Source organism: Lathamus discolor, chromosome 5 (genome assembly GCF_037157495.1).
Source record: "Lathamus discolor isolate bLatDis1 chromosome 5, bLatDis1.hap1, whole genome shotgun sequence".
Lineage (NCBI taxonomy): Eukaryota > Metazoa > Chordata > Aves > Psittaciformes > Psittacidae > Lathamus > Lathamus discolor.
In genome coordinates this window covers 69,579,422-69,723,600 of record NC_088888.1, presented here as the reverse complement: position 1 = coordinate 69,723,600, position 144,179 = coordinate 69,579,422, and the positions used below count along the sequence as shown (strand labels likewise).

The 144,179-nt window shown below is 42.3% G+C and overlaps 2 protein-coding genes across 6 annotated transcripts; one reads left to right on the top strand and one right to left on the bottom strand.

The window, feature by feature from the left end:
- The first annotated feature begins 55,110 nt into the window (after nucleotides 1-55,110).
- Nucleotides 55,111-56,989, top strand: POU3F2 (POU class 3 homeobox 2). Its single transcript, XM_065679138.1, has one exon. It carries the CDS (start codon nucleotides 55,113-55,115, stop codon nucleotides 56,439-56,441), a length of 1,329 nt encoding a protein of 442 aa, XP_065535210.1. The 5' UTR covers nucleotides 55,111-55,112; the 3' UTR covers nucleotides 56,442-56,989.
- Nucleotides 56,990-71,830: 14,841 nt separating this feature from the next.
- Nucleotides 71,831-135,629, bottom strand: FBXL4 (F-box and leucine rich repeat protein 4). 5 transcript variants are annotated; one of them, XR_010613164.1, is made up of 10 exons: nucleotides 135,562-135,629; nucleotides 129,807-129,979; nucleotides 128,403-128,992; nucleotides 118,457-118,802; nucleotides 111,243-111,487; nucleotides 102,962-103,175; nucleotides 91,063-91,134; nucleotides 88,811-89,123; nucleotides 81,191-81,497; nucleotides 71,831-80,709 (listed from the first exon to the last, which is right to left on the bottom strand). XR_010613164.1 is itself a non-coding variant. In XM_065681184.1 (9 exons), the coding sequence occupies exons 3-9, from the start codon at nucleotides 128,909-128,911 to the stop codon at nucleotides 81,334-81,336; spliced, it is 1,863 nt and encodes a 620-aa protein (XP_065537256.1). In that variant the 5' UTR covers nucleotides 128,912-128,992; nucleotides 129,807-129,979; nucleotides 135,562-135,629; the 3' UTR covers nucleotides 71,831-81,333. The 5 variants fall into 5 exon arrangements, 4 of the variants coding, with proteins under 4 accessions (XP_065537256.1, XP_065537260.1, XP_065537259.1 ...); XM_065681184.1 differs by having other exon boundaries at nucleotides 71,831-81,497; XM_065681188.1 differs by having other exon boundaries at nucleotides 71,831-81,497; nucleotides 111,243-111,388.
- Between the last annotated feature and the right edge of the window lie 8,550 nt (nucleotides 135,630-144,179).

Below are 144,179 nucleotides of genomic sequence, written 5' to 3'. Positions count from 1 at the left end.
AAAACCGAAAACAAAACAAAACCAAAAACAAGGTCTGTTTTCATGGGAATTGTGTGCAACAGTAGGATTTACTGACAAAGAAGATGGAATACACCCAAGAGAAATGCATTTCCAACCATGTCCTCTGTGCTAAGCCTTCTTCTTCCCCAGGAAGCGTAAAGGAGTTATGTTTGAAAGATGTTTGAAAGATGTCAAGAATAGGATAATTCTTTTTAAGTTTATTTCAACTTATAGAGACATACATTGGCTTTCTACAGGCTTGGTTAATGATCCTAAATAGTTCTGAGGCAAGATTAATGTCTATACTCTTTTGAACCAATTGTTCTTGTGGACTATTTATCATAAGCCAAATGAGGACAGCTTCACACAGCACCTTAGACTGAGGATGGTCTTTTGGTTTCAGGAGATATGGTACACTTCAATGGGCTCAGGATATTAGAAGCTGCCCTGGAAAATAACTGCTACAGTACAAATCTCTGAAGTTATTTGGAGTAAAAGGAAAAAATGACACGAACATGAAAGGGCAGAAGAATTGATCAAATTGTCTTGCTTCCTCTCTCTGCTACAGGTTTCCTGGAGGAAGTGGGCAAACCCCTTCAACAACTCTTAGTGTTCCCCTCTTCAAAATAAGGAAAGTAGTACACTCCGTCTACAGAGATGACTTTTAAGAGAGGTAAGTGAGAAAAGTTCATAGAATGTGCTGAAATTCTCAGGTGACAAGGTTAGAAAAGTATTATTAGCTGCAGTCACCTTCTTATTTATTCTGCTCAAAGAGTGAAAAGGACCACATTTTCAAAGGGATCTCAATTTGTCTTTCTGTTTGAACAGGCAGCTTTAAACAGCAGATCTCATTTGCGTGTTTTTCCTCGCTTGGATTCTGTGTTTCTCTTCAATGGAGGTAAAAGTCCTGCACATACATTTACATTTCATAATAGCAGCTCACAACTTCTGCAGCAGCCACATGCCAGCACGGGGGTGAGGAGGGGAAGCGCAGGATCACTGCTCCGTGCCCTCGCTGGGCCCGGCAGAGAGAAAGGATTTGCTTTTCTCCCTTTTCCTCCTGCTGGAGGAATCCCGGGGGCGGGCTGGGAAAGGAATCCTTGTCACTGCTGGAACGGAGAGGGGGACCACGCTCATTCATTCACCACAGTCTGGGCAGGGTTAGGGCTTGCTTATTACTTAACCCGTTGCGCCACACACTCTTTCTGAGCCTGCTGACCCAGACAGATTCTTTTCTTCCTGGTCCTGGTGTCAACTGGAAGTAATGTGACATCAAAACTGCAGCTGGGATACTCTCCTCTACACCAGGCTTACGCATCCCACCTCCTGTGGCCCTACTATCTCTTGTGTCCCTGAAATGCCCTGCAAGCTTGCCCTTCAAAGCATGGAAATACTCATTATAATTCCCATGGATAATAACCTGCATAAGATGGGACTCAATGCATTTAACATAATTACACAACATAATTCTAGCATCAACCCAGCTGAGCCATCATTGACACCTAGCAACGCTCCTGGCTTAGAGCTCTGCAAAGTCAATGAGAATATCCGAATTTTGCTTTCTCTAAGAAAACAAGACTTGCATGGTCGTGCTGGTTTTGCATTTACTGGTGCGTACATGTGTGTGAGAGAGATTCTGTTTCTCCTCCACCCCACCTTCCTTCTGAACTCGTTAGCACCCTCAGCTCAACCCAACAGATGTGCACAATGTTCAAAGCCGTCCTTCTTTCTAAATGTCTCATGAAGCAATGGTAGAAAAGTCTTTCTGGTGCCCTAGCTGAGAAGGCAGCTGCAGGCTGCCCATACCCACCAAGAGATGACAGAGAAGTTACCTGAGAAGGCAAAACACCCCAATCACCACATACACTCTGCTCATTGCTTGAGCCCAGCCTGTTGCTAGACACCAGAGGATCCAGCCGGAAGACGCAGTGCAATAGGAAATCAGTTTTTGTGCATCTCAGTGCTAACAGAACAACTTACTAGCTTTGCTTGCAGCAGGTGCCTTTCCCTAAATCCTTCTCTGAAAAAAAAAAATCGTAAAACCAATTTTTTTGCAGGTGACTGTATCCTGCTCCATGGTTTTGGACAAACTGAAGCAGTGGTATCGCTCTTTTCTGATTCTGTTTGTATCATTGCAACATTAATTGATATTTATTGGCAAGACATCAGATATCTCCCTGGCTTGCTACTTTTCCCTAAATCAGAACTCCAACCAATCATTTTGCTTTAAATAAAATGCAGTCACAGGTTAGTAGAATTGATTTTTTTTCATAAGATTGCTAGACTGGGGAAAAGGTGCAGAGATATTTTCCTATGAATCAATTTTATTTTTTTTTTGGGGGGGGGGGAAGGCAGCTGAACAAAATCTAAGATCCAGCATAATTTCTACAAGTAGCTGTAAACTGGCTAGATAGACATAAGTGATGAAGCATTATAAAGCTGCCAAAGTGAGTAAGTTGTACAAGTGAGTAACTTATAGAAGCCTGGAGGACTGAGGTGTGCATGCAGAAGCACAGAATCATGACCTCTCCAGATGTTTTAATGCTAACAACCATGCTGCTTCACTGGGCTTTTTCTGTTTAGCAGCAGAAAATAGCAGCTACTTATTGTATTTGATATGAGTAGATGTTGTCTTCATGCACCAGTGGTGGCATTTAAAGGTTGGCAACACAAAAAGACGTTGGTGAAGGGTATGTTTTGGTTAGTTGATACTGTGCATGGTCCTCTTCCACTGCTAGTTGTTACAGCTTCAGCTTTACAGGATTCCTTAGCTCACAATCAGCATGTTATCTTTTTAACCACTTATACCAGTATGAGATCTTATCTTTGCTGCCATTTATACCGTCATCAGTACCAGAAGTGAACTTGACCTACTGTATTTGTTATGACTCCTGTTCTTTATGGCTTTGAGACATATGTATTTCTACTAACATCTCAAAATCTTTGTAGGAGTCTTGATATTTTTACAGATTTGCTGACATCAAAGTCACAACCAGAATCTTCACTGTCTGGTGTGCATTTTGGGATCTACAGCTGAAAAACAATGTGCAAGATCTCAGCAAGAATAGTATGTATGTTGTTCTGCATACCGGCAATCATATTATTAAGTAAATTTAGCATCAGTAGGAAGCATGAATTATCAGGACCTCAACTGAATTCTGTGGAATAACTGGAATGAATGCCATTGCAACAAACATGAAATCTGGCAGTATGTCTCTCTGTATTCTACCATGTTTAAACTTTAATTCAAAACTAATAGTGGTATAACTCATGATTTTGGTTAAGAGATTTTTGAACTTCTCCATTCTACTGACAAATTGTTAAATTAGATTTATGCAGCAATCTTGAAACGGATTATTCCATTTAGTGGTTGATTTGTCAAGAAAAGTACTGATTAATGTGCCATCTAGATCAGAAGGGATTCTGATATATTTTCCTTTGACAGTCTTAGTGGGAGAAGCTCAAGTACATGTCAAAATGCATCTTTTGCTTTTCTTCATACCTGCAAAGTGTTGATAAAATGGTTTTAAGGTACAATCTCCTTGCTTAGATCATGTTTTCTCTCTGTATTTTGATTTGCTGTTCCATCTGATCATGTAAAATTAACACAGACAGCAAAATGGCCAGGGAGGCCCGTTTGACTTAGGCGGCACAGGAGGCAGGGCAGGCTGCTGAAGCAGCATGCATTGCCCCAACAACAGCTCTGACCCATAGGATGGACAGGACTTCTCCTGCTGCCCACGGGGCTGGGGGGCTGGGAAGTCAAGTCTATGGGAACATTGTCTTTGATGTTAGTGACTCGGTATTCCATCTTCACTGGATACTTGATTTAATACATTTCCAGACCTGAATAAGAGAAAATAAATCAAAACCAAATTTCAATTTTGTTACACAAAATATAGTACCAGTGCACTCAAATCATTTTACAGTGTCACTCTAAGAAAGCAAAAGCCTAGTTAACCTTTAAGTCCTATTAACTTGCTTCAAGTTGATCGAGAGCTCTTTTTGATACACAGCAAATCTCCTTTTTGAAACTGCTGCAGAAAATTCTGCTGCCTTTTTCTGTTGCCTTTTGATTATATGTATACCCCACCCCTCTTCTATGACTTAACTGATTATTTTGACTTGTCATGATCAGATTCACTCTACAGCCTGCTACTATAACAGTCTAGGCAGACATATAATTTCGTGTGCTGGAGTCGCTCCATTGACATTCTCAGACCTAATGGGAATAAATTAAGTTCATGATCCAGATCCAGAATACCCCCAAGTGCAGTCAATGTCTCTGTGAGTGCTTGATCCTTTTATTTCAAAGTGGGTAATCCTACAGCTTGTTTGTGATTATGTTTTATCTATTTTGAATTGTGCTGCTGTGATTCGGTTATCATAAGTAAGTTACTATTGCCTCCTAATCATCTTGAATTATCACCTTCTCTTTCACCTCACATATCTAAGACCTTGGAAAAGGATTGCGGGGTGGGGGGATGAAGGTAAAGATGATCATATGTCTGACCATCTAGTCACAAAAAATTTCCCTAAAGTCTGGTTTGATTTCCATAATACTGAGGCTGCATTGTTTTGAATCTTTAATTATTTATTACAGTCATCAGAGTGTGGCAATGCGACTGACCTATTGCTTTTTAATTATTTTGGTTGCTTTCGATGCTATTAGCCATGACATTTTGCTGATCAGGCTGCATTCTTCTTTTAGTTTTGGCCCTGAGATCATTCAATGTCTGTGTCCATCTCTGTCAATAGAAAGTCAGCTTCTTCTTAAGAGATCACTTTTGCCTGATGGTATCTGTTGGAAACAGTGATTTAGTACTCACCTCCAGCTTGTAGATAAGAATTTGGGTTAGATTTTTGTCTTTCTCCTGACACTGTGTAGATTCCTGGTTCCAATAAAACAGTAATACCCTAATTTTTTTTTATCTTTCTTCAACATGAAAAGGAACACATAATAATTTCAATAAAAGGATGTCAGCAAGACAAGCTTTTATTAGTAGTCCCACACCTATTACAAAAGCTCATTATCTTTCCTCCATTTACTGAATGGAGGGGGAGAGCTTTGAAACAAGGGAGGTTTCCACATTATTCCTGGAAACCCCTGAGAGCTCAGTGTCCGCCATTCACTGTTGTCTGTCATTATCTAACATGTGGGTTGCAATCTTGGTTTACCTTGTTCCCAGATTGCTGTTAGCCCCGTCTACAAATACCTGTAAAATTTAATACCCTTTACCCAGGACTTCATCAATCAAGTGGAGAAAGACAAGAGCTGGAAGAAACTGGGCTGTGCTGGTAGTGTAGAAAAAACTGTTTAAAAATCACTCTCTTTTCCATAGCCAACCACTGAAAATGAAAGCCGGAGCCTGACGCTTCCACGTGGGACTGTGTGGCCGAGACTAAGCTTGTGAGGCATCTCCTCCTCTCTGGTTCACACGGAACCACTACCTGGTTACAAAACCTGCACCAGGTTTCAATCAGCTGTTGTTGTGTGTTTCCTTAAAACTTTTCCTTTCAGTTGCATTTGAAGTCTTAGAAAGAACATCTGAATGAAAGATTTGGAAAAGGACAAGAAGAAGGCCTTATGGATCAATACAGGGAGCCTCAGAAAACATAGATTTCAGCGAAGCCTTTGAGGTGGGACTTAACTATGGCTACTTGAGGAGAATCATTGCTTTTTGGTTAGATAAGAAGAATCATGCCTTAAACATACATATTTTTCTGCAAGGAGAAGCAGACAATGAAAACTAGCTCAGAGGAAAATGTACCTTGCAGACATCAAAGGCAGAAATGACAGGACAGTCCTTTGGGGAAAGAAGCATTCCCTGATTGTCATTTCCTATGCTTTGCAGGAGCCCTTTTGCCACTGAAATGGTCAAATTCACCCAAATATAGTGAAGTTAACACCATGTGATGGACATGCCCATTCCACACTGTCCTGCTACATGGGGCAGTAAACTTGCCCATCATAGTGAATATGAATTCAGCCTTTGCCCATCTTCTATTGATTAATATCTTTCAAAATAATTGTTAAAATAATGTTGAAATTGATAGCTTTTAATATTGTGGAGCATTCTGATTTATTCTTTTTTGAAGGGGACCCATTTAGCCCTAAAAATGCTCATTTTAAAGCTAAATACCTGTGTAATTGCCCAAGACCACCCCAACTTCTACCTTTCCCAGCATACGCTGACTGAAACCTGGCTGAACCATGTACTTGTTGCATGTAAAAGCACTGGCAGGACATAAAAAGACCTTCTCAGACTTGAAAAGCTGCTGAGCATTTTTATGCTTTGACAATATTAATGCTTGTGTCATGTCTGAATTCTGATTCCTTTAAGAAAATCGGTGTCTCAGGCTGATTTTCTGTGGAGCTTCTTACAGTGGGGAAAACACAAAATATAGATTTTGAATTTTCCTTCTCCTAAATGTTCTTCCATGTCCTACATTTCAGAATACCAAATGTTTTTTCTCCTCTTTGTGGTAAGTATGAATACTATTTTGAGGTGCATTTTCACAGGGGAATAAAGGAAGAACTTTCAACTCGGCCCTCTCATCCTTGTGAGCTTTATGTGTCTGCTGTTTAGCTGGAGAAAACACATTAAAATGAACCCTCAAACTCAACAATTGTGGAAGGAAAGCAAGACATGAATGATGCCTGACATGGTTAGAGCAATGATATCATTATTTAACAGAGGAGAATTAGAGAAATTATGGATAAATCATTATGAAGTGTGTGGTTTGAGCCATTTCCCATTGGTATGTGGTGATTGCTGATAAAACATCAACATCAGTCATTACTGCAATCTTTACTCGCACAACCATCTCCACACTGCAGAATACCATTATTGTTCAATCTGAATTTAAAGTTGAGGAGCAGTCAAGTGTAGAAAACAGGAATGCATTATATCCCACTTAGACAAAAAGCATAAAATACCAAATTTTGTCTTACAAACGATGCATGTTCCTAATCTAACTGGATCAAGACTCAGGTTGTTCCAGATGAAAAGCTATCACGTTACATCACTGCATAATGAACTCCAGCCTGTTGCATCGGTTTTACTCCCAGTCCCAGCACAGAATCACACAGAACTCTGTACATGGACAGATGATGGTACATAGTCCCAAGCACTATTTTGTCTTTTATCCTAGTCTCGAGCACTATTTTGTCTTTTATCTTTTTGTCTAATATAAAAATACATTGAATATTTCAATGTTTCACAAAGACATTGGTTCCTTCTTTTGGGGGGGTTAAGGAGGGCTGTGTTTTTTTATAGTAAAAGAACCTGCTCTAAAACAGGGAAATGCCTATGGAAATTATAACCTGTAGAATATAATTTCTGGACAGCCCAGTACTATGCATTACTTCTCAGACATCCATACACACCCCCAAACCACCCCGCACACCACCCCCCCAAAAAAAGAGATGTAAGAAATGGAAAACAAGAGGGAGCAGTGTTAGTGAAAACACTAAGGCAGTAAAGCACAGAATGGAAGAAATGGCAAGAAACTGCTCTGCGCTGTGCTGTCATTACTGGCTCTAAACCAGTTTGCCCATCTGAGGCTCACAAAAAATTTGTAGCATTTGACCCACATAGTTCTTTCCACAGATCTGTGTGAGCTTACCTGGCATTTTTCTACATCAGTTTTAAAGGAAAGATATTTAAAAATCTCATTATGTCTCCTTCGAGAAGGTTAAGGCAGCACACAAATTATATGGTTGTTAGTGGTGAGTCCTTTTTGTTACTGAGATTTCCAAACTACAAAAAGATTTGACTGAATACTAAAAGCACACTATAGACTTGCCAGATTTATATAAACACTCTCCTGTTGAATGGTTCTCTTCTGAAGTTGCTTTCTGCAGTAGTTCTTTTTTGATTGTGAGCACACACATTCCCTTGGAAACAATTAAATGTGAATCTTTTCACAACAGTCAAATGTTAGTTATTAATATTAATACAGAGGAAGGAAGAAAGATACAAACTACTGAAGGGGCTACTGCTAGGTTTCTTGCAGGTCTTTTGGTTTATAGGAATTCATAGAAGATGCAAACTATTCCAGATCTGTTTGAATACAAAGGTTTTATTCAATTCCAAGGGAAAAAAGAAGGGGAAAAAAAAAAAAAAAAGAGCAGTCCCAAGATCAAGCCCATGGGAATTTTTCCATTGGCTGTGCTGTGCCAGAACTTCAAATGGGTATTTAACCTGGTGAAGAAATGAGTAGAGACGATTGCAGGATTTCCTCCCGTTTGAACGTTCTCATTAGATGAGGCCTTGGTGACCTCTGGGTTGATGGGTTGTTCCAATGTTTAATTGCTTTGACCTTCGGGGAGTTTCTTTTCATGTCCAACATAACCTTAGGTTTTTTTAGTTTAATGTGACAAATTACTTTATAAAAACAGCCCTGGATATTTTCATTAATTCTGGACAAATTGTGTTACACATAAAAGATGCCTTTTTCACGGATGCTGTAACCATGCCAAATAGCCTCATAGTTTTTCCTTTTTAGCTACTTTAGTGTATGTTGGTACATATTTAGAGTAATTGGTGTGATTTGTGAGAGTATATAGATGGTGGTATAATTCTAAGAAGACTAAATTCAGAAAAATAGACAATTTTGACGCCCTACTCAGTAAACTAAGCCTTACCAAGGGGAACATTTGCTGACAATTAATAGCTTCTTTTCTTTTCAGAAGGTAACACAGCCACTTCCATGCAATGTTGGCAGAGCCATAGAAGAAGCCATGATGGTGAGGCAGAAAAGGTCCTGGTTGGCTTGAAACCATTCCTGTCCAACTAGGAGCTGCATCTTCCACATCTCTGAGGGCTTGCACAGATGCCCAGCTGCTCCAGGGCTCTGGAAGTACTACCTTTGGCTGCTTTCCACACAAGTCAGGTATCAACTTCCCTTGGCACCCCGGGCCTAAGCATGTCAAGAAAAACATTTCAGAGTCAAAGCACATAAGTTTGCATGGTTTTCCTGGTTTTCCCTTCTGAACAATGAGCATGGAGCTGCACTTGAAATCACTGTGTACTGCACAGAGTGCCTCCACTCTCTCTGCCAGGCTGACACCCATGCAAAGGGAGAAGGACCTTCTCCCTTGTGGTAAATCCAATATAGCCAAATTTCCACCAGCCTCTTCATTGAACTAGCCTCTTCATTGACACAAAGTGCTCTTATGCCAGCCTGTACGTATGGAAATGAGACGGTGGGCTGCACAGTTTACACATGCCAATCCCCATGTGCAAATGTCACCTGTGAAAGACAGAGGCCACTCCTGAAAGTACAAAGCTTGGGATTGTTTAGGCAGAATGGAAAATGACACCCCAGCATTCACAATGGGATTTTTATTATCGATGTCACAGATATGATACTTGCTACTGACATGCTTGAATTAGAAGAGACAAAGTAAACTGTTAGAAAGAAGAGGCCATTGAACTAAATACAAGTGTAACCCACATGCTTATATTGCAGCATTCGATTTCCTCTTAAGTCTCAGGAAGAGAGGGGAGACAGCAAAGGGGAGACCTGTGTTTCAGCTGAAATCTCTTGTGTCTATGCAGGAGGGTAGGGCCTCTCCAGAAAGCAGACAAAGAGCCAGAAGCAGGCTGTTATGGGGGCTTTCATTACAGGAGAGAAGCTTTGCAATTCCCGCTTGCTTCCATCCCAGTGCAGACCTCTGCAAAGCTGCAAGTGGGGAAAAAGTCAAAAATACAGAGGTTGGAAACAACCTGAGGACTGAGCAGCTGATGACATGTCAGGGCCACAAGCTGTGTTTGCTATATCCTAGGCACACCACTGGTGATACAGGTTTGGGATCTCCAGATTCATAAGAAACCAAGGAAATGGTCACCTCATGTCTCAGAGCCTGCAACTGGCCATAAGAACCCATAGGCTTGTTTTCCTTGCAGAGGTTTAGATAGGAGCTGGGCTGAGAAAGTGGGTGATCCAGGGGGTACTCACATGCTCGTTTACTTTTAGGACGTGCTGGAAAGACAACCTTGGGTTGTGTGGTGAAAATGAGAGAACAGGGAAGTTTCTGAACATGTCGACCAAAGAGGAGATGTGTCATTAGTCACTCTAAGCTTTGTAGCAATTGTGTATAATAGTAGCAACGCTGGGGTTGAATAGATTTCATCACTGTAGGTTCTTTTTTCTTTTAAGGAAATAAATATATTTTAAAAGGATTTCTATTATTAATTGCAGAAGACTCTGTGTTGAGTGCTTCATTCCCCAAGAAGTTTGTCCCATAAGGGCTTTTAGGGTCATAGCTCAAAGGATTAAATCTATGACAGACAGACAGAGATATATTATAAGATGTACTGGAAGGCCAAAAATCTGGTCCCCCCTTCTGTAAAGCTGTGTACGGATGAAAGAGTGCAGCTGAATTATCTGTACTAAAACCTCAGTGTCTCCATCCCACTCAAAGAGCCTTTCTAAACGCTGTGTTATCAGGAATAAGAAAGAACAGCAAAATAAGCCACTGTGTGATTCAAATATTCCTAAGTGGTCACTGAAACACCCTCCTCTTGGCCACAAGACTGCATTCTTCAACTCTGTTTGCTGCACTATGAAACACATGAGGTCATTTTTATCACAAGTCTTATGAATAGAGACTGGAATTTTCTACATGGTCTTCTTTTCTTATCCCCCATTTATTCCCCCTTTAAAAACAACTCCCAGTCCACCAGTACAAGAGAGTTCACTGTCTGGGAGTTTCCTGCCCATGATACCTGTAGCTTTAGAGGGGACCTGGTGGCCCTGACAGCTTTGCAGAGTGATTTGCCAGCTTACCTGGAAGCAACTTGATCACCTCCTGGTGCCACCCTGCCTGGTATCATCTAGCAACAGCGGGAGATTTAGAAGTGGCAGGAATAACAGATTCCATTATCCTCTAAAGCCAAAGTTTTATTTTAAGGAGAAGAATTGAACGATGAATTGCAAGTATTTATAGCAACTGGATGCTGCCTGTAAGAACACGAAGGAGCAGTGACTGAAAGGCATGCAGACACCTACTTGATGAAGAGGTGTTCACTCAACAAAATCTGCAGTCTCAGCATTTTTAAACATAAAACAACTCCTTTCAGGTGACACCTTTAGTTCTTAGTCCAGCAGGAGCACAAGACAAGATTCTGATCCAGTCATTTTCCAATGCTTGTTGTCTGAAACCTAGAGCTACTATTTTGTGGTTTTTTGTGCCTGGATTTAGAAGTTTCATCACTTCTCTAAGTAGAAAAGAAACTGCTCTGTTCCCGATCACCTACTTGTACTGCTTTGCATTTTGCAGCATTAGGCAGTATATGCTAAATACAGTATAAATGATTAGTCCAAATATGTGAATTACTGCTGGCCAGGCTATAAACAGTGGCTAGTCATGCAAGCAGAGGCTTCTGTGCCCAAGCCCTTCTCACCCTTCAGAAAGGAAGAAGGGCAAGTCTTCTAGGTCACCAGGGGCACTCTGGCTAGTCATCTCAGTCTATAATAAACCACAAAACTTATTTCTTGCAATCAATGACATTTCCACTAAAATGTTATGAACGAAAACCAAAAATTTAGACTGCAAATTCTCTGTGTTTTCTCTACATTTTAAAATAAATGAGCTAATTCTTATTTATTCGAACCATGTACTTTTACTAAACTTTAGATTTTGCTGACAATATCTTATAGGAACACACTAGTCTGAAACATATAGAAAATAGTACCTCGAGGCCCAACCCTGAAATCTTTCTGATGTGGGCAGCAGCAGTAGGTTAGGGCTATTATTCAGAATGCAAACAGTGCTTGCTATTCTGTGTTTCACTCTTTCATTAGCTCCCTGAACTGAAGTTCTGCTGGAGCAAGAAGGAAGCCTTACCTAAAGAGCTTGCCCCATCTGGGATACATTTTGCAAGTTTTGCATACCATTATGAGGACCTAAATTGAGCCCTCCTGCAGAAGCACAGAATAGGGAACTCCAGAGTAGGAAAAAAATGCATTTAGATTCACCCAGATTTATATCCTTTGATCAAAAGCTGCCCCTTGTGCTTACGAGAACCTCTGTAAATATCTGGGAAATTACTCTTTTATCTGCTTTCATATTCCTTTGCAGAACAGCCTTTGCCATGTTATCTACGAGAACTGTGGTTTCTTGGGCTGCTGAAGTCGTGGCTCACACTGCTGAATATTAGTATCTCATTACCCTTGTTCTTGTTAGGGCTCTGTGTACCCCCTCTTTCAAAGGCTGTGACCGTACTTTAACCCTTATTTATGCAATGCCTATAAAAACGGGGCCCTGCTGCATAACTGGTCTCCATTTGCCATGCTAATGAAAAGTAGCATTTTTAATACCACTAGGCTTTGCTTAGCTACATCCTTCAAATGACACTGCCAAGGTTGGCCCAAAGTTTAAATCTCACCGAAGCAGACTTTTACAAAGCATATGTCTGAGTAGAAACATTACCATTGATTTTTTTAATTGCACGTGAAAACAGTCGTATTTGATGAAATAACCGTTCCCATGAACTTTCCGCCCCAAACCTGAAAACCTGAAAGCGAAAGTGACTCAAATGCAGGTGAACCTGACTTCATTGATTTCTATTGTCCACAGTGAGAAAGCACAAGCAGCAAACAAGCAGAAAGAGTGACAAGTAAATTGGATTTTTAAAAATTCTTTCACTTTCAATAATGTTAAGGCGGGAGTTGCAACACAGGAAAAAGCATTTGTTTGCTTGCAACGTAGGAGCTGTAAGGTGGCAGAGTCCCTTTAGATATCTTCCCATTATGATTTATGTACGCCAGAAATGATGGCAGTGAAGTTCACACTGGAAACACTCACAGCTCCTGAAGAAGTTAAATTCACCACGAACTTCACATCCTTCTTCAGAGGGACCTTCTGCTTTCAGGTCTTACCAAAGCAAGTCTCTTCCCCCACGATTTCTCCCTTTGTGAGAGATGCAACCCCACAGTGCATCCCAAAGGGGTGCTTGGGCACACCCTGACTCTTCCATTGAGAAAGTGATGATTCAGATGGCTCAGGTGAGGCTGGGCATGATGCCCTTCTTTCAGCATTGCAGGGGTCCTCATCCCAAATTGAAAGCCCAGAGGCTTTAGTGATGCAGCCCCCACGGGCCACCCTGGTCACAGTAGCTAGTGTGTGAAATAAATAGGCTTTCCCCCTTCCCAGAAGCCAAAGAAAACTCTGCCCGCTGTCGGTCTCAGTGGTAATTTGGTGCTCGCTTTGCTCAGTCCCTTCTTCTTTGGAAAGCTGCCTTAGTTTAGCCAAAGAGGTGCTCAAGCCAAAGCAGAGGAGGATGTCAGGGTCTGGTGTGCTGTGGTGAGTCACATCAACCATTTAAGCTGAGCAAAACTGCCACTGTTGGATACAAATTGCTGTACCAAAATGAAAGTATGAATCCTGTGCAAATTGTTTATATTGTTTGGGGCTTTTGTCATACTTTACGTATTATCACATTAAACGATGTTTCTGTAAAAATGTGAAGGCTTTTCAATGCCAGAATTGTTCATGTCATAAATGCCTGAATAAAGCAACTGCAAAAATCTGTAAATAGAGGAAAGCAACTGCCTTTGCTTCCATTCGTCAGCATGTCTGGATAAAAATCACCTTTCCTGCTTAATGTCTGCCCTCCATATTTTCAAGTGTAAAAATTCCAGGAAAAAAAATGCTGTGTAGCAGCTGGCCCATTTAAGGAGGAGATACATATTATTCAAATGATTACACGAATGGCTAAAAGTGATGCATTATTCTCCATTTTCATTTGTGAAGCATAGCATCGGCGTGGTGATGAACTATGTCAACCAGGAACCCTGGCTGCCTTCTATTGGAGAAAGCCCCTCAAAGATCTTTGATGTGACAACAAAACTGGGAAATATTACTGACTCACAGCCTTTAAGCAATCAAGAAGTGATCAAAGCAGTGACTCAAGAATTCAAGGGAAAAATTACATGCTCAGGGAAATGAGGAAAGCTTATTACCAACTAATATTCAATAGAACAGGCAACTGAAAGTCTAATTTTGTGAAATATGCTTTTAATTGGTATTCACCAACTTATTGTATATTACTTATGTAAAAAGCAGCTTTTAATTCCAAAAAAAAGTGAATGGCTCAAAATTCCAGTCATGAAAGTGTGGGGTTGAAACGCCTAGTCCCATTTCAGCACTGCCCGATTCCTGCATAAAAAGCAGGGTAGAAAGAAAACCAGAGGTCTTCAGAGTTCACCTCCGTAACTTCAGACAGTGAGGCATCAGGCTTGAGCAGTTTTGTCCTCTACTGCAAAAGGAAGGGCTGGTGAGAGCATCTGAGCGCCAGGAAGTGAAGGTGGGGGCAAAGCCCTAGTGCCGCTGGGCAGCTCTCTATGGTGTTTGCTGTTGGCATGACCTGCCCCAGACTGCCTGCCAGTTCTGCAGGCAGCAGCACGCTCTCCACCCAGGGCCTGCGGGCAGCCTTGGATGTGAAGGCAAGACAGCCGAAGGCACACTGTTTTCTGCGGAGAAGGGAGTACAGCTGTTTAAGCCACTTTGTGCCATGTGTCCCAGCCCACCACACTGGGTAGTGGGCTTGGCTTGGGGTTTGGTATGATGGCATGCCTGCCTTCTCGGAAGTCTCAGATCTCTACAGTGTGGCAGTTCAGGCAAGATAGTGTGTCTAACGCAAAGACAAATCTCTGTCCTCAAATACAGAAGTGCACACGGGGAAGCTCCAGTCAACTGTCCAAAGTCAGCAGGATTTGGGCAGCCAAGCACTTCAGGACAGCTCCTACAATGTACTCTAATGTGCAGTTATTCTGTTGTGCTCTCTTTTGACTTAGGTCAAATCACCATATTTCCCAATTTCCTACTGAGGCTGTGCCCCCACTGGGGTTGGGACAGGCCACAGGTGCTCCCATCACCCCAGATTCTGGGTGTGCTGAAGGCTGTAGGGTTGGTCACCCAGCCTGAATACCTGAATACAGTTATGGAGCTCCACATAGGTATGGCCGCTGGATGCTGGTGAGACAAGGTCACACTCCAGCAAGAATGTTTCCATCACGGGCAGATTAGAAATGGGACAGGAGAAATTCCTTTCACCCAATAAGCATCAGCACATTTCTGCCTCTGTTGAAAATACCAGTTCATTTGCCTGGGAAACCATTCCCTCAGACTAGCTACATATAATTTTCATACACCTGTATGAGAAGATTAACAACTAACTGATTTTCTGGCTGTCCATTGATTGGTTGTCAGGCATCTCTATATATAAAATACCTTGGATATGCCAGGGATCAGGAAAAATTGGAGGTACTTGTCCTGATGTTGCATTGTATTCCCACTAGACTCTGTATTTTAAAAGATCTCAAATGCTGCAAAATGAGAATTGTACATTTTTAGTGAATGCTGAGAGGATGATCCATGCTGACAGGCATTCGCTCGTTATCTGCCACAGGTAGCCCAGCATTAAGGTATAAAGCTTCAGGGCACTGAAAGGATTTGATCTAATCATATATTATAAGAAGCATCCAACATTGTACATTCTCTTTTCCAACACAGACACTTATGTACAGCCTAAGGGCCCAATCCTGATCCTCTTGAAATCAGTTGGAGTTTTTGCTTTTGCTTCAGCAGCAGAGGGAAAGGGATCAACTTTTGTGAGGGCATTATGATGGCTAGTCCTTCAGTCTTTCCATCCAAATCATGCTCTAAGAGGAGAAGGCAAACACAACAGTGCTGGAATCTCTACCTGCATAATTAGAGTAACCTGCCTTCCAGTTCTTTTTGTCAGTTAACTTCACTTTCCTTGCGCTTCCTCACTGAAAATCTGGAGTTGGAAACATTGGCTGGCAATCTGGATTAAGGAAAGGAGAGGCTTTTTCATCAGAGACAGAGTGGCATGAATATCAAAAGATTCCGGTTCCTTCTGTGAATCATAAATACAAGCACAGTAACTACACTAGAAGGAGATCAACAACATGCAAAAACTCTCAATAACTAAATACTTCTTGTAAGCAGTTGATGAATTGCGCTTATTGAGACAAAGCCTGAATGCAGAAGGCAGTAGTTAAGACATAAGAATACCTTTTGTTTTCTTTCCCGTCTTGTTAGCCGGTAAAATGCATTTATTGTAATCTATAGTCGCCATTCATTGTAGCGCATCAGATTTTAAACTGAGAAGATATGTTACAGATACTGTGCATATCTGCGGAAACTGAGAAACATGAGGACTTAGCTGAATGCAGGTTTTCTCTGTCTGATCTTTTTTAATATAAACACTGGAGCACTCAGATGACAAACCCTGGGACTGATCCCCCAATGTTCATATTGGTAATCCTTTCTGTTACAAACAACCCAAGTCCTTAGAAACTGGCTTCTTGCTGCTTGCAAGAAGCACTCATCTTTTTCCATCAGCTGGAGCTACAGGCTGGTGTCAAACATACAGAATAAAAAAGAAAATATTGATCAACATTAAGGACTACATCAAATGCTTCAAACACAGAGACAGAAATCAGATGCATAAGCTTGCAGAAAACAATCTGAAAAGGTCTGTTTTCGTATCACATTATCCATTCCTGGCTGACTGTAAGCAGCAGAGCCTGATCCTGCTAGGCCTTATTCATCTGGGTAATCCTTTTGACCCCCGTCATAAATACATTATTCTAGCTCAGGATAATCCCTAAGTATCAATCTGAACTGATGCCTGCGCTCTTGAACACAAACATACGTCTTCTATTTCTTGAATCTCAGAGTTGTAATATTAAGCAGGCTGTCAACATAATATATTGTCTAAACAAAAATTAAAAATAAAGAAATAATAAAAAAAATAATCCAAGCATGTTCCACCAGATCTGACTTTTGAAAAGGAAAAATCCAGGTGGCTCAATTTGGAAAGAAACTTTGGGTTTGTTGTAGCTCTCTTTCCATGTGCTTTTTTCCCAAAGGCAGACATTCATACACATATAATTCTCTCTTCTTGTCACTGGGCTTCTGGGTCAGTGAGCATTCCTTTGCTGTAGTGTTTTTCAGATGAAACTCCAAGAGAAACACTGTCCTCAATGATGGGTCGGATACAGAAGAGGAGGATGGGCAAATATTCTAAGATTGGCCTGGATTCTTGCCAGGAGCAAAAGAAAAGACCCTTTGTGTTTGGACATCTGAAGGCCAGGCATAAACATGTTAGCCGATACTTAACACCCAAAGCCAGAGCCAAAACCGTTAGACACCCTGAATAATCCTCACTAGGCCTCCTTTGGGTTTCAACTGCCCATTACAAAGGGGCAGCCTCCTCCAATTACCAAATGTGTTTCTTCTAAAAACATCCTTACAGGAACTCCCAAAATAGCAGCGATTAAAAGCAAACAGCCTGTAATTCATTGACATATGCAAACCTTTTAATGTTTTGCTGGAGACAAGTTGCAACTTTTTGTACCTACAAGACTATTTATGCATTTTTAATAATTACCCTTGTATATTATGTGATACAATTCCTTTAGGCATTTAGTTAAGAGAAGCAACAGAATTCACATTCAAAAGAAACTGTTAGTTTTGCTGCAAGAAGCGCAGCTAATTTATGTAGTGAATTTTTATACATTTTTCCCCTGATTTCTCTTCCCTGCTGTCCTCTTCCCCCTTTCTTCTTCACCACATTAAGAAATTCTGATGTGCCTGCAGCAACATCCACTGGTGGGGAGTGTCTGCAGTGATGCCAGCCCTGGCTTCCTGGCAGTGGAAGCCAATAACGTGTGCTGTTTCAGCAGTACTCACTGCCTTATAAGCCCCATTGGGAATCGCTTTACCCTAGGGTCCTCTCTAATCACATACCTTCTATAAGCTAGCGGGTTCCCTTGTCACCTGATAGACAGTAAACCCGATCCCATCAGTTCTGCGCAGAAAACAGCACAAGAAAATCTTTCCTGCAGAAAAAGAATAAAGATGCTTTCAGGACCAATACGGACCTGCAAGCTCTGACTTGTATTCAAGCTCAGACTCCCGGGTTGCTTGTTTTTTGGCTAGTGCCTCAGCTCTAGTTTAGGACAAGCTTATCAAAGTGCCAAGCAGGGAAACTCAGGCTGGGACTGGACATAGTCTGCCAGCAGCATCTACCACCGGCACGGGTACATGTGGTTCAGGAAAACAGAGCTTCAACTAATAACACAACTTGCCTCAGGGATAAAAAGTAGAGTTAGTTTCTCCCTCATCAGACACCACAAGACCCAGATCCCCAGCTGTGTAGCTGCATTGATTTCAACAATTTATACCTGTCAAAAACCTGTTTCTCCCTCCCTTTTTGTAACAACAACCAAAGAAAGCCAAGTCAAATACTTTGGTGTTACTGTTGTTTGACAATATATTTGAGGAGGGGTTTTTAAGTCAGACATTGCAGATACTACACTTAAGGGAAATACAGAGAAAACCTATTGCTTATCATGTGCAGGTCACAGTTCTTGCACAGCAGCATTTTCCCTTGGCTTCAGAAAGCAGTTTGTCAACTCAAGGACTTCATCTTCCCATTTTAAATTAGCGGTAGATAATTAGGAACTGCCCACAAGTAAATATTGATGTTAAAAACTAAATAAATACCAGCACTTCCCTGTTTAGACAGTAAGGAGAAGGCTTTGCATCAAAAAAATACAGGACGTGTGAGAATGTGAATAGTAAAAAGCTCATAACAAAGAAGGATAAACTCTTCTTTGTGTGCTTACTGGATCCATTTATTTCTCTGTAACTGAGAACCTATACAAATAAATGGGATAAAAAGCCAACATATACGTTGATATCAACTGTAATCTGCCAGTTCTTCAGCCAAACCTACTGGAACGCAAAGGAAAGGCAAGATTTACACAACAGGCACACCAAGTCAGCTCTCGTTTCAACAAAACTGCTCCTCGGCTCCTACAGCTGCACTGGGACAAGTCTGGCACTAGCAAAACCATTTTCTGGGGTCTAACAGTATTTCAGCTCAGCTCCTTGTGCAGCCCCAGATGACTCTGAGACTGTGATTCACCATGAATGAATGCTTTTATAGCTACACTAGCAGGTTGGATCTTCGGCCATCACTCAGTCTGGTGTTGGACTTTCCAAGCCTGTGCCACAGAGGATGCTAATGTACACATGTATATAGATACCCGCAGTCTGTTTGCAGCCCTGGGCTGTCCAGTGGCTGGAAATCCTAGGCAAATGTAAAAAACCTCCACAAAGTCCTCCTTAAAGTTTTCTGGGTAAGGGAAGAGAACCAACCACAGAGTAACCACCTTTGTGTGGCCTTGCATCCTTTGTGGGAGTCCTCTCCTAGGTTCAGCTACCTCCTCTTGGATTTCCTAGCTCCAGAAAGTGCCAAAGAATTTCCCAGACAGATCTGTGGATGCTCTAGTTCGGTCTCACAGGAGAACGGTGGGAGACCCTGGTTCAACCCTACTTGAGCACATAAAGCTGCTAGATTGAAGAAATAGTTATTTCTCCCTGACCTCATCTCAGTCACTTAGAAAAGTCCATTTCCTGTGACTTTACATGCCAGAGTGGGGGAATGGAAACGCAGCATTGTTTCAGTGTGTCAGTGACTCTCTGCTTGTGAAAAGTTATTTTGAGAAGAAAAAAATACTTCAGGGTAAGAAAGGTTTACCAAAATAGTAGCAGCAATTCATGTAATAGTAACAGTTCAGAGCAAGGGTGCGAGATCATACCTGTTTCTGTCTCTCACATGCTGAGGAACATTGACCAACAAGAGAAAATGTGGAGCAGAATCACTGATCTAATGTCACTTCAATTAATTTTATGGGCCAAAATTATTGTATCAAACCCCTCTGAAGCACCCAGATGCTCAGGGTACTTTGCAGTACTGTCATCCTACCCCAGGTGGATTTTCTGCCACCAGGGAGAAGCCAGACAGGGGTTTGAGGCTGGCTTTATCCCAGTGAGCTTGATGCCTGACTTTGGTTAATGGGCCAGACTTGCTTATGGCACCATCCCACCCACTCAAGTGTCACACTCCTCCAGAAGCCCTTACAGCTCGGTATCCTGGCAACTTAACGACAGAGTGGACATTTATTTGGGATGGCAACTTTCCCGCACAATTCAAGAGGCATAAGGAGGTAACTATCCATGGGTTTTTCTGTGTGACAAAACTATTTAGGAGGGATTGCAGCACGATAAACACACCGAGGGAGGAGCACATTCCTCTATTTCCTCAGCAAAATGGAGCCACCACCCAGCAATGTTGTAAGCCTCCATATCTCTCATTAACCTTAACATTTCTTTTCTTGCCCCCCAAAAAGCACAATGATGTAAACTGGCAGTATAGCTCCAGTCCTAACACCTCACTTCAGCTTACATCTTCTCTTTTCACCCTTTCTCTTGAGCCAGATTTAGGCTTCATGAAAAAAACACCTCTGCAAGAAAAGCAGGACTGTTGAGGAGACAGGCAGGAGAGTTATCAAATAAACTTCCCATTTTATTTACAGTTCAGGAGCCTTGCAGAATGACACACACTTATGGTTTGGGATCACTAGCAATTATTGTAAAGGTGAAAGGAGATACTGCAAATTTAACAAGCCTTTTGTATGAACTAATTGCATTAGAATACATTAGTAAGGGTGCACATTGTAGGTTTTATGTTTCATTGGAAAGGTCATCCTAGATTCTGGTTGAATAGTGAAAGAGAGGAAACCATATTAGCAGTGTACCCAGCAAGTGTCTCCAGGATGAATTTCCTTCAGGTCATTTGCATTATTTGATTGTAGCTGAATAGTTCTCCCTCTGCTAAGCAAGTAGGGGAAGACCTACGGTGACAATAGGGGGAAGTTCAAAGTCTTTGAGCCTTATTAGAAGGCTCATTTTCTGCACTCATTTTCATGCGCTCGTTTCCCAGAACTAGGCTAGCAGCTGTATAATCAGGACAGCAAGTTTACATGCCTCCTGTAGAGTACGAACCTCTCAGGGAAAGCTACTGTTCGTTTTCAGGAGGCAGGAGGGTTCCTGCTTCTTCAGGGGTGTGACACCCCACTGCACCACAACACAAAGACTCCCCTGCTGGTCCCTCCGCAAATGAATGTGCCTGTTTCCTGAGCCAGGGCACGCCAGGAGGATATCTGTTAGCAGGGGTTACCCAGGACCCCCTCCAGTCACCTCAGGTGACTCCAAACACTGGGCTCTGCACACTCATTACACCATCTCCATCAGCCCATGGGGCTCCAGTGGCTTTGCAAGCCCTGTGGTGGTGGCGGCACTGAAGAGGCTGCAGAGGGCACAGGAGTGGTATCAGCAGCAGAGCCGGTGCTCAAGGAAGGGAAGTAGGGAGGATCCTGAAGGAGATGAAGGGGTGGGGGAGCTGGGCCCATCAAGGCACAGAATTTTGCTTCAAAGGGAAAACTCCTCTCCCCAGTCAAGCAGAACTTGAGGGTAGCTACCTGCCAGTGCTGTCTCATCCTGTGGCTGCAGCAAGGGGACTGAATGTCAGCCGGAGAAGGGAAGAGACTGTGTCTATCCAGACAGTTGGGAGCTTTGTTGATCTGACAGTATAAAGTCTTCTGGTTACCCCCTCAGTATGCTCCAGGATCTTCAGAAGAGTGTCTGGTTTCTACCAGTTTTACTGACCCATGGAATTAAACCAGCCTTCCAGAAAACCTCACCATGTAAGAAGTAGGAGTTTGCATTGCATTAGGCTAAGCAGTGCCAGCAAGGATAGAAGAGAAGCTAAATGGATGTTTCCAACGACTCTCCTCTTCCCCAGACTTCACTCTATAGTGTAAGCACCACAGACAGCACAGCACCCTTTGGGAAGGTGTAGTGGCATTTACGCTGTCACCAGCCAACTTTGCTCTGAAAGGAAGGGGCTTCTACCCATCTGCCACCTCCAGAAGACGTAGAAGAGAGCAACATTCGGTTTTGAGGACATAAAAGGTCCCAGTATCTCAGCTTGGTAAAGCTACTGACTTACTGTCTGACCTCTAGCAAGACACGTGCCCTCCATCTGCCCCACTCCGGCTGGCTGCAAGACAGGCAGAGATGCTGAATTTGAGTTTAGCTCATCAAAGCCACAGCAGCTGGTCACCCCTTTGATGCTGACAAGCTACATCAAGGCCCATTTCAGCCAGCTCATAATAACTGGGCCTTCTCCTCCCACAGATCCGAACTGGCTATGAGGCTCCCAGCAGCTTTCCAAGCCCATGAAGAGGAAGAAAGCAAAATCATAATGCAACTGCTGCAAGGATGAGATGGGATCCGCTGGGACCGTTTGCATCTCTTCCCTCGGCTCCATAGCCCAGTCCTCCAGCTGCTGCAACCCCACTGGCTCATCGCAGCTGCTAGGACTGCACGTTCAGTCCTTGCCTATAGCGCCTTTATACAAATGCAACCACAACCAAGGGAGGGAATCAATCCACTCTGTAACGTATGTCACCTCTGGCAAGGTTAAAACTTCAGTTCAGCGAAGCCCTTATGCTAAGTCCCCTTGATCCTGGGGACTCATCCTGTGCCACAGCATTGTGCTCAATAGCACACCAGATAGGAGAGCTCTCAGCATACAGAGGATGACTAAGCCTCCTTGGGAACCAGAGGCACCCCAGGCTTCAAGAACCAAGACATCAAAATCTTAACACAGAAATAGTAAATATCATCCACTCTTCATTAAAGCTGTGTATCAGCCCAAACAATAATTTTTACATACTCTACATTAAAACTATCATACTTCAAATCTTAGTGTCCCATAATTTGCATATTGAATTCCAGGGAGATTATTTGATGGAGTGTATGCCACAGCTCCTGCATGTATGTACTATATCCAAAGGACATGGCAGTCTAGCATAACATCAGATAAGTCCTAATAATAGCCATATTTTAAAGACCATTTTAAATATTTTAAAATATAATCTGAAATAAAAATGAAGTGTGAGATGTCCGTATTAATAATATTATCGTCAGCCATTATTAAAGTCAAAGACTTGAGTTTTCATCACAGTTACAGTCCCATTAATGGCTTTATCCTGACAAATGCGCTGAAGATCTCTATTTTCCTCAGTTAACATTTTGGTCCACTTCATCATTTCTTTTCACCAGGAACTAAAATCTGCAAGTGCTACAGGCAGAGTGAAAATCTCAACACCCACCAGGTCCCTTGGACAAATGCCTGGAAGCTACCCTGGTCCTTCTTGGGACCACTGAATCAGGCACAGACTTCACCCACTATGCTCTGGATTCATTTTTTTGTCCCCCGTCATACACAATACACACATCTTTTCATTGTCCTCCACGCCCAAGTGTCCTGATAAATAAATAACCATAAAACATGAAACAAAGATACAGCTGGAACTTGAAAAATACCATTTAAGCACCTTCTTCCAATGTGACCAGTGCCTGCCACCTCCCTCACCCCTTTCTTTATTCACTGTACCTCTCTTTGATTGTGGTGTTTCTCTCCAGTTCAGTAGGAAAGGAAGGAAGGAGACAGTGGTCCTGATTTGCAATGTATAGGATCCGGATGAGGAAAGGAGGATTCATTCTGGAGGTACACATGTTAAATATTAATTGTATCAACGTCTTTACACAGTAACAAAGTAAATATACAATTTGTAGCAATGTGTTTTGAAAGGTCAGGAAAATATATTAAAACACATCAAATCAGTAATAAGAACTTAAAGCCACTCTCAAAAAAACCTAAATGGCTACATATACAAATTATAACCATTGGAAAAAACTTCATATCAAATCATTTCTCACTTCAGTATCCTCTCATGATCTGATGGAAAGATTTTTCTGCTCTGGAAGGAAATTATTTGTTTGTGATATCAGTATAATACTGATAGTTATATTGATTCGTGTTAGACTGTAGACTGGTGACGTTTTTAAAGCCTTAGCATTGCACAGCTGATGAAAACCTCTCACTGGAGCTTTTGCCTGAGCAAGGTGCACATCAGGGTCCCCTATGTGGTGTATATTTTGCCAGATTGTGTTTAATCAAGTCATGTAATGATTACTATAGATTAAGAGGAAGGCTTATATCGTTTTAAATTGTCTTGACTGATTGAAATAGTTTTACTGATACATCAAAATCTTGAGTTTCCTTGAACTTCTGTACCTCTCTGTTTCTCGTACTCTTCTTATGTTCTTATGAATGCAAATTTCAACACAATTTGGCCAAATTCAAAGTCAGAACCTGCTTTTAACTGGTACTCTCTAAGAGTCTTGGTTGAATCTTCCTGTTCATGTCAATTACCTTTGGAACAGTCCATAGAATCACAGAATCATAGAATCATAGAATAGTTGGGCTTGGAAAGGACTTTAAGATCATCTCGTTCCAACCCCCCTGCCATAGGCAGAGACACCTCACACTAAACCATGTTACGCAAGACTTTGTCAAACCTGGCCTTGAACACCGCCAGGGATGGAGCACTCACAGCTTTCCTGGGCAGCCCATTCCAGTGCCTCACCACCCTTACAGTAAAGAATTTCTTCCTTATATCCAATCTAAACTTCCACTGTTTAAGTTTGAACCCATTACCCCTTGTCCTGTCACTACAGTCCCTAATAAAGAGTCCCTCCCCAGCATCCCTATAGGCCCCCTTCAGATACTGGAAGGCTGCTATGAGGTCTCCACGCAGCCTTCTCTTCTCCAGGCTGAACAGCCCCAACTTTCTCAGCCCATCTTCATACGGGGGGTGCTCCGGTCACCTGATCATCCTCGCGCCCCTCCTTGTTCCAGCAGTTCCATGTCCTATTTATTTTGAATCAATCATAGATTCGTAAAATCACAGAATCATAGAACTGTGGGGGTTGGAAGAGACCTTTAAAGGTCATCTAGACCATACAGCTCCCACCTAAATTTTAAAATGTGTCAATTGCTAAGTCCGGTTTATTTGGGTAAATACGATATTCTTGGTTAACACAAGCATCTTGCTCAGGATGCTTCCAAAGGCAGCACATACATAGACATTGTCTCCCTTATATAAAGGAAAAATTCTGTGGGATTTCCATTTATAAAACCTCCCTGACTTTCCTATAACTTCCTACAGTACCAGTACAGCAACACGTTTCTTGGGAAGATCTCATAGCCCTCATGCCCCAAAGCTCACAAAACCCAGGGGCTGAACATGCCTTGCAGACTCTGCAAAAGTGAATCACTTTAACCTCAAAATTCATAAACTGAAAAGGCAACCCCATGGGTACCCTCTTCTTTGAAGTATTAGAGGCTTGGTTTGTATTAAAAAAAAAAAAAGAAAAATCCTTAAAATTAAAAAAAAATTAAAATCCTTAAAATCTAGAAGTTTAGCAAAATAGAAACACTGTTTCAGGTGATGGATCATGTAAGGTAATTACTGAAGTCAGTCAGACTGCAAAATAGGATAACACACCATATCTTCGTTTTTTTCCTCTACCAAACACTGCAGTATCAGCCACTGTAGTCCTAAATTTAGCCAAACACCGCAATTATCAGATGTATTCAGTTGCAAAAGCTTTTGTCATTTTTGTGGTTGCCTGATGGTATACGGCGCGATCATAAAAGGGCAAATGACAGGCGGGTGTAAGAAATGAATTTTCTTCATCTTACTGACATAGCAGGAGAAAGCCCCCTGCTGTAATATGGAAAATCTTTTATGCAAAAGAGCACAGCAACTTACAGTGCACAATCACTATGCAGATTTTTGTTTGGGTATTTTTTTCCCCTTTCATCTAAGGAAAGGGGGGAAAAAGATGGCCTTAAAATCAAGTTTAAAAGTTCAGAACTGATTTTAGCATTAGGGTATATTTATAGGTTAAAGGGAATAGCAATTAAAATGCAATAAAGCTCCATCTAAGTATGCATACGCCCTCTTTAAATGATGCTGTTTCTCTGATGATCTCGAGGCCATTGGAGTGAATAGTTTTTCACACATAGCTGAAGCAAGGTGAGAGTCAGAGAGGGGTGCTGAGTCCAGCAAGAAGCAGACAGGGCCATCTTACGTTGTGCCCACTAGAAAAACAAAGAAAAGCCTGTATGTATATTTTAGGTATGTATTTAGTATTTATACTGCTATTTCTGAGCACAATCCAAACATAAAACTGTATAGAAAAATCCACCTTCCTGCAGGATTGAAGTCAAACTGCCTTTGGCATAAATAAACTCTCCTTTCCACAAGGGCAACTTTAACCCCTTCTGGCAACAAAGGTCTTAAATAAAGGGCAAATTTACACCAAGGTCCTGGTGTAAAGTGGTCTTACTGCAAATAAGCATCACTCAGATTATCCACAGTGCATTCAAATGAAAACAGGAATGGCGCAAACGTTTATTATTCACTACAAAATACAGGAAACCTGCCCTTTGGGCCATATACACTGCGGGCAGGTCTCACTGGTGGGAAGGAGCAGCTTTGGCTGGCTAAGAGATGTGTGGTGGCAGAGCCTCCAGCAGAGCCCTAACACCACCACTCCACAATTTCCACAGCTGCAACTGCCTCCCAGGACTTCCTCTGATACTCCCACTGGATGCGGCACGTCTCCAGCTCCATAACAGAGAGGTATTTAGAGGCTGTGAAGAAGTGGGCTCTCCACCAGGACCATTAATCATTGTCCAAATGCTCTCAGGAGGAGAGTACTCAACAGAAGACTGAGGGGGGTCCCTCTGAGAAAACCTGAGAGATGGGAAACGGGTTCCCTCCTCCTTCTTCCCATCATTCCCATGCCTCAAAACTGCTGATGGAAAAGAAGGTGGGATGAGGTGGGATTCTTTTTCTGGGATTTCTCAAGTCCATAACTATTCAGCTAAAGGGAAAATGGCCAAAAAACCTTCAAGGTAAGCATATGAATGCAAAGCCTCATGGACATAGCAGTGCCTCACGCTCCCCCAGGGGCTGCTCTCACAGACCGTAGAATCCTAGAATCATAGAATAGTTAGAGTTGGAAAGGGCCTTAAGGTCACCATGGTCTCTCAAGGAGCTTCACAGTCTCCTGTCCTTTTCACAGTGCAGCTGCAAAACAGGGGAATACGGTGTAATGAGTGAAATAAAGGCTTTACATCCCCAAAATACACTTCCCATAAGGCATCGGCATAGTATTTCCAGATCAAATGTGAGGTCACTTTCAGTTTGTTAAAATTGCTTCAATTTTAACAAACAAGAAAAAAAAATAAAAATTAGGCTTTTTAAAATAATCATCTATTTATGTGACAATTTTCTCCAGGAAAAGCATGTATATAAATTGCTTTAAAAAATCTGTTAAGTTAGGAATCCACATTTCTACTGAAAAACTGTCTCAATGGAAAATCTCTGGGAATTACTCACAGAAAACTGAATAAATCCCAACAGCAAGGCATGCTATGAAGAAATATTTAGTTCCTTCAGAAAAAAATGACCCCTTCAATAACCAATGGCTAAAATTCAGCAGAACTGGTCCCAGCAAGTGCAAGGTAGCTATTGATTTCAACGAACCACTTCAATTTACCCCAGGTGAAGTTCTGCCCCACCGAGCTCAGGGAAACAAAATGTCACCTTTACTTTCTAAACACTCTCTCTCAAATCATATTCGGCTTGTAATAATGTGCAGCGAGTGTTTAGCTCAACATGCCTCTTACAGTTTCTGTTTGGGAGATGATTTTTCTTTTTAATTTCTCTGTCAGGCACACTTATTGAAGCGCACACGCTCCAGACAGATGCGATCTGCAAAAAAGGTTTGAAAGACAGTGATTTATTTATGAAATTCCTGGTTGAGAGGATGAGGTAAGCCACACGACAATTTTAAAGCTGCTCACTACTGTAAGGCATATATGTAATATATGTAAAACATGAGGAGGGGAAGCACTGAGAATATTTGGGCACACTGCCTGTGCAGGGCAGAAATGCAATGGGAGAAAAGGGGCTGTAAGGTGGGGAAAAGGCTATAAGGACAAGCTCTGTTCTGCCTTTAAATTCACTTCTCTATCTCAGGGCCAGCAGTATTTATTATATGGGCTTTATACATAGGTCAAGTTTTTGAGTTTGAGTGTTTTATACTATGTCATATAAACCTGAAGTTCTGCTCTGGGAGCAGAACACAAATTCACTGAATGAGAAGTCCCTGGACTGAAGCATTTTGCTTCTAACTAGGCTCCTGTCCATGCCAAAATCCTTTGCTCCGAGTAAGAGGCATTCTAAATTGCAGATGACTCCTGCCAAACTGGGCACACTGCAGTCCCAGGACTGCCAACACTCACTGCAGACACGTTTGGTTGCATGAGTGCAGTGTCCACCTATGCCAGCAACCCTTCCACATGAATGTGCTCTCCCTCTACACGGCTGCTGGCCCTGGCACTGCAGAAGGTGAAAGGGCCAGCAGATGTGTTCCAGCAATGCCACCCAGCAGCATTTTAAGAGAGATTTCTCCCAGTCCATCTCCCACTGTTGAATACCCCTATAACAGAGCCGGCTGAAGAGAAGGTGCACCTTAACCTCTGGCTCCTCTGGGAAGAGGCAGCAGGAGCATGCTCCCTTTCCTTGCCACTCCATTGTATCAACAGAGACTGTCTATAACCACTGGAATAAAGTAGTCGGAGGTCATCAGTTTGGAGAGGAAAAGCACCAGTTTCATGCAGGTGGCAGCTAACAGGTTCAACAAGGCAACCTGAATGATGGGAGAGAGAAAGATGCAGGGAAAAGCAGCAGGAGCTGGTGCTGGAGTGACTCCCCTGGATGGTAGAGTCAGCCAGAAATATTTCTAAACATCTTTAAAAGCCATATTTATAGAAAAGAGATATTTAAAGTATTTATTGGTCCCGTACCTAGCCTTGAGTGGGTGGCAATTTTTGCAGGCCTTTCAGCTGCAAGGACATTGAGAGGGAATTGTAGGGGTAAGGTGATAACATGTGAACTAGCTGATTCATAAAGGACAGCCCATGCACAGGGACAGGACCATTAGACTGCTGATGGTGGCAAAGCTGGAGTCACTACAGTAAGGTACAACAGAAATCAGGAAGAGATTGAAGCTGACCTAAATCTCACTAAGCAGGAGAGAAAAGTTCTATTCAATGAGGTGGAGAGTGGGGCTTTGGTGAAGAGATTCAATGTGTGAGCCGAAAACTGAACATGATGTGAGCCACCAGCCAAAAAGATGATCCTAACAGGTGTAGCTGGGTTACATTGTCGAAGGCAGAGGGGGCTACACAGGGGCAAAAACTACGTTCATTATAAAATTGGGTCCTGCTTCACTGTCTTCCTGGCACATACTATAGAAAGGAACATCAAACCCCAAGGGTAAAACAACAAACCCCTTCATACAGGGCACTGATTCTGGGATAAAGCAGAGCTGGAAGTGGAAAAATTGGGCCAAAAATGACCAAAACAAACAGTCTGACACTGCAAGAGACAAGCCCTTGGGTTATCCAGTCTAGTTCCAGTGGTGATGAGCAAGGTCCCTTCTGCCCTCAGAACGGAAGAGCAGGAACTTAGGAGGCTGCCAGTGTCTTCCCAGCAGTGAAAGGGGTCAGAAAAGGAGTTCTCACCAACAGTGTAAGAGCTATTGCTGGCGAGATGAGGAGCTAGTTAAACCACATTTGCTGTCTCTTATCTTTCTCCCCATGTGGTGGGAAAGGTGAGGAGATGGCAGGTGTTGAGAGCTGCTGTGTGGATGTATATAAGAAAAGATGCCATTAGTCAAGATGGTAGATGAAGAGTTCTGGCAGTGCCCACAAGGTAAATCTGAAAAGGAAGACATGGCAAATGTTGGAGAAAGCCCCAGGGTGGTGAGGCCAGGGGTGGAAAGGAGGCGAGGAAAGAGGCACAGAGAGACACCAGATGTAAAAGATAACAACCCAGTACAATTTTGCCAAGAATAAGTGCTTCTGAGCCATCACTTTGAATCTGCATGTCCACCCTCCACTAGTAAAACCATTAGACAGACAAGAATTAAGAGAGAAATCACTCGCCTGCAAACAGCTTGCTGAAGACATGACATTCCTGAAGAAAAATGTACACACTCGTAAGCAGCTTACAAGAGCGAGCTATCTTACCCAGCTCACCCCCCACGAACACTATTAAATCCATGAGAATCAGAACAAGGAAATTGTCAGGGAGAGGCTGCGATTAGCCAGGTTCTCGGCTAGAAAAATAGTTTATGAATTGTCATAAAAATTTAAAGCTCAGCCTCACATTAGCTGCTGCAGTGTCTCTGCTCCCACCTACAGTACAGTTCGTCTCCCTCTATCCTCATCACTGACTGCGCCAGTACAAGGGGGAAATGTTCTGAATGTTTCCCCAAAATTAAATGCTGAAACAGCATATCATTATTTTTGATATTCAAATCTATTATTAATAAGCTATACACTACAAAAAGATTCTGAACATGAGTGATACATCTCATAATTCTGACCTATTAACAGAAGCACGTGAGTCTCCGTGGACCAAAAGAACAGTTGTTAAAAAAGATGAATCGCTTACTCAAATCAAAATAACATGACAGTTCCATGAAAGATTTCAAAATAAAAGTTAATAAGTTAATGGATTCGTTTTACTGCTCCTAAGACACAGACAATGGAGAACAGTCAGTCATCTCCTTATTAAATAATATGAATCAACGACTCCATCATGTTTGTATTAAGCAACAGGCAATAATGATGTGCTCCCTGACAGAGTATTAGGGTGAGCATGCCAGTAAGAGGACAAGGCTAAAGCACACTCTTAATTTTCTTTGGAGCCAGTGAGCACGTACTTAAAAGTCTGACTTATACCTGAGCATTACTCTGAATGCAGGGGCAGAAGCATTGCCGCGGCTGAGGGCCACCATTTAAGCCATCAAAACCTTTCTGCTTTGCAATCACTTCCAATCCTCATGGTTTGGGTGAGACTCATCTCTCCAGCTGAATTGTCATCCACCATGCAGCAGGGTGCTGGGAGCACTCTGCACTTTTTCTCTAGGCCACTGCTGAGGGAGCCCAGGCGAGTGGCTTGAACTGGGTTGCTGGCTTTTCAGTGGTGAAAATGAGGGGAGAGAAACACCACACTCAACCTGTGCTGGAGGAAAATGTTTCGGAAAACTTTGATAAAAAAAGGATGTTTTTTCCAGTGTGGGGAGAGTAAAAATAAAATGACATTTCCTTGATACAAAAATAATTCTTCTGGCTTCTTTCATGTGCTGTAGCCCAGAAATATTCCAGAGGAGAGAGGAGGGACTCGGGAAGAAGATTGCCTTTAGGGAGTGATGGAGTGACTTTCCTCAGCCCCATGGAAGTCCTGCTCGGTTTTGGCTGAATTATGTGGTTTGATAATCAAAGTCTTTATACGCACAGGAGTTCTTTTAATAAGAACAACGGGTAACAAAAAATGTTCCATTTGAAAGTGGGCTGCATTGTACAGGCATAAGGGACTTCATTGCCTACTCAGAATAGATAGATGTGGGGGTTTTGATGTAGGAAATCAGGTGGTGAAAGGAGAGGAAACAAACGACTTGTGGTTCCTGCCATTTAAGCATGAAAGGGGCATGTGAAGAGGCATTGATTTCAGCCACACTAGGCTGAAGGGTAAGGACTATTCATACAAGTAACGCTTTGGAGGACTGGGCTTGTAAACTGCAGCCACTTAAACAAAAGTCTGGGGCACCTGTTTCAAGAGCCCCTAAGTCTGGTTTCTTCAAGGGCCTTCCCCTCTTAAGTCAGTGAAGATCTATCTACCCCTTCCAGAAGAGCTTTGCTTAATAGAGAGCCTTTGCCTGGGATAACAGGGGGAGGGATGAGGGAGACAGTCTGCTGATGGGACTGTGGCCAAGCAGGACCTCTGCAGGCTGCTACCGCAGAGCTGGTGGTACCAGTGCGGGTGGCATACAGGGGCCCCCACATTTTTCATTCCCTCAGGCACTTTTGAAACTGTTGCCTTAAGCCTGCAGCAGGCTTCCAACAGGGGTCTCTTAGGCTTTCAGCAGTTTCTAACTGTATTTATGTGCTTTATCCCTTGAGTAGGATAAACAGGTTAGCAATTAACTCTAGCTTCCTGACCTCTAGCTGGATAACCAGATCTCTAATTATATTTTCAGTGGCAGTGAATCTCAAGAGTTGTGTGACACTATCTGAAAGTTTCCATTCCTGTGTAGCATCTGCAGCTTTATGTGGAAATTGGCAGCCAGGAATGTATTGGCAAAACAGAGAGGCATTTTTCCCCTCCCTGGTACTTCTGCCTCCTCAGCACTTCCAAACCTCCCACACTGTTGCTTGGAAAATACTTACCCTGGTAGGTGATTCCTCGTACACCAGAGAGTTCACATTGAGAAGCAAAAGATTCTGAGAAATATTTTACTCAAAAAATCCCTTTTATTTAATAGGATCCTTGTGGTAGGAATATTCAGAGGAGTTGAGAAACTGCAGCCACTGATAAGCCCCATGTCCTTTAGAATTTGTTTTCAATCCATTGTTTCTCGATAGAGCACTATGTTGGGAGAGAGAGTGGTTTTATTTCTTTGTACAGCTACAGAATCATTATTTATGAAGAAAAAAACAAAAGTAATATGCCACTTACTGTAGGAGCATAAGTGACCTTTGGAAAGGTGATACAGTTGGAGAGACAACTCTGGAACTGGCAGAGCACGTCTCAAAAATAGAGTATCTCAATGGCCTAATGCCAGAAGTTAACAGTGACAAAGCAGAGCAATTTGGAAAATCAGCTTGCTGTCATCCTGTATGCATGTAACTCTTGAAATAAAACAGTGATCTAATATAAAGGAAGTATATGGATTTACTCTGACATCAATGCCAAGCATCCATTCTAAGCAAGTGCCACACACATCCTCGTTTTAAAAGGAATGAAATACACAGCAAATTAGCAATGCTCACATCTCCAGAATGAGTGGTCTTTGCACTGATTTTTTCTATATGGTTTCCCGCCATCTTCACAGAAAATGCATGTCTGTGTCTGACCCCACTTCATTACCCATATGAATTATCCTCTGTGAGCATGGCTCACCCCCCCCCCCCCCCCCCCCCCCCCACACACACATCAGGATGGAGGAAGAGAATCAGAAGAGTAAAATAGAGAAAAAGATAAAGACAGTTTAATAGGTAAAGCAACAGTCACGCACAAGCAAAGCAAAACAAGGAATTCATTCGCCACTTCCCACGGGCAGCCAGGTGTTCAGCCATCTCCAGGAAAGCAGGGCTCCATCACGTGCAACAGTTACTTGGGAAGACAAACAGCATCACTCCAAATGTCCCTCCCTTCCTCCACCTTCCCCCAGGTTTATATGCTGGGTATGACACCGTATGGTCTGGGATATCCCTTTGGTCAGTTGGGTCAGTTGTCCTGGCTGTGTGCCCTCACAACTCCTTGTGCACCCCCAGCCACTCACTGGTGGGTAGTGTGAGGAGCAGAAAAGGCCTTGACCCTGTTTAAGCATCGCTCCGCAATAACTAAAACATCTCTGTTACCAACACTGTTTCCAGCACAAATCCAAAATGCAGCCCCAGACCAGACATCCTTCCCACTCCTGAAAGGTCTGCCCTGTTTTCATGTGTGGCAGAGGTTAGAAAGGCTGAATTCGGCAACTACCTGACCAACTGCAATTATCTTTTCTGCTGTAAAGCAAAGGCAAGGGATCCACTAGTTGCTGTTGAGCAGCTGTCCTGGGTTCAGCTGGACAGTTATTTTTTTCTCCTTCTTAGTTGCTGGTGCAGCACTGTATTTTCAGCTTTAGTCTGAGAACAACGCTGATAACACAGAGATGTTTTAGTTGTTTCTAAATAATACTTACCTTAATCATGGACTTTTCAGTCTCATGCTCTGCCAGTGAGGAGGGGCACAGGAAGCTGGGAGGAAGCAGAGAGAGGACACCTAACCCAAACTTGCAAAGGGGTATTCCATACCACACCACATCATGCCCAGTATGTAAACTGGGGGGAGTCACTCAGAAGGGCAGATCGCTGCTTGGGTCAGGCTGGGTATCGGTTGGTGGGTAGTGAGCAATTGTATTGTGCATCACTTGTGTTTATTGGTTTTTTCCCTTTCCCCTTTTAGTTTCGTATTCTCTCCCTCTGTTATTTCCCTTATCATTATTATTGTTGGTAGTAGGAGTAGTTTTGTACTATACTTTAGTTGTTGGACTGTTCTTATCTCAACCCTTGGGATTTACATTCTTTCAATTCTCCTTCCTATCCTGCCTGAAAACGGGGAGCTAAGAGGGGAGTGAGTGAATGGCTGCATGGTTCTGAGTTACCAGCTGGGCTTAAATCACAACAATAACCAGCAGTAATACTGCATGCTCTCGAAGAAGATTCATTGTTTCCCTGTTCCTAGAATGGAAAATAATTGCTGCATAAGATGGCTGGCTTTTTAACGGCAAGTGATATTCAGATAGTCTGAAAATTAGTACTAACCTCTTGGGCAGTTTTAGAGGGGTTTTTTTCCCCTTTCCAGCTTGTGTATTAGTTTTCACAATCCCATTAACAAACCTAGAAAACTAAAAGTGATCTATGCCGAGATTAAAGCTAACAAGGAAAAGTGGCGCTCATCCATTGACATAATCCAAAGATGTTATCACACATAATCACACTTTTAATGTATAATAAAACAATACTTCATACATTTATGGAGCGGAATAAAACCAATCTATTACCAGTGCCTTTTAGTTTGGTTTAGCTTGTTCAAGAAATGATGACTTAATAAGAGCCCTCCTCACAGAAAGCATGCAGGTCTGAATTAAAAGTGTGAAACTGAATTTATGAAATAACCTTGGCAGTAAATAACAGCACACCTCAAACCAGGATTCATCACACACCTGTGTGGTAGGGGATGGCAGTCAGCTTCATCACACTTAGAGTATCAATCACTCCCAGGATGCAAATTCTGTGAGATACAGAAAGATTACTTTACATAACCTGCAGAAAGTAGTTGGATCAATGTAATAAAAGCTTCAGCACAGCATTGTACAGCCTACAAGTGTCCTTAAGAGCACACCTTTTTCATTATTTTACATATGAACTGAAGCTTGGCAAGTAGACCAACGTACTAATTCTTAGGTGTGGACATACTAGGCTTCAATCAAAGATTAATTCAAATCTTTCAGTAATGAGTGTTGACTCTTTTGGTCAGAAGTATCTCCTTACTCCAAAGCAGCAGCAAAACTGCCAGGCTTTCACTAAGGGTGGTCTTAGACCCTATGCATATTTTTACTGCTCTGCTTCTTTCTGACAACCACCTGGCATTCCTGAGTGGTGCCCAAAGGAAGCTCAGGCAGTAGGACACACAGCCATGTGTGTCTACCATCCTAGCTGGAACTGCTGCTCTGGAAGTGTCCCCCAGGGAAAGACATGACTTCATGAACTGCAGCTCTCCATAGACCTGCCCCTGTTTGTTCCTTCATGGGCACCCAAAGGAAATATCTGTATTTCCAAGCAGCCCAGCATCCAGTAGCTAAGCTGTTCTGAAAATCCAGCCCCTGGCTGAGGTATATATGTAAAAGTCAAACTCTCTTAAAACATCTGCCCCAAAAGGCTGGCCAAACCCTTCTGAACCCATGTCCTCAATGGCCATGCTGGAGCAGGGGGAGCCAGCCTGGACACCCACTACCTGGCGTGGTTAGTGTGGCAGGCAGACAGGTAACCAGACGCTTTGCTGTGGAATTAAAACACTACAGCCAGAAGGACACAGACTGGCTTATTTATTTTTTTCTACTACATGATATGATACTTAGGTTCCATTTACTGTACATACAGTCTCCTGTTTACTCTGTTACTTGGTAAAACTGTGTTTCACGGTAAACTCCTGTTTCATGTATATTGGAAGTGATTTCTGACACCTGGATACCTTAAAAAATAAGATGCATGAATATGTGTAGGAGAAAAAAATGGAGATCTCTTTTTCATTCTCATGTTTTTTACTGTCAACAAAGAAGTATAAACACATATACATAAAAACATAAATCTTAAAACGCATTTTATATGCATTTTATATATTAAACAGAACTGTTTACTTTCAGTTTCTTATTTTATTCCTTTTGAAAAGAGATTAATATATAAAAAAGTTTTTAAATAAGGCATTTCCCTGCCTCTTCTTTTCTGTTGTACTATTTATCACTGCTTTGAGACTGCAGAAAAGAAAAAGGACGCAAATGGCACTTTATTCCACAAGTCTTTGGGCCAGACTCAGCTGCCTTCCATGCTGATCAGATTTCCTTTTTTTAATTTTGGCAAGGTTTAGCTATAACCCATCTTCCTATTAGATTTTGCAATATAATCCTCGTTATCTGAGCCCATTTACACCTGTCATCGCACAGGTTTTAATTTTTCTTTTCTTGTCATTTTTTTCTTTTTTTTTACTTCTTTTTTCGGGGGGGGGGGGCAAGACTCACAGATATAATCCCCACCCTAACTGATGTATTAATCATCAGGATAAAAGATGATAAGTTTGGGCTTCCTGCAAGGTGAACTGTTTCTTATTTTAGAGGGGTATCTTTTTACTGAAAGCAAAAACATTGGAAACAGTTAAAATGTTATGTTTATCAGTGACTTCCTATTTAGCTCTTTATAACCTCAAACCCTAAACAGCATGCTGAAGAGTTACTGGAGAGGAACAAGAGTTCTTCCAACATGAGAGCAGATACAGGCAGCAGTCCTGCAAAGCATGTGAGGGGGCATGGGGCTGGAAAGCTGGGGAGATCCAGGTGCTGCAGTCAGATCCAGAGCTAACTGAAGTCTGCTAGCCTCAGTATAATACAACTGGAAATCTCAATTCACTAAAAAATACTCTTACAGACGTGTTTAATTCAGGGCACATCTGATCACTGGCATCACCCGCCTGCTGGAAATAAGGCACATGTCTAAATGCTGAAAGGAGCATTGCACCCATTGCTATTACATTTCCATTGGGGTGGGGGGCTGGGGGAGGACGTGGGGGCTGCAATCCAGAGCACAACAGCAACATTCATAACAGCCTTCATTCCTCCACAATAATTCCTCTTCCTATGTTTTACAGAGCAGTCACTTAATATTAGTTTCAGGGTAATTAATTTTGGAAATGCTCTTCATTAAAACTGAACAGAACATCATGCGTTCTGCATGTACCGCAGGAACCCGGGCAACCTGGGTCTTACGCCATGCAAAGATGGAAGTAGAGGAGCTATAGGTAGGATGGAGAGCATGCAATCTGTCAGATTGTTTTTAAAATGGGAACAAACTGACAAACATTATTTTCCTTGGTGCAGCAATGGCTTATGTCTACTCAAGAATTAGTAGATAAAAAAGTCTGTTGCATATTCAGCATGGAATCAAAACTTCTGCCTTTGTTGTGTCGTCACTGAAGATTATGAAGCATATAAGGCCAGAAAAATTATAAACCTCTGTTTCCAAGAGTTACTCTCACTCTACTCACCTTTTTGGACGCAAAGTGACTGAGAAGGAGGAAGAAAACAGCAGTCAAACCAGGGCTCTGGCTGTAAGGCCGCTACAGCTGCTCTGTGCCCATTTGCATGGACAAGCGGGGCCATGGGAAACTTCTGCAGCTTATTCCAGCAATATCATGTCTTGATGGGCCAGGAAGGTCAGGGTGAGTGCCAGCCATCACGACAGGGAACAATATAACTTTAACCAGTGTCTGTGGCTTATCACTGAAGAGTTTTAGGGCATCCGGTGGGGATAACTCCATGTTGCATTGCATAATGCCGTTCAACTCAAAGCTGCACCGCATAATGCTGTTCTCTGTTCTCCTCAACAAAATAAAAAGGTGATGGCTTCTTTCACTTCCAGCCAGAAGAAAGAACGTAATGAGCTTGTGTTCCAGCAAATAACAGGTCAGATTTCCTTTGCTGGTGAGGGCTAATTTTCAATGACAAATGCAGTGTTCCACCCACATTATGAGGGAGGCTTTAGGATGAAAATAATGCACGCACAATGTGTGGTTATTATCTGTCATTGCCACGTGCAACTAAAACCTTTTTAAAAGCATTTGGTCTTTTGATCAAACTCTTCACAAGGGATCACTCAGCTTTGGATGTCCTGTCCTAGTCAACTGGGGCCAGAGACATGATCACACAGCACATTTTAATTTATATAGAGAAACTTAATTCTGGCATGCTGCAACTTTTGAAGGCTCAATTATTCAACCTTCATACCCCTCAGACAGATGGAATTCAGGAGGAGGAGAACTTTATTACTTGTTTTAAAATAAATGTATCACTGGGTAGAAGAATTAAGTCTTCCACTCACAATCAGCTCTGTGGAACCATTTCTTGCTTGAAATAATGGCAGTAACATGCTGTTATCTTCTAAGTGATGCTCACCAGAAGTGTGTCACAGCACTTCCAAGGCCAGTGTGTCCACTGCCACTTGAAAGCCAAAGCACAGGAGCTGAGAGATGACATTCTTGCATCCTGCCCCAGGTCCCTTAGGGAGTTACAAGCCCTTTGGTCTCTTTCTCTATACCCTTTCATATTCTGTCCTACTTCAGGCCCTGATGCTTCCCTCATCCTCTTAATCTCATCCCACTCCTTCTCTGCTTTCCCCTTTCTCCTCTTTTGTTGCCTGAACCAGCATCATTCCTCCGTCTTTCTGCACTTCTGGGAGTTTCCTCCTCTCCATACTCCAGAGGCATCCCAGAAGACGAAACACGTAAGATCACAAGAGAGTGACCACTGCTGGCAATTCTGCCACCCAGAAACGCAGAAACGTAGTCACCATGAATAGAGGTTGCAGGGAAAACCTCCCAACCCACTCACTTGGGACCTCTTTCTCCATCTACAATCTAATTATGATGGAGTGAGGGGAGAGGGTGAAGCATGCTAAATGTATACGGAGCCTGCAAGGACTGTATCTGGCCCAGCCTCAACAAGCAGCTGTAAAATGACATTTTCAGAAATATCAAAGCTCGGTTAAAGGCATTTCCTTGTCCTACAGAATGCTGAGTTTCTGTACCAAAGCATATTGTGCCAGATCTTCCCAATGAAGTAATTGTGGTATTTTTTTAGGATGTTCAAATATATCATTTTCCCTTAATTTCATTCACTGAAATGACTGAACCACAAAACTGTTTCCAGGGTAGTTTGCCCAGAGTCAGGGACTAGCTGAAAAAGAAAGCTCTTTCGTTGTTGTAATTTTGGCAAAGCTATAAACAATACTGCCAGTCCCAAGCATTAAGAAACTACAAATCAGGCCATGCACAAAAAGCCTCATAGATTAGCTGTAAAACTGTTTTTCAAATAGTAGTAGAAGCAGGCACCTGCAGTTGAGGTGGTTTAGCTTTGCCACTGCATTCTCAAGGCTTCCCTTTCAAACTTTGCAACTTACTTTGAAAACAAGATGCTTTTTTGTTTGAAACGAAAGATAGGCTGCTTATATTTTCACTTGTCTCCTGGATCTTGATCTGGATGAAAACATCAAGCACTGAAACACTCAAATCAAGACAGATGGCAAAACTACATAAGCAAGAGGAAGCAGAATCTTACAGTGAAAAGCATCAGGGAGCAAGCATATCTATAGATGATAGCACCAGTGTGTCCATCATATTCCTCATTTCTCTTATAATAAAATTCCAGCCAATTAATCCTGATTCTGTGGTTAGCTATGTGCTCCTTTCCACCACTTTTGATAAGATTACATAAGTGATAAGTGATTTAGGGGTAGCACTACTCAGTTTAGCAAGAATAGGTTCAACTTCTTGTTCTGATTTTCTTCCTATCCTGTAGCATGTCTATTTTCTTACCTAAAGCTACAATTAAAAAACATTATAACATTTCTAAATGGCAGCTCCCTTAAAAAGTCCCAGTGAAGTCTATAGGGGTGGGCATAAACACAGGGATCAAAGCTGAGCCAGCAGCTTACATGGGCAATAGCTGAGATGGGTCACACCTTTTTGGGGTCAGGCGCTGCAGAGGTGCATGCAGCAGCAAGCTCACCTATGTGCAACTCCATGGGGCTTGCTGGCAGCTCCAGCCTCAGTGGGGACAAGAAGCATACCCCTGTCTGCCGTGTTTGCAAGAAAGGATGCTGAGGAGCTTACAAGACAAGCAGCTTCCATCGATGCCGCACCTGGCTGCCCTGGGGAGCAGGGTGAAATTCCACAGACGAGTGACCACAAAGGGATGTCTCCTGAGAACACTCCTCTCCAGTCCCATCCTTCCTCCTCTACGGGGTCATCACACTAGCTGCTATAGGTGCTTTTGCATCTGCTGATTCTTTCCCTAGAAAATGAACCTATGCATAACATAGTATGTGGTGACTTGATATCTAGAGGATTTGTTAAGAGAAGAAGAAACATGAAGAAGACAATTAAACAAACACTTGTTCCTGCACTCCTATATTCCTGCAGCTTCCAGAAGAGTTTCCTGAATATGTACCTCATCCCTTCCCCACCCACTTCCTAAAAGGCACACTAACTTTGGCAGATGCAAAGCAAGGATATTCCTAATGCACCCAAAACTTCCTGGGGCATATATTGGATGGAATTGATACCACAGGCAGCAAGATATGGGGCAGTGGTCCGATAATAATAAACAAAGCTATACGGGCATAGAGATGGAAAGAGAGATGCAAAATGTACCGGGCAAGAATCCCAAATCTTCTTTTTTTAAAGAAGGGGAACATTTCAAAGCGAGTATCAGGCGCCTGTTGTTACATGCTAAAGGGAAAATCTTCCCTCCAGATCCACAGGGCAGGTCTGAGATAAGCAGCTGGAATGATAAGTTATCTCAGTTGTGATTCAGGAAATGTAGATGCTTCAGAAGCTAATGGTGTGTCAGCAGGGAAACAGACACACAGCGGACTGGGGTTAAGTAAGCCTGCGAAGGTGTTTATTCATGTATAACATTTGCAGAGAAGGTGACTCCCTACCTCGTTCCTGGCTGCCCAGAGGAGCTGCTTATAACCAAAAATATGCTCGGAGAAGCCAAGCGGAAAGGTCAGGGTGGGCAGGGGGCAGATCCCAACCGTGACAGCCCTCCTGTCAGAGCCGGTGCTCCCCGTCACAGTATACATCCCGGGAAGGACAGCGGCTCATCCCCCTGCGCCTGCCGGCCACTGCACCTCAGCATAACCCAGCCAGGCTCCTGTCGCAGCACTGGCAGAGGGGACCACTGCCAGCCTTCAGAGAGCACAATGTGCTGCAGCTCAGAATTAGAGGTCACTTGTGCATCCTTCTGCATCGGGCTGGATCAACTGTAGCTGAACCATTCCCAGCAGACATTTGTCCAATCTATTTTCAAAATCCTCCCACTGCCATTCTAGGCAATCTATTCTTGTGCTTTGCAACTGAAAGTTAGAAATCTGTTCTTAATGTCTAATCTAAATCATAAGTCAACTTTAAAAATGACAAGTACAGTTAAAAGTTTCAGGATTTTCCTAATAATAAATGTGGTTTTCATTTCATTTCTCTGTTGGTTGCTGCATATTCAGGGTAGTTTCAAATCACTTTTTAAAGCATCCCTCTAGAATCATGATATATAGAAACGGTATTTTTTATTTTTCACAAGAGCCGAGATTGTCATTTAATTACATAAATCCAGGAGTAGGAGATTTAAGGGGGAAAAAAATGGTGATAAAGTCCTGTGAGAGATGCCAACACTTAATATAGCTGTAGAAGGCTTTTTTTTTTTTATCCGTATGCCTCACAGACCCATTGCCCAAAAATGTTCTGAAGTGACGGCAAAGTCAAGCAGAAAAGACATCTCACCCATAACTAATAGAGGAAAGTATCTCAGGTGTGGGAGATACGTATTCCTATGTATGTGCATACATATTCCTTCATTTACCTCTCATCAAAATCCACTTTAACTATCCCGATCATGTGAACACTGCCTTTCAGCAGACATTTCACAAGATCCCATTCAAATGAGTTAATAGCAAGAGAAGCAGTTTCCTCCTGCCTCGCCAAAGGTGAACTCATATGAAACCGCCGCTTCGTTCTGGTGCTTGAATCCAAAACTACGATTCAAAAGTAACTGCACTCACTCTCTGCTTCAAGGTTTTTAAAAGAGCAGCCTTGGCTTGCTTACTGACCCCGATGCAAATGCAGAAGCACAATGAAAACACCAACAGGAGCTCTGATCTTTTACATCAGCAGAACTAGATATGAAGGAAAACTACACTGCCTCAACTTTCTAGATACACATGGCTGGGCACCGAATTATCCCTGGAGACCACCACATTCAAAACTTACATCCTCAAAGTTCGTTATTTATCACTGGAAATGCCTAGCTTTTTAACTAAGGCGTCACATTAATTTTGCTTAACTTTAGCATCCTCGGTGTAGTCAGCTATATCTGAGTTACTTACCCTAGGCACTGCGTTTCATCCCAGAGCAGACACAGAAGATGAGCTGTGCCTCCTGATGACTGCAAATGGTCCCTGCATTGCAGACATCTCAAGTTAGGTGACATGATCCTCGCCCTCGTTGCCTGCATCCTGCTCTCCAAAACCACCCGGGTAAGAGAAGAGAACAATTCTTGATAAGAGAAGAGCAACTGCCACTGTTTGCTATTTTCTATTAGCAAGTTGAGGCCAGCCAGCGTGCCCCTCCAGAGGTGCCCACTTTTCACGATTGTAATTACGATAACTTGGAGTGCTGTTCCAGACTGAGGATTCCCTTGGAAATCCAGGTATCTGAAATTTAGGCATTGCAACCCTGAGCTTCAGCCTCCTTCTAGGTATCTCACCTAAAGTGTTATAGTGGTCTTTTTTCTGTACCCTCAGCAAACACATGGGAGGGAAGGGGGCTTATGGCTATCCTAAGTAATTTAATTGTCATTTTTACCACATCACATCTAACACTTAGCATGCAGATACCATCTTTGTATGTCTCTGAATAAATAAATGTATATATGTATATTTTTATATATGTAGCATGTGCCTTTTTTCTTTAGGAACATAATAGCAAATGACATTAAAATCAAAAATCACTATCTATGATCTTGTCTTCTGCAGGCTAACCTAAGACAATAAATATGGTCCAATGCAAGGTCCAAGAGACTTACAGTCCTCTTACTTACCCCACCTGAAGCCAGTCCCTCTCAATCTGTTCCCCGCTCTTTGGACTTCCCTCTTTGCTCCATTGCAGATGAAAATTCTGCCTGTGCCTGCTTTCCCACCATGTCCCAATCCTCCCTTTATGGCTCAAGAAGTCTGAGACTCCTTTACCCAGCCAGTCCTAGGTACTCCAGCTCTCCACGCAGCTTCTCACTTACTTGGAGTGCCCTCATCAAGCTTTCCTTTTCTTTCAGACAGCAGGATCCCCCTCCCAGTCCTCAGACCCAGGTGCCTTCTTCACCCAGCTCTAATTTCCGTGCCAAACCATTTCTACTCCACTTTTCTCATTTGCAGCTCTCACTTCCTAATCTGAAGGCCAAGTCACAGTTTCTCCCCCACTTCCAACTTGCAGAGGGGAACCAAAATCTGTGTCTCCATGTTCTCCTTTTTTTCACGCTATCCCTTCCCCTCCACCTCTGCGCCAGGGAGTTCCGCTGTCTGTCCCATGTGCCTGCCAATAGCAAGCCTCCCAGGAAGCAGCACAGAGCAGGCAGGAGGGGAAGGTGCAGCCTGTGCTCATCTCCGGCAGCACTGCACTCAGTTACTGAGGGTGCCTGCGTGCATTCAGAAAAGTGAGCAAATTAAGGCTTTTCAGGGAGGGGAGAACCTTCAAATATGTCTGTTGCTGCTTTGCTGCATACGTACAACCTGGGCTTTTTCCAGACCCTTTTCGACTTTACTTGACTGGCATAACTGCTTTTCTTTGCATCCTGGAAATTGAATGCCGTGATCTTTGTTCTCACTCCTAAAAATCTGGGTAACAGCAGAAAATTTTGCCTTTGTTCATACAATCTAGAAACATCATAATCAATTTTTTTTTCATAGAAATATCAGGCAGCTACAACAAGAGGCAGCTCTTCCATTCCCACCTGTAATGACCAGGATGCGTTCAGATTGGAAGCAAAGAAAAGAGTGATGTTTCCATCTCCTACTTCTTTTTTTTCAGCAGCCATGAACACGGACCTCTTCCAAAACAATATGTGAACACTGGATGTTGACCAGACTTTTGCGGATGTTTACTAAAGAAATATGTTGGTTTAGTTTAAAAGGTGGCTAAAACAAAAAGGAAGAAAGGAAATATCAGGGGAGGAGCACAAGAAGCCCTGCAAGAAACATCTGAGATCTAGTAGAAGCCACTAATGCCCCCAAATTGCTCTTGAGTAGTTCAGTCTAACCATGATGCACCACCCCAAGAGGTTTGAACAATCAACACCAAAACTCTGGAGCAGAAGGACTTACTCAAAGACCCTTCTGGCTGCATAAAGACCTTCTCTTTCGAAAGCAGAGCAAGTTGTTGTGAAGCCAAGGAGGGGAAAGCAGACTGACACGGGGTCCCCCAGGATTATTGGTGCCAAATGCAAAAGCTACTGTCAGCTCAGAAAATGCTTTCCTGACATGCTGAAGATAAAAATCACGTGTTGCCAACCGCCCTCACCACACATCCCAAAACATGCCATATGGTCGAAAGTACTACAACTGATTTTGCCATTCCTCGAGTTCTGGTGTGAATTGACAATGAGCCTAACATATAAATTACATCATCTTTTAACTTTTTGTGATGTATAACATTGGACAGCTTTGTCTGGGACAATCCATCACGAACTAGTCTTGTTGACATTTTGGATTCTCTCTTCTGACCTTGTCCTTTCAGCACAGGCATAATTGCGCTTATGATAATTTTATTCCCAGTTAGGCAGTGATTTTGCACACCTTTGAGTTACAGCATCACTAAGAAGACAGTTCCCTGTATGACTGCTGAAACAAGGCACCTTGAACCAATTTATGCTGAAGCGCAGTCCGGTGGCGTAGCAGTAAATAAAAGTGGGTAAACTCACCTCTCTCAAGTGCGCATAAGTAGGTTAACTCTCTTTAGTTGTGTTTACTGTTGACTATACCACAGGTGCAATCTCAGCTGGGGGCTCCCTACTGAGGAAACACCAACCATATGTTTGCACAGCAGACAACAGTGAAGAAAGGGGAGTTGTACAAGCCAATCGTCATGGTACGAAGGGTCTAGCAGGCACAAGGGAGGGATCCAGGCTCCTTTCTACCATCCAGCTCACGTGCGGAGAACCTCCCATTTCAGCCGCTTTTGGGAATCATCACTAATTTGTCCATGCTTGCAAGCCATCATGGGGTTTTAGGGATTTCTTTTTAGATCTGTAATGCATCAGCCATCATTGAGGGCAATGGGCAAATCTTTTTTCTTGAAGAATCTACTGTTCGGTATCACTTTAGTAGGAATATACAGTTATTACGGGACATGAATTATTTGAGCTGTTCCCTGCAAAGACTGATTGCCTTTCACGGGCTGTGTGTGGGAGCAGCAGAGAAATCCCCGCTGCTCTAACCAGTGTCAGCACCCCCAGACAGTCAAGCATCGGTGCAGAAGTGCACCATCATTTCACTGTAGCAGTGCTCTAGCCGAGGTTCCTGCCCACCCTGCTCTTGAAACAAGAGTGATTGAGCTTGTTTCAAAGCACCAATTTGCATGAATATGAGAAAATGTGCCGGACTGCTTATATTTAAAATTAAACTTTGAGCCATCATTCACCACAGCAAAGGGAAAGGGACATCCCACCACATCCACGTTTGCATTTTTAGGGAAGGAACAGTCATGTCAGCTGCAGCCTCCTTTCAATACATAACTTCTAGACCATTTATTAGGTTATTGTAATGAATAGGCTGTTACAGTCCCACAGGGATAACTGGGTAACTAGCCAAGTGCAGGTGTATTTTAGTTGAAGACCACAGCTTCACAACATCACCCACTCACTTCTGCCCTCTTCAACATATTTTTCAGCTGACGGGAGGATATGGAAGGACAAACATAGAGTTTGACCAGGGGAAAAAGTAACCTCCTATAGAAACAGTCGCCGTAAAGCTGGAAGGAGTGACGAGCAGCAGTTCTGAAAGCTGCTATGGTTTTTTGCCGCTTGCCACAATATTCTTTTGTGTTGTTTCTGGATCTGCTTTCTTTACATGTGTTTTTCAACTGTTTCTGGCTGGAGGTTGTTGTTGCTGGAGTGTGGATATGTTGCTGGAGATGTTATTCAAGTTCACAGGCTGCCTGCATGCTACTAAATTCCACTGCCCTCGGCACTCCTACCCCTTGTCGATCTGCCTTTATTTGCCATCAAACGTAAAATAAAAGGTGTCTGTTTTTTTAAAGTAAAAGGTATCTGGGTTTTATCAGAAATCCTGGGTCCCTGGGGTGACTTGGTTTTAGCATTGGTCTGGCCATGTGGCCTAGGCTTTGTACCTGAAGAAGAGGTGCTTCTAGAGCTGAGGGATGTAGCCCAAGAACAAGACAATTTCCTCTTATCTCCTCCACAGCCTCCTCACCTACTCAGTTTCTGGAAGCTGTTACTTAACATAGCATTAAACGTGAATGGTTATCAATCCAGTCCAGAAAGTGAGCAAGAGACTCTAATAGACAAGATGTGATTATCTAATTTTTGGTTTAGACAAATGCTGAAGCTCAGGGAGGAGCAGTAACATCGCAGTAACAGAAACTGAGTTTCAGTTGAAAAAGCAACTATCTGGTACTATGGGATGAAGTGAGAACAAGGTAACATCTTATGATATTATGATTTCTCAGCTTTCTAGCAGTGGGGAGGGGGCTGCCATGACCTTTGTGTTTAACTGTGAAGCCACCAAAGGCCACACCTGCTCCGCTGCAGTTCTCCTCTTCTCAAAACAGCCTCTGAATAGTAATGCTGCGTGTAATACTGGCTTCCTTGGACTTTTCTTCGGGGGCTTTCCTGGAGGCTTAGCACGAACACAGACCCGAGGAAAGACCATCAACACGCCTCCAGCATCCCACTGCTAAGCCCGGGATGCTGCCCGCCCCAGCGTCTGGCAGCCCCCACCATCCTCCATCCCACGGGTGCACATCCACGCACCCCGCTCCCACAGGCTCCCTGCACATGCTCCCACCTCTCCTCCTTTTTTTTTTTTTTTTTCCTTTTCTTTTTTTTTTTTTTTAATTATTTTTCCCCTGCAGAAAGTCGAGGTTAGAACCCTGAAACCCGAAGCCCTGAAACCGAGCTGCCTGGCCCCGCCGGTGGCACGGCCCCGCCACACACACCCGTGTCCGCTCCGTGGCCCGAGCGCCGTCAGGATGAGGGAGGGATGAGGAAGGAGAAGGGGGTGTCGGAAGAACGCAAGCAGCTGGCGCTGCGTGGGGTGCCCGTGTGGGTTACGCGTGGCTGACCGCGGATCTGGAGGAGTGGAGGAGGAAGGGGAGGGGGGTGATTCTCACCAGTTTCCTCACGGGCAGGAGCGCGCGTGTCTGCGTGGGGGAACCGCTGAGGTTTCCTTCTTGAGAGAAGCAATTAAACGCGAATTAGTTTCTCTCATGCAGCGGGAGCAGAGCCCTGCTTCTGTGTCGCTACATGGGGCAGCCCATGGGGCAGCGTGGGGACCCAGGCCCCGCGTGGGGGCAACCCCCGGGCCGGGAGAGGCGCTGCCGCACCCAGCACCCGCGCACCCTCCGCGCTCTCCCGCCCCGACCGGGGAGGTGGGTGAGAGGCATCCAAGTTAAAGTAGAGGTTGCCCGGAGCCGTTTCCCGGCCGCGCCGCCAGCCCCCGGCGAGCCCCGAGGAGCGGGACCGGACGTGGAGCGCTCGGTGCGGCCGGTGACCGAACAAGCCCGGTCTCCCCAGTCTACATTTTAATCCTGAAATCTGGAAATGGAAATTGTTTGATGTATGAGGAGACGTTATCTAATTAGGGCGTAAGAAATTTAATCTTTCCAGCAGGCAGGTCATATAATTAATGTTAATTTAACGCTCAAATTCTCAGTCATTAATTTTTATTCTCTTAAATGTAGTTTGGCAGGGCCCCCTGATCCATGGCAATGGATTTTACTGAATGTAAGAGCACACTTGGTCTTTGGAGTGAATTACTGCAGCCCTTCCTATCCCAATAACAAGATCACATCATGTATGCATTATTAAGCCATGTAATTGAATGGTCCATAGTTTGCATATCAGACTATTAAAGTAATGTGTTTTGCTTTTCTTCCAACACGTAACGTTAAAGCCTTTGCGAATATTTGGTGATTCTGATAATTATCACCAAATTACTACAAATGTTCTCTTCATTAACGTGATTTCTCTCAAGCATTTTTTAAAAAATGTGAATAATGCATTAAGTGGTGGCTTGTAAAGTGTTTTTTTAAATAAAACTTGTCAACTACAATTCGAAAATGAGACCCAAAAGAGAGAGAGGGAAGGAGGCAGGGAGAATTAACAGTTGCATAGGAAGAGAACAATTCTCCTCTAAGATTGGAAGAGGCGGCTCGCCTTTTCTCCCTATTTCAGATAAGTGACTGTACACCTTTAAAGTTTCACTTCATCGGGAGCAAAAGTGCATGCACTCTAAAGAACTGTCGATTGCAGATGATACAGAACAGATGGAGAAACAAAGTTGGAGCTTTTCCCTTTACAGGGAATAGATGGGGACTGAGGCAGACAGACAGAGAGACTGATTTGAAGAGATACTGACCTCTTTCCTTCCGCTGCAATTTAACTTGTCCTGGAGAAAAAAAAACAACGAGTGAAATCTGCCTCCTCCCCTGCTGCCTCCTGCCTCCACCCGCCCCAGGTTCGCACTGTCACCGCAACAAACTGCTGCGCCGATATCAGAAGGTGAATAATTCTCAATTAACTAAGTAACTAAGTAACTTTCTTTGTGCCATCTTGAGTCACTCACTTAACTAAATCTTAAGCCTTCAAGAACCTTCACCACTGCCTTCCCCCCGCCACACTATTTTCAAAGTTCAATAGCAAGGCAACAAAAAACACTGCTGCAAAATAAGAGTCTCTTAAAATTAAAGAGCTGTTCATTTGCGTCAGAAGAAGTTATTCCTCCCCGCTTTAAGTTATTTAGGCACAAAAAACCCACCACCAACCCAAACCCCTCCCCACAAAGCCCCACGCAGCTGGTGTCAGGATCAGTGCCACCGATGCTCTGCAGGGTGCGAAGCCACTGTGGCCGCGGGAGTAGGAGCTGGATCAGGTGTGTGTGACTCGGGGTGTCCCGCAGCGCTAAGGCTTTGCTGTCTGCAGCCAGAAGCGCTCGGATCCCTCCGGGCCGACCCCGCTGCTCCCCGCAGGCGGCTGGCGGAGGATGTGCGGGGCTGTGCGAGGCGACGCGCACGGCAGCTCCTCTCCTCTCCGCGGGGCCGGGGGGCCGTAGCCTGGGCCGCCGAGGCTGCTGAGGCTCCTCGCCCCGCCGGGAGCCCGGGTCGGCCCGGGCCGCGCTCTTATTTTGGTTGGGAGCGGGCAGCGCTGCCGGCTGGAGCCGGGAGAGCGGAGGGAGGCGAACTGTGCTCCTCTGTTTGGTTTAGGGCTGGGTGTTTTTTTTCTTTTCCTTTCCCTCCTCTCTCTCTCCCCTTCCCTCCTCACTATAGCAACCAACGCCAGCCTGACAAAAATGCACCCTCTGTGTGGACAATGGCCCAGCCTTCCTGCTCGCCTCTCTCCTCATCTTCCTCACCGAGCAAAAGAAAGTTTCCAGCTCCCTCCCTCTCTTCTCCCCTCTCCCACTCCGGGGCAGGTTCTTGCGCAAATCCCCGTTCGGGGCGGCCGGGCCACGTTCAGCACCCCCGAGACCGGGCCGTGGTCGTCCCCCCACCCCCAGCACCCCCCACCGTGGGGGAAGGAGGGGACACATAAGTCACCCCCAACCAGGGACCCCGCTTCTGTCAGAGGGGCCGGAGATTCCTGCCCTGCGTGGGGGATCGGAGGGTGTGTGTGCAAGGGTTTGGAGGGTGTGATGCCGGGGGGCTGCCCCTGTCTGTGTTAGGGGCCGACCGAGGCCGCCCGCAGCCCCGGAGGTGCTCAGCACCCCGCCGGGTCCCGGCGCCCGGGCTCGCCTCTTCGGCGGCGAGAACCAGCACCCCAGGCCTGGCACGGCCTCTGCCTCGCACCGGGGGTGGGGAGCAGGGCAGTGGCGGCCGAAAGGGAAGGCGCTTTGGAAGGGCAGTGGGAGCTGTGCCCAAAAGTGCCCCAAAAGCTGGAAGCGGGGAGGGAAGACTCATGTGCCCCGGTGAAGCAGGGACAGGATTTATCCGAGCTCTTCCCGGGGTGCCTGCTTGTCTCCGTCAGGCGTCATCACTGAACGAAAGAGACAGAAAGGGAACTGTTGGATTTGTCAGAGAAAGCTGTGGACACTTTCCTCTCCTTTTTTTTTTTTTTTTCTTTCGCTTTATTTTTTTTTTTAATTTATTTAGTTATTTTTAACTCCCTCTGTTGCTGCAACTCCCTCCATCCTGTGTTTCTCTGGACAGCGCAGGCTTTGGGAAGTCCCGGCTGAAACCTCTTTCCCGTGCCATAGAGGCCGGATCGCCTCCCCTCTCCCCTCTCCGACCGCTTCACCTGCTTCCCCCGCCAGCAGAAACGCCCTCCCGCTCCGTGGCGGGGCGGTCATTCCCAGCACTAAATTCCAAACTGCGCAGCACCAATCGCATCTGGGTCTGCCTGCGAGAATTCAATAAACAAGCTGCATTAACCCCAACCAGAATTTATCTCGTAGACTGATGGAATTTGTCTCTTTTTTTTTCCTTTTTCTTCCTTCTGCTTCTTTCCACCCCCCAACCCCCCCCCCCCACCCCCCACCCCCAAGGCCTCATATTCACCACTCAAAATTTAGCAGCCTGCCTTTGATAAATTACTCAAAGTAATCCCTGCAACAGCTAAGTCTGACTGGTTGACGTTGTGTTAGAAGTCTTCATAGCAGTATCTGTCTATAAAATATTCACTTGCGGACTACAAAGGGTGGATCATTTTTAATGACAAGATTCAGAACTGGAGGATGAAGGGAAAAGATTAATATCCGTGAATTCAAATAATTTAATTTCAAATACTGAACTTAGAACATTATATCCGACTAGTTTAAACAGTGAAGCAGATAAAATAGCAGAGCCTCAGATGAATGAAGTGGCCAGAAGAATAGAGTTGTGTGGAATGTTGGAAATGAACATTAATGCAAACTTTACCAGAACTTTTTCCCCCTATTTTTTAATTTTACCACTTTCTATCTTCTGGGATAATCAGTATTCTAGCAGGGCAAAAATGTATATGGTATTACACGTGTGCGTGTGTATATCTTTATGTGCAGGGGGAGAGAATTTCTTTCCTCTAGAGATAGGTGGAGAAATCTATTTAGATGGCAGATTTTAATTTCAATGGGTAATGTGAGCTTGTGCAATCAAAGTTATCAATTTCTGTCCTTTTTGTTTAGATTTCTTAGTTAAATGTGTTTGTTATATCTACCCCGAGGAGAAGCAACTTGAAAGTGTAGCTTTTGAGTCATCTTATAAATACATCCCTGAGGCTGCGGTTCTTGCAGCTTTAAGCAGTTTTCATTAAAGCCGCCAGCTGCCTCTTTGTGTAGATTGGATTTTTTTTTAAGCAATCACTTGTGAAGCCCCGGCCTCAGTTTTGTCTCTCCGCAGGCCCTTAAAGTTGGAGTTTCATTCATGCCTTGGGTCTCTCCACCGAATCAGACTCCTTGGAGCAGCACTGGAAAGAGCCACACGAAAGCGCAGGCTTGAATACCTCGTAGAGAAAGGTTAAAAGAGAAGCAGAGATCAAAACAATCCCATCTCACAAAAGGTGCATTAAATGCACCCCAGCAATAAGCACAAATCTTCCAAGCTGGCCTTTAAAGGGAGCACCGGGAGCCTCACGTTTATTGCACCCAGCAATTCTCCGAGCGACTCGCCGTGTCTTTGCACTCCTGGCGCATTTCCTCCTAAAACAACATCTAATGGGAAGATAATAGAGACGCAGAAAGGAGGCGCGGGGATCCCCCCCTCCCTCCCCCCCCCCCCCCCCCCCCCTTCCTTTCAGCTGCCTGAGTATATCTGAAGGCTTGGAGACCAGAGTTTCAAATAAGCTTTTCACCTCTGGCAGAGTAGGCAGATGCAATGTATGCTGTCCACCCCAGGAACGCAGCACCCAGAGCGCTGCCCCAGCCCCCGGAGCCGGGATGCTGCTGAGCGGTGCCCGGGAGCCGAGGCTCGCAGGGAAAGAGCCGTGCTCCTGGTTTGCTACTGGAAATGCAGCTTTCTCTCCGGCACGCAGGGAGTGGAAGCACCAGGGAGCCCCGCACCTCGAACGCCGGAGCCCGCGGCAGGAGCCCCGGGCGGGTGGCGGGCTAGGGACCCCCGAGAGATGAGGCGGGTGGCCGGGCGTGGGGTGCAGGGGGGTCCTGGGGCCCGCCAGAGTCCCTCTGCATGCACCTGATGTGTATGCAGCACCTCGCCTCCCAACCACGAAAGAGCTCCAGTGAAGTGGCGCTCTATGTATTTTATAGCGAATATTCTCGAGTAGCTGCACTGCAATGAAGGAGATATCAAGGAGGCCTGTCAGTTCAAAGCTTTTGGGGTTGTTTGAAAATCTTCTTCACGTCAAAGTAAGCAGCCCTAGTATTTGAACAGCTGCTTTGAACAGTGAAAAGGGCTGAGCTGAATCAAAACACTGCAGTGTCTGCCCAAGACACCGCATCACCTTCAACCTGCTTTTATGCGAGCAGAGAAAAGGAAAGAAAGGCTGGTGAGACCTCTAATCCCGCGGGGTCAGCTCCACCAGAAAGGGGCCGCATGACTGTCTCTTTCACATCCCCAGCGCCCCGGACCCGACCGGCCGCCGGAGCCCGCCGCGGGCATCAGCGGTCGGGCGCTCGCTCCCCGGGGGGAGACGGGCGCGAAGGATGCTTAAGGAGCGGTATTAATGACAGGGCTAACAATGATAGGGAGGACGAGGAGGTGGAGTCTGCGGCGGCTCTGAATGCACTGGCCGCGCTCCTCGCTGCTCCCAGCTGCGACTCCATGGGCGTGCGTTCCGCCGAGGAGGGAGCGGGAGGGAAGGCGAGGGGCTTTGCTGCCGGGCTCAGGTTTTGTTAGCCTCCTAATGCCGTGCTGCTACTCCGGTAATTGTCTGGGTACCGTTAGCCTCTGAGCTCCGCCGCTGGGCAAAAAGGGGCACGCAGGACGGTGACCGCAGGCATCACCTGCCAGGCGCCCGGCCCGGACGGAGGGCCGGGGGGGCTGCACGACCGGAGCAGGGCTGGGGGGGGGGGGTTCTCCCCCAAAACTAAAACGATGGCTGGAGCTCGCTGACCCCCGCGTTCCGTTTCCTCGCCGCGGAGCGCGGTGCTGCAGGCACCCCTCGGGCACCGGCTCTCCGTGGGGCGCACACATGCCGTGGGGCCGGGGCACAAGGCAGTTTTCTTGGGCAGTCACCGTAGCTGGTGGCCGCACCCTGGAGGCACCCTCGTGAAAACCTAGCCCTGGAAATGACCTGTGGCGTGGCCCCGCATGTCGCGTCCACGCATGAACTTTTGGAAGCGGCCGTGGAGGCGGGCTGGAAGGAAAGCCGCCCCGGGAGGGCCTCGGCGGCCGCCGGGAGCAGGGCGGGAGGGCTGGCCCTGGAGCGGGGCGGCTCTCCCAAGACGGTCCCCGCGATGCTTTGGCGGAAGCCTGCTGCGGACTTGCGCGGTTGTTTTGTTTCAGCTCACTGGTCTACACCTAATTGGGAGGAAGGAGACGGGAAAATGAGCATCACATTATAAAATTCCTGGGTGCCCAGTTGTTTCCACACGGGAAACAAAAGACAGAGCTTCACTTCAGAGGCGCTGACTTCCCTCCTCTCCACACTGGCAGAACAGGCAGTATTGTTCTTCCCTTCGCTTGCACCTCAAGAAAGGGGGGGCGGAAGGGGGGGGGGGGAAGAACCCTTAAGAGGAATCTCCACTCCTTCATGGACAAAGTTTGTGTCAGTATCCCCCCTCCTCCTCCTCTTCTTCCTCCTCCGTCCCCACCCCGCGGTAGAAGGAGCTCTTGATACGTCGCTAAACTAACGAAACGAGGTAACTCCTGCTGCGCCCCTTGTCTCAGGGCACTGGATATCCTGTTTATGCCGCTGCTGCTGTGTATATGTTTATGTGCGGAAGCCCATCCCCCCGCTCCTCCATACCCCCACGCAGAGGAATATTTCCAGGCACGGAGCCTTTCCAGCGCTCACGCTAAATACGATGATTTATAAACAACTCGCAGAAGAAAGCTGTTTCTTGTTAGCAGTAATAAATTCCCCGGTCCGCCCTATTGTATTATCTCGGTGAGGACAGCGGGGGCCTGCGGCGCGCACCTACCCCCGTGAGCGGTTTATTTCGAGACAAAGCTATGGCTTCCAGCTCAGAAATGGGCACTCAACTCTTTCCAGGGCGGCCAGCCGGGTGCTGCTCACTCCTAGGAAATCCGGATCCAGTTCCAGGGTCTCCTTCCTTCCTGTCCGGGCCGCAACTTCTCTTTTTAATATCTTTTTTTCCCCATCCCTCTTTTTTTTTCCCTTTTTTTCCCCCTATTTTCTTTTTCTTTCTCTCTCCATTCCCCCCGTTTCTCCTCGCCCACCTCCCCCCCCCCCCCAAATCTTCCGTACCGATGCAGATCCGCCTGCCCGGACCCCCGGGAAGCACCCGATACCGCCGGGACGGGACAAGCGGAACAACGCCACTCCGGTGGTGCAGAGGTGCGAGGCCCCGACGTCCCCGGCAAAGCGGTGCGCTCCGGGGAGCCCCGGGCGCCCCGGACCCGGCGGGCAGGGAGGGGGCCTCCCGCTCCTCGCCGCGGGGGCGCAGCGCTCCGCGGCCCCTCCGGCGGGGCTGGCTGCGTGCGCTCGGCCGGGAGGAGAAAGTTGGGGGCTGCCGGGCCGACGTCCGCGCAGGGACCCGCGGCCGGGAGCGCGCAACAGGAGCCGGCGGGCGGACCGGCGGCAGCAGCCTCCCGCCCGCGGAGAGTAGCGGCGCTGGCCCGGCGGGGCGGGGCGGGGCGGGGCGGGGCGGGGCCGGCGGCGGAGCCCCCCCAGCCCCCTCGGAGCCTCCCTCCCGGTGCCCGCCCCGAGCCCGGTTCCCCCTCGGAGTTGGGCTCCAGAGGGCGGGCAAGGGGCGGGGCCCGAGGGCGGGGCTTGGCGGCCGGGGCTCGCCAATGGCGGCGGGCGGCGGCGGCGGTCGCCAGGAGCGCCCGCGTCCGTCAGGGCGCGCTGAGCCAATGGCGTGCGGCGGAGGGGCGGGGCGGCCGCGCGTGCCTTCGCAGTGGGCCCCGCCGCGCGGGCCGGGGGGGCGCGGGCGCCGCGCGGCGCCCGAGGCGAAAAAGTAGCTGTCAAATGCGCGGCGCCTTTAACCGGCGCGATCAGTGCGGCTCGGCGAGTCATGGCGACCGCAGCCTCCAACCACTACAGCCTGCTCGCCTCCGGCTCCCCCATGGTGCACGCCGAGCCGCCCGGCGGCATGCAGCCCGGCGGCGGCTACCGCGACGCCGGCGCGCTGGTGCAGGCGGACTACGCGCTGCAGAGCAACGGGCACCCGCTGAGCCACGCTCACCAGTGGATCGCGGCGCTGTCCCACGGCGGCCCCGGCGGCGGCGGCGGCGGCGGCGGCGGCGGCGGCGGCGGCGGGGGAGGCGGCGGCGGCGGCGAGGCGCCCTGGTCTGCGGGCGCGCTGGGCCAGCCCGACATCAAGCCGGCGGTGGTGCAGGCGGGCGGGCGCGGCGACGAGCTGCCGCCGCCGCAGCACCCGCCGCCGGGGCGGGCGCCGCACCTGGTGCACCACGGCGGCGGCGGCGGGCACCACGCGGCGGCGGCGGCGGCGGCGGCCGCGGCGGCTGCGTGGCGGGCGGGCGGCGCGGCGCACCTGCCGCCCGGCATGGCCGCGGCCAACGGCGCGCAGGCGGGGCTGCTGTACTCGCAGCCGCCCGGCTTCACCGTGAACGGCATGCTGGGCGCCGCGCAGCCGGCGCTGCACCACCACGGCCTGCGCGATGCCCACGAGGAGCCGCCGCCGGGGCCGCCCGGGCCGCCGCACCACGGCCCCGAGCACCCGCCGCCGCCCCACGGCCCCCACCCCGGGGCGGCCGGCCCCGCGTCCGCCGCCTCCGCCGCCGCCTCCGCCGCGCCGCCCGGGCCGCCGCCGCACCACGACCCGCACTCGGACGAGGACACGCCGACCTCGGACGACCTGGAGCAGTTCGCCAAGCAGTTCAAGCAGCGGCGCATCAAACTGGGATTTACCCAAGCGGACGTGGGGCTGGCGCTGGGCACCCTCTACGGCAACGTCTTCTCGCAGACCACCATCTGCCGCTTCGAGGCCCTGCAGCTCAGCTTCAAGAACATGTGCAAGCTGAAGCCTTTGTTGAACAAGTGGTTGGAGGAGGCGGACTCCTCCTCGGGCAGCCCCACCAGCATAGACAAGATCGCGGCGCAGGGCCGCAAGCGGAAAAAGCGCACCTCCATCGAGGTGAGCGTCAAGGGCGCGCTGGAGAGCCACTTCCTCAAGTGCCCCAAGCCCTCCGCCCAGGAGATCACCTCGCTCGCGGACAGCCTACAGCTGGAGAAGGAGGTGGTGAGAGTGTGGTTTTGTAACAGGAGACAGAAAGAGAAGCGCATGACTCCCCCGGGAGGGACGCTGCCGGGAGCCGAGGACGTGTACGGGGCCAGCAGGGACACGCCGCCGCACCACGGGGTGCAGACCCCCGTGCAGTGAACTCGCGGCGGGGGCGCCCGGCCCCTCCTCCTCCTTCTCCTCCTTTTCCTCCTCCTTCTCTCCTCCTCCTTCCCCCAACTTTTGATTGTCCTCCTTTTTTTCTTTTTTGTTTTTCTTTTTTGTTGTTGTTGTTTTAATTTTCTCCTATCTTTAACAAAAAAGACAAAAAACAAAAAAACAAAAACAAAACAAAAAAAAAAACGAACAAAAACGCGGGAAAAAAAAAAGGAAAAAAAAAAGGAAAAACAAAACAAAAAGCGAGCGAGAGGGCGAGCGCGAATCACAGCAGACAGAGAGACAGACAGACAGACAAAGCACCTGCACCGGACTATCCCTTAGACGGTAGCGGGTGCGATGCTGGATTTTGACCTTTCCAGGCGAGTGCCCGTGCACCGGAGTGGAGTGAGTACCGCGCACAGGCAGGCAGGCAGGTACCGGTAGGGCAGCGGCAGGCACCGGCTGGGCACCGGCGGGGCGAAGCTGTTCGCACCAAACTCCTTTGCCCTCTGGAGACAAAATCCGGCGCTGCCCGGCCGGGGAGAGGGCGGGAGGGGAGATGGGAAAGGTTGGAGGGGCGGGGGGGGGGGCAAGGGTGGGGGGGGCAGCAACCTCGGGTCCCCTCCGCAGCCCCCTCCCGCCACACAAAGGCAGATTGCATTGTGGAATGTCGCTCGGTGTTGGCACATGCTGCTGTGTTTATTTTCTGTGGATCCCCTGTAGGAATATATGAAAAAAAAAAAAAAGGAAAAAAAGGAAAAAAAAAAAAGAGAACGGAAAAGCTCTCCCTTTTGATGTAGACAGTATTTAACCGTACAATTTGCACTGCAAGAAAATCGAAGTTTACATAAACAAATTCTTTTATTATTTTTTTCTTTATATTTTTCCCCCTTCCTTTCCGACCTTGATTTTGCAAATGACTTGCATTTTCCACGGTGAGCGTTAGTCAACCAGTGACCGGTCTACAATATGTTACTGTGTTCTAGCCTTTGCTTTATGTGTATATGTGAACTTTTGTTATAAACAAGTCTTCTTAAATATGTGTAACGCTTATTTTCTCCTTTTACCGTAGCAGAAAGAATACGTATATCTGTATGTATGTACACATATGCATGCGTGCATAGACGTACATATATACACATATATTTAATCTCGCTATATACACATATATATATGCACCACAAGCTTCCATTCTCCAGAGACGTGACTCTCGTAATTGCTTAACATACGCCTTCAACGGCAAGAGTCGAGCTTGGAGAAGGGAGAATAATGCGAATGGACAAAGTAAACTTCATTTTCAGGCAGTGTGGCCGGGGGCCGAGGTGCAGCCGGAGGGGGAGGAAAACAAAATCGCGTGCAGCCTTCCCAAACTGTGGCAGTGCGGGCGAGCAAGGCCCGGAGTGGGAAAGGCGGAGGCGAAAGAACACGTTTCCAGAGTTTTCCCGGAGAAAGTGGCACTTCCTTGAGAGGGAAAGGGGATTGTTTAGCTTCACCCCCCTCCACCTCCTCCAGCTCCTTTCCCCTCCTCCCCCCGGCTCCCCGAGCGTGCCTTGGGCATCCCGGTCCCCCGCCCGGGCCGATGTCAGCCTCCAAACTTTCTTTCCTTGAGGAGTTTCGCATCAAGGCAGAGTCAGGGAGAGCACGAGGAGCTGCTGGGCCCGGGGGAAGGTGTGCGTGTATGTGTGCGCTTACACCTGGGTGTAAACACACGCTGCCCCCTCCTCCCCGCAGAGACCGTGCGCGCTTCTTTTCCGCTTTTACTTCCCGTATTTCTTGGTTTTTTTTCTGTTTGTATCTAGCCCCTTTCCTACCCATCCCCACCCCCACCCGTCCTGCGGCCAGATTGCGGTATCATTTCTTGAAGGAAAGGACCAGTTTTAACTCGGGCAGCCTTGTGTCTTTCACTGGAGAATGAAATGAAGTGGGGGGAAAACAATATGTCATTTTTCAAGCCGTCTTTTCCCCCTCCCCCCCCCCCCCCTTCGCTAATAGTTTTAAAGTGCATTTCTTGACATTATCTTGATGGGAAACAGTTAATTCTCAAAAAAAAAAAAAAAAAAAAAAAAGAAGAAAAATACCAAAAAGCAGCGGGACAAAAGGAGGGAAGAAAAAAAAAAAAAAAAAAAGGGAAATAAAAAGCAACCCCCAAAGCTCTAAAGGGAAGCGGAGGAGCGGGACCTCGGAGCAGCGCATGGATGTGAGTGTGCCTGAGTGCGCGTCTGTGCGCTTCTGCACACACACAGCTATGCACGCACAGGAGAGGAACTTTCTGATAGTTCTGAATCCATAAAGGGATCACTTAGGCAGCACAAACCGGTGCAACAGAGACAGAGCATTTTTATAATCGAAAAGTTTACTTAGTTGAGTGTTGGACAGTTGTGGAGAAAAAGAAACAGTGAAGCGTTCTCTCGCAGAACTCTCCTATAAATATTGCATTCAGTAGCTAAGGCTTTAGAGTATGTTTCTCATTGTCTTTCAAAGCGCCTGTGACATTGGGTTTTCTTTCCTTCTTTCTTTCCCTCACCCTTTCTTTCTTTCTCTCTCTCTTTCTTTCTTCTTGGTAAGACAGATGATGATTTCTAAGAGGCACATGATTAGCCTTTTTCCTAGGTTTCCAACAATTGTTACAAAGATACGGATACCAAGCTTTTCTCTTTTCTTTTTTTTCTCCCCCCCCCCCCTTTTTTTTTTTCACTTTTTTTGGATGTATTGAGCTGCTTGTTATTTAAAGCGTTGAGGACTAGCGCCTAGTGAAGTGAAGCAGATCAGGGCAGATCCAGTGGTAAAGGGAGGAAATGAACTTTCAGACACTTATTAATACGTGCGTAAGGTCAGAAAACGGACTCGAGAGGATGTTTGAGAGAAGCCTCAAACTCCAACTAGGTTTACTTAAAAAACAAAACACAAAAGTTACCACGCAAACCTTACCACTATGTATATATGTTTAATATTTGTCCTTTGAAATGCAGAAATAGTTTCAATGTTTTCTTTGTCTATTTTTCTTTCTTTTTATTTTATTTTTTTTTAAATGCTACCCAGGGAAATATTTTCATATCATTTTTAAGTGGCCTGCCTCAATGTATATTTATTTCTTTTAAAGCAAACAGGTTCTGGAAACTGTTTTTCTGTAGCTTTAAATGAGTAGGTGAACAAAATCTATATGGGATGTAATTTTTTTTTTCTTTTCTCTTTTTTTTTTTTTTTGGTTCAGTCTCTTGAAAAAAAATACTTTGTTTTGGTACATTTGGATGTGCTTGTGGGGAAAAATAAAAACGCAGAGATCCTTATATATTTATGTTAAAGTAATATTTTATTATCTACATAAAACAGAAATGCACAATACCTTCATAGTTTGTTCTAATTATTGAAATATCTTTATTTTATTTTTAAAGATAGCACAGATTTGCGTAGTTCTTAAGATTTGGAGGGAGAACACCCCAGTACTTATACTGAGTTGCGTTCTGTGTAAAAGCACCGCCATTCCTTTATATTTCCTGGAATTTTTGGAATAAATTTGATGCCTATAACGAGAGGTTCCACGCTCATAACTTCCAGGGTGTTTTGAAGGAGAGGCTCAGGAGGAGCTGTACTCGTCTCTCCGCAGATGACCCGCAGCAGTGTGTTTTGGAGCCTTGGTTTCTGTGCGGGCAGTGGGGTCCTGCCTTCGGTGTTGGCGGGGAACTCTGCTCCCCCGGGTAGTTGCGTGCTCTGGCGGAAGGTGTGTGGGGGACACTCGACTCTTGTCTGTCCCGTTGGATAATTTAAGGTCTGAGCCCTTATTAGAAAAGGAAAAACAAAAACAGAAAGGCGGGGCTTCATTGTGGGGACCGCTGTGTGTGTGTAGAGGAGGGAGGAAGGATGCTGCTGCCCAGCGGGGCTGCGCGCCCCTGGAGCGGCCGGGAGCTCCCCGGGCCGGGCCAGGGCCGAGGCTTTCTCCTTAGAGGTCTGCGGTGTAACGACCCGGGTCGGTTCTACCCGCGGGCGTCCCGGCTGGGGACCAGCGGGGCTGGCGCGCTGGGAGCGGCACCCAGCTGAGGAGTGTTAATTCGGACATGAGGCGGTGTGTTCAAGTCCTTTTTGGCTGGCTCGGTTTTCGAGGTGCAATGTCCTGTTCTTCCCCCTCCCCTCCTTCGGGTTAGTTTCTGGGCTTATTAGATTGAATCGTCTTTTCTAACTCCTAGTCAATATTACACTCATCCCGAACAGATTCAGCTAAATGATCTTATCAATAGTTTCGAAGAGAAGTGACAGAAAGAAGAAGTGTTTTGTGACCGCAGACGTGCTGACGGGTAAAATGTTGAAGCTGGGTATGGATTTCGAAGTCCTTGGTCAATAGCCCGCGGAACGGGCTGCGGAAAGCGAGCAGCCTCTGCCCTCTGCAGGACACTCGGGTGGGCGCCGGGGGAATAGCTCGCCTTTGACAACAGGGCCCTGCTGTCGGGGACCGCTCCCCGCTCCGGGGGAACAGGAGGTGGTAGCTTGGCTGGATGGCGCCTTGCTCGGCGGGGCAGGCCCGGCACCGCGGGGATGGCCTCCGGGAGCCGGCGCTGGGTCCTGGCCTCCTGTTGTGGAGGCCCCCGGGCTTCTCCTCCTGGGGTCTCTGTCCAGCGAGGAGCTGGCCAGATAGGAATCAGTTCTCTCGTCCTTCCCGGCGGGCTGCGGGCAGTCCGGCAGGTTCGGGGGTCGTTTCCCCTTTTTCCTTTTCACCCTCTTTTGAGAGAAAGAACAGGGGAAACGGCGCGGCTGTAAAATGCACCTTCTGCAGGTGGATGTCAGGGTGCGCGGCGGCCCCCCGGCTCCCCCACCCGCATTCCCAGCAGGGGCTCTCTGTCGTAGTTCAGATGTCAACAACAAAAGACCCGTTTCCTCGGCTCGCTCCCTCTGATGAAGGCCGAAACTGGAAGGCGTGAGGAGACTGTATAACCCGTAACCCTTGTGTGATTGCCTCTTTCCGTGTCCCCGGCTCCAGAGGGTGACAGGCCGCTGATGGTGCTGCTCTCCCCGGCCAGGATCTCCCGTAGCTGCCCAGCCCCGACAGCTCTCCCGGCAGCTGGCAAGGGAGTGACCAGGACTGGGACCGGGGTTTTGAAAGAGAAAAGCGGTAGAAGCGGAAACAGTCGGGCAAATCCCGCAGGTGGGGATCAGGCCGGGGTGGTACCTCGCCAGGTGATGCTCCTGGGGTGAGCGACTTGGCAGAGCCCCGAAGGGGCCGAGGCCCCTGTTGCCCCCAGCTCTGCCCCGTTGTCCCTCTCTCTCTCCTTCGGGGTTTTGTTGTCGGGAGCTCCCTGTCCCCCCCCTCCAGTGCCCAGTCTCCCGTGCGCGCTTCTGGCCCGCGCCGGGACGCCGGGGTGCGGCAGGAAGAGTCCGGCTGCCTGCGCTTCCCTGCCCTCCTGCCCCAGGCCTGGCACCCCTCTTCCTGCCTCCTGCTGCCTGCCTCTGCCCGCCGGAGCGGCCCAGGGCCCCGGGGTTGTCCCAAGCCGCGCTGCTGGGGATTTGCTGGCTCTTTGTTCCGGGGCCGTCGGTGCGGAGATTCTCCGGTGCGGGAGGAGAAGGACGGGTGACCCGCCCTCGAGGGGACGCGATGGCTCCCGGTGGGCCATGGGGCCCGGCGGCGTTGGGAGAGCGGCCACAGGCGGGTCTGCGCGCTGGGCTTAATCCGGCTTAAACCTCCGGACTTAGATGGAGCCACGGCAGGGGGGGTCGCATACAGGGGGGTCCCCCCGCCCTAGCCAGCAGGAAGCCGTCCGCCGCTTTCCAGCGGGCGGAGAGGGCAGCGGCGGCCTCCTCCTGCCTCGAAAATGGAGGCTGGGCGTTGCGGTCTGTCTTGGAAAGCGTGGCATCCTACGGGGTCACCCATTTCTGTTGTGTTTCGGAAGGAAAGGGGCCTGGGACGTAACCTCGAGGTGGAAAAGATTAAAAGAACCAACCAATTTTCGTGGTTGCTGGCGCCCAGTTGGTACTCCGTGCTCGGGCATGGCCCGGTTGCCGTCGGGGCGGTAGGAAGGTGCTCCGGAGAAGACGGGTTTCACCCTGGCTCGGCCGGGACACAGGGCGGTTCTTTGCAGGAGCGGGTGTTTCTCCGGGGGGTTAATAGAGCAACCCCAGGGCGTGCTTTAGCTGCAGTGCTAAAATGAAAAGCGCAAGCTCTCTCTCAGACCCGACTTCTCATCAGATCATAAACAAACAAGTGGCTTTTCGGCCGGCGAGTCCGGGCCCCAGTGAGTGGATTTCCCAGCCATACCTGGCCTCAGCCCAGGCCTGACCCCTGTTGCAAGTATCTTTCCTCGACCAGCAAACCCCTCCCGCACAGTCCGTGTGGCGACCTCCGACGCTGCCAAGCGCCCCGGCTTTGCCGTGGTCTCACGCCGCCCCGGGGCCGGGGTCCGCCTATGCAGGAGGGGGGCCCCTTTCCCTCTTATCCCCCTTCCTCCCCGGCCTCCCCGCGGGGTCGGATCCTGCCCTCCCCCCGACGGGCACGGCAGGGGGATGTGGAGAGGGCAGCGGCGGGGGAGCGGCCGGAATCGTTTGCCAGTGCTGCCTAAGCCTTGCCCGGGGGGGCGGGCGGCTGGGAGCGGGGCCGCCGCATCCCTTCTCCACGGGGATGCCGCGAGTTCGTCCGGTGTCTGCCTGGCCCCGTCCGTGCGCAGGGGCAGTCCCCGCGGGGCAGAGCCGCTGCTGCCCCCCCTGCCGAGGCGTGCGGGTCGTGTGGGAGAGAGGCCAGGCCGGGGGACCCCGGCAACCCCACGGCGGGGCCGGGGCGGGGAGGGCTGTCCCGGGGAGCCGCCGGGGGGGAGGCGGCCCCGTAACCGAGCTCTGACCCCGCAACGTCCACCCCTGCGGGGCTGGGCTGCACGGCTCCGTGTGCCCGCGGGCATGCCCGCGCAGATGCCTGTTTTAAGGATTAAAAGAAGAGGGTAGGCCGCTGGGAAGGTGACGGCCGGTGTTTCCTCCCCTCCTCCGCTCAGGGCGGTAAGTCCTGTCAGGAAAACCCGAGCAGAGGCAGCTCGCAAAAGTGATGGCGAGACCGGTCTTCCCCTCCTATTCCCCGTCCCGTCCCGGGAGTTGTAAGAGGCGCTCGCCTAAAAGTTAGGACTTGTTTTTAGCCAGCCTGACTCATTCATTAATTCCCTTTCCCTCCTTGATTCATTCATGTCTACAGTCATTCATTGCCAAGTCCATGGAGGCATCAGCTCCTTGGTCAGTAGGGGAGACGTACAAACAAGGATGGTGCTATTTATTTCCCTCTGCCTGTGGATTTCTAAGACGTTCAAGCAGGCACAATTATTAAACTAATTTGTATTTGATTGTTTGGGAGGACGGGGGTGAATTTTATTGCACTAAGCATTCAAGCACGCACGCATCGCTGATTACCAGTATACATTAAATAAAGTTGTTTGTACACATTGTCTTACCACATATAGGCAGTCTTATTATTCTAATTACTCTAATTAGTGCATTGAAATGTTTTCTACTTGATTTGAGGAGACAGTGATTAGTTCTATTACTTCTTTTAACTCTTATTTCATGGAAAACTGTTGATGCATGTTCCAATTACCTTGTTTTTCTCTTTAATATAGCGCGAGCCAAAAATATGACGAAATGATACCGTCGGCGGGTAGAAAGAGTCATTTATTTTCCCTTTTTAAAAGAGCTTCCATTTTTTACAGATGCCCCCCCTTCAGATCGACACTTTCTCCCCCCGTCATTTCCCAAGTGTTCGCAAATATTTATTTCTAGCCAAAGCAGCACGTTTCTGCTTTACAGCTTCTCCTGCTGCTGCTTTGGTACTTAACGCATTTACCTTTGGGGCTGGGGTTTTTTTATTCCCAATAAACAAAAAAATTAGGGTGTCAGAGGTATATTTTATGCGAGTCTATTTCGTAAGTTTTGGATGAAGTTTACTATTAATTGACGGGATCAGTTCACCAAACATTTACTTCGATGGAGAACTGCAATCAAACTCTTAATCCCGTTTGAGACTTTACTTTTTTTTTCCCTTAAACACTTTCTTGGGGGATTTTCCCCCCGCCTTTTCCGTGTTTTTTGCTGGTTTCAGGGCGGCGGCGGGACGAAGTGGAGTCCAGGCTCCAGCAGGGCAGGGAGGTTATTTCGTTATCAAAATACCCATCTTCACTATTGAGCCAATAGAGGGTTTGTGTAGAGTTTTGGGGATGTCTGTGTGTGTGATTTTTGCCTTTTGTTTTGCTGTGCCGGCCACTTACACTCAGGCGGTGACAAAGCAGGCGGCGGGGCTGGAATCTCGCCTTCCTCTCACGTTACAGGCACAGGGAAACCGGCTACTTCTCGGTCATAAAAACACTGCTTTTACTGTTGGTGTCTCCCCCCCTCCTGTTCCCGCTAGTTTGTTAAATAAATACGAAGGGGTGTACAAAAAGGGAAGGAAAAAAGAAACGCAAAGCGTCCCTTAAATTCTTAGAAGTCCAGGTCTGGAGGGAAATCTATGGAGTTACACAGGTAAATACTGGGCCTAGGCTGCTTATGCTTTTAATATTTAAACTGGGATTACAGGGGATCTAAAGACGCTTTCCTAACCTTTGCCAATTGCCTGCGAAAGGAGAAACTCCGCAACACGCACAAAGGGGTGAGACGGCTTCGCATCGCCTGTGACCAGAGCTGCTGCGGCTGGGGACCGAGTTTCCGTCTGGGTTCGGGTCGAGGGGAGCAAGGAGGGAGAGGGGGACCCCGGTAGGGTTTGGGGATGCTTTAGGGTGGGGAGGGCCTGTTTCTTCCTCCCGCAGAGCTTCGTCCTGCCCTGTGGACTGGTCTCGGAGCCGGCCGCGCTTCGGACCAGGGAGGATGCCACCGGCCTCGGTTCCGGCTGCGGCTCCGGCCCCTGCCCCGGCGTAAGGCCGGGCCGGAGCTGCGACCGGAGCCGGGCGTGGAGTGTGGGCGCCCCCAAGCGGCCGCCGCCGCCACTGCGGCGGGGTCTCCGCCGGGAATGGCCGGGGAGCGTCCTCCCCTCTTTCCCCGAGCCCTCTCTCGTTCTCCTTCCTTGGACCCAAGGACGATCGGGATGGGCTCCGGGACAACCGGCGGAGAGGTCGGTGGAGCCCGCGCTGCCTCTGTGAGGGGAAGAAGTGAGTATGCGTGTTGGATCCCCTCGGGTTTTCTTTTGGTTTTATTTTCCCCAAAATACACAGAGCAGCATCAAAATCCCGTGTCAGATGCGGTGCTTCTCCTGCTCGGATTTCAGAAAAAGCAAAAAAAAAAAAAAAGGGGAAAACAACAAAACCACCCCAAACCAAACTACAACTCCCTGGTTCGTAAAATCAACGAGGTTGGAAAAGACCTTTAAGATCATCAAGCCCAACCTTTGGTTCATCTGTGAGAAGGCAGTCCCCACCCCACCGGCTGCAGCATCTCTCCGGGTCCCCTGAGGGGTGCACACCTCTGCCAGCACCTTCCCCACCCGGGTCCCTTCTTCTGGGGCTGGTTTCAAATCCCACCATGTCACCAAACGGCGTCTGTTCTTGCTGAAGTCACATCGCACCAGATGCCAGCCCATCTCCAAAGGCCTCCCTAATATACTCCCTCCAAACCCTTCCCCTTCGAGTTTCCAAGAGCAGAGACCCAGAGACAGCCCTGGTCTCCCACGGGGCTGCTTGTTGCTGGTTGGGTGCTCCCTTTCCACCCAGCACCCTCACCAAGCTGCCTGACAGCCAGTGGGGTCTTTACAGGCCACAGATAAGACCGTTCAGGTTTACATCTTGTGTTTACTTCAGCACTACCGGTTCCGTAGCTACCGCTTGCCACGCTGCACATGTAGGTGCTGAAAACATTAAAATATTGTGAATATCAAGAACCCGAGCCATTCAGACATTCTGCTACAGCAGACTTCAGTGCACTGAAAACAGACAAGTGACATATCACGATCTCGGAGTCTCTTGTTAACTCAACAAGCAAATTGAGATGAAACAAAACAAAACAAAACAAAAAACCCAGAAAGATTCAGTTTTGGAAAGAAGTGAGAGCTTTGCACAGAGCTAATCACACTACACACAGCCAGTACTATAGCACTGAGCAGACATGGGAGAAAATAACCTGTTTTCCAGCTGAACATCAGTTTTGGGCCTGTTCAGATAACAGAAACAAGACGCTATGCACACGGCTGGGACTGGAAAGGTAAGCAGTGGCTACACCTTCACTACAGACCAAGCCTGTGTCAGTCCTACCTGTGGAGACAGCTCTGTTTGCGGCAGGCAGAAAGCCATGACAAAGTTTCAGCCTCTAAAGGGAAAAGCTGGCTTTGTTTCAGGGACCCCTCCTGAACCAGCAGAGAAGTGAGGATTGATTTATTTGCTAATAGGTCTGGGGAGCTGGAGAACACTGACCTTTTGCATACTAATTTTGCTTGAACACCCTTGGCGTATAAATCATACCCCAAATCAGACAGCTGTAATTGTGGGTAGAGTCTAGGCCTTCACCTTGAGCAGTTGCCTATTACAATTTTGCATGCTTGACCCTTCCAGTTGGGCAAGGAGGAGGATAGACGCACGGATCCAACTGCCCACATGCCTTGAGTAGCCAGCTAAGGGAGAAGGGGCATCCAGTCCACTCAGGTTCAGTGCTGGCACCTCTCCACCTGGCCATTGGGGAATACAGACCCACCCACAGCATGGGACAGGCCACTGAGAATGAAATAGAGCCCCATATGGGAAGGGACCTCAGGGATCATCTGGTCCAACCTTTCTAGACAAAGCATGACCTAGGCTAGGTGTCCCAGCACCCTGTCCAGCTGAATCGGAAGTGTCCAACGCTGGGGAATCTGCCACCTCCCTGGGGGCATTATTCCAATGGCTGATGCTCTTTTTGTGAAAATATTCCCCCTTGTGCCCAGCGGGAATCTCCCAAGGAGTGACTGGTGCCCGTTACACTGAAGTCCCATATCTCCAGGGGTAGGTCAGATTTCACTTCACTTTCCCCAGGCTCTACTCACAAGGCTGAAAGGCTGAAGTCCCTGTCCCCCTGTACCCTGCACTGTGACTCTTCTCCTCCTGCCACCACACCTCCAGTGGAAGGGCAGCGGGGGGCTCACCCCAGCAGCTAAGCCTCCGCTTCACTTGCTATTCTCCTTGGCCTGAGCCCAAGGATCTTCCACCACATCCAGACCTGACACTTACCAGGTCAAAAGGGTTAGCTCAGGAGGTGTTCAACACCTACTAGTCCAAAACACGCAGCCTAAACACGTGGCTGTTACAGGCAGTGGGGAGCCGTGTCACTTCGATGCCCCTAAGGTGCTCTATGTGTGTTGTCCAGAGACTCTAGGGCAAGAAGGGCACGCTGCGGGGTTTGCAGGAGTACTTAGAGGCAGCAGCTGTAAAACATGACTAACAGCCTCATCGACATGCCTCAGTCGCAACCCATTGCCCAACATGGAGGGGCATTCCGAGTGAATATGACCCATTTTCTCCTTGCTGTTAGTTTTGAGACGAAAAACAGCATTGCTATCTCTCAACCGCAGGAACAGGCTTTCTGTCTTCCCTGGACAGGTCCTGCTGTTCTGTGCAAGTGCAGCCATGATAGGTACCAGCCATTCAGCAGATAGAAAGAGGTAAGAAAGAGCTGGAGTTCCCCCACTCTTCCAAGTTTAAACTCATGATCTGTAGGAGATTTCTGGGGAAAAAGTGTTGGGATTTTTTCAAGGAGACAGTGTTGTTCTGAGGAAAGGCAGCACACTTTCTTGCAAAGAAGAGTGTACATTTTCACTTCATCTCTTGCAGCACTTAAGGAAAAACGAGTCTATTAATAAAAAATGCATTCAACAATTTTACGTGACACATGGTTGTAACATTGAAAGTACAGTACGATACACACCACAGAGCAACTGCATGCACTGCACAAAGGTGATCTATCTACTGCTGCGTGGCACTAAACTCCTCCAGTCCAGAGCCGCAGCTGAACACAGCAGCTCGAGCTGCCAGAACTCAGGTTCAGCTCCTGCCAACTGGAAGACACAAAAGCTGCCTAAGGACTGTATGTGTAGGAAAACACAAAAGGGTGGGCTGCCACCCCACCCCTGGTGACTGACTGCTTGCTGTCAGGTGGCAGATAGCCCTCGATCGTAGCTGGAGATCGTTAATCTCAATCCCTGCCTCCGTTCTGAAGATGCGCCACTTTGAGCAGGGGAGGCACAGATGTGAAAGCCTGTGCTCCTTTTGGAGAGCAGCAGAACACCCCTGGATCAATACTTAACTTGAAAGCTGCTGTAATTCTCTGAAAAGACTGAATTATTTAGAAGTATATATGTAAAAGAATCAGACTGGAGTTGCAGATGTCTGGGTTTGATCAGCACCCCGTGTATTTGACAAATCCGTCACCTTAGACAATTCAAAGATAAATATTATGCAAGAGTAAATCATTACATTTTCCATGAATCATATTAGTATGAGATACAGTAAATATTACCTGATCACATGCAAACGGAAAGCGAATTACAAGTTCAGTAGCTTCTGAGGTCACTCAGAAGGCACAGCACTGATAGCGACACAGTCCAGGCTGCCCACCTACAGGCTCTGCACCTACCCACCACTTCTTTCCCCTTCCCCAGTCACTTAAAAAAGACAAGATTCTTATGTTCAACTGTAGTTAGTGGTTGCAGACCTTAAAGAAAAGATGTCTGCTGGAGGAATGGGACTTACTGCAAAGCATTCTATCAGTGTGCTGTATGGGAAAAACAACTACACAAATGCCGAAGACAGCACATCATCGCCTTCAGTGAACTCTCCATATGATGGTCAGATAATTTTGCACACAAACCCTTTGCATTTACTAAACAGAAGTGACTGCTAGAACACAGTGAGGATTTCTGCAAGCAGAGATACCGCGCAGGCAGTCCTCTAAAGTTCATCCCAAACACGCTCATTTTACGCAGCTGCAAAAAGCCCAATTAAGCAGTTTAGCAGTCCGACATTTTGCCATAGTCACTGTGAGGGAACAGCTGCTCCCAGCAGCAGCATCCCGGGAAGAGGTGTTGGGAAGCGATAGCAGACACCAGACCCAACCATCTCCAGCAGCATCTGGAAGAAGGACTGAGAATTGCTCACATCAATCACACTTTCTTAGAGGTAATGCAACTTTGTATTTCCCATTCCACTTTCCATCAGCTCCGAGCCGCTTTTGATAATTTAAATGACTAATTTAGACAAGGTGCTCTTGATCCTTCTATGGGAGGGAGGCCTCTTGTGCTACACTTACAGCTGCCCAAATTGTTACGTTTACTATTGGATGAAAATACTATAAACAAAATTACCTATGTAGTTTGCCAATTGCATCCTTGTCACATTCAGTGTATTAGCCTTTTATTTTTCACTTTGAGCCTTGAGCTTGTAGCCCATTAACAAGGCTAGTTCTGATTTATCCTTCTTACAAAAGAACTATGCAGACTGTACCACAGGGCTCCCATGGCACTCAGAGACATACTGGCCTGAAGTTCGAACCAAAATTGATTGTGCATTTGTTGTACAGAGAAGCTGTGGTTGCCCCATCCCTGGCAGAGTTCAAGGCCAGGTTGGACAGGGCTTGGAGCAACCTGGTCTAGTGAAAGCTGTCCATGCCCCAATCCTAGGGGGGTGGAACTGGATGAGCTGTAAGGTCCCTTTCAACCCAAACCATCCTGTGATTCTGATTGGTACCCAGAAAGATGGACATGACCTCTTTACAAAAATGCTGCTGCACTTATTTTAACTCCTACAGCTATCCAGCAATTCAAAACTGCCTGGTTACTGCATCAGGGCATTTTTATTTCTAGCTCTTCAAAACTGTAAGGAAAAGCATTATGTTAAAATCTGTTTGTAACAATAAATGCCTGCATTGTATATGATGACATTTAATTTTACCAGTGAATAAGCAATTGCAGCATGCATGGTATCAGATCTACAGTGTTCTGTTTAAATTCAGTGAGGATTGCCAATTGTGTTTTTAAGCAACAGAGACAAGTTTGTGGTTTTGAACATTTTCATAGAACACTGAACTTTTCTCCCTCCCTCCGGACATCCATAAAACTACATGGGTATAGAGAACACGTCACTGGTTTCTCTTTCCCAAATAATAACGCACTCCTGCCAAGTAATAATGTAATAAAGTGTATTAAAGGCTCTCAGGTGTTAAGCCTGGAAATCCTGAAATATTTTGTCATCTAGCTGTATCTGTGTGGTTTTCATAGCATCTGCATGATCAGAAGTGCCATACAGAGGAAGAGAGACATCTGGTAATCTTCAGGTGTATGTGTGAACTTTCAATACTGAGAAAGCAGCACTAAGAAACAGGCATCTATCAGAACCAGGGCAGTTCTGAAATGTCAGCTGTGCTTTGTCCAAGATGCACAGAAGCTGGGTGCAGTCTTGTCCTTATACTTCTCAACAATCAGAAGCACCAGCAGCTGTAAGTTGGTGCTAGAAGGCAGTTTTAGCATGTTTGAAATGATACTGGCCTGAGGCAAAGCTCTGGTACAAAAGCTGAACACTTGAGTAGGTGCTGGAGATAAAAAGTCTTACAACTTCCCTTAGAGATGCAAGAAAGCAACTCAAAGCTTTGCATTTGTTTCAGTAGGAGCGCTGTCTTGAGTAATTAGCAGTATCAGGCAAATGTAACACTTACTAAACTTTGCCTACAACAAAATGGGCACTGATGAGACCAACACCAGTTTGTGAACCAATAAACGTTTTAGACAATTCACAAAAAGAGGAGGACAAAGACTAGCAAAGCAGTTACTCATTTCACAGAACTACAGAATAGCTTGGGTTTAACAGACCTTTAAAGGTCAGTATCTGGGTTCTTCTGGGCAAATTAAGTCCAACCAACTGCCTGCCCCCTTCTGGTAGCCATTTTCAAAGCTCCAGAATGCTGTAGCATCTTTGGTAAGTTTAGAGTTTATCGTATTACTTAAGTTCTACAACATTTAAACACAACTACATCATTACCTGTATAATTAAAGGGATTAAGAACTACATTACATTAACATAATTTGAGCTAGAGTGGGAAATTGTTCTTGTAAGAATTTCAGCTTCCCCCCCCCCGCCGCCTTGGAGGTGTCTCCTGGTACACCTGCTTTACGCCCGGTCTGTCTATATACAGCTGTTGTCTCTTGCTGTGTACCTAGATCACAGACTGTTTCAGGCAGCTAAGCATCTATTGTATGAAAAGCATCTAAGTTCCATGTGCTTTCAGAGAGCTACAGTAAGCTAAATATTAAATAATACTCTTCTATAAAAAAAAAAAAAAAGCTAGTTCCCAATTTGTGTCTAAAAACATCTGGGGCAGGTTATTTCAAACTGAACAGTGATAAAAATATGACCAAACTACTCCTCTGAATGCATTATAGTTTGTGTTTTATTTCACTGTTTTTTTAAATGAATGCACAAAAGGTCAATGAATGTAGACAAATACTATTTATTTTTTTCTGCTTTATTTATTCATTATTTTATGTACACTTGGTATTTTTCAACACAGTAGAAGGGAAACAAATTAAGTGCAAAGCAAGATAAATATTATAGGTTGAATATATTTTAACACATTTCTGTCATCTCTGAATTAGCAGACACCAACAACTCAGTGAGGACATTATAATTTATTTGTACTGGCAGTAATGGAATAAAACTATACAACACAGTATTATGACATTTTAAATGATCCAACATGTCAGAATAAACCAGGCTTAATTTACTAAACAGAAATAACCGGGGTGTAAATATGTAATTAGCTTTTTTAGATAAAAAGAAATTATCTTTGAGTTAGCAATATAAGGCATTCGATGATTTCTCCATAATAAATTCAATTGTTCATAAATACAGGGCTAACATCTCTGTTTTGTGTGTGTTCAAGTAAACCCCTGCCTTATACTACCAAAGCATATTATGCGGTACAAGTCAAAGGTGTTCAAACAAGAAGAGGCCAAGCATCTATGCCTGAGCTGTGTCTGCATACGCACAGACACCTCTGGGTTTACACAGAGGGAGAGAAGATGCAGCAGTCAAGTCTGAACAGAAGTAATACACCAGTAACGTCCCTTTTGTTTACTACTGGTTGAGCTGAATAAGGAGAGGGGAAAAAAATAATGTGATTTTGAAATGTAATCAAGTTCTTGCATAAGTATAAAAGAAATGCACAAGCCTCAGAGGGGAATATTAAAAACAAATACAGACATGATGCTCAGGTAAACACTGCTAGTGTACTAAGAGGAGCACAAAATGAAAAATGGGGTTAATGCTGAATACGTACGACATTGAATGACAGCACAGAGAACGGATCTGGTATTGCAGATTGCACATATAGACGGCTCTTGGAATATTTGCTATATTCAAGACTGCAATGGTGCAAAGCAGTGGATGTTAGCTTCATGGGCCCATGTAGCTTAAGGTCAGGAAACAGACCTGAAAAGCATATCAATGAACTGCTGCCCCCCACCTCCCACTTTTGGTCTTGCTAACCACTGCCTTCACCACACTTTAAATATGCTCTTACTAGCCTAATTCTAGTTTTCCAACGTGTATTTCTCAAAGGACCTTGGGAAATTTATTAGAGCCAGTTTGGACTTGCATTTTCTCGTATGTTCACAGTAGCGTTTCATACTTGAGGGCTTGAAGCACCATTATGAGGTGAAAATAAACAACCTCAGTTTGCACATCTTTGTGACATAGTACCAAGATGAACTATTTAAAAGTTAAGGAGCCTTGGAACACAATCAAGAGTGGCTATCCTTGTTTATACTAATTTGAATTAAAACATATGCACAATCACTATGCTCTCACTTGCTGCTGCTGACTCTTTTCACTTAAATTAAATGCCCTTTTCCTTTTGCTGGCTTTAATACCTGACTTAGAATCATAGAATAGTTAGGGTTGGTAAGGACCTTAAGATCATCTCATTCCAACGCCCCTGCCATGGGCAGGGACACCTCACACTAAACCATCTCACCCAAGGCTCTGTCCAACCTGGCCTTGAACACTGCCAGGGATGGAGCATTCCCAGCTTCCCTGGGCAACCCATTCCAGTGCCTCACCACCCTAACAGTAAAGAACTTCTTCCTTATCTAACCTGAACTTCCCCTGTTTAAGTTTAAACCCATTACCTCTTGTCCTATCGCTACAGTCCCTAATGAAGAGTCTCTCCCTAGCATCCCTGCAGGTCCCTTTCAGATATTGGAAGGCTGCTATGAGGTCTCCATGCAGACTTCTCTGACTCTTTATGACTTGGGAGGGTAAAAATAAACCCATAACTTTAAACACTCTACTACTGGGAAACAAAAGGTTTTCCAGCTTTAGCCAAGATATTTTGTAGGGAGCAGATACAGTTCAACAACAGAACACGGAAAGCAGTGGCCTTCCTTCAGTGGAAGCAGGAGAAGCTAGGGGACTAACACGGAGCACTGAGGGGTACAAAGCCTGTTACCCAGAATCCACACGTCAGGATAGCACACATAGTTCGGGAAGTTTCCAACAGAAGTTTTATGTGGTCTACATGGACCTCAGCTTCTCCAGAGGTCAATTCAAGACCTCAGTTTAAGATTGATCTCCCAGTCTGAATTACCCTGTGGAAGAACCATCCACCCAGAGTGAAGGCATCCTAGGAGACTAGTTTCCTAACTTTAGCACCTACCCCAGTTATTTAAAATTAGATAATTTAAAATTAAATGTCCTCCAGCCATAGAAAATGTGCTTAGAGGCAATTATCCCTTTTGTCCTTCTCAACTGGTTATTAAAAAAAGGCATAACTTGCTTCGGGTGCTTACTGACATAGCATGCATAACAAAGCCATTTACAGATAGCGCCCGAACTGTTCACTCTATTACTGCTCTTCCAACTTTAATAGAAATCAGTCCCTTTAGAAGGTAACACAGTAGGAGTTCGTTGTGACATTACACAAACTCCTATTGCTGGGGCAGAAAATGGAGCATACTATCACATCATATAATCAGCTAGGCTGGAAAAGACCTTTAATTTCATCGGGTCCAACTGTTATCCCAGGACTGCCAAGACCAATGCTAAACCATATCACCTAAATCATAAATACAGTGCAAGTATTTTGTTGCTCATTATTTGAGGGGGGGCAGGGAGAGACCTACTATTTTAAGATGAATATAAAGGTGGTGGGTTGAGGTATTTGTATTTCAAGACCTGGAGATGCCCTTCATTTTCATCCACACCCAGGAATAAATGTGAGCAGGAAATTTCCCCAGGCAATTCACACACCTCACTTTCAGAGATGAGGCCAATCTCCACACACCTTAACTCCACATTGCGCCTGGTAAGGAGATGAATTCAAAATGCCACAAGATGCTTAAGAGCTGTAATGGCTTTATGCTCACTAGGAAGATCTAGAGCGAGACCATTACACTGATTTCACTAAGACGCCTTAAGGGACTGCTGGCAATTAGGACTTGTCTGTCAAAAGTTAAATCAGAAAATGCAAGGTTCCCCTGCGAACACACCAATTCCTGGTTATTTTATTTCACTTTCAGTAACTATTCCAAAATAACTCCAAATCACAGCCAAACCAGCTATTTTTGATTTTCCTCTATTAATTTCAAAAGAGTGTATATGTGCAGAAATCTATGGCAATACCCTGAAGAAAATAAATCTGAAGAGACCAAGGTGTGATAGAGAGCTCATCTCCTGAGAGTGAGCAGAGGACTGCATGACCCAATAGGTCTTTACAATGGTATAACAGTAAATAAATACACAAAAAATGGGAATTCACCACAATTATATACAGTGTCTCCCTAAAATGCTCACAGTTCAGTGTTTCATAAACTTTGTCCTCTGTTTAATCTGAACTCAATTTTTCATGTTTTGATACTATGAACAGTTTCCAATAGAGTAAGCGGAAACTACTGTCACTTAAGGCATGGCAATCCCGATTTATTACAAGATCTATGTAAACAAGTATTACGAATATGGGAACTAAACGTTCAGTCTGCTGTAAACTAATCACATTGCTCTGTACATTACAGAACTGTATGTCAAAAACATTACCAAAATTTTATTTTACTAAGTTAAATTTCCTACTAACCTAAACCAAGAAAAATGTTACTTCTCCTAAAGAAAAAAAATCAAATAAGATTCTCGTGACTGCTCTGAACATCACAAGTTTCTTTTTCCTTCTCCCTACCACCAGCAGCAATCAGGACACTGAAGCAAACAGAACAATCAAACCTTTTCTTTACCATTTTTACCACAAACCTGTAGTTTGTCCTCAAAAACTATCACAAAAACCCTAAGCAATTAAGTCTTACATGCATCTGTGTGTATATGCATCTGTGTGTGCATGCACAAATCATTTCAGAGTCTAACAAAAAGTGCAGCTGGGCAGTGGTAAGTGAAAAAACCAAAATCTTCACGTAGTTCATAAAAACGAAAGAGACATCAGGAATTGCTGCATAAGCACATATATGAATACTAAGAGCATCTAAATGCTAAAACATGACTTAGAAATATGAACATACAAAATTATATGGGATATTAAATTTCTGGGAAAGGTACCAGCTGATCTAGAACAATGCGCTTACTTTCCTCGTGTCTGTAAATAGCTCTGGCCACCCCTTCATGAGTTTCCACTTAAATCTGGGTAAGTCCCTTTGTTTCTTTTCTCAATTTTCTTGACATTTGCATTTCTTCAGTATCCAAGGGGAAAGAGCTTTCAAATAGCTGAGGGATTTTTTTTATTTGTTTTTAGAAAAAGAGGAATAAAACACTCCCCTTTATAATTTTATCATTATAAAGGATGCCCTCCAATTTATGTGTGTGCCCTGACTGTGCCTTATATCATTCTTAAATGAAAACAAGACAGGGAGAAACTAGAGCTACATAACTCGAACTAAAATAACAGTACTTAGTCCATCAGTTTAAAAGGAAAATCTTAACATTGCCTGCTACTACTGAGGCTGAATCTTCTTAAAAAGAGCTAGCTCTTGCTGAGGCCCATCTTCGCAGATCATGAGGATCTGTAACACAGAGGACCCATGCCTTAGCCCTTCCTAATGTCAGCTACCACAGCCTGTCCCTAATATTTAGTATTTAATAAAGAGCCCTTCTTGGATTTTATTATCAAGTCAGAAATCTAAAGTCACAGAAATCATAATCTCAGTGAAGGACAAATACCTCCATTTGGGAAGAACATTGTGTCTAACATAGCATACACAGATGCAGTAAACCAGCATTTTCTAGCCTAGTAATTTCAAAAGCTACAACTTACAGAATCATTGCAAAAGAGTAATAATGAACATGTCAACCCCATAACATATATAATAAAATGCTACATTTTGTTTAGCTTTTGTAAATTTAGTAGTCCTGCAGATGTGACGTGGGAAACGCATCCCGTAAGATGAAATAAGTACACAGAATCAGAACCAGGACTAAACGTACAATTTTTGCAAATGCACAGCTGGTAACATTTGGGACGACAGGAGACAAGTTAAACTAGCCATAATCTTAATTACAGCAATATGAAAGATTATAAAAATAGCTGCAATACATTAATTTCATTTGCCTGTTAATTTCATGCATTCACAGAACTATACATAGAGCCAGTTAGGTACATGAGATTTCACAACAGGGAAAGGGGATGCAGTTCCACCAAAAAAAACCCAACCGAAAAATAACAAGCCCCAAGCCCCCAGAGACACACCACAGGCATTGGCAAGGGACTCGGGTGCAGAAGTAGATCCTTGCATTTTAAACAAGGACTTTTCAAGTTGTCAGCATTTCTTTAACTTGCTTCTTTCTGGACAGATTTTGGATAGATTTGAGGTTTGGGAATGAACATTGTTCCAATCTTGTTTTTTGCCACTGCAGGACAGGTAGTACAGCACTGGATGGAATTAATCTCAGTTTAGTATTCTAAAGCCGTGTATCTAACCTAAGGTAAATCACAGCTTCCAGAGTCTCCAGAGATGCTCTCCAGAACATGATTCATTCTACTTTCCTTAAATATCTATCTGAGGAGATTAATAGCTCTCTAGAGGTGCCCAGATTCCTTCTTTAAACTAGATGTCTAACTTTCACAGAGCTAGTATTCAGTGAGATGAATTCTACTCACTGTGTACCATAATTACATCTTGTATCTGGAAAAGTCAGCATGAGAGCTCCAATGAAAGAATCAGGCAGTAGAAACAAGGGTCTTCCTTTTTGTTTTTCTCCTCTTTTGGTATGTAATTTGGACTCTGGAGGACACAGGGACTGTAGAGGTACAAACCCCTACGCAAAACTGGTTATCAATGCAAATCCTGCTCACTAATGTACTTAATCATGTGCATAATTTAAATTACACAAACCCCATCCATTTCCATAGATCTATCTAGTCAGACAGCTCAGAATTCTGAATACAAGGAAGGACACTACTGAATTGAAGCCTTTAAAAATTGGGAAGTTGCTTTAAATGATAAAATTGTCATATTCATTTTAAAATTACCAAAAGAGTGACATCTCTGCCTACAGGCCATCCCACACCAACTTCATACAGATAGTATGGAAAGTTCCCCTTTAGTTCTTTAGTTTAAGAACAGGAGCACTTCAGAACAAACTTCTTTTCTTTTTTTTTTTTGGACGTGTTTGCAATGGATTTTTTAACATTTGCTGCCAAAGCGCATCTTTTACAATGCTTCACAAAGACAGACAAGATCAAAGGACAAGATAAAAGGAAATGTAATATCCTCAAAAGCACAATTTAGGTAACATGACTGAGGGATGGTCTAGTGTTGGAGATGATGACCTAATTCCAAAATAATTTAATTCCTCCAACTAAGGAATCACCATCATTCAGTCTGGATTAAATAAAACTAGAGTAAGTTTCCCTCTATATGACTACTTCACAAGGAGACAGTCCACAGTAGTTATCGGACTTTGCACTCACACTCTATGATACCCTGTAATACCTTTCACGTGTAAACAAACCAAAAGGCACTTAGGCAAAGCATCACAGGAAATCTAGCACACCTCTTGCCCAGGCTTTTCCTGCTGCATGGGTGGAGAGGAACTCAGTCTCTAGGTACAGTAAAACAACAGTTGAAAACAGAATTGCCATGAAACACCCTCTGCTATTACATTTACGTCGTAAAAGTAATTCCTATATGAAAAACTTTGAGACTTATACATGTAAGTATGTACACACATACAAAAAAATCCCAGACACATACGTGTGTGTATATATAATTTATACACATACATGTATACATATACACACACAAGTATAAAATAGTACAACTAAGAAGACAGTGATCTATTTTTGCTTCTTTGTGATGTATAAGGAAGGTCTAAAAGCATGTTACTGTCTTTGCCCTGGAAATACTAGAAATGTCAAGTCTGATCTATGCTCTCTTTGCTGGAAGACACATAAAGCCACAGCTAAAAGAGCTTCTTACCCGCTGTTTGAAGTTTAAAGTCTACAACTACAGATGGAAGTATACCCCAATTATTTCTCAGCTATCTGAATTAATTGTGTTAGCAATAGCTGAGTTTTAAATAGTCCAAATAAAAAGCAGACTTCAATTTACCTTTCAAGTGACAAGAGGATTCCTGACAAAACCAATTGCAAACTGAAGGCACAATGGAAGAAAAAAAAAATAAAAATCCTTTAGTATGAACAAAACATCAATTTAAACCTCCTTTATACTACCTAAAAAGCAATAGAGAATGAAATCCTTTACACATACATGATTACAAAACCTCTTATTTGATTCACTGATGCTGTATATGTGAAACTGTATTATTTACCAAGTTTACCAGTTCAAAGGCACAATGGCTATCACTTCATCCACATCCCATTCTATTTACAGAGAAAAATAAGGATCGTTAAGGAAAAAAAGGAGATAAATACAGATGCACCCTGAGAAGTGAAATTTCACAACAAAAGCATTTGTTCTTTGTAAACTCCCATTATCTGAACCTGTGTTCTCTAAAACAATGTTTAATACTCAATTACAAGAAAAAATATTACTTGTAGGAAAAAAAAGTTAAAAGCTTAAGTTCCCAGAAAAATAAATCAACCCAAACCTGACTGAAAGAAATGAGGTCTCATATAGAAGCACACCAAAGCTGACAACCGTCAGTGTGGAAAAAATGTAAATCAAGCTAAAGATCTCTTGACAATGTCCAGTTTTCTGGGGAAAAAAAATAATGGAATGGCAGAATCTAGTTGGAAATCCCATAGTGCCATCTGTGTGGAAGAAAATCAAAAAGCCAACTGTGCATGCCCTTCTTTGGATCTGGAATTCCCAAAAGTTTCTGTAAAATTGAAAAATCTGACGAAAAAGGTCATTCTTTAAGATTAGATAAATGTTCTGTAGCTGTTTCATGACATGGTTTATAAAGTATTGGCACCAGCACAAAGAGTTCAAAGCGTTCATTCAGGAGTCACAGAGATTGTCAAATCTTCAGTGATTCGTAGCAGTCCTCTAGTAGCAGTCAGTTATTTACTGCATAAACTGAAGTATTCTTTGCCAGTGATCTTCAGTGCAATAATGTTCTTTTGCTGGACAAAATAATTTTCTTCTTGTTCCAGTAGGTAATAAGTGCCATCAATACAAGAATAGTGGAATTAATATCAAATGACAAGCTATATCTCATGGTCCATATTCATCAACAGTGGCTATAAAGATAAAATTCTAAATTCAAGCTGTACATAGCAACATATTGTAGCAGTGGTACTCAAGGAAGGAAAAAAAAAAAAAAAAGAAAAAAAAGGAGAAAATCCTCATCCAAGAAAGTGCAAAAGGAAGAAACCTCAAGAATTTGTCCATTGATAGTTTTCCGTCTTCAGAGCCTAAACAGTGCTAAAGAAAGTGCAATAGTACTTTGAGTGAACAACTCTTGGAAAACCAAACCAAAACAAAAAATCAAACCAAATCCAATGCTAATGTTTGGTGATTATTAAATCACCAAATCACATTGCCCTTGTTTCAAACCCACTATCCTATATTTCCACTGCTGTTTTACTGAACAAACATGCTTGGTTTTACCCTTGACAATAGATTTGATGCCAGTGTAATGCATTACCCTAAGTCTATTTTTCATGGTACTCTGCATGATAACCAGATGTATCACAAATCAAGTCTTGCCTGTGACAGAAATTTGAAATGAAAAGTGCTCTGGAGTTTTCTACACATTACCAGTTATGACACTAAGTACCTGGCTCCAACTTTATATCCAATACCAAGAAGAATCTGGCAATTTTCTCTTTTGCTTCTGCTCTAAGTTCAGGTGGAAGGTTCTTTCATTTATTGGTTGTCTCACTTAGGCTGGACTGTAAAGCATCACAACATCTATTTCAGGTGAAGGGAGGGAGAAAAATGTATCAGATGCAATTCACTGCCAAAAATCTGAAGACGACGAAGTGTCTTTTAAATCCATTCTTACAATCATAAATAGGTTTTCAAACAACTAATTATAGCCCAGATCATAACATCTTATGCTGCAGACCAAGTGAGAATGCTACAGTATCTATGTATATACAAATACATCTGTATACATTCATATATACACATACAAACATAACATAAAAAGGAAGCACCAATCTTTTTCTTACTGCTAAATATTGAAATTCTGCTTCCATCTGGATATAAACAGAATTTATTGTGTGTAACACTCTATAAAGGGACATTTAAGACGACATTATTAATTTCCTTCTCATTAAAGCCACATAGGTGGCTGGTATTTAAAAACATGCAGTGCCACCAATTAATACAGAGTAAAACAATTCTTAGGTGCAATATCAACTCTTTAAGAAACGCATAATTTACTTACATGTATTTTACCCAATTATTTTTTTATATAATTAGTACTTTCCACTATTTCATAGCAGATTTATAGTCTTCTTAAAAAAAGTCAGCACGAATTCACAGGAAACAACTCCGTCCAATGAATTTCACAGCAGCTTAAGTAGTGAGTCACTGAGTGAAACTCTTTTTTATGAACACATTAGGAAAGTTGGCATTCAGTTCTAGGACAACTCTATTGTCAATCTGCGAACAGAAGGACACATCGAGTAAAGAAAGATCTTTACAAGACTCCAGCAATTTTCTTAAAGATGCAGGGCTTACCATCCTTGTCCCTGTTCGAAAACAAAAAAAAAGAAACAAAGCAAATTGTAAAGTTAGTGAGAATAATACTTTTTTTTTTTTTCTTAAAGCTACTTGATACTGTGTTATGAAACAAATGCTACTGTAACATAGTATTTATTAAGACCGGTGAACCCAGAGGAGGAGAACCATGCCTTACTGGAACATCTGGAAGCCAGGCAGGCTACCCTGGGCAAGTAAACTAAGCCTGGATGACTACAGTGGGATAAAAAAAAGCTCTCCTGGCTCTGTAATTTATACATCCAACATGACTGCACACACCTGTCAGGAGACACTTCAACTTACACAGCTCCACCTTGAGCTGAACTGCACCCCAAAAAGCCACCTAGCCTAGGATCCTGTCTATGGTCAAGGCCAGTATTATTTACAGAAAAAAAAGACAAAAAACAAAAACCCAAATAAACCAACAAAACAACAACAAAAAACCCAAACAAAAAAAAAACCAACCCCAAAACAAAACCCAACCCCAAAACCAACAATCGCCCCCCACATAAACCTGAAACACACTATTAATTGCAATAATTAAGGGGCAATGAATCACAAATATGCAGTGAGAGATCACTCCCATTAAACTATTTCCACATCATTTATAATCCTGTGGACACCTTTCTGTTCCCTCAAGGCTGCCTGTTTTCCAGACTCCTCTGCATCTCAGATGGCCCCTGTTGTCTTGTTTCTGCACTAATTTAGTACTTTTAAAATTGGAGAACTGGAGCTACACAGTGCACTAAGCACAGAGCCAGAAACTCTAAATGAGGTCTTACAGTGTTTTCTCCATTTCTTTCCTAAAATATCTTAAAATCCTCTTTGCCTGTTGGAATGATGCTGAGCAATGAGCTAATGTTTTCCAAAAATTGTCCACAGGATCTCTTTCCTACTAAACAGTAACTAACATAAAAGTCCCCTCCCCCCGTATTCTTAGTGAATGTTATTTTGCCTCATGCAATAACTTTGCATTTGATGGAATGTTTTCTTCCTGCTTTATAATCTGTTTACTAAGTATCAGATGATAACGCAGGATAAAATCATTCTGTATTTTTTCAGTGTTAAATTCTTCAGCTTACAATTTTTCTACCCTGAATGGCTGCGAATTACCCTCTGGTAATGCATTATCCACCCCTTTGCCTGTATTATTTACAAGCAGGTCAGTACAGAACCTCAGTGACTACAGCAATGACAATTTCATTGTTCTCTGCTGTCTTTGAAACACTCATAACCCAGAAGACAGCTAAGTCACAAAAGCAGAAAAACCTTGGCTGAAGCTTTTGAAAATCCAAACCTTTATGGACTGGATCATGATCATGAGGAACTCCAAGGAATCCTAAAAGACTAGAGAGCATAACTACGCTATCTTCACAGGGATGCAGCTCTCCCTCAAAATATCATAATGGCCTTCATGTCCACCAACTGACTGACTTCATGGATGCAACTGCTTTTCACAGAGCAAAAGGTGATCTTACTGTTTTGCAGCTTTTAACCTGCACCTTTTAGAGAAGCTTGTCCCATGTACATAACCCGTCATTTCTCTAGTGCTAAGGCTGATTTAAGTGACAGACCACACACCAGAAATAAGATTTCCACAGCTCTGTATTTAAGCTCATTTAGAACCGCTGCATAAATACTATTTAGCCCTAACAATTTATTATTGTTCAATGTATTGATTTGTTCAAAAGCTTTCTGTATTGGCATTCCAATTTAAAGCAGCTTTCCAGGCTAATCTCCTGGAAAGAATGACTCTGATGTAGCAGCCTACTTGATCCTCCTTGCCATGAACCCTAATGACAGACAACAGTTCTGCCGCAATGGCCTTCTTGATCTGAGTAATCCTTCACATCTGGAGCATCTACCAAACTCAGTAACTCTCCTGGTAACCTCTTTTAACACATTTGAAAATACAGTTTTAGCATTTACCTTTACCAATAGTTCCTTAATATCTCATACTGCCTTACTGTGATTTTGTTTCACTTTAAAAACTTTATCTTCCTATTTTCCTTCTCTGAACAGGATTTATTTCCAGAAAGATGCCTCTGTTTTTAGTAGTCTCCAGTACTCTTCTGTGTAAGCAAGGGGGTATCTAACTGTAGTCTTCACTTCTACGACAGGCTCTTAAATTAGTTGTTTTGAGACATCATTTAACATCACCCAAAAAACAATCTTTCCTATCATGCCCCCGAATTTTACTTCACCTACAGGGAGGTAATCAAAGCTTGTCATTATTGTGACTTTTAACTCCCTTATCATTATATGATCACTGTCACCACAACTGTCTGGTGGTTGATGTAACAGTCCCTACGGCCATATACAGAAATTCTGTAATACACTTTCAGTTATTCACTTTGCTTGACCATAAATTTTACCACTGTCCTACCATTAGGATCTGCTCTACCATCCCAACTGAAACTTTAAGAACAACATATTATGCTACCCGTTTTTTTTTTTTTATCAAGCCTTAAAATTGCTACTGAAGCAGCACCTTCATTTAAAACCAGTCTTATTTACACATAACAGCTTTTACGCTTCAAGATCCAAATGTGTTTCTACAAAAAATGCCAGACCTAGATGCCTAGCCACAGATTTTTTTTTTGTGTAGGATGTTCTTCATCCCTTCCTACCTGAACTTCGACAGTTCTCCTGCCGTTTCATCTAAGTTACAAATCCATTAAAGATCTCAGTCTAAGCAGGCCATCCTAAATTGCATGTTTTACTGCACCTGTTTTTTAACTCTTCAGACTTACAATTTTATGTTAGGGAATATCTTTTTTTCTACAAGCTAAAAAGCCCAGCAACCTGGTTGGGGTTTGGTTAGTCATACCACAGGCTAAGCAAGCATCATCTGCAGTCTTACTTTTATTTATGCAATGTACAATTAGTGATGTGGTTTCTTAAAAGCACATTCAAAAGCACTTCCGAAGTGTAATACATGTTTTCCTTTGCTTTTGAAAGGCTGACAACATATCCTGCTCATTACCCATAGAGTGCATTTTTCTAGAGTTCAGAGGCTTTTGGACCTTTGTTACTTACAACTTGTCCTACATGGACTAATCAGCCATTTCTCAGAATAAATACATAACCAGTATATTAAAATCTGTTATTTAATTTTGTTGTTTGGCATAAAGACACTTCTGAGTAATGATTTGTCTACTAGAATGATTATTGCCTGTAAATTATTTCATTTATAGCATACATCAAAGTCTTCAAATTGTAGAGCTGTTCAGAAGACCTGAGTATGATGGCTATAAAACATGTTACAGCCCCAATCTCTAGGGCAAGGGATATTACTACACATTAAATGGTATTTAAGAGTAGAGAGACTGACAAATATCAAGCACTATCCCCTCAAATGTTCTTACTTTTCCTTTCCTTAGAGCAGCCAGACCAGCCTTTTATTCCTTGCATTTTATTCAATCTATTGCACACAACTCAAATTCAAAATTGTAGCTTTCTACACATTTTCCTGTTTGAATTGACTAACTACGTGTTGATGCTCTCAAGATAAAGCTGAAAATTTTGACAGCTGGCAAGGGGGCAGTTGGGTTTTCTGTTGCTCAGGAAGGTGTGGGAGGTGTTGGCATGTAGATAGGAATACATGAATTCTGTGTTAACAAGGGCATCTACTTTCCATTACCCTTTTTGTGCAGGACACAGGCAGTCACGAATTTTGGGGAGTGAGGTTCAGATGACTTATTCTTCACCCTTGACAGCAGCTGGTAGCCCCACAGCAACAGAACAAAGCAGGTGATATAATGTACAAGAAAAGCTTTTGGCACTGCCAATTCGGGTTGTCATCTGACTTGTCACATTGCTCAATGCTGATCACAGTTTGAAGACTAGTTTTTAACTACAGGTCTAGAGGTGTCCACAACTTTTGATAGCCCTGGATGATGCACTCCATCACCACAAAAGTGTCAGATGATCACAGCTGGATCATTCTACGACGGGGTAGAAACCTGCCATTTCAGTCAGTGGAAAAGATGTGGGCAGAGAAGGAAATGATACTTGTAAGCAGACAGCTCTGTATGTAATGAGTAAAAGAAACCCCACAACTAAAACTTCAAGAAGCACACCCTCATACACTCAGTGACATGCATCATGCTTCCTCTTCCAAACTGTATTATAATATAGCAGATACGGATCTAACCCATGATTTCTTTTTTTTTTTTAAACAGAAGTTTACTTTCTGAAGTACGTATTACACACCACAAACACAGCTACCATCAAATAATGCTTTATATGGGCCAATAAGTTTATGGAGCCCTTGAAAAGTGGCAATTTCAATCTTGTATAGAGTCCTCTGATTATGTAACAAGGGATTGCCAGATGATAATAATAAAGGACAGATGGGTAGCAAGCCACAGTACCTGAAAACAGCATCCAGGGTATATATAACATTCATTTTGTAATACTTAAATGAAAGACACAGAGTTCAAGATTTCTATCAGAGGCTTAGACTCTTCCAGTCCTGAAGCTATTGTGATGATAAATAATCTATAACCAAAACAAAAAGTTTGCCCTGACAGGTTTTTAAGTTCTAACAGCTGCAGAAAAACCAGGCTAGTATTGTCAGCTCTGGTGACTACAGTGCAAGGTATGACATTCTGATCCCTACTTAGTTAAGCATAAAAAAACCTCAAGCTTTTAAACAGCTTGCTGAAGCAAAAGAAATTCCCTTATGATGTGCACTGCTAACCTATCAGCAACACTCCTACACCCTTTACAAGGCATGTACAAGCCAGATATTTCTGTACTTCGGAGATGACAAAGGATATAATGAGAGCACCTCTCATTCTTTCAGATCACAGAGAAGACCCACTGTTCAAGGTTACTCTTGCAAAGCTAAGCACTGACCTCAGGCCTCTAACAGCTTCAGACCTGTTGTCACACTCATTCAAAAGGACAAAAACATACTAAGCATTTCTGTAGCTTATAGTAACAGGATGGCTCTACATCAGCTGCGAGAAGTTAGAGCACATACAGAGATTTATGACTTTCTTGGTACTCCTGCACTGTGAGAGACTAGCTCTTTAGTTCAGACAACAAAGATTTCTGCACTTACATGGGAACACCTGGCAACTCTGCCTCCAGATGACCTGGTGTGGTTCTACTTGACAACGCTTCCTTTTAACCACAGGCTGCAATGGTTCCCATATTCAGACAAAGAAATGAACAGAGTTTCTTTGCTGTTGACAAAAAAGCTAAGTAACTCTTTCACACATATTGTATCATGTTGCAATGAGTTGTTTACAACAAAAGACAACATTCTTTCCACTCAACCAAATATTCCCCTGAAGGAAAAAAGTGAGGTCTGGAAGACAGATATTAAGGTTTTTTGGTAACATAGAATCATAGAATAGTTAGGGTTGGAAAGGACCTCAAGATCATCTGGTTCCAATGCCCCTGCCATGAGCAGGGACACCTCACACTAAACCATGCCACCCAAGGCTCTGTCCAACCTGGCCTTGAACACCGCCAGGGATGGAGCATTCACAGCTTCCCTAGGCAACCCATTCCAGTACCTCACCACCCTCACAGTAAAGAACTTCCTCCTTATATCCAATCTAAACTTCCCCTATTTAAGTTTTAACCCACTACCCTTTCTTTTGGATAGTTCAGTTGGATATCCCCTGGAAAGCATTTATCTGAACACAACATGCTGTCTCACAGGGAAAGGTTTACTACAAGTTCACTTGACTCAGGAATATGGGCAAGCACACAGAGAATAGAACAAATTCCTTTTCCACGTTCATGTGCTATTTTTCCACAAAAATGTCAGCAAGGCATCAAACTAAATTCAAAGATGAATTCAAATGCTGAAGAAGCCTGTCAACAAACCTTCACTGCCAGCAGAGAGGCAACAGAAGTAGCAAGACTATCCACAGGATATAACACAGCCAAACTATTCATTGGGCAGCCTCTGGTGTAACGAAAAGGTCAGACCATTTTGTGGGCAGACACAATGCCGCTGTAACAGAAATGCATGGAAGTGGGCGGTCAGGGGAACATACGTGTTTATGAAAGACTTCATTCACCATGACGTTTGGAAATTTTCATGTCTGAAGAGAGAAATGTGATGTTGATAATCGAGCTACAAAGTAAGATTCCTTAGGGATACACAAAACACATTACCTCCTGTGGACACACACATCAAGTCTCTACAATTTGTATTAGGTGGAGTTAAGTTTTTAGCTGTTCATCTTTTCTTCCCATGCTGGTCAGAAGGCAACTTTCTCAGAGAGGAGCAGAAACATATTTCATGATGGAAGAGCGTACTAGCTATACCGGAATGACAGTCTGAAGCCATATGGTAAATTTTTTGTAATGAGACATGCTGATAGCCTTAAACTTGCTTGGAACATTATTCAGTCTGAGGCCTCTCAGTTCTTTACAGCATCACTCTCAAATGTAATATTTAAAGTATTAAAAATTGAAAATACACAGTGCAGTTACTTTACTTCCTTTCATTTAAATCTTCCCTTTTCAACTAGCCCTATGAAAATGAGTCAGTAAAAGCAAGAAGACATTTCTCCCACACTGATGTCACAAATACCCCTGCTGTCCTACATTATTTTAAAATGAAAACCTCACATTCCACCATAAAAATAATAAATTTAGTATCATGCAAAACTGTATTCTAAGTCTTTACTCAAGAGCCCAAAGTGTATTTACATTTCTAAAAATATTTTTAACAATAGAAGCTGCAGAGGATTAGAAATTCAAGGTTTGCTGTACCTTTTGCCCCTCATCGCTTCCTTCCCATTTACTAGAAAGTGCATTTTAAGTTTTGCTGTTAATTACCTTTTCCTCTTTAAGTAAAAGTGACAAAGAAATTCAATATTGCTTGATATATCTGTATTGCGTAAAAGCAGAAATCTGTTTATTGATCACAGACTCACACTATAAATATACTTTGTCATGCTTCAAAGGAATAAAACAACAAAAGCAGAAAGAAGGTTAAGAAATTGCATCTTTTGATAGTCAGAAGAAAAAAACTTCAGTGTAAAAAATAATGGCCATGAAACTAAAAGGTACTGAAAAAATCTTGCACTTAAATCTCAGTTTAAGCAATTCATACTAATTAGTCAAATTACATGGTTGGTACAAATACACTGGATTCTGAGACAGAAATTCACTGCAGTGAGTAAAACTTCTTTTTTTAATGGTAAACCACAATTTTAAGAAATGTTTATTTAGAAATATGTCCAGAAGACAGTTTTGTCTTAAGGACTCTTTAACTGCACAAATTCTGAGACACAGGAAGATAAAAAACAGTATTCTCACATTTTCTTACCCAATATATCCAGCTGCCGTAAATGCGTACAGTTAGCAGCAAGTTCCTCAATGTCTGTGTCACACACAGACCTGTTGGCTGTAAGAAAGAGCTTCTGCAGGTTTGGGAGTTTACGTGCAAGGTTTGTGAAACAGCCTGTACTGCTCTGTAACGTAGGGCACCAGCCAAGATCAAGTTCTTCCAAAAGCTGGCAGCCTGATGCCAATTCTGCTATTCCACTTTCAGTTATGTTTTTACATCTCCACAAATCCAGACTGCGAAGCTTTTTGCATTTTGCTCCCATCATGCTTGCTATAAGATCATAGTCTTCAATCTGCAAGGAAAGCAAACAATTTGTCATCTATACCATCTTTCCAGACATACATAGGTGTTTCAAGATTTGCTTGCTAACACACCTACAGATCTGGTTTAAGCATTTGTCATTTCTAAAGAGCTCTAAAAACTATTGTATAGTAGAGGTTTCCTTTTTAAAAGCAACAAAAATAAAATAAATTTCCTATCAACCCCCAGATATAGGTGCCTTTAATTCACTTAATATTAAGGATCAGTGAAAAGGCAGTGAAAAGTCTTTTCTTCTCTGACCCACCCCCTTTTTTTCCACAGTTGTTTTTCTTTTAAAAGATGATTAAAACTGATTTTTATGACCGTGGGCACTGCGACCATAAGCACATGCAGATTAAAGAATATTTCTGTTTCCATTCTAGGCTGACTAGTTGCTGCATCTTCTCATGGAAGTCTTACTAGTTACTTTGGGCAAGCCAAAGGGACTGAAACAAAGTCCAAACATACAGGCAGAAAAAATGAAATCCACTAGCAAAAACCATAGGAAGACAAGGACTGTTGAAAAAACAGTCAACACTGCCTTCCTCTTCTGTCCAAGAGTCCAAGCACGGAAGGCTGAGCCAATTCTCCCTTATCACTTGCTTCTGCACTAATACAGGCTGGACAAACAATGGATTGAGAGCAGCCTTGAGGAGAAAGGCTTAGGGGTGCTGGTTGACAGGAAGCTCAACACAAGCAGTGTGCGCTTGCAGAATGGAAAGCCAACCGTATCTTGGGCTGCATCAAATGAGCATGTCCAACAGGTTAAGGAAGGTGATTCTGCTCCTCTACTCTGCTCTTGTGAGACCCCTCCGTTCAGCACCCCATTCAGCTCTGGAGCCCTCAACATAAGAAGGACATGGATCTGTTGGAGTGAGCCCAGAGGAAGCCATGAAGATGATCAGAGGGCTGGTGTACCTCTCTTATGAAGACAGAGAGGCTGAGAGAGTTGGGCTTGTTCAGCTTGGAGAAGGCTCAGGGGTGACCTTATAGCAGCACTGCAGTACCTAAAGGGAGCCTACAAGAAATCTGGAGAGGAATTTGTACAAGGGCATGTAGTGATAGAACAATGGGGGGATGGCTTTAAACTGAAAGAGAGGAGATTTAGACTGGACATTAGGAAGAAATTCTTTCCTGTGATGGTGGTGAGTCACTGACAAAGGTTGCCCATAGAAGCTGTGACTGCCCCATCTCTGGCAGTGTTCAAGGACAGGCTGGACGGGGTCTTTGAGCAACCTCATCTAGTGGAAGGTGTCCCTGCTGTTGTGGTTTAATCCCTAAGGAAAAAAGTGATTGCTACAGCTGAACCCAGGACACCTGCCCATGGCAGGGGGTTGGAACTATAAGATCTTTAACATCCCTTCCAACCCAAACCATTCTATGATTCTTGAACTATAAGGAAGACCAGCTAAGTTTTCTCTGCCTCTGGCACGTACAGGCAATACAGCTCAGTTGAGTGCCCTGCAGGAATTGCTGCTGTTCCTGTATTCTCTTTTTTTAAATCATCAGTGTTCCCAGCAAGTCTATGACAAGTGGCTTTTACTGAAAATATTTATCTTGTGGTACTGCAGGGTCAGACACAAGCGTTAATCTGCTAGAAATGATGATTTTGGTCTGAATAAAAATAAGTAAGTCTTGCTTACTAGTTTTGGAAAGAAAAAGTGATTATGCATATAAAGAATGCCCAAAAATTTAGGAAGAAGTTGAACAACTGTGAGAAAGCCTACAAGCTGGTTTAGACCTTCTAAAGTAGTATATAAGCCTTAAGTATATGGCTAAACTGCGCTCATCTTGGACCCTTTAAGAGAGTATAATATCAGTCTAGCATTTAACATGTCTTTATGAAACATAACCCCAGCCTGGGTTCCAAAGCAAGTGTTTGCACACACCCCCATACAAACCCACACCCCCTGAGTGGTGTAAGTACTCACCATGACACAGCTGCCCAGACTGAGGTGCTGCAGTTCTGAGCAGAAGTTCAGAATACTGAGCAGGGCTGTTTGCTGCCACGGGGGAACACATCAGAAGGAAATATGGAAAGTGAAACAAAGAGAAGAGGTCAATTAGACATTAAAGGCTGTCACTGCATTTCCTGAAATACAGCTCAAAACTCTGTTACAGACACCACAAATGTCACTTAATGAGTCCCTGGGTACTTCACCCATTGACTGGCTTAAAGCAACGGTAATCATTACAAACCTTTATGCAAGTCACTTTGGATGTGGTTTTGCATTGCCCTGAAGATACCTATATACTCATGACCTATCTGCTCATTTCCCACAGGAAAGCTGCTGAAGAAGCGTGGCAAGTTCAAATAACAGGCAAGGCCAGCCCAAAAACACAGAGAGCTGAAGACATACCAGAAGGCTCTGACATTCACTTATCAGCTATGGCCTGATGGAACTGCCAATAGAGGTGCACAGTATCAGGAACGAGCTAGTGACTTTAATGTCAAAGGAGTCTCCACGCTGACAAGGATGCTGACAACCATTGAGCACCTGTCACTACTAGCATGCAAACTGAAACAGATATAACGTGCATTTTACAGTCATGTTCCTGCCATTTAACATGGCCAATCTTTTCAGAAAGTACTGCACACTGCTCAGCCTGAAATTGGACTGGAACATCAGATGCATCTTACAAAAGTACAATGCTGTTCTGTTCCACAACAAAGGAAACTTCACGAGTTTTTGTGTTTCTAAGACACAGAAATGACTCTTTTGCATTGTCCGTAGCCATATTTTGCTTTGTAGTTTGAAATACAGCGCAAAAAAGAACACGGTCTGGGATTCAAATCGCAAATAGCTATGCATCATACTTAATACATTCATCATTTTGTTAGGACTTTGTAATCTGTATGAGCGTGAAATCAGGAGTAAGTTTCACAAAATACTAACAAGTGTGGATTTCTACAGGATGCACAACAGTTTCTAGCAGAAAAAAAAAACAACCCCCAAGCAATATACAAGGGACAAAATAACCCTTAGCTAGTAAGAGGAATTCCTACAAGAACACTAACAGTATTTGTATGCATGGGTAGCATAATTTACGCAGGTTGTTTTGTTGGGGTTTTTTTTAATTACAAATTTACCTGTTTTCAGAAAGTTTACAGTTTAATACTTTATTTAGTTTCTTCAGTTATATTCTAATGAAACTTGGCAGGAACATGATCCTTTGTAATACGACTGCGAAGACATATTTGATTCCTTGAACTGAAAGGCTGGCAGACACAAAACAGGGACATAGTATAGGGCATTCATGGAGACCATTTCAGACATCTAATTTTCGTGTCTCCAGTGAGCAACGGGAAACACCCAACACTTAACATCTATGGAACTTCAGCTTCCAACTTGGCCTTCCAAGATATGATTTACCAAAGGCAGCCTAAATGTAGATACTATGCATGCATCTTTGCAGAGGTCTCATAAAGCCACTAGTCCGCTTGCCTGCTTTAGTTTCATTCATGTTTTTACAGAAAAAGGTAGCTAGGTAATTAAACACAAGCATTAAAAAGTCATTATTAAAGAGGTAACACTTAAGAACACCTTAAAGCTAGTAAATGTGTGAATATCCAGTAACGTACTTATCGAGCAAATGCTTCACTGTGATCATTAAAGCCTGAATAAACAAGTAACTCGGTGTAAGCTATGAGCTGTAGAACCTACTCAGGTGTACAAATAAAAAGCAAAATCCTCAACCTCCTCTCTATAAACCTTAAATACTGAGCTAAATAAATCAGTCTCTGACTGCACACATTTCTAAAGAGAGTTTCTGCAGGTATTTAGGTGATTCTGGAGGAAAGCTGAATACCTTGCTGCATTCCACCATAGTTTTCAGTAATGGTTTCCAGACTGGAATTTAAACATTGGCCTGAAAGGACTGGAAACAGCAATATCTTTCTTTAATTAACACATACAATGTGAAAGCGAACTGTCACTGTGAACAGTGTAGGGAGGCAAGATCAATTCCATACACTGTATTCAGAGAGCAGTGAAATAGGTAAGACAACTAGTATTCATAGTTATCTGGATTAGATAACTGAGATTTTTGTTAACAGTAACTTGATTCATCTCAGAATACTTTTTCTAGTTCCTCTCTAATGTGAGACAGTCCCTTCTGTATTGATGTGCACTGAGTCCACATTTTCAAAGGTCTTTTCACAACCCATAAACTTTGAAGTATTATTATAAACAATTATTTTAAAAAAACCCAAACAATTTAAGAAAAAGCACTAGGAATGTGGGTAATAGAAGGAAGATTGGTAGAACACCACGTTGTACCATCATAAATCATGCCAAGTCAAGCCCAAGTGTAAGCAACTATTTACTCAACATTAATTATACTGGCTATATTAATTCCTCTTCTGGGGCACACACATGCCTACACACAACGAATCAGATTTCTTTCAGAAACAGTGCCTGTTCTTCTGTAACTGAGGTGGGGTTTGCATATGTCAAGAAAGAAGAAAAAAACCCTTTGTGCGTGCCTACTTGTGCCTCAGTCAATTGAGAATCCAGGTGGCAAAAGACATGAAAATAGCAGAAGAGAATGGCAGCTCACAGAATCCATATGTACTACATATAGAAGGACTATCATTGTAATAACCTGTCTGTTTCAAGCCATCTGTCTCTACAATTCATCTCTCTGACTTGCAATACAAGATGAGTGATAACGCTCCTATTTAAGCAAAGAAGAAGAGCAAAGCAATCACCCAACCCTGAAGCTGTAACATAGGCCAAACTTTGATGTTAGAGTGCTTTACAAGAGCAGCTAAGAGGCCACCTAAATTCTGAATCAGTGAGCTTTAACCTGGAGTCTAATTTCACTTTCTCAGCCAGACAGAGACAGTCAAACCAAAGACTACCCATGCAATACCATTCTTGAGCCTAGTAGCCAAGACATGCATAGTATGGAAATTTTGATTTTCCCCTGAATCAAAGGTAAGGTTTGGTTCAACAAACAAAAACTCACAAAAAAAAAAAAACCACTCTGAAAAGAAACAAAAGCTAAGATTTTTTGTGGAGTAATGTATGTATGGGCTTTAGTGTCTAAATTTCTTTTACCATCCAAGCCAAAACAAAAGCTACTAAAGCAATCAACTTTTATGAGATGCATAGACTACAGGAAGAGTCCAAAGGGACAAAATAAAATGCTTCATTCCAGGAAAGGTGTTTTCAGATGAAGAAAACATACAGCACAGGAGTTGCTTTAAGAGATAAGACTCTTGATATCAAACTTATCAGAAGGATATGATATTCCTACTAAACACAAGCTTACAGAGCAGATTCCAGATAGATTTTAGGCCACGGCAGTAAGTCCTACACCTCAGAAAATGAGAGCAGACTGCCTGAAGAGTCTCTGAAGTCTTTGAACAGGTCAGACAAACATCTGCCAGAAAGCACATCAACAGTACTGATCCTGCCTTGGACAAGAGATTAGATTATTGCTTGCGATCCTAACTCACTCCAGATGAGAGGTCTGACAAACACGAAAGTCTGTAACATAGGGCAGTCTGGAAGACATTTATGTGTTGTGTACGCTTCAATAGCTGATACTGGGATAACTTGTATTCTACCTGTCTTTTTAAAGACCTTAGACATCATATGTAAGTTTAACTTGGATGTTTCAAGATTGTTGCTGGTTTGCAGAGACAACCCATCAGTGCAGAAACAAAATACTGGTGTCCGAGTAATACACTTGGCAAGACTGAATCTTGCTTGACCTTTTTTTCAGGACTTTTTGCATTCATGATCTGGCAGGAAGTACAAATCACTTCTGATGTTAGTATGATAAGGAAAGCATCCAACAGATAGCCTGAGCTCAATATCTGTTCAAATAGAAAAACCATCTGTCTGTGGCAGATATGGCACACCTGTGAAAGATGCACTTCAAATATTATTTAGTCATTGTGGTTTCATTGTCAAATACTCCAAGACTAAAAAACAACATGCAAAAGGTGTAAAAGAAATACAAATGCACTATAATATGGCTATCACCTAATGGCTGCACTATAGTAAAAGGCATGAAAATAAGATTAAAGGAAGAGCTAAAAACACCCAATGTTTAACTTTTAGGCTTGGGGTAGGGAAGAAACAGTCTGCACCTTTTAATAAGCCGTCTTTTTATAGAAAGATCTTAAAACCAGCTTTTAAAATTGGTGGTTTCGTTTTTGTTGGGGTTTTTTTGTGCTGGGAACAAAGAAAGGGCTGTCTTCTCCCCTTCTCTGAAGAACTGTCTCTGACATAAGTTGGGAACTCTTCCAGCTGCTCAACGAAACAACTTGAGAGTGTAAATCTTTTTTACAAAACTTTTATTCTCCTGCAATTTCTTCTTTGAAAAGAAAACTCCCGAATTACACAGGACTTATATTTGGGTTTTTCTTTAACATTAAAAATTAAAGTTAGGCATATATAAATAAAAATGTATCCTTTAATACCCATTCCCCCCAATTACATTATATGAGAGGACAAAGTTGTATTGTTTTTTCTTATAATTTCCAAGTGATGACCTAATCTCAAGCCCTTCCTGACTCATCCCCCCACAAACTCTGTTGTCTTCACTTACATTCAAATAACTGTATAACATTAGTTGCAGGCAGATATCAGATAACATGCCTACCTTTGCAAGATCACCACAATAAGAATATTGCATTTTTTCCACAATACTGAAGAATTAATAATGTTCCTAAAGACTACAATTTCATTTTTGCACTTCAGTTATTTCTCTCCCCATCAAAAAAATGCATCTTGAAGAGTCTTTGCAGCAAGTTGCCTTTGCATATAAATTTATGAGGTTGTTATATTTAATAACAGGTTCTATCACGGTATTTACTGAGGTTTCTCGGTAGCATTTTCATCTTACTTTACAGATCTATGTTAAAATATTGTAAAAAATACTTGAATCAGGGTCTTCACGACTATATTAACCAGTTGTACTAGATAACATATTTAGACAAGCTTATTCCACAATAACCTTTTCATAAGATAAATAAGGAAAGCATCAAAAGATTTGATCAGCTGGCTAGCAAAGAACTGTGGAATCCTGAATATCCAGTACCCAAATCACCAGCTGTCACATGCTGTTTGTGTACAAATAATTTGTACACAATTTGTAAATTTCTCAACACATTTACCTAAAACTTGATACAGTAATTAGGCAATTAATACACGACATCAAACAGTCAGTATACATTTGATACTATGCAGTTATATTTTGGGAGCCTATTTATGCACCAGAACACCTGACAATATTGTTGCATTTAGTAACAACTAATTATCTGAATGAAAATCCAAGACAGAAAATTCAACCTTGCCTGAATGAGGAGGGTTAAATCCAGTAATAAGGACATAAAAGCATGGGAAGACATGGGAAAGCAGAGAGGCAGGAAGCCACCACTCACTTAAGGAAAACTACAAACAAGTTCTTGGCAAATCAAGAACAGAACCACATATGTGGTATTTACTACTTGACATTGAGGTAATTGTCTCACATGGGTTATTTATTGGGATCAAGTAATCTGAATCAAAAGGGTACGTGTAAATGTTTAGAATGGCCTGACTACCGGAATTGAGACCAAACTTCTTTGAAGGGCAGACTAATGACTACAAGTTTATTCCCTTCCCAATTTCACACGAACAGTTCAAATCTCCTTTGGTAAGACCTGTCCTACTTAACAGCTTGCTTTTCACCAAGGATATGTTTCGGAAGAGTTCAATGGTTAGTGATTCCATGGGCAGCAAAGTAGTTTTCCCCATAAGAATTTACCTAATAGATGGGACACATGCAGGCTTAATACAGACAGGTCACATATGATGTGATCATTACCTTCAGACAGAAAAAGGCTTCTGCTGTCTCCTGCTGACCCTTTGGAGAGATACCCCCCTCCTCAAAATACCAGCCAAAGGAAACATCCCGAACTGTCTTCTTCCATATGGCAAGCTTCTCCTCTTTCTACTACAAATTGATGTACACAACTTTTGCCAAAGCATTTCAGAAAATGAGCCAAATTACTTCCAATTTCAGGGAAAATAACTGAGACACAACTAAATGTTAATTCTGCTTTAGAACTTCCAGAAATACCTTAGTGAATAGCAAATGCTATGTGTTCCTGTGTAAAGCAGAGATAAGGAATCCTGATGTCAGTACATCACTGGATTATTTAAGACTACAACTATTACATCTTTGGAATGGCAATTTATTTCTGTATGTAAAACTGCATAAAAGGCAGTTCTAGTAAGACTCCTTGGAAAACAAAACCAGTAACAATCAATCCTTTCCCTCCCCTCCCCTAGTAACACAGCTCAGAAAGTTCTTCTCTGATTTTGGCTTTTAGTAGCAAAAATACTACAGAAACATTTTTACTGGTGTTTACATCAACTATTTGAAAGTTTGCATTTATAATTTATCACAGTCTTTTCTTAAGCCAGAAAAGTTCTATTTCATACAGGACCGCACCAAAAAAAAGTTTTGCCAGAGTAGGACTATCCATGGTAAAAAAACCTAACCAATCAAACAAGAAAAGCCTCAGATGGAAGCAAACAATTTTATTTCAATGAGTGCCACTACTGCTATAGATATTTGTAATTACAAGCACCTCATGAAAATGTAAAAGGCAATTTTGTTAAGATTGTCAGAAGTAATTAAAAATCTATAAATACAGAATTCTTTCCCCCCCCCACACACCTTTGGCATTGTAAAGCACAAGAAGGAAACAAAAAAATCAACTGTTTGGATCTGGGTTTTTTTTTGGCACAGTCTCTCAAAGAACTGTCAGAAATTACTTGGCATCTGCTATTCTAATACAGAAATTAAGAAACATTTCCAATGCAAAGCGAGAATTTTGTAAGCTTCTATTGAAACATTAATTTTGAAAGGTACAACAGGGCAAATCAATATTGCCTATTAAAAAGTAAAAAAAGAAACAAAAAAAAAATCTTTGTGGATTTCAAAGTATTGTACCTTGGCACCTAAAAACTTATCTACAATAATCCCCAAAGCAATTCTTCCCACAAAAATAACAATGTAGTACATTATTAATGGAGAAACAAATGTATAGTAAAGGTGAAATACAATCAATCCTTACCTAAATTCATTCAATCAAAGAAATTGTAGAATATGCTTCTGGTCTTTCCCACCCTCCCACTATTTTAAGGCATCAATATAATTTTAGTTATGTACTAGTTGGTACTATGATACTTTGAAACAACTATGTTAAAGATATGAGGGAACTTGAGAGGGTTAGAGAGATGAGTCAATATGTGTGTTTATAAGCATGAGAGTCATTGAGTTTAACCTGTTAAAGAACACAAAATTAATTTTAGATACTTATGCAGTGCTACCTTTAGTTTTCAGGAAAAGTTTTCATGTGTGTTATCTTCCCAGAAAGCACTAATTTTCAAATGATTTATAAGACTTTGAGTTCTAAGGATAAATACTTATTCTCAGTATCTTATTTCTGATAGAAAGAGGATGTCTTGTGGTAGTACATGAACATTCAGTATCACACAAAATACGTAATATACCATTTCTGGAAACTAAGATTGGATCTAGACATCTATAAAGCTATTCAAGCTGTTCACCTTCCTTCTATCTATTTTCACTTCTCTTTAACTTAGTTTTCCATTAAATAAAATGTTACTGAAAATGGCAGTTACAGAAAATGGCAGGGAATCGCATACCAAGTTACAACTAAATGATGGTCAAAACTGTTTTATGCTTAAGTCCTCCAGTTCCCTGTATTATGTGGTGTCATTTCATGAGGAAGCAAATTGAAGAGGTCACCTCATCCTTTATGAGGTAGGTTTTGTGGGAGATTTTAGGAACAACAGATACCCTTGTAGTCCCAGACAGAGATAACAACTGAAGCCCTCCAATCATTTACTTTGAAGAAATGCTTATACCTCTTAAGCAAGCTTTCTTTAGCAATCCTTTACTAACTTTTTCCAGAGGAAAAAGGCTAAGCTTTGTAACTAACCGAACTTCCTGCAACTTAGGTGCGGTATTTTAAGACCCTATACACACCCCTATGCAGAGTACCATACATATTAGAGAATCTCAGTCTTCTGTAACTATCTCCATACCACAGCTACAAGCTGAGAAAGTTGCTATTATGCAAATTTCACTGACAAGAAAAGTGTGGCACATAAAAGCAGTCCATCTCACAACTGGCCACTGTCCTGACCACAGATCAGGAGGACAAAGCTCATAGGTTAAGTCCTCCATTAGTGCCATCAGCACCAAGGAACAGAACCACAGAAGAGCTGAGCATTGGGAAGGGACTTCTGGAGACTGCTTAGGCCAGCCCACTTGGCTCCAGCTCAGCTGGCCTCTCCAATCAGGTTGAAAAAAAGCTGCCAGCAGATGTAAGAACCGGTCCTTTTTACATTTTTCAACTGGTGTTTGCAGAAGGGGATAACCCTCCACCCTACCCTTTACTGCCACAATCACAAATGTATTTAAGTAATGCCTTCTGGTCAGAGACATTAATGCAGCAATTTTCATTTACAGATTCAAAATAAATATGGCAGCAAAACCCCTATCCTCTAAGCTGGCAACACAACAGGAATTCTATTCTCCCTCGAGCATCCATCAGCTATCATGCTGGAAGACATAACATGGAGAGAAACATTGGAATTGGAATACATTTGTTAAAAATCAGCTCCCCCCTCAATGTGCTCAGATTACTGGACCACTTTTGAGATTAAGAACTGGACAGCGATACAACTTTTGCCTCCAAAACTTTATAACACACGTCTAAAAACAGATGTAATAAAAAATAAAAAAATAAAAAAAAGCACCAGTTAAGAGAAAAACATGAGTACATGGAAATAAGGTGAAATGAATCTCATTAATAATGAGTGCAGATGTAGCTTCTAAAAAGTCAAAACACTTGCCTCCTCACAAATAGGTGCAGTGTCATTTGCAAGCTGGGAGTCAGGATATACAGGGGCACCTTTCTGTTCTCTACAGCTACTTGGCAGTGCCAGGGACACAGCAGGGACTGAGACACAGCAACACAGCAATTACTGAATTAATTCAATGAAAGTGGTAGTCTCTGTAGTTAATTCAATTACTGTATTTTGGTTTTGCTTCATTTGGTCAAATTATGCCCCGGCTTATGTCTGCAAATCTGTTTTACATCCTCATTCTTTCTCCTCACTCTTCGCACTACAGGCTCAAACAACCAAAGTCAGCCCTATGAGCCTGACACAGGATCAGAAGGCATCATCAGGGCCCTGTATTGCAAAACTATTCATCATTAGCTCAACCTCCTTCCAAGAATCCACTTTACAGCTAGAGGCTTTCACTTTTTTTTCCTCCACTAGTTGCTTGCAACTCTAAAGATTTGTACCCAAGCCAATGAAATTCTGTCCAAGCTGAAAAACCTCAGACAATAGCTCTCAGAAGTATAACATGACCCGTAACAGGTTATTTCTGAAAATGACAGAAAATTTTTATGGCAACATTAACTCTTTCATTGTTAATGGCATAAGAAAGTAAGAACTGTTGTTATATTTACTGTTAAGATTCTTATGCCTCTTCTTGGTATCTCAGATTTCCAGTGTCCTCTCTTACAGCTACCCGAGTTCCAAATTTGCTCTTGTTTATCAGAGATCATTTATAATACGACACTTGCTTTAAAATGTGTGTGCAAAGTCCTTTGTCCACTGTAATTTGATTTAAATTTAGTTCATTTTGTATTTCAATTATAATTGTAATATAAACTTTAAAAACCCTTTCTTCACACATTATCAAGAATCCAGAATATCATGCAAGATAAAATACATAATTTCACATTAAAATTTACATCCAGCAATAAGGAGACTGTCAAGTTCTCCTACTGTAATTGTGGCTTTGGTTTCTTTAAAATACAATTTTAGCTGCATTATTTATATGAATGGAATACTTCATGATAAGCATTGAATCAAGATAATATTCATACACAAACCATAAAGATGTGCATAGCCAATTACTGTACACAATAATACTTCTATTGTTCATTGTTTTCTTTAAACATATCAATGCCAATAAATGCTTAAATAATGCCGTGAATACACTCTCAATGAATAAATATTAAGGAGTCATGTATCAGTAAATACCAAACCCACCAGCACAAAAATCCCACGTCTATAATAGTGGTGTTGAGCTAGCAGAAGTTACATTTATAAAACGCCGAGATTAGTTTCTCAAAGTAAGTTATAAATTATTTCAAGCATACACATAATCAAACAACCCTTAGGAATGACATCTTTAGCAATGAAATAAAGCACTGGAAAAATGAGCTGCACTTCATGGGGAGGAGAACAGCAATGCAGGACAATTTATTATTTTTTTTTCCTTGTTCATCCTGGAGCAAGTTACTGAAAGTCACTGGACTTCTCTTCTTGTAACACAGAGGTTGGAATAATTCAAGGGCATTGGAAGCTTCAATTAAGAGGTTTGAAACCGATTTTGTACACAGAAACTTGCACTCAATAAGTCAAGAAAATAACATTATATACGGCTTTAAGAACCAGCAAGGTTAGGACCAAAGACCAGAAACTCCTCCAGATGGTACAGCTATCTTTCAAAATAGCAATGCAGTGCAGTAAGTGGCAGAATATCATAATTGCTCATTTCACTAAAAATACACATTTAAAAATTGGAGCTTTGATTACAGAAGCAATGGGAATATTTTTAAATACAAAACCTTTGTATTATAAGTCTACCCTTTAACTACCTTGCATTATCAAATTACCATCACAGATGGTAAATGAAAATAAGGTATCATAACTCAGATGCCTTGGACATCTAGTAGACAGAACCTACTGTTCCAGCTTCAGTTCTGCTATTCTACAGGATAACACCTCACACAATCCAGTGTCATAACTTTACTACTGTCTACCAAAATCATAAGCAGAAATAAGACACACAAGTGAACTCCTCTTAAAATGTTTAACCTAGAACTAAAAGCTAGCCCACAGAAGCATGTTTTTTTCCCTTCCATTTTGGAGCTCTGCTAAGCAATAGCTTTTGCAACAACAGAAGCACAAATATGAGAGCCTCCATGTAAACCAGAGCAGGAAGGTTGTAATACATGAGTAATATAGCTAGTGAGAAGGAATGGAATTGCTTCTGATTCAATCTACTGAATTTACTAGAATACAACATTTGTAAAACGAAGTAAAGTAAAACAGTCTTCTCAACTGTAGTATGTAAAACCATTCCATCTCAGCTAGGAAATGTGCTGGAGCAAACAATAATAATGTCGATTCAAGCAGCGGAATAATTGTACAAAGAAGTCATTTTTACTCTGTAAATGAAAAGAATTTAAAAAAGAATGTGTTTCATGTCTCAAATGCTGCTAATACATGAAGACATTAGGCACCCAGTGTCAAGTAACAAGTCATTCTAAAGGACAGAATGTTGAGAACTGAAGTTACTAAACATGAGCATTTCCCAATTATATTGCCAAATACAGTCTGTCTGAAGTATACTTCAAAAAAACACCAAAACATAAAAGAGAAAAGCTTTCACATTTGTGATTTTACTATACTGCTTAAAACCGCTAGTGAAAAGTCACTGCTCTCTCATGCAACTTAAACAAGTTAAAACATGCAGACTTTTTTTGTGGGTTTTTGGTTTTGGTTTGTTTGTGTTTTTTTTTAAACCTGGAAACTACTTTGAAAATAAAAAAAGGGCTGTGTTTCTTGAAACTACCTTTGAGTTTTCCAAATTTACTTTGGAATGCGAAATTCTAAATAATTTCTTAAATTAACAAAGAAAAAAAATAAATACAACTTTACCAGGATTGCAAGTATTTATTATAAAGATTAAAATACTTGTTCCTACCTCCACCTTTGTTCGGTAGAGAATGAGACGCCTTAGGCTGCCCACTTTGGCTATGTGGTTGAAAGCCTGAGGTGGTATTTTATCACATGATGAGAGATTTAATTCCTGAAGATTGGGACACATTTCAGTAATGACCTCCAAGCATGTTTCATTGAGGAAATGGCCACAAGACAGCTCAAGACGTACTAGTTCAGAGCCACAAACTTTCAAGAACCTGTAAAAAACCCCATATTTTAAGTGAAAACCAAAAACTTTCAGCTGAAGGTTTAACAGTATTGAGACTCTAAGCATGTAAATCAGGAAACAGTTCCTTTCAACAATGAAAGGCTTACTGACCACACAGAAAACATGATTAAGTAGAAGTAAATTAATCATAAGCTCTCTGAAGAAGTTACTTTTGAATCAAATGTCTACAAATCTGGAAGAGACCAAACTAAATTAACTAAACTCAATTAGGTGTTGAGTTAGAGAGTAATGTTAGTCAAGACTGTTTCGCCAACATTAACTTGGTACTGTACATAACCTAGATATTATACAATATTTTGTACAAAAGAATATTTTACTACATTTTAAGAAACACAGAAGGCTATATAATGCTGTACATGGCATAAGAAGGCTAATATCACTAAAGCAGTCTTAAAGAAACAATTCCACCTTGAAAATAAACTGCAAAAGAATCATCAGGGGTGAAAACAGTATAGAAAGGGATTTTTGACACTAATGTTAGTCTTGAAAACCCTGTTTCAGTTTAGAAAGTCAGAAAATGCTTCATTCCTGGTGTTTATTCTGAGACAATGGAGCAAAGTACAACATAGATAATGTCTGAAATGCTTTTAAACAGTTCTTCAAAGCCAATGGCCTGCAAGTTTCCAACAATAATTTCATACTTATTTTATCTCAGAAAGATCTGCAAAAGTAAAAATGAGGTTAAACACTTTTAAATAGAAATACTCAAGAGAAGTGTTTTAAGACTGTTAAGACAAATATCCTGTTCCTCTCATTAACAAATAAGTCAAAATCAACACTTTGTAGCTGTTCTAAGACACAAGAGATTCCTAAGGGCTATTCCACATGACTTTCACTGGAATCATAAAAAACTAAGATATTGAAATACAAAATATCCAAAATTTTGGAGACTGATAGTCTGTGCATGAATTACACTTTCTGTCAGAGATCGTGTCACAAATACAAACTCTACTGTATCTAATACAAGCTTTAATTACAAACACATAAACTTGTCCCTTTTTATTGCAAAGATAACCTTCAAACTGCAAATCAATCACAAACTGTAAATCAATCAAACTGTAAATCAATCCTGAATACAGTGAATTTACCTAGACTGGTAAGCCTTTTTATGAGAGTGTCACAGCTGAAATGACACAACAATTCACAACATTAACGTCAGGTATTTAAACATTATTGCTAGTCTAAAATAGCAGTGTACAGTTCAACACTGCCATGGAGCAACACAAGATCGAAATCCCATGGAAATCAAGACAGAGACACAGAGACATATGGATTCATTGCTGATTACCAATTAGCCAATTCTTCTGTTTAATGGGTACTTTAACGATATATTCACACAGCTTCTTTCATCAATAAATTATCAGGTTTGCTTGAATGGTGATATTTTCCATAAAACCTTGTCAGTCACCACTTATTATACCTCTAGCTTTTAATTTGCTAACAGATAAATATTTTATGAATTACTCCATTACAATAATGGATGTTAGGTTAACTGCCATGCAATTTAACAGGGCTTGGCTCTTACTAATGTTGGTACAGATAAACGTTTTTCTCCTTCTAGGACTATTAAAAGTTAACATTACTAGGTCAGTACACCCAGTTAACCCCCTAGACTTGGAGAATAACTCTAGGCTCACCAACTTGAGAAATTACTATCCTTATAACATTTTATTTTAATTCATTATGCTTGAAATACACAGGCAGAGCATACACAGCAACAGCAATAAGTGTTGCACTTCATGACTTTCCTGCCTTTTGGGGAAAGGTTATTTAGGAGACATTTAACACAGAGGCAAGGGTATAAGGGACATGGAAAAGGGTACAAGAATGAGCTGACAGGCATGAATAAAGAGATGAATGGAAACAGAAGGAGGAATTTGAGTAAGTCACCAGTAAGCACAGAGCAGAGAACATCAGGCAGAACTGCAGAGTTTTCTGAATGATCCAGAGGTTCCAATCTTTGTTTGCACTAAACAGGCTGCTCAGGACAGAGGTTTTTGCTAATGTCTTTCTACATGGATCTCCAAAACCACATGGCAAGGTAGAGCATTGGTTCTCATGCTTTCAGAACAAATGTGGCATGGTTTTCACACTTCTGAGACTTACCAGACGCTGGGTGCCTCTCTGACTTAGCTCATTTGTAAACAACCAACCCCCAAAAAAGTACCTTCTACCCAAATCAACATTTCTTCACATTCTTCTCCTTTAATCACTGAGGATTGACTGGTTCCTGTTTTTAGTCTCTATTCCTTTCTGCACAGTCATCCATCCCTTTAATTCCGCCTTTTTTTTAATCAATATTTTATACACACAATTTCTGAAGTTATTTCCCTTCATGTTTGTTATGAAATACAACTAAACAACCTAAACTAATGGGCACATGCACATCTATGTTGCTAGACACTGGATGGGGGCTTTTCCTCAAAGTCTGTCCTCATTCCTGACTACAGTATTTCAAGAGTCTTGAGTGTTTGATGGGTTTGGTGGGGTTTTGGGTTTGTTTTTTTTTTGAGGAACTGTGGTGGTTGTTTTTATTTGTTTGGGGGAGGGGGGGGGTAATGAAGAAAAAAAAAAAAAAACAACCAAACTTTCTATCACCTTCTATCTGCTTTTAAGAACTGCTGCTCATTCTTCCTCCCCCTCACCCCCAACTTCAGCTTCAGGGAAGTAAGTTAGTCCTACTGAAACCTTTCTGAAACATCAAATATATCTATTAGGAGTTAAGACACTGTTTGGTCACGGTGGTGATAAACCGTCTTGATCATAGGGTCAGTCTATTAACAACTTCCAATCTTGTAATTCATGTCTAAGCATACTGCATGAGCCAAACATGATCCAAAATTAAAAAACCAAGGTAAGAGACAGCACCCTTCATGTCAGAATTGGCTGCATAAGACCTTCCAAACAGAATTCTCAAAATACCTTTAGACACATGCTTGTGAGAGTGCTAAACACACCACATTTGCTCCAGTGATTTCTAATGGAACTGCATGGGTCCAAAACCTAGACTTCACTGTTAGCTTAACAATCTTCACTCAGTCAATATCCCATGGCTCAAGGATACTAAAAACTCTTCAACAAGCAGGGTCAGCCCAGTTCTCCCCCATCTACTAATCTTCCTAAACAAAAATAGCTACTTTGTATAATTGTACCCCTTTAATACAATTATCCCACCAGTTTTCAATCATTCTGATTTTACCAAATCTATGTTCAATTAAAATGTTACATACTTGTTTTGTAGTCACTGACACATAAACCACTGAATTTGGTGTGGCAGAGACAGGAAGCAATTTCCATTTAAGAGCAGTACAGGGTTGGATAGATTTTTTCTCTTTAGCACTTTCCTTTGTAGTGTTTGTTACCTTACAGAATCATAGAATGGTTTGGTTGGAAAGGACATTAAAGATCATCTAGTTCCAACCCCCCCTGCCACCATCCAACATAGTTTCGAACATCTCCAGGGATGGGGCAGCCATAGCTTCTCTGGGCAACCTGTTTCAGTGTTTCACTACCCTGACAGGGAAGAATTGCCTAATGTCTAATCTCGACCTACCCTCAGTCAGTTAAAAGCCATTCTCCTCTGTCAGCTTAAAGTCATTCTCCCTTTTCCTGTCACTACATGCCCTTGTAAGAAGTCCCCCTCAATGTAAGCTATTCTAATTGTTACACTGTTATTTTCCACTCTAGCATGTATTACACTTTTTTTGTCAGCCAACCTTAAAACATTACATGCAAGTGGGGAGAATATTAACTACATGATCTTGTGCTTTTCTCAACACAGATGAAACATTTCAATAACATCATTACTTAATCTCAGTTACAGCAACCTAGGTTTTACTAAAAAGCTGTGGAAAGTAAAGCAAGAGACAGATATGGTTCTTAAATTGAGAATCAGACATTATTGCTATTTTCTGTGGCTATCTGATGCATGTTTCAGTAATTTCTCTGACCTTCCTGCTAGTCTGATTCACAGCAAGCCTCACCAAGTTAAACATTGGCAAAATACACCTCTATTGAACAGCACTTAGAGCCTTCAAATGTTAACAACAAAATTGCTGAAGAAGGATTCCTGGATGTGCTTGACATGCAAACACTGTATGACTAACTTGAAAATAAAATACTATTAATTCATTTTCATAGTATAAAATGTTAGAAATAATAAAAATTTTAATACCTCAGATATTTAAGCAAAAGAGTTTAAGCAAGCTAATGACATTATCAGCGACAGAAAGAGATCTGCATGCAGAACTCTGTTTTTTAATCTGCCGTGGTCCTTGAGCTGTTTAAACCTCAGAACATTTATTCATCATCTAGATACTTAGTATACCTTCAGTCAACTTGCCACACTTTTCCTATATAGGTCTTACCCTCCCACACTGATACTTTCCTGGCAGGAAGAAAACCAGGGTACCTCTAATGCCAAGAGAAATGCAGTACTCCTTATGTAACACTTGCTGTGAAATCTTTGCTATTCCCTGTCACATTTCATTCCAGACACTTGAGACTGCTCAGATACTCAACTTCATTTGTCTTTCACTTTTCCATACACTTTTAGTTCCAACCAAATGATAAAATTTAGTTAATTTATATTATATGCTGAAATGAAAAATTTACAGTAGTCATTTTTAGCCTGGAGGAGTAGATGTTATCAATAACTTAAAATACCTTCAGCTTTGCCTCGGGATGTTCATATGCCTGAAGCATTCTATCTTCTCATGATTATACAGTATTAGCTTCAGTCTTAAAATTACTTTTTTGAAAAAATTTCTACTTTAGTATCTTTCTGCAAGAAAATATATATTTTCAATTATTTTTTACAATCATGTCTATATATACCTTTAAAAGGAACATAAATTTACACAAGCTACTTCTTTTGAAACCATAGATAAAAACAGTTTGGAAAGATATTTGCCAAAAATAAAATTCAAGCAATACTAGCATTTAAACATGAGCTGACTTGCAAAAATATTAACCTAAATTGCACAGTTGTAAGAACGAAACTAACTTTACCAGTTTTGAATTCAACAGTGCCAACTGTAACACTAAATGCTGAAAAAAGTGCAAAAATAAACAAAAAACCCCAGGTCCTGTAAAAGTGAAATGCTGTTATCTATAAGGTATTTTGGTTTTAGCATCTTGCAATTTCTATACTGCCATAATTTGTAGTGTTTGTGAAATTATTTACAAATTTCACTTAGCAAACAATGTTTTTTCTCCTTGAATGGACCAATACAGGTGGGGCTTTTAAAAACAACATAACAGAGTCCTTCAAATTGTTAGAACTTTCAGGCAGGATTCTCTTGGCAGCTGCTTATGCAGCAATTTAACAGAAATTTTATAAACCTGAAGTATAGGAACAAGCAATTTAGGCTTGTTTCAACTCAACCTCAAGTTATGAGAGGGCTTTTTCACCAATTAAATCCAGAATAAAAGATGCAGTTTGGTACGTTATCAGCTTTATTTAGAAATTTCCTTTGCAGAAAGAAACAGAAAATATCAAGACCAGAGAGGAAGCCAAGGAGAGCAGGATAAAGAGAAACCAACAAGCTGATTCAGAAACAATCATGCAGTAGGCAGCAAGAGAATATTTTACACTAATAAATGCAGGGGTACTTGTCTTCTACTGTTATGTATAGAGACAGAAATACATAAGTATTTAATTTCTTCAAAGGACAATTACAGATTAAGTTTTTAGTACCAGTTAACATCAGCAAGTAACTGATAAAAGCAGCAATGCACCCTTCCCAGCCAGCTGAGAACATCATCTGCAATACTCACATGCTGAAGAACAAACTGAAAAAATTTTAGTTGTGAAACAGAATTCCTAAGAAAGTCAAAGTACCTCCATTCTTTGGAAACTCTGTTTTGTGTAATATCTCCCAAAAGGGAGGCTGGGTGAGGAGCATCTAGAAGTTAAAAAAAAATAAATTATGGGGTTCATGACTACATGTTCTGGATGCTGCAATATCCACATGGTGATGGCATCTTGATGAAAGCCAGGGCAAGAGAACTAAACATTACTTGCCAGATTTCTCCTCTGAGGAACACCATCTCTTACCAGGAAGCTACTTCTCTGAATAAAGTCACATTAATGTTTTTGAAAGCAAGTGTTGTCCTAAGATGTCTCCTGTATTAACAGATATTTGAACAGCAATGACCAGCAAATTTTCCTTTCCTGGAAGCCAGCAAATTCAACAAACATATATCCAAAGGAAAATTTGTGTTTGGAAATTTTACTAGAAAAGACACATCTACTGAACAGAGTTGCAAAACTATTTCTGTGTAAGGAAAAAGAAAACTTTCAAAACCAAGCCTAGTTACAGTGGAGAATTTTTGATTCAGAAGTGATTCAGATTCTGAGAAGTTACACCTGAAAACTATTTTGCTTATAACTTTGTTTCAAAAATTTATGATTGAACTGCATTTCTCATTCCCAGACTGCACAGCTCTTCCAAGAAATACTTTTACCTAGAAATACAGATAACTTCACAATTGTATCAATGTCCAAGAACACTTTGTTACAAATAAATATCACCAGTATAATGAATATAAATTGACCATGTTTATTCACTGGTTATTAATACTCAAACAATTACTACCTATCATTTTAAAAATGCTGACTACACATAAGTGCTGCTATAAATTCAGCACTGAAGTGCGAAAAATAAAGTAGTCCTTTAGCAATAAAGCCATTTTCAACTAACTGGAAGTCAGAAATGCCAGAACTGCAAAGCTTATAATTCTCTGAATTTGGAAATTCATTTATTTGAAAACCTGCATGTTCAAAACAAAAATAACCCAAAAATTTAAAAACATGCCATGAAGATGCACATACTTTATATTTTCAAAACACAGATTTAATAGCTAAGCATCAGAAAGCAAGTACTTCGTGATTTCAGAGATGAATTCTCAATTAAAGCTTGCATATTTATCATCTGCATAATGTATCTAATAGGAAATCCAAATTTAGGAGAAATGTTTGTATCCCATTTAACAGCTAGCTGGTGCCTATCTATTTTATCCCATTTAACAACTAGCTGGTGGCTGCCTCCTTTTTCTACCAAAAAGTACAAAAGAGCTTAGGGCTCCTGGATTATGAGCTGGAAGGTCAGGAAAGCAACATTCTCATCCCAACAAAGTATTTCTTCAAATTATTTTACTTCCCCAGGGAAGGCACTCTGGCAAAGGAAAGAAAAAGTCTGAAAACTTGATTTAACCTTTTTATTCAGGAAACAAATGAGAGCTAAGACAATTTTTTTATATATATTTATTAAACATTTCTGTTTCTTATCAGTCAAGTTCTGCTTTCACCTGCCACTGCTGATTACCTCTTAGTTGAAGCAGCAAATTTTGCTTAAATGAAATGCTTTGATAGATGCTGTTTAACTAATGCAAACGAGCAAAGAAGCAAGAAATGGTATCTTAAGAAAGCAGAGAACACGGCTGTTATACAGAGAAGATTCCCTGTGAATTTTCTATTTTAATGACCTACAGCACAGTCAGCTCAGTGGAAGATGCACAAGCAAACCCCCCATTTCCCAACAGGACTAATGTTTTAAATCATTTTTATGAAAATATTTGCATTTACATTGCACTCCAGTGATTACTTAGGGCCCATACCTTGTAAACATGCAGTTTATTACTGCACCATTCTAATACAGCCCTACTGATGACTCATCTGTACAAAAAACAACCATATTTTCTTTCTGAGATAGACTTTTGGACAGCTTGGTTCTAGTGGAGTTTTTTAGAAGCCCAGAAGAAAGCAAAACACTGCTCCCCCTTGGAAAAAAGCCTTTCAGTCACAGGTGGTTTGGCACATGCAGACTCTACATATGGAAATGCACTTCAGCCGCTGTATCCAGAATCTCTTACTGGTTTAGCTCGTCTTTTTCTACACCATAACAATCACACCTTTTATAGCAAATCAAACATTTCTTGTCTTTTAATAATGTTTCAGATACTTAGCAGAACTACTGTGCAGCAGCTCCACAAACAAAGCTTATCAAAATACTTCTGCACATTTAGCACTGACCTGCTAAATCCAGAAACAGAGATGGCTCCCCTGTTCCCAGTCCAAGATAAATTCAGCCATTGGATGAGAGTGCAGCGAGACTGCAGGTATTCCAGAGATGTGTCATTAATCCTTGCCCAGTAAGGTTGTAAACTGAGATGAATGTACTGTAGAGGATCACAGCAATGTTGATATAGTAGCTTACAAGTTTGCGCTAGTCTACACAGGTCTGGTACTGTAAGGTGACTCAAAATCAACTGGATGAGCTATATTAAAAACAAAAAAAAGTCACAGATGGTCATACAAAACTTGAAATGTTAAGAGAAAACCAAAAAGGATTAAGAAATGTTCTGTCTTCAAAGAAAAGTAAATCCTTTTACTTAAAAGTAACATGACTAAATCATTGATTAACTATTAAACAGGACTGCACTGCCTTCTCAATTTGATGACATTAAGCAAGAAAGGAAAAAGCAGATCAACATATGAAAGTGACAGGAAGCTTTCAAATTAGAAGTTTCTTTACCCATGCTAATTTAAACAGTGATATATATGTAAACACTATGTTTACATATTTCCCTTCACAATGTCTGCACTGCCGTTGATCAGAACACTGAATTGGCATTTTCTTTCTTCTGTGGATTTGGCTTTTAAAATGGCAGCACATTTGCAGAGTACATAGAAAAACAATACCATGTCCCAGTTTCCCCACACCTTGAACTGATTTCAGATTTATTCCTCTGCTCCTTGCTTAAAAAAACCACGAAACAACAAACCCAGTATTTTGTCTTCTACCTTACAGCCTCTCCCATCCATGCTGGACTATGCAACTAGGTAAAAAAATTCAGCATTTTCAGATCTTTTACAAAGTAATCTCTTCCTTGCTGTAATACTTGGAGAGCATTTTTGTTCTACGCCAAAGTCAAATCTGAAAGGCAAAGTGCTTTTTTACCTTTATCAGATTGAATCAGTTTCAGAACAACCACCAGCCCTTCCGACTAGCACCACTATACATGTTTTCATAATGACTTATCTTCAACTCAGAAATCAAGAAATATCCCGTCTCTTATCATGTCCTGTTTTCCTTTCCAAGGGAAGATCAACAAACACAGACACATAAATACTCACATTAGGGAATAACAAAAACATTCAGCAAAAAAATCTCCTTTAGATTAGGAACTGAGAGAAAATGTGCTTGAAAAATGAAATTAAAAATGTATATTTACTTTACCAGAGCTGTCTTCAACAGCTATAAGTACCTGCACCAAAGTTATGTAACTAAAATTGGCAAAGTGTTTTCAAGCAGACTGGGAAATAATTACTCACTGACATGAATCAGTGTAAATAATAAAAAAACCAAAACAAAAAACAAACAAACAAAAAAAAACACCCAAAAACCCCACCACAACCAAAAAACCCCACCACCACACGCCAACCCCCATCAACACAAACAAGCCCTCAAATCAGCTTAAACTGGAATCCGGTGGCCCTTTCAAAATACCATAATGTTTCATTTTGATGTCTTTACAAGCATTTACAAGACAAACCACCCAAAGCCAGAATAAAATGCTTGATATAAAATGAAAATGAATCTTTTAGTGAGATCCAAACAGACTGTACTTCCAATGAACCAGTTTATTATGCAGTCAGCTTCCGCCTCCCCTCCTCCCCCCTTCATTTTTGGAATAGAAGAAATAAGAAAACAATCCAACTTCCTGCAAAATGAAAAATGTTACTTCCTACTCAGCTCCAGATTTAGTATTTAGATTTCAAACACTATCTACAACTCCTCAAAAAATTTAACTTCAACTCCAACGCCAAAATACAGTGTTTGCATATACTCCAGTTTCTCTCCAGTCTAATTTCAAGTCTTTCCTTCTCCTTGCTCCAACCTTCCCCTAAAAACAGGCTTTTTTGTCTCTGCAGGTGCCTGAAACTCTCACCTTAGCTTGATGCAAAGGATTTGCATAAACATTTCAATGTGACAGCAATACATACATACATATATATAAAATATACATCCATATATAATAAATTAAGTTGATATATTAATCAAAAAAGTTTGCTCCCAATTAACATTTAGGTTGACAGCATTTTGGTATTTGAGAAAGTGCAAAATAACATGGAGCTAACATAGATATAATCCCAAATTAGTATCTTGATTTTTGGTTGGCTAAGATGCATACTTAAGCCTAAAGGTTGCTAAACACAGTCTTGTCTATTGTCCTAATAGTAGATACCCAAACATATACCTATTTTTCTAAGACCATCAATTAAGTTTAAATTACCTGCAATATTCTGGAAGACAGCTTCAAATTCTTGCAATCTTTCAGCTATTCCATGCTCTATAAAACACCTAAATATTTATGAATAGTCTTTTCCCTCAGACTTTTCCCATGCTTATTTAGTAAGTTTTCTAGAGCAGGGAGCTCAGCAAAGGCTGTCAAATTAGCTAAATTTACATCTACAACTAATGTGGTATAATAATGCTTGATAGAAACAAAGTAACAGAAACTTTGTTCAGTGGCAAAAAAAGTTATTTTGTAACTTTTGAGCAGTAAAGATAATGGTGAATGAAATTCTAAATGCATCACCAATGTCCCTTTACACTGATTACTTCAGTGAGTACAGAATGTTGCAATTTTTCCACACCCTGAGACGAAATCCCTTCCACGTGAATGTCTTGATCAGAAAAAAAATAATCCTTTTTTACTGAAATTATGCTACTTCATAGTATCTATAATGAAAAATACAATGAAATTACAGTAGTATGACATTACGATGTAAAGTACTTTTTTTTCTGGCTTTTGATTAAACAAAGATAATAGATACCAAACCTACAGGCTAATAGACATTAATCATCCTTAGTCTGGAGTCTGGTGTCTGTCAAATTCATTTTTTATGTATGTGTATCCTAGCACAAAGTACAATTTGATACCTTAATGAGTATGTGATATGATGTGCTGTATTGTGCTACACCATGTTCATGGTGATACAAAGAATGCTACAGAATTGAGTATCTGCTTCAAAAACTACTTCTGTAACACAGTTTCTCAGAAACAACTGTTTTCACTTTGTATTTATAAAAAATTATGGCAAGCATTATTGTTTTACACTCTTATAAATCAGTAAAAACAAAGATTATTGGAAAAAAATACAATGGAGTGTGCAGAAGAAAAAAAAAACCAACAGAATTTACACATCACTTTTTGAGGCTGTGATGGGCCAACAGAACTTTCTTTCCTGTTTCCAGGGCAAACACAGAGCATGCCAGCTTTAGAGATGTGGTGAGACCAAGATCCATACCTCAAAACCTCCAAAACTTGAAAGGTTTCCAAATCACAATTCTCTACGATTCAACAGCAGTATGCAAACTGTCTGCTGTTTGAGCACAAAAAAGATTCTGATTCATATCTGATCTGTGCCTTATTATCACCATAGTCCCTGATTGCAGCATCTTACATATATACATACATTTTGAATTACCAATTAAAAAAATATAAGTTCTTGAGAAAACCCCAGACATCTCACCCAGTTTGCTTATAAGCTCAGACAGGATCTTCATCACACTCTTCAATACACTGGGTAAAACTTTACTAATGGTGCAACTCCTAATGGTACTTGCCTACTGAAAAGTTTCTCTGGCTTTTTCAAGTTTTTTTTCTGAATAACAGCAAGCTCATTCTGTGCCTAGAGCACAGTAATACAGAACTTGATTTGGTCAGAAAATAATGCCTGGATGCTGGTCAAAACTAGAATATCTGCACTTTCTACAAATAGCCTCTTTTACGTTCTCCAGCGTAAGTCCTTCCAATATGAAAATACATTGGCCTTTGCAAACCATTCATTTGGAAACACATGAATCAATGACTTGCAATTTCTTAATTCTGCAGCTACAGCTGCCACAGCTCAGACTCCAATTAATCAGACTTGATACTAAGGCATGCTCAGATAAAGAAGAAAGATTATATGCACAAAAAGGAAGAGTGAAGAGAGGAAGAAGAAGATAGCATTCTAAGGCTTCTGACATTTCTCAACATAGTTTAAGAAAACCTAGTCCCTAGTTACATGATCCTATAGCTTGCACTAGCAAATACATACACATCTAATAGCACACATGGACACATGAAGAGTGGATCTTGCAACTGCTTCACAAAACAACCATTTAAGTCTCTCTTTTCTTTATTCTATTCAATTGCATGCTTTCGTGGAGTGGGGTTTACACCACAAGGCTGTAGGCTCTGATCCTCTCAGCAGTGGAAGGCTGTAAAGGTTTTAAGCCCCTTCCTGATGCGAAGAACAATAAAAGATCTTACTGACAGACTGCACAGTCAATTAATCGAGATTCCAGGAGGACTAAAGCTGGAGAGATCTTCTCCCATGTGCCATTGCTCAGAGCCTACTCTACTATAGCAACAGGCAGTATATGGGCCATGAACTGAAGGGAATCTTGTGTATACGGTTATTAGCTTTTAAGGACCCTCATGAGTTTCCCTTTCCAAAGAGAGGCATAAAAATCTTGCTGGCTATCTGAAAGCCTACAAATATAGAAAGATGTAAAAAGTTTACCATTGAGGTAAAAAAGGCGTATGACACTTAAAAATGCTCCTGCTTATTGCTCTGACCCTTTTATCAAAGTATCATAAGAGATGCAGATCTTACATTCAAGAGCTGTTTTCCTGGAACACAGGTGCCAAATCCACATTTAGCAGTGAAATTCACTTCCCCTGACATGGGCAGGTCAAAAACCTTGAGGCAGCTTTCAGAAAAAAATGGCTTTGGGGAATGATAAAGATGTTATTTGTATCTTTTTATATTAAAAATTTATATATATATATATATATATAAATAAAAGCCTTTTGGACTGCAGCAGACAGGATTTCTTCTGACTCTCTGCAGAAGTTAAATTCTTGGTACATGGCACATCTTGGTGAGTCTCAAACTGCACAACAGTTATGCTATGGCAGGTATTCCTCACCTTTCTCAAAGGTTTTTAATTTGTTCAGGCCTTCAGGTCTCAAGGGCTTCTGTAAAGCCAACTAAGACTAAGCCTTACTCCTTCCACTTTAAGAGCAGCACAAGTTAGTCAAAGATATCTGGGAAGAAACACAACAACATGAAGCGTGTCCTGGAAAATCCCTCCTCAATTTTAAGGCAGTTATAGAGAACAGATGATAGCACATCAAAGCTACTAAGGGCCACTTAACACTGCTCATGAGCAGGGAAGGAAAATTCTCTCCCCTAGCTCACCCAAGATTTTACATTTTCTGCTAAGGAAGTCTGTGCCCCGGGAGCCAAGCATTTTTCCCTTTTGGAGCAGGAGCAATGTAGAACTCATACTGCAGCAAGCCATTCCTAATGCCATTTTGAGAAAAAGCACAGTCTATGAAAGGATAGTCTATGGAAGTTTCAGAAAGACAATGAAAACAAAACAAAGGCTGGAGGAACTGCTATCTACTTTAAGATTAGCATGGAAGACCATTCAGCCTGTGTATTTGATGAATTATGGACAGCAGCACAAAAAAGTCTGAAACAGCTCAAATCCGGAACAGGCATATGCGTGAAGACTTAGGACAGTTACATGTTCACAATCAACATGAACATCTAAAAAGATACCATTTTTCATGTAATGTATCAATCAAAACTGGAAGGAGTCAGCAGTTGTTGCTTTACTTCTTCCATTACAAGGTTTGAACACTTCCCAGCAAAATCTGACACTTGTCAGTCTTGAAGCCAGCATGCAAAGTACTGTTTCCATACCTGACATGATAAAAAAAAAAAATTGTCATACTACAAAGTACAACATTTTTGTTGTTCTGATACCCAAACCTTCCAGCTGGACCAAGAAAATAGGAGACTGGGATTTCTGCTGTCACAAAACTAGTCCAGAAATAGTATTTTGTAGTTTTCTGACAAATTTTCTATCCGTATTTTCAGTTTCTTTAAATCAAAGCCAAAGGGAAAAGAAACAAAACAAAACAAACCCCCCCCCCCCCCAAAAAAAACCCAAAAAACAACACAAACAAACAAACCAAAAAACAACGTGCTTGGTATTGACAGACTATATAAATGCATTCATGAAACCAAACATGTTAAAAAATGGATAAAAAAGGAAGCTAGTACACAAACAGAAAAGCAGAAAAGCACAATAAAGTACATGGAGACAGAAGTTTATAGGAGTAACAGAACCACACAAATACTTCCTAAATTATAATCTTAATATGTGCAATAATATGGGCAGAAAAGATTCATCAATCTCTCTAGTAGTCTAGTACATCATAAACCAATTTATCCAGCCTTTTCAAACAAGATTTCCTAGATTTAAATCAAGTTTTTCTCTAAAATTAACTTCTTTGAATGACTAAAACAAATACATTTTCAAACTTTCAAACAGTTGTATGTTTTAAGATGTTCTGAAATCAGCTGCACCTTTGCATAGACAAAGTACTTTCTTTACTTTGATACTTATATACAAGCACCAACAGTAAAATACGTTGCACACTGTATGGACTCTGAGGAAAAAGAAACCACCACTAGAGCTAACTCAGGATGAAGCTGGGACCCTCATTTATTATTCCACTGCAGCAACATAAAAAAGAAAAAAAAAAATCAGACTCAAGAACTGAAGACTTAAAAGAGAAGACGGACATAGGAGAAAGATGGAGAGAGTTGTTATATTCTCTCTTTCCTCTTTACATCACAGCAAACTTCTGCAGGTTACTTCTGCAGGTTACTTCAGCACACAGTCACCTAACCATGGCCTTCATGTACGAAACTGGGGTACTTAGAGACAAAAAATGTGACAAAACCAAAATTCTATTTGATTATGCATTTCTGAAAGTGCCCTACAATTAGTGACGGCATTTCTCACTATCCTCCCTTCACTTTCAAAAGCGAGCCCGATTCGAGCCGCAAGCACTCTGAGCAGCTGACGAGCTATCGCAGTAAACAAACACTTCTTCTGGCAGACTGCAGTACCCTGAAGAGCAAGCAATCACGCCTATGCCCAAGTCAAGAGGTCTGACCAGCAGGTGAAGGTTTCTTTCCATTATGTGCAAACCCAGCTTATTTCAGAATGGAAGTAAACTGACTTACATAATTCAGGCAAAACTATACAATAACTGCAGGAGACTCATAAAAGAATACAGGGAACTGAAAAAAACAATCTTGACTGGTACCCTGTAATACACCTTTAACGAACAAGACAAATATATCCAGTGTAAACATGCCCTTCTTACCTCATAAGGCAGTTTATCAAAATATCCGTTAGTTGGCCATTCCCTGAGGGTAACAATGCTGAACTGTTTGTTCAGGGTGTCCATTCCACAGCCATACCTTTCTTCATCCTCATCATCATCTATATCATTCATATCAATCATTGAAGTCTTAAGTGAAAGCACAGGTCTCTCTTTCACACCATGTAGTACTACTGCATCCAATTCAGTGTAATAGTCCAGAAGAGAGCTGTTCACTTCCAGTCGGATTAGGTTTGTGGGAAAGTTTATCTGTTTGATACAAGGTGTGAACTGCCGTGCCTGAGGACCATTTACCTTTGTAGGTGCCTCGGACCAAAGGATCTCCCATCTGTAAAGGAAAAATCACACATACAGACAGCATAGGGATTAGAATCAAAGTTACTAAAGCAATTACTGAATACAGTAAGAGGGCTTCTCTGTTACAAGTCTTTAAGTAGTAAGAAACATTGTTGAAAAGACAATGAAAATTATTATTTCCCTAGATTTTGTAAGTATCCTAAAGAGGAATTTAACAGGGCAAACTGATTCATCATTTTAGCATATTTTCTCTGCAATGCTAACTAACAAACCAAGCTGCATACTCATAGTCATGAGTACATAGTCATAGAGTACTGTTATTCATGCACAAGCTGTTCTAACATCTCACAGGTAATCATAACAAATGGATTACAGATGACTTTGCAATGATAGTGTGTAAGTGTAAGTATGCAGGCAGCAGTCTTGCCATGCAGCACAAATATCCAGTCAGCTGACATCTCTTATTTCCCACAAAAGGTTTTAATAAGAGTAATAATAAACCCCCACTGTTCACAGAACATCAAACCACAAATTGCAGCTATGCACATTTTTAATACATATATTTTACACATATTTTATAATTTAATATATAAAAATAATATAAACTTTATCTGTCTAGGCAAGCAAACTATTCCTTTTAAAAGTAATTCACTGTCAAATTACAAAAAAGACAGACTCTTCAAGTAATTTTTGAAAAGGTCCTTTGCAAATAAAGGTAGAACTTTCAAACTGCTAAACTGAAAAGCTTTTCTCCTCTTTGGTTTAGTGACAGAAGGAGGTTCAGGGCATGCACAGAACAACCACACTTATGCCCTTAATTGCACACACAGACCTCAAATCTTCTCCAGTAAACAGCAGTGAAACCTGCTGCCAACTGAGTAATCTGGAGAATCAAGTCTTATATTCATTAGGTCTTCAGTGCTTCCAAACTTGCCCATAGTCCTGAAAACAGACACATGCTTTTTTATATCTGCATGGGTCCTCAGCCAGTGAATGGATTTTAGAGGTCCTTCAGTCACTGATGCCCATCTTTTCCTCCCTCAAGTCCTGTTAATTCCTAAAGGAAGCCTCCAGTAACCACTGCCACTTTTTTCTGCCTTTATTTTGCATCCCATATGCATAAGCCAGACAAGTTCCACATTTACTCCCTCTCTTTCTGATCACTCTAGTTTCAGCTTCAAGGATTTCCCTCAGGCTACTTGTCCTGTCACACAGGGTCTCAGAAATGCTGTATCTGCTCCTTAGCACATCAGCATCTTGGCTTTCCTCAACATACTACTCCTCTGAATTTGCAAGTACTGCTCAACACTGACATACATTGCAGAGCACAAAGAAGGAGGAAAAAAAAATTAATTGGAAATAAAACCCAAACAACCAAACCACAAACACATGCTTTATTTTCCAGCACCAAATACTTTGTCCATCATGACAGAAAGTGAGAAGCAGGAAGTGCATGTAAGGACTTTCATTAAAACACAGCACACATACTAATAAGGCTTAGAAGCTTGATAGTTGCTACTATTTCAAGGATAGGAAAATTAATCTATATCAGCTGAAACTTCCATTTCACAATGGACATTTTCAGATATGTACAGACAGATTTTCCTATTTTACATCATGCCACTCTCCACAAATACCTTACAGAAGAACAGGAGGCCTGCACAAGTCTTATGTCAAAAGAAAAAAAGAAAAAGTAATGGAGTGAAACTAAATATGCAGGACTGCTGAATATATGGCACATCAGAAAGTACCAATGTAGGAGAGTGGACAACTCCACCCTAAGGTTAACAGGTCTTATAAGCCAGACTTATTACTAAGAGAGTTCATCGATTTAGGAAATGAAAGTCAACTCATGAAAGAATATAGCAGATAAAGTCACACTGTCATGCCCACTCACACAGGTCGATTCCCTATGCAAATACTTTATGTTGGCAATGCACATGACCTTTCTTGAACACATCCAGATCACCATTTGACATTTTGCTTAGATGCTTTCATATACCCACTCAAACTATCCTTAGGGAAACTCAAGGCTACATTTTCACTAATTTAGCACACACTGCACCATCAGCTTTCAACAGAATATATCTCAGTTATTGACCTCTCCTTTGGTGCCCTGGAGAGAGTATTACCTAGCAGTAGCAGAGCTCTGGAAAAAAATAAGGCATCTGAAGGTCTAGGTCCATCAAGCTGCAAAGCAATAATCTCCTTCAGCAAGCAGCATCTCAAGTTTCCAGTCTTTGTAATAAATTAGAGAAAAGGAAACACACATAGCATGAACTTATAGTCTTGTGCAACTCCACATTACATACCCAGTACTGATGAACAAGACCGGTGACAATTTTCCACGGTCCTTGTCATACTGTTTTCATCAATAGCCCACTAATCTAACTTTAAAGGAATTAGCTGTTGCTTAAAATGGAAAACTTCAAGTCTATCAGGTTGATGTGATGGTTCTTCTCTGCCTTGGTGGCACCACACACAAGAACAGGCCACAGCAATTGCTCTGAGTCAGGGCTGGCAAACTCTTCGTGAGTGTAGACGTACTCTTAACACACTCATTATTGCAACTGGAAGTGGTCTCCTAATCTAGGATCAACACTTCTGACACTTGAATGGGCTACCTGTGATCTGAATGGGAGCGAAGACTCCACAGTTGGATAAAAAAAGTACAAATTTCCAAGAGGCTTCAGTAAGAACTGCACTGCTTCTGTTCTGGAGCTTTTTTCTGTTTTGGTCATCCATTCCAAAACCTTTCAGAACAGGCATTTTGACAGTCAGTCCTGGTTTGAAGGTGTACCAAAATCAGCTTCCCTAGTAAGTTTGCCTGCATTTGTTTCAAGCTTAAGGTGCTCATAAACTGTTTAACCCAACACAAAGAGAATCTGAATCCCAGCACATACCTGTAAAAAAGTCAATGAAATTTTCCTCTCCCCCTTGAGTTAACTAGGCAGCTCTCAAAAAATCAAGCTGAATCAAATGACTGCAGGTAGGACATTGCTTGTCCTCAAGTCTTGAAGATACACAGTAACAGCTGATTGAAGATGTTGCAGTAAGAGTGCTTTGATAAGAAAGTTTCATCAGCAATGTGCTAGAAAGCCTCAGTCTTTACAGTGCCATTCAAAGCCTGAATGAGAGGCAGAACTATTTTCTCTAGCAACTGAAGAAAATGAGGACTTTAAGTGAATATTTTCCATTCAGCTTTAATAGACTCAGTTTTCCCAACAGATTTCTCTCCACCTCAAGAAAATAATCAGAAACTCGCTCTGTTCAGATTTCTGATACTAAAGACTCCATACACACACCTATGTGGTTAAAAAAAAATAAAACCCTGCATCTTTTAAACCTGTCATTTAAAAAACCCTGTATTTTCCACTGTGAAGTAAAATACAGTCTAGTGATTTTTAGGCTGAAAAACATACTTGCAAGGTTTGTGTCAAATGAGTGCACATACTTAATGCTTGTTTAATTTTTTTCTTGACCTAATGCTGTTGGAAAGCTTTTTAATGCGTAAGATGATGCCTGAGTAGACCTGGTTACTTCTGAAGAAAATATATAATAAGAAATATTCTTTGGAAAAGTGGCTCCTAGGAAACATAATGAGATTTCTCTTCAGTAAGACAAGATTAAACTCTGCCTGCAATCTGCTAAGATTTCTTGCATTATAAAATTGAGATTGGTGTAGAAAGTGAATAAAGCACTATGTGCGATTCAAGCACAAAAAGTAAACACCCTGTCCCAAGAAACTTAAAGCTGTATTAAAAACCAAAAGAAAAGAAAGTTTCAGATAGACCAACAAGGAGAACCAAAAGAAACTTGGAGAATAAAAGGAAACTCAGAGAATAATATGATCACACCTTTGCTGAAACTGCAACTTCTGCTACAATTATAATCATGAAGTGATTACTGATTCATAGAAAAACTCCAAAAACTTGCCAACAAAGTTTAAGTTGACAAGCAGGCATTCTTGATTGCAGCACTGGGAGACATGGGGAATAGCTCCTCCTAGTGTGTCGCTCCAAGCATCAAACAAACTGTGTTTATATTGTTGATTAACATACATAATCATTACATGTTATATATATTCATTAGGTCTGTAATCAATGACGTCACATTTCTAGAAAATTCTTTCCACATGTGTACAATAATGTGGTAGTGGTCTTGGGGACCCCTGGTGGTCATTCCTTCCTCATCTTTTTCCTCACTTTGTCCTTTGGCTGAACTTTAGGTTTGGAAAGTCCCATTGTCATGCCAGCAAACACTAGCTCGGTTCTAGCTGGTTATTGTAAAACATTTACCTAAGATACTTCTTCACTGTCATTTACCACAAAGCTCTTACCCACTGCTGTTGTTGCAAAGCTACCAAGCTCAACGTTACTTAACCACAAAGCAGAACTGATTTTACTTATTTACAAAAGATTATACTTCATTTTGTGTTTCTTTGTTTCATTATAATACATCCCATCTGCTCTTACCCAAGCAACTGCTCTGTAAATAATCTGTAGGCTACCAACAAGAAAACATCTCCTGCCTGCTGTCAGGGCAGGGATGCTTCAGCACACTAGGTTCCACATAACCTGGGAAGTCCACCCCTGCCCACAGCTGTGTGTTCATAAATACAAAATGCAGGCGAAACATATGAACATAAGACATAAGAACAACGTTAGAACATTCAGATCAAGGTGATAAGCAGAGTTCACAGCAGTCTAATTACTATGAGGGAATATGCAGCAGATTTTCCTTTCTACTTAAAGAATTCAATTTTGAAATACCAGAGAGAGCAGACAGGACTCCAAGAATGCTCAGGGCATTTAAAATAGCAAGAGGTATTTCAAATAACTGCCCTCTCCACATAAGCTTTTTATGGCATTCTCAAAAATTACTATGTCCCATGAACCCAGATTTCATTCTTCTATGTCAGGCATAGGGACAAGAGAAAGCTGTTTCCCTGAAGATGTCAAAACAAGTTATAAGTAAGGATTCAAATGGCTAGAACTTAAGCTGTATGTTACACATAGGTGAGATACAGCCCTGAAGGTGCCTTATCACACTCTAAGGTGTTGATGGTATCAGCAGCATCTTAGGTGCCTTCAGGACCTTTAGAAAGCGAAAGGAATCCCGCAAGCAGCAAACACAGCTAAGCTAGGAAATACTGAGCCAAGCCGTTCATCTACAAATCAAACTCAAGAGTTTTGCTCAAAAGAGGATCTAGAAAAAAATCTAAGATGAAATAAATTAAATTAAATAGAAATAAATGGCAGGAACACACAATAATGGAACTGCTCCCAGCCAGTCAAATGATCATAATATCTCACCTATGAGAAACCACCTAATCAGTGTTACACTTTATCTGTGGAAGAACTAAAAACAAAATAAAATAAATCATAAAATAATCTTCAACCTGCTAAGGAAGCAATCATTGCACAGCATAAGGACATAGAGAATCATACAGGTTAGTCTAAAGGTTTAGAAACCCTTAAGATCGCATCCAACTGTTAACCTAGCACTGACAAGTCCACCACTAAACCATGTCCTTAAGCACCACATCTACATGTCTTTTAAATAACCTCCAGGTGTGGTGAGTCCTCTACTTCCCTGGGCAGCCTGTTCAGTGCTTGACAACCCTTTTGGTGATGAAATTTTTCCTATTTTTTTCCAATCTAAACCTCCTCTGGTGCAACTCAAAGCCTGTTGTTTATTATCTGGGAGAAGAGCCCGACCACCACCTGGCTACAGCCTCCTTTCAGGTAGTTACAGAGAGCAATAAGGTCCCCCACAAGCCTTCTCTTCTCCAGGATAAAGAAACCCAGATCCCTCAAACGCTCCTCATAAAACTTGTGCTCTAGACCTTTACCAGCTTTGTTCCACTTCTTTGGACATTCTCCAGCACCTATATGCTATGAAACATTACTCCAAGCACAGCCACACAGACTAGTTAGGAATCTCTGGTTTTAAGCTTTTTACAAAAGCACATGAATATATGGTGCTGCTATAACCTACATGAGATAAGAGTCCCTGCAGTTCTAAACCAGCTCTTCCACTGCCCAAAGAGGGCCACATTGCTGTCACCAAACCCTCAGTACAGAGAATGTGCACCACAATACGAAAATCTCAAGGCTACACTAGTATAACCATAGTAAAACACAACATAAGAAAGGGGTGGATTCCTTCACCATATAACAACTGAGACTCTATCTTACAATACTCCCTTAATTTCCGATTATTAATTTTTGCTTGGATTTTCTGCACTCAGATAATTCATGTAACAAATCTATACATGAATACTAACATAATGCATAGTTTGAGAAACAACCAAACCCTTCTCAACAGTCAGTGTGTTAAGTAGCACTGATGAAAAGCACAGGTCTTCATGTGTAAAGTCAGCAGTTTCCATGACATTTATGACTTTTAAAAATTGTTTTATGCAGAGGAGAGTGATGTAATGTCTTCCGTGTTTAAAGCTGCAAAAAGTATGAGAAGACAGAGAAATCTCGAACTGCTGGAAGTTAGCTGAAAATAATTTCACGTTAACTGCTGAAGAGCTGATCCCACCTCTAAAAACTGGCTCTGAATAAAGCTGATCTGAGACACCACCATACAAAGCTGTAACTGATAGCAGTATTCAGTGCACCAGCAACCAAGGAACATGACTAAAGACCTTTTTCTGAACACCTGTGTAAGTCCTTCTTTCAGACAACTGAAGCATAAAGTGAGCAACAGCAACACATTGGCCAATGGGAGCTATAGCCACTTTTCTACAAGAATATATAAAGTCCCCTCGAGTGAGGGCTGTGGTGGCTCAAGTCCTTATAGAGCCTCTTGTAGGTTAGAAGTTTTTGCACACAGCATTCTTGGATGAGCTGATGTTTTAAATATTAAACAAAGAAAAAAAAAGAAAAAGATTACTCAGCTCAACTAGTATAATCCACTAAACATAACATTTAAACAAGTCTCAAGGGAGGTTTTCCTCTCAACAGTTTTGAATTCACCATTAATATGGTCTTTTCTTCGTATCAAAGAAAGAACTGATGAAAAAGAACCTTTCTAATGATCTGCCTTTTCTACATTGGTGTTCAGAAAGAAACAGATCCAGAGTCAGCAGACAAAACAAAACAGTACTTTAAGGTTTTTAGGGAATAAGGTGATTTAAAATTTTGCATCAAAATAGAAAGAGGAGGAAGACAAATTCTAGGTGTCCTTCCAGTAATTCAGACAGGACCTTTTTAACAGAAGGAAATAGTACAACGGTTCTTCAAGTCCAAAACATCAATTCAACACAGAATAACTGAGATTATCAGCAGCATTTTACCTTCAAAAAGAATAATTCTTAGTTGACACCTCAGAAAATTTCTAGAAATGAAAACAAGGGGCCAAGAAATGAAGCAGAAAAGAGACCACATTCTTGCAACTCTTCATATTCCCCTTATAAGGGGAAGTGAATGAACAGAGTAAAAATATTGCATACCTCATGTGGAGAAAGAGTTCCTTTATCTTCCCCTCAAGATGTTAAGACATGCTTGTCTCTTTCAGAAGAAAGAAAGAGCCAAACCAAATGTGCAGCTCTCAACAGACAAATCCTGCTGAGGAAAGGTACGCCAAAAGGAAACAAACAAAAGAAGTCCCTCTAACACTTCCCTAGCATCAAAACTGTCAAATCCTGAAGATGCAGCACAGACAACTTCCGAGGCTTCCTGAGACAACCTTCTTCTAACCAAGATATTGTTAACATAGGTAGGCAGAACAGAAGATACTCTTGCCTACAAAATCAAAAGCAGGGTCCTACAGAAAGTTCACCCTTATTTACAAAGAATGGAAAGTCTGAGCTCTGACTCTGTCCACACCCCAAGCGCAGTCATAAGGCACACCAAAGAAGTTTCATACTAGTATTTTTAAGTATTTTTACTTTCACCTTCTTTTAGCACTCGGAAATATTTTTTATTCTTAGTGCTTCTTACTAAATAGCTCTTTCAGTTAACACTTCTTAAGCTTTCCTACAACGCTTATTCGTCTTTACGCAAAACTACAAGAAGTATTATTTTAACAGCCAAAACGTAAACAGGCATTTTTATAAAATAGCATTATCTTATTATGCAGAATTATACCTTCATGCCATCCTGCAGCAAACGATCTTACTATTACTCTAAAGCAGTATTATTAAGTTACAGAAATATCTTCATAAATCTGTGCTACATTATAAAATAAAGTAGTAAAATGAAAGTTCACAGAGTAATTGACCAAAGAACATTTCACATTAGGTTCTAAGTTCAAAAGTCTTAAAAGCTGCCTTCACCACATACCATTCCATAAATAAGTTCTGTATTACAGTGCCAAAGACACTTCTCCTACTTCTGAAGCTAGGTGGCCTATTATTATTAGCTTGATTTATCACTGTCCCTTGAATTCAGATGTTTACTTTAGTGCTATACAGTATATACTTATCAGAGTGCTGTAAAACAACTGCACCAAAAAAACCGTGACAGAACCACACAAAATATACTAATTGGGAATTTTGAATATATGACATGACACCTGATTTTCTAGGGATTTTGAATAAACATCAATGGCCTAGTATTAGGACGCATGGGATACTAAATTAGACCTCAAAGTATGCTTTTTAGCTGTATCTTTAACAGGCTAGTCAGGAAAAAAAACACCCAGTATCCAAGCTAATACTGCTTATACCGCCACAGCGCCCACTTTAAAGGAATACAGTATTTGTTTGGCATACTATTTTCTATAGGACAGTCTTTCTTCTATCAGTCTTTCTTTTATGGGTTATTTAGTATCTTTCTGATGTATACAGAATACTTTGACTGCATATACTGATAGCTTTCCCCCATGTTCTTCCCCACTATGCTTTTACCTGTTCTCTTTCTCCTTCCATTTCTATTTCCTAATCTCCTCACTAAGAGCTTCACACCCTGTACAGTGTTTTTATTATCTTACCAATTTCCAGGTTCCCATCTTCCTGCCCCCCAAATGAAATTGCATCATGACTTCCTACTATGAGGAAACCCAATAGGATCAAATGGGCTTCTTTTAGTCTATGAAGCAAGTGTAAAAACAATGTGGGGCTAACACCCTTTGATCATACCAAAAATAAAGATCAGACAAATGGCATCACCTTTTGTCCAACTGTTCTGTGCTTCTGGGTTTGGCCTCATTTCCATGTGAACAGTTATAGTGCCTGATTGTACTAGACATACAACCTAACGTATGCAGCCAGAAAAAAGTTTATGGCTACTTGAAGAAGGATCATAACAGCAATCATGAATCCTCAGCCTCTCCTACACCGTTTGCTTTTCTTATTGGAGAAAGAGAAGAACTCGGAAATGTCACTTCAGAAGTGATTTCTGTACATACATAATAATTATTACTCATTAAAATTCCAACACAAAAACTATCATTACACAAATGTAATTAGGATCTGCATTAATTCCTACAAAAAAAATACACATCTCAAGTTGCTATCAAAACATGTCACCAGAGTTTTAAAAACATGCAGAAATAGAGGAAACATCAGTGGATCAGATATAAAACAGAAGTACTAGAAAGTAAAGTTTGCTACACAGCATTATTTGTAGCATTTAACATCTTACAGGAAAGCATTCAGGAGAAAAAAAAAAATTACCTTACTTCAGCTGGCAGATTTTGTGAGTAAGGGTTTGCAGAGCATGCCAAAATCCTGACTATAGCTCCAGGATGATACGTTTCCAGAATGTGCACCGCAGTGGGATAAACTGGTTCCTCAAAAGCGAGTTCCACATAATCCTGGCTACAGAAGGTTGGTGGTGTCCTCTTGAACGGCAGCCGAGCACTAGGGCAACGATCCCACCAGGTTCCGTAAGTTCGAAAGACGGCAGTCTGAGTAAAGTCACCAGAACTAGGGTACACATTAGGAATACCTGCTAAATTCCACATGGTATACGACATGCTGTTTTCACTACCATAGTGAGAGCTGAAATCCAACACTTCTTTGGCATACTGAACTATTTCAACATTGATAGGTAAGGCTCGGGTGTTTGATTCAATAGCCCTTCGGCTGTTCATTTCTCCTCTCGTCGCTGTCCTAGCTCGGCGCCGAAGGCACATATAGTAAAACATGCTCAGAACTGTTAACATGGGAAACACTGGTGACATCTAGATCTGACTTGGGAAGATGCAAAAGGTCAGGAGTCCTTTATAAGGTGCATTAACTGCTTGTGGTGTTTTGGAAAAGAGCTGATAAAACAGAATGAATAAACATAGTAGGCAGATAAAGCATTCTTAGAAAGCAAAGTGTACTCCTTTAAATACCATCTTAAACAAAATACTGCTACTAAACCAGTAATAAACTACTACATTTTATTTTAAGACAATTATTTAGTTAGAGGCTATTAAGTGTGCCCCTCCCCCACATTTACTGTGTTTAAAAAAAAGACTATGAAGAAACACTAGCCAAAACTAGCCCTCAAGCAACAAAAAGACTAATGATTAAATAAAGCATTATTTTCAGAGATTTATTAAGAGGAAAAAAAAAAATCTTGCATCAACTTATGGAAATGAAATCAAGTATGAAATGAAATCAAGTATGAAATGAAATCTGGCCTTTGCAGTAAACGGTAGAAGAGTATCTGAAGGTACAGCTAAAATTATCCATAGTAGAGCTTTGAAATACTTAAAATAAAACTGACTTCTAAACAAAGTGCTCAAGTAAGGCTGTAGCAGACACAGCTCAACAAAACCTAAGTTACTTCACTGCTTGTATCTTGCAGTAAGATTCACCAGACCCAAATTAGTTCATTTAAAGCTAGCTCAAGTGTGTCTATATTATGCTACAATCTGGGGAAAAAATACACTCTTCAAAGATAGCTCATGTAGAAAGCTGGACAGCCGCTCCAGCAAACTGTTATCTCTAATTTGTTTCCATGATTTGTGAACAGTTTTAAGAGTGAAAAAAGTGAGCTTCGGGCAGTTAATATAAACCAAAAAATTAACCCACTGCTTCCTATATTAGAGCACTAGCCTGAAACACTCACAAAACCACTGCCTTTACCCTTTGAAAGTTGTCCATGACAGCATTCACCAACAACAGAAGGATCACCAGCCTCCTGAAGGATGCTCAGAATTCATTAACAACATCATCTTCCTTTAAGCCAAGCAACAAAGTAAGTCTTCAAAAGAGTCCTGGAATCAGAAGCTGAAGTCCCCATAGAAAGCATTTTACTTCTGATAAGAGAAAATATTTTAACTCATGTAACAACTCAGTTAAACACAAAATGTATTAGACCTGCATGCTGCTAGGCCACCTAAAAAACCAACACAAAACATACTAATAATTAAGGTACAGATGTAGTTTACACAGCCTACACCAAATCACAAGACAAACATACAAGCAGGTTTAGCAATTAGAGAAAGCCAAATTGAAAGCAAGTCTCTTTAGTAAAGTTTTCTATTTACAACAGGTGTGAAGAAATATTTATAGCTGAATGTTGTCCTCGGACTGTATCATATTCCCTACTAATAAAGATCCTCTTACATATGCTTGTCCCATATTTAGCAGCCACTCCATATCTGCATGATGTAAACTTTTAGATTTACTAACACACAATAAACGCAGAACGTTTTCCCTGATTACTGCTAGCAGTACACAACACACTTGGGCAATAACACAGTACTCCAGACTTCACACCCTCCAGCACCACAAACTTTCTCACAGACTGGCCTTCTGATTAACTTATTCATCAGCTTTACTAGGAAAGAAAAACAAGTAATGCCTGTAACCTGTTAAGAGGCCAAAACAGGGATGACTAAGCATGTCTCAAAATAGAATAAACATTTCTTCAACAGCCTGTACTGGAGTGGCTGGTTAGTTTAGCACAGGATATATAGTGTGGTAATCACTGAACCAACAGAGCTGACTCTTCTACTGCAGAAGAGGCATCAAACAGCTACCATGTTGCCTCATATTGCCTGGCACACAAACTGATGTGTCCAATGGTTACCATTCTTCATAGAGCTTTTGAAAGCAGAAGTAGGGTAAATAACTGAACAAATTGAGATGAACCAAAATTACTTTTGTAGGCCTCTATATAAACCCAGTGTTTTTTTCTTGGGTAAACTGCTTGTTTCTCATATTGACAAAATGCATATAACAGATCTCTTTGGCTTGAATCTTGCCAACAAGAAGGAGCCTGTGGTAACAGATAAGGACAGGCTGCACTATTTGACCCTCTTACTTGTGACAGCGAGAAAGTTTACTAACAAAGTGTTCACTTTTCACTTTCATGCCTCTTCTATTATTAGGTTTTTGTTTAGTCCCTGTCCTTCACTCAGTTTCACATGTTGACATAGCTGTCAACAACATGAATTACTCCTGACATTCAGTGCAGAAGGGAATGCGCAAGACAGTATGCTGGATCCACTTCAAGCTCTCCTGGAATGCCAAAACCCAATAATGTCACATTTCCCCCAAACATCCAGTTGAACCACCTTTTAGAAAAGGCGCTGGGAATAAAAGCACCACAACCCCCGATCTGCCCTCCTCACAAAACAACAAAACAAAACAAACACCCCAAAACCCACAAACCCAACAAAAAAAACCCCAAAGCAACAACAAACCAGAAACCAAAACACAAAAAGAAATCCACCCCAAGAAACAAAAGAACTCCAAACTGAAAACTGTTATTTTATCTTTTCAGCATGGAGCTGCTGTAAGATGTAAATGAAGATTACAAATACATCCTCTTCCTGGATTTTTCCCTCTTAAAAAGAAAAATCTATTTACAGAATATGCCAACAGACATTAAACTTAACAAACTTACTGCTGTCAAACCCTGGAATCATGTATAAACCAGAATATACACCAGCTTCTAACTCAAAATTTCACTAATTAACATGTTTTGAAGGCTGCTCCATGGAAATTATAGCTTTACAGAGCTCAATTTTAAGAGTATGAGGTATTTCAAGATCAGGTACGAATCACTTATCTCACATACACATCCTACACTTCTCACATACACACTACACTTCACGTTTGCATTGCAAACTCCAGGCTTCCTCTGGCCACAGCCCGGAGCTCTTACAGCACTGTTGTAAAACCCAGCTGTGCTCCCTACCAGCTTGGCAAAGAGCAGCTCAACTGCCACCTGGTTCAGAGCTAGGCATCAACTAGCTGGCCAGTTTAAGCCAGGTCTAACAGAGCAGGTAACCTGAAATCATGCTGCAGATTTTCCGTTAGCAGAAATGGAAATTATCTTTATAAAACCTGGAAAAAATTGGTATCTTTGACACTTACAGCACTTTGTCAATTTTGGCTGACACTGGTCAACAGGCTGAAAAGTAAATAAGCAGGAAGAAACAGGGAGGAGCATACAACTTTCATTAAAATGCATTAGTTTAAACAATACGAGTGGAGGTAAATTACTTCCAAAGAGTTAGAAGCAATACAGAATTTAGTAGATTAGTTTCCACTAAGAGGAAAGAGAAAATTATTAAAAAAGAAGGAAAATGAGCATTAGGACTACAATACAAATAAGAACTCTTCTTTTGGCATTTTAAAAGAAGTGTCAAGAATTGTGTACAGTTAAAAGACCAATGAAAAATTGCTCAGGAGGTTAAAGGATAATAAGCCAGTGCAAGAATTACATTAAATACGCATCAGTTGGGCCAGATGACATAGAGACATTTCTTCAGGAACTACCACAGGTCAAGCTGGTTTCCAATTAAAGGGACTTAACTTTGAAAAGAAAGATTAAAATGCAGACTCGGGCCTATACAAAGCGTTAAGATAAACAGCACTGGAGTGCAGCAGTTCATGTACATGCAAAGTTTATGTGGAAAAATTCCCCCTCCCCCAGACTGCTTGATTATTTTTAAGACATCCATTTAGGCCTATGCAACTATACCTTCCTATCGCTGACAGCATCTTTGGCCCATTGCATATTATTGATTTCCACTTGTACAGGCATAATTATGCCAAACTGAAGCTTAATAAAGGTTTCTTTTAACTGTGTCTTATCCTCCTCCCAAGAAGCAGCCTTCTACTTCTTTCCTTTTATTTGGCTTCTTTCATATAATAATTTTTTTCTGTCAATATATCACTAAACAGACTGAAATGGCACTATTAAATATCAGGAACTTCAGTGGCCACCACAGACTAACACTGAGGGTGTTAACTGTTCAGTCAGAAACAGAAAGCAATGCACTATGAATGCACAACACTCTGAGTTGCTGTCCCAGGCCTCCCTGCTCATTTTGCACTTCCAGACTGTGTCTCATCCCTGGCCTCTTGGGGCTGCCTGAGCTCTGCCCTCCCACCTCATGCCCCACGCAGACTCATCCCTCTCCACTCCTCAGCCACCTCTCCAGCGGCACTTCTGAGGAACACTGGGGCTCGCCCAGCCAGACACCAACCACTCCTGCAAGCAAGTGTAGTGTTCAGTCTGTTCATCTCCCTGAAACAACTCACTGTCAGTTGACAAAAACGAGTGCTGGCTCTAAGAGGCAGTAAGACTGCAAGACCCTAAAGGCAGACCAGCTCAAAGGGCCATGGAAACGTTACCTTTGAGTTTACAAAACAGGACTTCAGAGAACCAGACTGGACTAGGCGTGGAATAAAACTTTCCTAGGAGAGAGAGATGCCGCCTTCTTTCAAAATACATTACAGCCCATCACTTTACTTACAGTCTCTCCTATTCAGATTGTTATTTAACTGACAGCTATCTCAATTACATGAGGAAATACCCTTTTTCTATTACGATTAACCATTCTTCCCTTCATACTATACATAAAGTCTTCTAAGACTGTAATTCACTTCTTTCAAACACAACAAACCTGTTTAAAGGAAAATGTCTTATGGATTCTGTATAGATTTCATGGGAACAGGCACGAATTAAACTAAAGCATTCAAAAGCCCTAGATCTTTTCAGTCTTCTTCTGTTTTGCCCCTTTTTACAGGGATTTTATGTACACAAATCTATTTTATATTTCCTCCTGAAATGATGTCCTTACCTGTCCCTGGCAAAGCATGTGTTAGACAAGAATTTGTACTATTTGAAAAGCACGTGTACCTACAAGTCATGTATACACATCAGCTTTGATTTTTAAAGCCACAGAGGTAATAATTCCTCTTTACACCAGCTTTGCTAATCTCACACTTCGGACTACTGTGCAGTTTTCTTTCGTTTGACTATAAAAGAAACAACAACACTTACAAATCACAAAGAATATATAAATGAGAAAAGCAATAGATTGTATTATCTCTGAAGAAAGATTAATGCAATTTAATATACACATCTTAGATAAAAGATGGTAAATGGGAAATCTCTTAATTATCTTTGTACATTAATGAACAGAGGGAATACTGGATCTGTACATTACAGGCTAAACCGGAGTATTTTTACCACAGGTTAGTATCTCTCCCTGTTAATTACCTAGATTATACTAACATCTACACTCAACTTGTTGAAACCAGAAGCTAATATTAATTAAAAATTAATAAGCTCTTTGGGCACACTTTAAACTCGGGCCCCACTCGCTGTGCTTCTTCTTGTGTTATGGCACTACGAGCAGCCATTTGGGACTTATAAATTTACAGTTTGAAAAATAATGGAACATCATAACAATTATACCTATTTAACATCTTGCTTGTGGCACAATAATGAGCATTAAAACATACAAAATCCACCAATTTCAGATTACTTCACTGACTGCCCATTCCTTCCTGCTAGGAGCAGAGCTCACTGCACAGTGTTAGCATCACAGCACAAACCAGACAGAAGTTCCTCAGGCATCGGCAACACGGCAAGGGTGACCGTTGTTGACACACACAGTTCACATATAAGGAACTGTTTTTCACTATGGGTAAACCATCAGGTAGCCCCTTTTTAAAAACGGGTCATTCTACACAGAGCCTGAAATTACCAGCATCAGACCAGCTGCCCTTCCACCTATGGTGAAACTCTCCTCCTCTCACAAAAGTAAAAATATCCCTATTCAAAGCTGCTCTCAATAACCAACTCAAGTGCACCTGTGTTCTCATTTTCTCTTCAGCACGTTGTATCACTTCTCAATGCAGGCATACTCTGTATGCCAGCTGCCCCCTCACTGCCCTGACCAGAGCGGACCAGGCCACGGAGCTGTGTCCCACAGCCCAACCACCAGCCTGCGCTACAATAACTAACAAGTCACGCCAAGTGAGGCGCCCCGAAGCACGTACCTAAAATAACGAATACGTTAAGTACTGCCAGCTGGGCTCCCGCCCTGCGCCTCTGGGGGGCTGTGACGGGTCGGCTGGGGCAGGGAGGTGTAACTCGTGTAACACAACAGGTACCGCGTAGCACTGAACCCTTGTGGGGAGCCCGGCTCTACGGGCACCCGCAGAGGAGACGACACGCCGGCGCTGCCGGCTCCTGCAATGGCTCCTCCGGCGTGCTCCATCTCCTCCCCTAACGTCGCACTCCCGGGGCACCCGCGCTCCCTGCCGACACGAACCTTCGCCGGGTCAGGTCTCACCGGTGGGGCTCCCCCACCGCGGAGCAGGCGGGGCTGCCCGGCGCCGCCACCGCCGCCCGATCCCCTCCCCGCCGCTCAGACAGCACCCGCCCCGGCACCGAGAACCACCGAACCACAGCCGCAGAACCGCGCCTGCGGCCAGGCCGTCGGGCGGGCACACACAGGACCAGGACCAGGACCGGCACTGCGCGGGGCTGCCCCGGGCCGCGTCCCTACGGAAGGAGCCCCGGTGGGCAGCGCGGCCCCCTCCCTTCCCCTCCCACCCCGCGCGCGCGGGAGCGCCGCCGCCACCCTACCCCGTCCGGAGGGCGGAGCACCTCGGGCCGCGCGCCACGGCCGCGACACGCGCCGCCGGAAGCCCCGCAACGGCGGCGGGGGCGGGGCGCCGGGGGAAGGGGCGGGGCTGCGGGCGCGAGCGGCGGCGGGAGCGCGCCTGCAGCGCGCGCGGAGGGGGCGGCCGTTAACGGCCGCGGAGGGCGGCGTGCGGTTCGGTGAGGGCGGCGGTGTGGGGGCTCGGCCGAGCCCGGCGTCCTTTGTTGTAGTTGTAGAATGAAGCGAGCGGCGGTGCAGGCCTGTCGTATTGTTATCGTTTGTGATCCGGCCCTCTGTGCCTGGTGTCGTGGAGAGGCGGGTGCTGCCCACCTGCCCATGACAAGCCCCAGCCCGCTTTCTCCCAGAGCTTGTCATCAAGCGGTTCGTAAGTCCTGCCCTAGACGCAGCCCAACCAGCTCATGCTTTTAACGTGGTGTTTTGAGTCCCCGGCGTGTCAGGAGGCCAGCCCTGATTTTAATTGATCTTAATGAGTGCTTGCTCCAGCTAGCGAGCTGTAGTGCCCCTTGGGTCCCTAGCAGGCATAGTGCAAGTGTATTTTGCTTCCATGTCCTTTAATTCGGTAGGCATACCCAAGCATTTGTGCTTTCTCTCAACCCGCATTTCTGATCCCAGCTCTTGTGACAATTGCTGATCTTGCTATCCATCTGCCTAGCCTCCTCGTGTCCAGAAATGCTCCATGTTAGATGGTGCCTGCGACCGTCTGGTTATGGCAGAAAAGAGTGATGATCCTGACTGACTAACTGGTAAAAATTTAATTCTAAAAAATCCAGAAAAGATTGAAAATACTTGACATCTAAGATACTTTTTGTATAATGCTTTAATACAAATCCTAAATATTTTTAATGCATCCAAAATATAGAAATCGATATATTTCGGATAGAGTGCCCTCTGTTGCTAAGTGTAGCGGCAGACAGGCCACTCACTGCTCTCCACAAGCAGACATGCCAGGGTGACCAGTTTATATAGGTGATTCATATAGCTGCCTGCACATGTGTGCACGTACAGAAAAACATGTACATACAGACAATTTTTATGTGCATAGGGTGCCACTGTACCATTTTTAAACAGCAGTTTAAGGCACTATTTCTGTGGAAGAAGAAGGTAGTCTCTTCATTTTTAAGTGCCAGTGGTGGTTGTGCCTTTCTGCCTCTTTTAACCTCACTTCTATCCTGCAGTAAGGTGCTAGCTACAGGGTGCTTATAAAGGTGATTTTAATAATCACCTTCCCAGGCAGTGGCCACCTCAAAATTTATATTCGTACTACAAAAAAAAAAAAAAAAAAAAAGATGTCAAAATATGAATAAGTTTGAGTCAGAAAATAGGTTAGGCATGAAGGTAGTTTCTTGAGGTTTATTTTGTTTACATTATTGTATTCATTTTAAGTTTTGTGCATATCATGCTATCCTCCCTTTCCGAATGTAATGGAGGGAAAGGGAACACTTGGAAGGGGCAATTTGTCTAACCTATTGAAGACTTCTACTTTAGCATTAAGTATGTCACCTCAGAACAGAGATGGAGAAGTTTCTATTTCTGCCTATTGACTATAAAGAAAAAGCAGGCAACTAGTGGATATGTCAATACAGAGGTCTATATTTTGCTGAATCATTCCTACCCTGTGTTTAAGACTCTATTGAGACTGAGTTCTGCTTCAGTGTAGAATATAGACAGCTTTTCTCTTAGTCTGCTCATTGCCATCTCACAGAGACTGGAATTATCACAGGTTCATCTTAAGTTTAGCTTTGTAAAGGCTATGTGTTTGATCTAGTCTGCTAGGATCATTCTATAATTCATGGGGAGACATGGATACCTCGAGGTGATCCAGCCTATTGCATTCACTCCTATGACAGGTGCCCAAGATACATGGAAGATACCACTGTTTGGAGGTACATCTCTCTCTGCTTGGCATAGACCATACCCAGGCTTTCAGACAGCAAATAGGATGTGCTGTGTATGAACATATCCCTACTAATTGAGGCAAATTACAGAACCAACTCTGCTGTTATTCACAGAGGTTGTCCAGCAGCAGAGAGCATTTTAAAACTGCAGAGGGACTAGTATTTGTTGAAGGGGAGAGAGGACATTGGGTAACAGTGTCCTTTTTGTCTAGGCTGCTGTCTCAAGTTCAAGCTATGTGCATTCAATATGTGCTCCAAATTACTGTCAAATTGTCATTCCACAGCCTTTGTAAAAATCAATTGATGATCTGCTTTTGTTCAACAGTTACCCATATCTGGAGCTGACAGATAATTTCCAGTGAGCTATAATACATAAACGCTTTATACATACTTCTATGTAGACATCAGCAGTAAAACTAGGCATATAATATGTTCCAGAAATGGTCCTCTGTGTTGAAAGGGAATACACTGCCAGAACAGTACAGGAAACCTTGTAAATTAACAGTGAGACTTCCCTTTTGTGTGTATTAATCAAACCTTGTAATCACCAAATTCATGTCTTAGCAGCATGCTGCTTCTCCTTCAGCTTCCCTTCCTTATGGTAAGCGGTACTATGGCTTTCTTTTTAGGGGAAATCTTACTGAAGTCAGTAGAATATTGTTATTTCAAAATTAGGCATAAAGAATGGAATGGCCATATTACTGGCATGCTTAAATTGGTTTAAGTTATGTCTGTGTGTATACCAAAGGTATGTACAGGTATTATATGGCTAGTGACTTTTCAATTACTTTTGATTCCCAGCACATATAGGTGGGTCTTGGATCCACAGTCAGGTATTTTAACTTGCTTGTCACCACAAGGCACCATTGTGATGACTGATAAAAATGTCCAGAAGGGAATTTTTTGTAGGAGGAAGTAAAGATCCCACTATGTCAGCTATTGTGTCTGGTGGTTGTTGCTCCAAGGCTCTTTTACATTTTGCACTCCCAGAAGACATCCAGATCCACTTTTCCAGGCAAGGTGGTCCTTAAAAAAGCACTTGTAGCAAAGGGATTTTTAGTGAGAATGAAGAACCGTCTCACCTGAGCCTTGGGATAGGAGACAGCATTAATTAGGAGACAGCTCCTCATGAAACCAGGGTAACACTTTAGTTATGTTTGCAGAAAACCTCAAAGGCCTGTGTCACTATTTCTCATGTATGGGGTGAGAAAACCCTCTGTAAAGAAACAAATCCTGCCAAAGAACTACCTGACTTGTAAATCTCCAGTTCCTGCTCCCAGTAATCTGAACTTTGTTATCACTTTGCAAAGCTTTATATTTAAAGTGTTAAATTGAACCCTAAAAATAACAAAATCATTTTAATCAGTGAGTTATCCTTAATACAACAAACGTATCCAAGTGTTAACTGCAGAGCAACACTGAGTGGGTATGCATAACGCTGTTGCTATTGGTGTGAGTTGTTCTCTCTGGCTTCCTCTGCATCCAGGATATTAACTCAGTGTAGGAAATATCTCACTGCCTCTTGGACTGGCATTATTGCTTTTTGATATGTGAAATTACATATATTCTTTGAAGTGGAAAAGAAAGTATACTAAGTCAATGAGACTCCTCACCAAGTAAACTTAAACATGTTTGTAGGTGTTTCCATGAGCCAGGCCTAACAAGTCATTGGTTTCTGTGTCAGCTTGATCTCTGTTTTTTTCTAAATGAAATTTTTATTCCCTATGATTTTTTTTTCCATGTAACAATATTTTGCCGTGGCATCCTCTCTCTGACATGCTCTATGAAAACGCCATATTGCATAGTTAATCATATTTGCTGCATTTTATCTTTATTTTGCTGTACTTTTATTAAAAGATAAAGAGAAAAACGTGCCACAGTACAAGTATGTGCTTAAATTTCATGCACAATTAAACTACTGCAGTACTTCATTTGTGCCTCTGCTGCTTGGCATCAGTTCATAGTAGGTGACACAGAATTTAGACTGTAGACTCACTGGGACAAGGGCAACGTCTTCCTATGTCTCCTGTGAAGTACCTAGTGTACTAGGTATGAAATCATGCAACAATAACAATTCCAGGATTTCAGTGGCTTAGAACTGCCCATAACTGTGGAAGCAATGCACATAATCTGTAATTAAGCTTTAAGAAAAAAAGCATCAATAATGAGAAAATGCTAATTTACCAAAATACAGCATTACCTGTACATATCATGGTTAAAAATCTTTCCTCTTTCTTTTCTGTCTTCCTGCAGAAATATGAGCAATAATTCTAAAGCCTGGAAAGGATGTGCTGACTGAAGTCTTCGTGAGGTTTTTAATGAGGGTTAGGGAATCTGAGATAATAAAATCGACCATATACAAGAAGGTTGTTGTGCAAGAATCCTCAGACAAGTTTTAAATCCAAATCCTTTGTCAGCAGCACTAGGATCCAGTCAGGATAATACATTAATTTTAACCGGCAGTAGGCTTCATATAGGGATCTAAAGAGACAGAGATAGATACAATCTTATTAAGCTTTTGTGTTGACGCTGCACAGATTGTTCCTGAATTCAACTGAAATTCAAGGATGAGAATGTAAAACCTGTGCTACATTTTAGCAAGATATACAGTAACATTGGAACCTGAATAGCAATCGGAAGAGTAAGTAAGAAATTCCCTTAGCCCTTGGGCTACCACCATTTTTCTATACCAGCAGACAAGTAAATGCTCTAGGTGTCTATGCTGTAAAAGCTTTCCCAGAGGCAATTTAGGAAAGCTACCTGCTTTCTTCAAACTGGACCCACTGCTTTAACCTTCTGAATGTCAGATTTCTAAAGCTGAGTACTTCTGGTGCACTGTTGGCTGCTTCTAGTCTCTAGGTTTTCCTTGCAGCCTGCTAGGGGTGCAGGAGACTATCACAGGCATTTATGGTCAAGGAACAGGTGCCATTGATTCCTTGTTCATAACAACTAGAGACCTGCAAGGTGCATTTGAGGAAGGTCTTATCGTAATTTCATGATGAAAGGGAAATTCTAAGAGTTAGCACTACTGTGTTTTATCAGGCTTATGACATTGATTGGTAGTAATTGTTAATCAGCTGTAGTCTCCTCTATCATGCCAGTGGTTTTTCTTTAGAAATATATCAGCCATTTCACATTTTCTTGCGTAAATGGCTGTATGAACTGACTGGCAGCAAGGAGCAGATGACTGGTAGCTTTGAGACAGACGTGTGCAACGTCCACACTGTGCGCTTTTTTAATCACAAAACTCAAGGGAATGGATACAGCTGCAGTGCAGTACTTTAGTGTTTGAAGATCTGAGCCATATTGATTTCAATAGTTGTATGTCATTTAACCTCACAGAAAGACATTGTTAGCCTCTCATCAAGCATCACATAACTATTTTAAACCCTTTAGAATATGTTCATATGACCAGAGATATTTTTTATAGGTCAGTTGTATTCTATGAGTACAAAACTGTCTGTGGCTCATTCACTCTGCTCCATTTCACGACAGCATGATCCATCAAATCAGAGCTCAGCAGGGACGAAGTTACAGATGCTAAACAGTAAGATGATTCCACCCAAGGGTTAGAAACCTGGAAAACTATGAAAAGTATTATGAAATTCATATTGCTGTTCCAATCAGATCAATGTGAGCACCGTTATCAGCGGCAATGAATGGCGAAGCTGGTGGTGGTGCTTTGCAACAGATGTCTTAGACTTCCAACATGATGGATCAAAATGTGCAGAAGTTTTCTTGTAGAAATAGCATATGCATCCACTGCATGAAGAAAAAGTGCTTTCAGCCATGTAAATACGCTATCAGTAAAACCATGTGTTGATTTATTACCATTTTCCACTGCTAAAGATATCATACAAGTATGAAAAGTGATGTATTAAAAGACAATGTAAGAAAATGTACCCATGAAAAATTAAGACACTTTAATGCTTGCTGTGTTTTATTAACTTTTTGTTTCCAGCAGACAATGTGTAAGAAAGCAGACTGCCACTTTCTTAAATATGTAAGTTTTTAGCAGCCAGCTTCAGGACAGACTTAATGAGCTTCAGCTTCTAACTAGAAGCTTGTAGCCACTTTCCCTGCTATACCAGGAGCTCAAAATTACACTGCGTATGAATGCTTATAATATGCATATTTGTACACACACACACATACATCCCCTCTACCCCACTGCAAGAAGCATTTTTGATCTCTTTAATTTGTGAAAGTCCCTTAAGTATGGATACAGTGCGAATAGAAAATAACACAGCCAGATGTCTGACCCAAGCATTCTCTGTTTAGGAGTGAATTTGCTACAGTAATAGAAACAACTGAACTAAGTCAGTTTAGAAGTATGCATGGATGTCATGTTGGCATTCAAACAATTGGAATATAAAAGCCAAGAATCTGGGTTGTTTGGTTTTGGGTTTTGGTTTTGGTTGGGTTTTTTTTATTTATTTATTCTTGTCTACTAACTGTACAGGAATTTTCTACCTTTTGAGCTGAATGCTCTATTTCTGTCTTACAGCTAGTCAGAAACAAGTGAGCTGTTACTTACAAGTAGTTCTCCAGCCCTTGGGTCTTAGTTTATTTAGCTAGCTCACTTCTATTTTGCATGGTTTAGCTTTTGAAATTACCATATTTTCTTGCAGGAATTTGGCTGGTTTCCACAGCTGATGAAGTAGGTTTGTGATCTGGGTAATATTTACAAAGGGGGGGTGAATAGGCAGCAACATCAAGCAATATCGTGTCATACGAGTACACAGAGGAAACTTAATGGGCAGGACATCTACATATAAGTTCTCCGTACAGCATTGCCAGGGAGAAATGCAGGTATGTGGGATTAAATGCTATCTGATCTGAAACAAGAAAAGATAGGGATCATTTTAAAATCATTCTTTTTCCATATCTACACGTAATTACCACTTTGGAAAGAGGACTCATATCATAATGAGAAGTTATGGTTCCTAGCTATAAAATTACCAGCACTGTTAAATTTTAAAGACACTGATGTGTTCAGACTGAGTTAAATATGATAGAGTGGCACACTGTTAAACGTGCATGGTCTGTGAGTCTATCAGCTGTGGATTGATTCCTGGTATGTTAATGCAGACCTATGTATAGTTTTCTTGATTAACGTAAGGCTTGTAACTTGTTACTTTAGCACTAAGCAAGATTTAGTTTCTTGAGCTGTTGCATCTGATACTTCAATTATTCATCCTGGGAATTAATGTACAATTAGCATGAATTCCCACTTACATGGAAATAGATGGTTATATTAATTTGGATGCTGTTCCTAAAAGAATTCTGAATAATAAAAAGATTAGTATTAATATCTTTGTATTGGATACAGATCCGACTGCGTAAGGAACAATTTTTTAAATGTAGAAATGTCTTCACAGTTTGTTTTATTTGTTCTATTCTCCCTCCAGTTTCAGGCTGTTTGGCACATCTGCCAATGATTTCACATAATTATGACTGCTAAGTAGTTTTTTACTACAAATATATTTGAAATATTTGGCCTACTTCTGTACTGATTTGTACACTTCTGAATGAAGGTAACTCCTTTGAAGTGACTGGAATTACCCCATTTTAAAGTCACTTAAGGAAAAGCGTAGGTAGGTCAGTCCTTCCTGGAGCTTTTTCCTCAAACATATCATGCTGGTGATTTGCCAGTGAGTTACTGGTACTGTAACTAATTAGTTCATCCAAAAGCAAGGTAGCAGTGTACAGTTGTTAAGAACATTGGAATATGTTTTTCACAGCAGAGCAATTTCATTCTTAGCTTTAAAATGCAGCATTTTTACCAGAAGAGCACTGTTTGATTTGAATCAGGGGGTGTTTTTTGGTTTTGGTGGGGTTTTGGTTGGTTGGTTTGTTTGTTTGTTTGTTTGTTTGTTTAATCTATTGATTTCTCTGTTTCCTGACACTGAAAGCTTTCCTTACTGTTTGGAGGACATAGCTAGAGATCATCGGTCCAAGCCTGAAGCTGCAGCAATATCTACAGCTCTTGCATGGGTTAAAGAGGCTTAGAATGCACAGAACACTACTTATGGGCATGCAGCCCACTCACCTCCGCTCAGGGGACACCAACTTACTTGGAATAACCAGTAAAATGTAACAGGGTTGTTTGGGTTTTTTTGCTGCCCGCTGTTAGCTTCCAGTATGCGTTAATGAATGATATTCCACATTGTTAGTGAGGTTTTTCCCTCTTGTATTATTATAACCCTTTAAACTGAGTGTTGTCCTTTCCCCGGCTTCCCAATGATCGTGTATTCTGAGCACATAGTTAGTTCTGAAGGTGGCATTGTTATTGACTGAATATACTAACTGCTTGAGAAAATGTTGATTACTTCACATTCCTGAAAATTAATCCTGAAACCTTCTTGAACTATATTAATCAACTCCTTTAACTTTTTCTTCAGTGAAGAAGGTGGAGGCCAGCAATGTCATCAAAGAGCAGGTGCTCCTCCCTGCCTCATTAGCACCTTGCCTTCTTCAGTTGCAAAATCCTTGAAATCAGGAATGCTGTTTATAGCTTTTACAGAGCTCCATTGGCCTGGCGTGTCTCTGCAGCTGTTTGACTGCCTCTTCTACTGTGTTAAATCAGCCTTTTGTGACAGCACCCTCCAGACCTGCAGAAGCAATGGCTCTGCAGTGATGTGGTGCATCTGAAGGAGATTAATGACAGCTAGAATGGTGGACCG

Excerpts from the sequence above, each read along its gene's own strand:
- POU3F2 (XM_065679138.1), top strand. The coding sequence starts at position 55,113 with ATGGCGACCGCAGCCTCCAACCACTACAGCCTGCTCGCCTCCGGCTCC.
- FBXL4 (XM_065681184.1), bottom strand. The coding sequence starts at position 128,911 with ATGTCACCAGTGTTTCCCATGTTAACAGTTCTGAGCATGTTTTACTAT. Across the intron at positions 118,803-128,402 it reads AATCTGCCAGCTGAAGTAAG|ATGGGAGATCCTTTGGTCCG; the intron begins GTAATTTTTTTT and ends TTTCCTTTACAG. Across the intron at positions 91,135-102,961 it reads TCTACCGAACAAAGGTGGAG|CAAACAGCCCTGCTCAGTAT; the intron begins GTAGGAACAAGT and ends CCCCCGTGGCAG.